This window comes from Ursus americanus, chromosome X (assembly GCF_024610735.1).
Source record: "Ursus americanus isolate L20-20 chromosome X, mUrsAme1.1.p, whole genome shotgun sequence".
Lineage (NCBI taxonomy): Eukaryota > Metazoa > Chordata > Mammalia > Carnivora > Ursidae > Ursus > Ursus americanus.
This window is the reverse complement of record NC_142164.1, coordinates 97169871-97293800: the sequence shown is the minus strand read 5'-3', so window position 1 is coordinate 97293800 and position 123930 is coordinate 97169871. Positions and strand designations below refer to the sequence as shown.

Genomic DNA, 123930 nt, shown 5'->3' with positions numbered 1-123930 from the left:
AGAACTTCTGGGTTGGTGAACATGTGGACGTGCCATGTGGGTTGATTCCAGAGAGGGCATAGAAGCTCTATGCTGGGGCGCCTGGGTGGCGCAGTCGTTAAGCTTCTGCCTTTGGCTCAGGGCGTGATCCTGGCGTTCTGGGATCGAGCCCCACATCAGGCTCCTCCGCTATGAGCCTGCTTCTTCCTCTCCCACTCCCCCTGCTTGTGTTCCCTCTTTCGCTGGCTGTCTCTCTCTAATAAATAAATAAATCTTAAAAAAAAAAAAAAAAAAAGAAGCTCTATGCTTCTTCCCCCATACCGTGCCCTACACATATCTTCCATCTGGCTGTTCCTGAGTTACAGCCTTTTATAATAACCTGGTAATCCAGCAAGTAAACTGTTTTCCTAAATTCTGTGAGCTGCTCTAGCAAATTAAGTGAACTTGAGAAGGGGGTGATAGGAACCTCTGACCTCTAGCTGGTTCGTCAGAAGCACGGATGACAGCCTGGACCTGTGACTGGTGTCTCAAGGGTGGAAGGTGTAGCCCTGTGGGATTGAGCCCATAACCTGTGGGATCTGCTGCTATTTCCAGGCAGATAGTGTCATTGATTAGAATTTAATCATATGATTACATCTAACTCCTATGCCCAGGAAACAAGTTAGAATGGATTATGCTAGCAGACTTCACCACAATAGTGTATGTAAAATCTTTTTGTAGATTTTGCTTACTTATTACATTAAACATTTTCCATATTTCTTCATAGCCTTTATTATTGTAGTAGATTTTATTATCGTTCACAAATATTTGCTGCCCTGGACGCCTGGGTGGCTCAGTCAGTTAAGCGTCTGCCTTCGGGTCAGGTCATGGTCCCAGGGTCCTGGGATTGAGCCCCATGTCAGGCTTCTTGCTTGGTGGGGAGCCTGCTTCTCCCTCTGCCTGCCACTCCCCGCTGCTTGTGCTCTCTCTCTCACTCTCGCTCTCTCTCTCTGACAAATAAATAAATAAACAAAATCTTTAAAAAAAAATTTGCAGCCCTTTTCCTGGGGGACTTTTTCTACAGAGCCAGTTCCTGGTGGGCCTCCCTGTAGAAGTATCTGCCTCATTGATATCAAGCTTGGTCATAGGACTTGCTTTGGCCGGTGGAATATAAGCAGAAATGACATAGCCCACATCTGAGTTTAAGCTTTAAGAGCCTGTTCTGTCCTTGCTTTTTTTCTACTGCCTTGACACCACCACAGGGCTGGTCCATCCAACTGGGACCTGGAATGAAACAGAGCTGCAGCTATCCTGCAAAAGATAGGTAACTAACTGAGTGAGAAACCTGTGATAAATCAGAGATTTGGGGATCGTCTGTTACTGTGGCATAATCGAGCAAAAGCCGACTGATGCAATGATTATAATGGCTGCATATTATTCTGTTGCATTATAATATATTCTGATTTTTTAGTCTGTTTTCCTAATCTTGAACATTCAGGTGGTTTCCAATTTTCTGTCATTATAAATAATGCTACAAGGGGCATCTTTGTGCACATTTTTGTTATTGTTTCTATGAAGTTATTTCTTTAGGCTACATCTTTAAGGGTAGAAAACTGGGTGAACATGTATGATCATCAAGATTGCTCTTATTCCGGGACACCTGGATAGCTCAGTTGGTTAAGCATCTGCCTTGGGCTCAAGTCATGATCCCAGGGTCCTGGGATCAAGTCCCACATTGGGCTCCTTGCTCAGCGGGGAGCCTGCTTCTCCCTCTGCCTGCTGCTCCCCCTGCTTGTGTTTTCTCTCTCTCTCTCTCTGACAAATAAATGACATCTTTATAAAAAAATTTTTAAAAGATTGCTTTTATTCCCAAAAGGGAGGTTTGGTCTAGCAAAGCTGGATCCGTGGAACAGATGCTATAAGAAGCAGAAAGAGGGAAGGAGAAAAATAGTTGGAACTCTTTGTCTTTCTTATCCTCCAATCTTCTGCAGATATTGTCCACTGGGCAAAACTACCCAGAAGTCAGAGAATAAAGGAACCTGAGAAATTTGGTTTCCTATGATACATTATAGAGCAAGAGAAGGGCACTGAGGTATCTGAGAGCAAACTGGACAGTAATGAATGAGTAAACAACTTTACTAGGCTTTCTAGCATTGTAACTTGTCATCATTATAAAATATGTTCTTTTGGCGTGGGAAGCAATAGTGTTTAGTAGTTGAAGTCCTGACTCTAAAATCAGACATGCCTGGGTTTGAAATCTTGCTCTAAGCATTTCCTAATTATGTGACCTTGGGTGAGTTGCTTAAACTCTTCCCGTCTGAGTTCTTCATATATAAAATGTTGTGAAGATTAAATGACCTAAAAACACTTAGCATAGTGCCTAGTGTGAAATAAGTCCTCAATAAGCACTAGCTAATATAATTACTTGGTGCAACATGAAATCTCTAGATTAGTTTAATTTTTCACTCATTTGATGTCTCTATAGGGTAAACATTTTCCACGTGATTGTCCTTTACCATATATGTTTCCTCAAGTATCAGTCAACTGTTCATTCTCTTAGCTATAGGGGTTAAACGTCTTTCTCACAAATTTGAATGACTTCCTTTTTTTTTTTCAAAGATTTTATTTATTAATTTGACAGAGATAGAGACAGCCAGCGAGAGAGGGAACACAAGCAGGGGGAGTGGGAGAGGAAGAAGCAGGCTTCCAGCAGAGGAGCCTGACGTGGGGCTCGATCCCATAACGCCAGGATCACACCCTGAGCCAAAGGCAGATGCTTAACGACTGAGCCACCCAGGCGCCCCCTGAACGACTTTCTTAATATGGTAAAGTTATTAATTCTTTGTCACATTTTACATTTCATATTGCTTGAAGCTACAAAAGTTATCATTCTGACACAAAGCTGAAAAATACTCCATTCTGGGTTTCTAGAACTAGATTATGATACATAATTGCCTATTAATAAGTTAATAAGTTTGGCTGTGTATAACAGATAAATAAAATCTCTTCTGTAAAAGTCTAGGCTAGTATAGTGCTTTATAGTATGAGGACACCAGACTCCTTCTATCTTGTTCTGCCATCTATAGAATGCTGCCACAGTTTCCTGACCCCAGAGGGCTCTGTACCACCTCCATACTTCAATTAATGGGAAGCGGGAGAGGGGAAGACACGTGCCTTCCCTTTGAGGGCATCACCTGAAAGTTGCATACCACATGCCATCTCACATCCCATTGGCCAGAGCTTAGTTTCATGACCACATCTAATTACAAGGAAGACTGGGAAATGAAGTTCTTATTTTAGGGGGCTACGTACTCAGCTCAAAATTCTGTTATGATACAAGGGGCAAGCAGATTTGGGGGGGGACTCTTGGCTCCTGTCGTTCTGATTTTCTGGACACACAAACCTCTATGAACCCTTCTTCCCACACACCAGAACATACCCATTGCTAAGGTAGAGAACTCCCCAGTACAATCCCATTGCTCTCGAAGGGGGACAGATTATGCCACCCTAAAATAGAACTCTTCGTCATATTGATCATCGTGAGAGCTGGTTATTTTTAAGAAACTGCAGATAACGGGAGAAGTTCTGAAACCTGGTAGAAGTTATCCTTTTGTAAGAGACATTTACCTTTAGCGGTGTCTGGGTGGCTCAGTGGGTTAAGCGTCTGCCTTTGGCTCAGGTCCTGATCTCACGGTCCTGGGATTGAGCCCCGTGTCTAGCTCCCAGATCGGTGGGAAGTCAGCTTCTCCCTCTCTCTGCACTGTGCACCCTCCCACCCCCAACTTGTGCTCTATCAAAAAAATAAAATGTTTCAGGGGCGCCTGGGTGGCACAGCGGTTAAGCGTCTGCCTTCGGCTCAGGGCGTGATCCCGGCGTTATGGGATCGAGCCCCACATCAGGCTCTTCCGCTATGAGCCTGCTTCTTCCTCTCCCACTCCCCCTGCTTGTGTTCCCTCTCTCACTAGCTGTCTCTATCTCTGTCAAATAAATAAATAAAATCTTAAAAAAAAATAATAAAATCTTTCAAAAAGAGAGAGAGAGAGACATTTACCTTTATAAGAGAAATCTCTGTAAGCATGGCTCCCTCTGTCCCAGGAAGAGGAGGATAACTAAAACCAGAAACTCTTGGGTGCCTGGGTGCCTGGGTGGCTCAGATGGTCAAGCATTTCCTTTGACTCAGGTCATGATCCCAGGGTCCTGGGATCCAGCCCCGCTTCTGGCTCCCTGCTGAATGGGAAGCCTGCTTCTTCCTCTCTTTCTCCCTCTGCCCCTCCCTTCACCTCTCCCTCTGCTCATTTTCTCTCTCTCTCTCAAATAAATAAAGAAAAATCTTTAGGAAAATAAAATAAAACGAGAAATTCTTATCAATGGAGAAGGCAAGACTTCAATCTGCATAACCACCTTACCCTCGTTTACTGTGCTTTTCCTGGTCACCCCCCATAAATGGCATCCCCTCTCCCCCAATGTCTTTCTTTTATCTTTCTCTGAAGGTATTGAAGGGGGTGGCCTGGGCCATTTCAGGGAGTTACCCAGTCTTCCTGAGTCTCTTCCATGTGTACAGGAGGTACACATGTTATTAAACTTCTGTTTGTTTTCCTCCCGTTAATCTCTCTTTTATTATAGCGTGGGTCTCAGCCAATAACCAAGAAGAGTAGAGAGAATGATTTTTCTTTCCCTACACTCGCATACATTTCAAAGTTCAGGATCTCGGAGGGATGTGTGATCCCTGATGTGAAGTTCTAATGTATCTTCTTGTAATCCTGCAATCTGTACAAAGTAAGACAAGTGATGTGCACCATCCACAACTTCACAGTAGAGTAGGGGCGGGGTGCCAGCGGACATGGTGCCACCAGAAAGTGGCAACGCTCGGCCATCGTCAGTTCCTGGCGATTACGCACTCCGACTGGCTTGGAAACGCGAAAGCTCCTTGTCCTAGCGCCGGATCCCATTCCTTAGTTCATCTGATAGCCCTTAGCTCTGCTCCCTTAAAGAAAACCCTTGTCCATTGTCCTCTATGGCCCTCCAGAAGGTTCATTTCCAGTGATTGTTAATGGCCACATTCGCAGTGGGCCTCTCTTGGGGATGGGTCAGCTTTCGCGTCCGCTCTTTGCCGAGCAGTCTGGGGACCTAACACCGCCTGAAGGGGGAGGGGAGCGGAATTTGCCCCCCCACCGAAGCATGCCTCTGCAGCATAAGGATTATTTGGGGCCAATTATTTTTAAGAAACTGCAGCCCTGGGAGATGCTCTGAATACTGAGTAGAAGTTACACTTTCGTGGGAGACATTTACATGTTTTAGGGGAATCTGCATCTGTAAGGGTGGCTCCCTGCTCCTCCCGGAAGAGGTGGTGGACTCAAGCTGTGCAAACTGTCGGAGAAGACCGGGATTGACATCTGCATAACAACTACACCCTTGTTTACCGTGCCTGGCCTCAGAGCCTCCCAGAACTGACTCCCCACCCCCAACATACTTTGTCTTTTGCTGAAGCTGGTATTTAAAGAGATGGCTGCAGCCGTTTCGGGGAGTTACTCACTTTTCCTGGGTCTCTGCCATGTATACAGGAGGTATGTATGTCATTAAACTTGTTTGTCTTTCTCCTATTAATCTGTGTTTTATTATGGGGGGAGGGGGGTCTCTGCCAAGAACCTCAAAGGAAAAAGGGAAAATTATTTTTCCTTTCCTGTGCAGGATCTAATCATCACAGGCATTTGCAAACCTGCCTTTTGGTTTCTTTGGCTTTCAGATTTCTCTCTAACATTTAATAGAGTCTGGTCTGTTTGCTGCTTGTCAATTACATAGAGAGGAAACCATCCCAGGGGGTCAGCCTCAGGGCAGTGAGAGTCTGTTTCGGCCACGAACTCCTCCGGAGGAAGGAGGCAGGAAGCAGCAGGGCCTAGGGGTTGAAGGGCTCACAGACTCTGGAACTTGACCGAGATGTGCTACTGCCCAAGACTCTGTCCTATGCCCTGCACCCCTGCATGCCCTCCTGCAGCTGCCCTAGTTCCACAGAAGATGGGCAGCTAGTGGTGGCGATTTGCAACCTCCCCACCCCCTCACCCCTGGGCGTCTGACTAGCTCTGTCTGTCTGGGTCCATCCCTCTATAGGATGTTGCTAAAAGCAGAAGATGCAGCAGGCACTGTTCAACATTATACATGTTTCCCTTTTTCTTTCTTTCTTTCTTTCTTTCTTTCTTTCTTTCTTTCTTTCTTCTTTCTTTCTTTCGACTTTATTTGTCAGAGAAAGAGAGCACAAGCAGGGAGAACGGCAAGCAGAGGGAGAAGCGGGCAGAGGGAGAAGCAGGCAGAGGGAGAAGCAGGCTGCCCACTGAGTGGGAAGCCCCGCACAGGACTCGATCCCAGGACCCTGGGATCATGACCTGAGCCAAAGGCAGATATCTAACTACTGAGCCACCCCGGTGTCCCTAAATGTTTCTTATTTACCCCAAAGCTATTCTTCTGAAGCCTGTGAGCTGCTTTCCAAGATCTTGCTGACCTCTGTTAATGCTGTGCCTAGCTGAAATTTCTATTTCCTCAGAAGAAGGAGAAAATGGATGTGGGGACAAGTAGCACTCTGCCATAGATGTCTATTGATTCAGACAGGTTGTTAATTCCACTCCATAAAGTGAGTCAGCAACTTGTAGGAGGCTTGGGGCCAGTGAAATAGAACACTGGCTCCCTGAGATAGCCATATCGTGCAGTGTCCTGGGACTCGCTATGAAAAAGGAAACGCAGACAGCCCTGGCAACCCCACCCCCACCCCAAAAGTTGCAGCTACACTTTTGCTAGTCTTGATATGACGGATATAAATGCTCCAAGATGATGTTATAACTAGCGATAAGGCTGATTTTCTGGGCCCGGTCGAAAACTTGACTTCGAAAGTCTGGTAAAACAGCTACACAGTGACTTCGGAAACTCAAGTTGAGAAAACTCATGTACTGTTAGAATTTTTCAGTAGGGTTGTCAGATTAAGTTACTTCTGCAATTCTTCTCTCTTAGGTACATGGAATGTGGATCTGTAGCTTGTAATGTAGTCTAAATACTTCACGATGTTTCCTCCCTTCTTACAATGTAAAATAAACCTTTATGAAGAATGAAAAATGAATGATTGTCACAAAGAGATTTTCCTTTCTCTTCTCAGTATGTTCATTTTCTCTATATGTCATCTTCTTGATGTTCATTTCATGTAACAAATCTACTGCGGGGGCGCCTGGGTGGCACAGCGGTTAAGCGTCTGCCTTCGGCTCAGGGCGTGATCCCGGCGTTATGGGATCGAGCCCCACATCAGGCTCCTCCGCTAGGAGCCTGCTTCTTCCTCTCGCACTCCCCCTGCTTGTGTTCCCTCTCTCGCTGGCTGTCTCTATCTCTGTTGAATAAATAAATAAAATCTTTAAAAAAAAAATCTACTGCGGATTCCTTCATCCGTAGCACTAAAGATAGCTTCGTTAGTTTGCATTGTCAAAATACAAATTAAATACCAATTTTATTTGAGAATGGAGACAATGACCATTCTGAACAGAAGTTCCGGAACAAAGTCAAGAGACTTTGAGAAGTTTATGTCATTATAGTTATTTACACTGGTGTGAAATGTAAGGGACTTTGATGTATTTTGTTCCCTGCTGTATGGCTGGTACCTAGAGCAGTACTTGGTGGACACTCAGTAAATATTTATTGGGCCAATAAACTAATGGATTTTTCTTTTTCATCATCCTAAAATACATTGGAAAATATTTAACCCAAGTCATTGGAATAGAGTTGGATCTTATCGATTCCTTACAAGGAGAAGACATGCTGGGATTATATAATTCAGACTATTAAAATTCATGAAAGCATTCAGACTGGGTGAGAAGATACTTAACCTCAATTTGGTGTCTCTAAATATTCATCCCAGAAGAGAGGAGGAGGGACACAAATCGTGTCCCGTGGGAACACGAGTAGGTGATACAGTGTCTCAGATGTGTGTCTCTGGTGGGAGATAATGGCCGAGAAGACACTGACCCAAATGATTGGCAACATAATATTGAAATAAATATTTTCGAGTGTTCTTCATACAGTCTTCTGATCTCACAACAAATTTGACAGTGGTTTCTATTACTCTTCTCATTTTACAAATGTAGAAATTGAGCTTCCAAGATAGAACCTGTCCAAAGTCCCACAGCTGATGATTGGAAGAGCCCAGGCTTCAAAGTCACATTTGATAAGAAGTCCTGCTTTCGTTCCATTGGCATTCAGCTACGCAGCAGTCCCCTCTCTGCCCCTCACCCCTGCCGCAGCATATCTCCCTTCTTGTTACGGATATTGTACTAATGTTGTAATGTCATGAGCCCTGAGTTAATAAAAGCTGCTTTTCTCTTCCAGTGTCCAAAACAATGCATAATATTTGCTGGGTCTTCAAGAAGGAGATAATGATGACTGGAACCAAAGTCCCAGAATTCCCCACAAGCAACTTGCCATATTATAGATTTCTGGGAGAGCTATTTTAGTAGGAACTCTACTATAGACTGAAGATTTGTGCCCTCCCCCCATTTATATGTTGAAACCCTAATGTGATGGTATTAGGAGAGGCTTTTGAGAGAGGTTGGGTTAGATGAGGTCCTGAGAGTAGGGCCCTCCTGATGGAATTAGTGGCTTTATCAGGGAAAGAAGAGTGATCTCGTTTGGTCTCTATGCATAGGCCTCGAGGGAGGGCCATGTGAGGACCTAGAATCTGGCCATCTGCAATCCGACAAGAGCGATCTCACCAGGAACTGAAATGGCTGGCACCTTGATCCTGGACTTCCCACCAAAATCGTAAGCAAATACATTTCTGCTGTTTAAATCACCCAGCCTATTGTATTTTTTAATGGCGGCCCAAGCAGGCTAATATACACTCCGGGGTGCTTTGGCCCCCAAACCTCTGTGTGGACATCTTGTTCCAGGTGAGGCAGATTATATCACTAGTGTGGAGTGAGCACTCTTTTTGCCTAGACTAGAAACTGGCCTCAAGGGCCTTTCCCACGTGTTCTTTTTCCTGAGCCTGAATCTAGTTACCACTCAGGCTTCTAAGGTGATGGAAATGGGGATGTGGGGCTGCTTTCTAGCTGAGGGGGCAGTGAGAATATGAAGGGATGTGGCCCGCTTGTCATTACCAGTTACCGAAAGAGGCCAAGAATAAGAATCTCCAAAAGGAGCATCCATGGCCAGAGAATCTCTATTCATGGGTTGGATAGTCCTTTAACTTCCCAGCTAATCCTGGAAACAGGTCATTGAATTCAGACTTTTTCCTTTTGGGATGTAGGTGTTTAGTGCTGTAACTTTCCCTCTAAGCACTGTTTTAGGTGCATCTTGCAAATTCTAATGTGTCGTATTTCATTTTCATACAGTCAAAAATATTTTCTAATTTTTCTAGATTTCTTCTTTGTCCATGAATTAAAGTTGTGTCAATTTGGAATTTTCCAGAGATCTTTGTTTGATCTCTAGTTTAATTCCATTGTGGTCCTATTACACACTCTGCATAATTTGAATTCTTTTTAATTTATTGAGACTTGCTTTATGGCCCACACTGTGATTTATATTCCACATATATTTGGAAAGATTGCCTGTTCTGCTCTTGGTGGATGGAATATTTTATAGACGTTAATTGGGTCATGTGAATTGATAAGTGCTTACCTCTCCATGTACTTGCTGATTTTCTGCTTACTTGTTCTATTAATTATTGAGAGGGGGATATTTAAATATCTGACTGTAATTAAGGTATTCCGTACTTTACTTTTTAGTTCTATCAGTTTTTGCTTCTGGTATTTTATTTTTTAAAAAAAGATTTATTCGTTTATTTATTTCAGAGAGAGAGCGAACAGGAGCTGGTGGACGGATAGAGGGAGAGAGAGAGAATCCTGAGCAGACTCGTGCTGAGTGTGGAGCTGGACGCCGGGCCCCATCCCATGACCCTGAGATCATGACCTGAGCCGAAATCAAGAGTTGGCTGCTCAACCGACTGAGCCACGCAGGTGCCCCTGTCTCAGGTATTTTAAAGTCGTGTGAATAAGTTCATAGATATTTATGATTTATCTACTATTGATGAGTTGACTACTTTATCATTAGAAAATGACCCTCCTTATCCCTGGTATTATTTTTTGCTCTGAAATCTAATTTGATATTAATATAACCAGTCCAGCTTTATTTTGATTAGTGTTGGTATGGTGTATAGTTTCCCATGCGTTCACTTTTAACCTGGGTGCGTTTTTTTTTTTAAAGATTTATTTATTTTAGAGAGGGGGTGGGGGCAGAGGGAGAGGGAGAGAAAGAAGTTCTGTACGTATTTAGTTTGTATTTTAAACTTAAAATTCGTGTGTGTATGTTGACACGTGTATATTTCATAAAAAAGGTATGTATATATATTGGAGATTGTGATCGAAAATCTTACTACTGATGGGGTAAACAATCAAAAAATAAAAGCATAGAAACTGTGGCTTTAAGGGCAGTGTGAACAAGTACCAGTCCTCCTTCCACGAGAACGGAAATAGAACCGGAGGGCACGACAGGGCTTAGGCATCACACAGCTCTAGTTGACTGGCTCCCCTTGGATCATGTATGCGAATGATGCTCCCCACAATTGTGGTAAGCTATGGCTTTTGCCAGACAATCCATTTGGAGGGAAGAATTGGAGTCACATGTGGAAAAGGCTGAGAGGCGTCTCTTTCCAAGTGGACACAAGGCCAAGCAGACTGTCGGAATGCACATCGTTGCCCACGTAGGTGAGGAAAATACTTCTACCTCCATTCCTTCTACGTTTTTGGCTGAACGCCCCTCCCCCCGTAAAAGACAGATTAACGGGAGAAACACAAGTTTAGTAGGATGTATATCTCCTGTATACATGGGAAGGACCCCGGAAAACTGAGTAACTCCTCCCGAATGACCTAACCTACCACCTTAAATACCGTCTCCAGCTGAAGACAAAAGAAGATGGGACTCCCGCTGGCTTAGTCAGTAAAGCACGTGACTTTTGATCTTGGGGTCATGAGTTTAAGCCCCACGTTGGGGGTAGAGTTAACGTAGAAAAGATGTTGGGGCACAGAGTCAGTTATGGGAGGTTACCAGGAAAGCACAATAAACAAGGTTATGGTGGTTCTACAGATTTTAAGTCCTTGCCTTCTCCACTGATACGTCATTCTTTTCCTCCCGGTCCAGAGAGGGAGACACTCTGACAGATAGAGATTTCCCCTATACATTTAAATGTCTCTTACAAAAGGGCAGCTTCTGGGGCTCCTGGCTGGTTCCGTTAGTGAAACATGTGACCCTCGATCTCTGGGTGGTGAGTTTGATAGCCCCGTGTAGAAATCACTTCAAAATAAAACCTTTAAAGACAAAACAAAAAGACAAAAGGGCAACCTCTCTGGTTTTAGAGATTTCTCTGGCGTCTGAAGCCTCTCAAAAATAATCAGCCCAATATAATCAATATGCCGAAGAGGCTTATTTGGGGATGGCAAGTTCTGCTCCCCTTCACTGATGAAGTCCAGAAAGATCGTCCAGTGAGAGGAGATGCGTATGCTCGGTGAAGTACTGGAGGGTGAGGGGTCTAGATAGAAAAGATCCAAAAACCTGCAGAGGGGTCCCTTTGAGGGCTATAGCTGGAGAGTAAGCTGTACATGTGCGAAGTTTAAATACATAGTGTGTCCAAAAGTCATGAAGGCAAAAGTTCAAAGTACTGCCTCTGAAACGGAGATACTTTATAAAAGCTAGCACTTATAAAACACGCTATTCAAATAGTTTACTCTGGTAAACAAGTACATTCTACTGAAGAATATTGGTAATCACCTCTGTTAAAAGGATACTTTGAGAGCCGCCTGGCTGGCTCAGTCGGTAGAGCTTGACTCTTGATCTTGGGGTCGTGGGTTTGAGCCCCACATTGGGTGTAGAGATTACCTTAAAAAAAAAGGGTAGTTTTAAAGACTAAATGTGTATATGGACTGTCTAAAGATCACCTCACTTAGTATCAGGCTTCTTGAATTTAATTTGTAAACTTCCAAAAGTAATTTAAAGCCTGATATTTTCCAAATTGTGGATTGAAGGTGCAAATTTCCCTCAGCCCTTGTAGGGAGGTCCTTTTGAATTCATTTCCCTGACATGAGATTGCTTTCCCCAAAGCAATTTTGGAGGGAACATTAAGTGTTTTTTTTTTTTTTTTAAAGATTTTATTTATTTATGTGACAGAGAGACAGCCAGCGAGAGAGGGAACACAGCAGGGGGAGTGGGAGAGGAAGAAGCAGGCCCATAGCGGAAGAGCCTGATGTGGGACTCGATCCCGGATCGCCAGGATCACGTCCTGAGCCGAAGGCAGACGCTTTAACGACTGCGCTACCCAGGCGCCCCCCACATTAAGTGTTTTTAATCAGATCTGCGTGGAAGCCCATTTAATCACTATGTAATAGAAGACATTAAAGGAGCAACATTTTGTTTAAGAGACTTATTGACTGAGAAGTTCATTTAAACTGGGTCTTCTCTTCTCTGGCTTCCCATTTTGGGCATGTCCAGCCAAGATTGAATTCAGTACTTCTGTTGGGTAGCTATCCCCACAGCCCACCCCTACCATCCACCCCCCAGCATCTTCAGCCTTCATCCTATAAATGGAAATTAACACGTTTTGGGCTTTGTCCTTGCAAGTTATAGTTGTCTCTGACAATTCCCTTTCTGTTTGAGAAAAGCCAGAGTGGTGCTGTGTGTTTTCGGTCATATTCTCTCTGGTATCAAATGTCACAGCTGGGTTGCATGAGGTTTATTTATATTATAATAGCATTTCCTTTAGATCTCAAGGGGCTTCTATCTCTAAAATCACTTGTCTACAGGAACTTCAGGGAGAATAACTTGACCTTTTAAAAAGTAAACTTTCCAACTGAATGGCTCCCTCTGGATCTAGGTTCAGATGGTTGTGTGTGTGCGCGCGCGTGTGACTCATGCTTTTAAGTTAATGTAGGTTCTGACTTTTCAAAGTGATATGATGTGTCTTTGATTTTCCAAAGAGAGATCTTTCATTGATTGTGATGAAGAGTAAACAATAAGCATTGTATAATTTATGGAAATTATAATGTATGGTCTTCTTCCCCCATTCCAGAAAGTTAGTCAATTCTTTTTAGCTAGTTTAGTTAGTTTAGTTAATAACTCCTTCCCAAATTCTATTATACTTATAGGCAGAAATAGGGTGACCAACTGAACTTTCAGTACAAAAACCAGGAAAGGGGATGCCTGGGAGGCTCAGTCAATTAAGTGTCCAACTCTTTATCTCGGCTCAGGTCTTGATCTCAGGGTCATGAGTTCAAGCCCCTCATGGGGCTCCATGCTGGATGTGGAGCCTACTTAAAAACAAACAAACAAACAAACAAGCAAGCAAGCAACCCAGAGAAGTCCCAGGCCAACTGGGATAAGTTGGTCACCCTGGGCAGAAGTGATTACAAGACACTTCCCAACCTGGAATTTTTTCTAAACCCTGAGTTCACTGAAAAGGAGTGTCCCTAGTGCAAAAGGAAAGTGGAATAACAATGTAAACTTTTTTTTTTCATTTTAATTTCAGCATAGTTGACATACAGTGCTCTATTAGTTTCATGTGCACAATATAGTGATTCAGTAATTCCATACATCGCCCAGGGCTCATCATGACAAGTGCCCTCCTTAATCCCCATCACCTGTACCACCAATTCCCCCACCCCATATCACTGTAAACTTTTTTTTTTTTTTAAGATTTTATTTATTTATTTGACAGAGAGAGAGACAGCCAGCGAGAGAGGGAACACAAGCAGGGGGAGGGGGAGAGGAAGAAGCAGGCTCATAGTAGAGGAGCCTGACGTGGGGCTCGATCCCATAACGCCGGGATCACGCCCTGAGCCGAAGGCAGACGCTTAACCGCTGTGCCACCCAGGCGCCCCCACTGTAAACTTTTAATTAAAATACAACATATATGTAATGTACAAATCTTAAGTGCGTAGCTCTACAAAATTTCACCAAGTGTACACACACGTGCGAGTTGTATCCAGATCAAAAAAGAGAATATTTCCAGAATCCTCGAACCCTCCTTATGCATCCTTTCAGTAACTATCCCCCTTGAATAACCATGTAAGGCAAGGGGAGTAATTTTCCCTCTACCCTTCTGAGCTCTTGGCTGAGATCACCTGCAATAAAAGACACATCAACAGGAGAAAAACAGAAGTTTAATAGCATGTGTACCTCCTGTATACATGGGAGAGACCAGGAAAACCGAGTAAAACTCTCTGAAATGGCCTATGATATCACCTGAAATAGAAATGTCAGCTTAAGACAAAAGAAAGATGTTGGCGGTTGGGGGAGGCCTGGTACGGAAGGCAATCGGAAAAACACAAATTGTTCTACAGATTTAAGCCCTTGCCTTCTCCGTTGATGAGTTTCTTATAATTTAGAGTCATCCTTCCCTTCCTGTACTGAGAGGGAGACACGCTTGCAAGTGGAGATTAACCTTCTAAACATATGTTTTTCTCACAAAAGGGTACATTCTACTTTGATTTTAGAGCTTCTTCAGTGTCTACTTTTTCTCAAAAATATGCCACTTCAAGATAGTTCTTACGCCAAAGAGGCATATTTTGGGGTGGCATATTCCACGATTCTTCAAGTATTATTCTTACTTAAAATAAGTCAGGGCCACCCAGGCGGCTCAGTTGGTTAAACATCTTTTTTTTTTTTTTTATAATGATTTTTTATTATATTATGTTAGTCACCATACAGTACATCCCCGGTTTTCGATAAACATCTGACTCTTGGTTTCAGCTCAGGTCGTGATCTCATGGGTCGTGAGACTGATCAGGCCTCAGGCCTGCATTTGGTTCTTCACTCAGTGGGGAATCTACTTGCAGATTCTCTCCCTCTGCCCCTCCCCTCACTCCTCAAAGTCCATTCTGGAATAAGGTCTTGGCTTTACTTTTAGGTATCCCAGAGGCTTCCAAATGCAAAAGAACCCTCAAAGGGGGAATTTAAGCCTCTGCTTCGATGGCATAGGCTGTATGTGAAGATTTCAAAAATTTCAGCAACAATTTAGATAGATCTCATAGTCACTGTACCCAAGCTGTCCCTTTTACCAGAAGTCTCTGTGAGAGGAAAGCTCTTCTCAAACAATTGGCCCAAGATGGGGGCCTATCTTTGACATGAGGGAGATAAGTAGCATAAGCTATCTCAATTCTAGAGAAAATTAACCTCAGGGGGTGACAACTTTATTCCTGTTCCAATTTATATCAGCATGCCCATCTTGAAAGGTCATCTAGTATCGGAAAAGACCAAGGACTTGGAAGTCAAACATCAGAGTATCAAAGAATGATTTTCAAAAGTTAGAAACATAGTGCTTGTACAAATATAGAATGGATACATGTCAAAGATTTTATTCAACTTATTAATGAGAGGATTAATAAGATGGTAAGGCTGCTTCAAGGAGCATTCTGAGGGCTGGCATATTTATAGTCCACTAGGAAAAGCAGTTTGAGATAAATTTGCTAAGTTAGAGACAAAACTGATTAACGTCCGAAGGGCAACGAAACTAACTTTGGGACTCTATTTTCTGTTGGACAGAAGAATTGCCACATAACCTCAGAATCTGAGCCCTTAATTAATAATAAATGGCAGTTACACACAGATATATATCCCCTAGATAATTAAATAATCCTTGAGTATCCTGTCAATATCCCAAGATGGCTTTGAAAGGACATGCAACTGTAGGGGCCAGGGACGGGCCATCCCAAGATGGGCCACTTTAGCATGAAGATTATTCTGACCTGAAGGCAATCAAGACCCTGTGGGCTCAAGAGAAACTTTTGCTCCTCTCTTAACCACACAGAAGAATCTAAATTGGGGATTTTTCCCAGAATAAGGGTTATTATCAGAGAAAAACTTTATCTGAGTGACCCATCTGTATGGTAGGACAAACATCTAATTACCAAACATCTGTTCTTCTTACTGCCCTGTGACGTGCATTTCTTTCCTCTGAAGTCCCAGACCCCTACCCCTTTTCCTTAGTTCGGGGTGACATAAATACCTCATTTTGCCTGACTGTCTTTGGAATTTCTATGTCTGTGTGGATTTCTTGTACATACACTATTTAATTTGATTTTCTTCTGTTAATCTGTCTTATGTCAGTTTGATTCTTCTTATTTTTTTTTAAAGATTGTATTTATTTATTGGGCGCCTGGGTGGCTCAGTCCATTGAGCGTCTGCCTTCGGCTTAGGTCATGGTCCCAGAGTCCTGGGATCAAGGCCCAAGTCGAGCTCCCTGCTCAGAGGGGAGTCTGCTTTTCCCTCTGCCCCTCCCCCTGCTTGTGCTCTCTCCTTCTCTCTCTCTTTTTCTCTCTCTCTTGCTCAGATAAATAAAAAAATAAATTAATTAAAAAATAAATTAAAAAATTTGAGTGAGAGAAAGAGCACGAGCAGAGGTGGGAGCAGAGGGAGAGGGAGAAGCTGACTTCCCACTGAGCCAGGGAGCCGGAGGCTGGGCTCGATCTCAGGACCCTGGGATCATGACCTGAACCGAAGTCAGATACTTAACTGACTGAGCCACCCAGGTTCCCCCAGTTTGATTCTTAGTCCAGCTAGAAGGACCCTTGAAAGGGACAGGAATTCTTGCTCCCTGACACAACTTAATCCCCCTTTTTTCTTAAGCTTTAAATAATGTGTCTTAACTATCTAAGACACCTAGCTGCATAATATACTAGCTTTTGAGCAATTACCCAAATTCAGTTTGGGACTCAGTTTCTTTCCTTTTTTTTTTTTTTTTTAAAGATTTTATTAGTTTATTTGACAGAGATAGAGCCAGCCAGCGAGAGAGGGAACACAAGCAGGGGAAGTGGGAGAGGAAGAAGCAGGCTCATAGCAGAAGAGCCTGATGTGGGGCTCGATCCCATAACTCCGGGATCACGCCCTGAGCCTAAGGCAGACGCTTAACCGCTGTGCCACCCAGGCGCCCCAGGGACTCAGTTTCTTCATCGGTAAAATTGGGATGATAATATCTATCTTGCCTGATTATTTAATTTTTTTTCTTACTCTCCAGCTAATGGAGACCAAGCAGGGATGACCCCTGGGTAGGCTGAAGATGGAGTTGGGTGCCTTTTTATTTTTTTTTTAAAGAGAGGGAGGGAGAGAGAGAAAGAGAAGGGGGGTGGCAGGCAGAGGGAGAGAGAGAGAGAGAGAGAAAGAGAATCTTTATTTCATTTTAATTTTATTTTTAAGATTTCATTTATTTTTACTTGAGAGAGAGTAAGCGAGAAAGAGAGAGAGAGCACAAGTGGCGGGGAGGGGGAGCAGAGGGAGAGGCAGAGGGAGAAGCAGACTCCCCGCTGAGCAGGGAGCCAGATGCAGGGCTTGATCCCACAACCCCAGGATCATGACCTGAGCCAAAGGCAGACGCTCATCTGACTGAGCCACCCAGGTGCCCTGAGAAAGAATCTTAAGCAGGCTCCATGCCCAGCACAGAGCCGACACGGGGCTTGATCTTGCGACCCTGAGATCATGACCTGAGCCAAAATTCAGAGTCAGACACTTAACCAACTGAGCCATCCAGGCGCCCCGTTGTTGGGTGCCTTTTACACCATGACCGGGATAGAGACTAGAGGGTAACGGGGTATGGGCTAGGAAATGCACTGAAGCCTGCATCACTGTATTTGAGGGATGGAAGCCTGGAAGGGAAACCAAGTAAAAATGAGCCGCAAATCTAAGGAGTAGTCAAAGTTGAAGAAGCCCACGGACAGAACCAGGAATGTGGGTCAGCCAAAGGCACACACAAGTTCGAAGTTCAAAAAATACAGTGGTGGGAGAAAGGGCACAAGAGTGAGCATGACAGGCACCCGGTTGGCTCAGTCGTTAAGCCTCTGCTTTCCATTCACGTCATGATCCCAGGGTCCTCGGATCGAGCCCCGGGTTGGCCTCCCTGCTCAGTGGGGAGCCTGCTTCTCCCTCTCCAGCTGCCCCTGCTTATGTTCCCTCTCTCGCTGTCTCTCTCTCTCTCAAATAAATAAATAGAATCTTAAAAAAAAAAAAAAAAAGAATGAGCATGAACCTGAGTGGGGGAAGGTGGTAGCTTTGGTTCTATTCAGTTCGGCCGATAGTGTGAGCTGGCCTCTCTTTGGAGATTAGGGTTACTCTCGGGCAATAGGGCAAAGGGTAATGATAATTTACGCCGGGCACCTTGTTTCATATCTACAGAAGCAGGTGCTTAGTAAATGGTAGCTATTATCCTTTTTGTCTACTTTTCTGTTAGTGGAGGTTGAAGGAGGGGCAGTTCTCTTTCAAAAGAAGCTACAAGAATAAAAGTCTCTGTGGCGTCCTCGGTTAGTAGAGAAGGTGTTCTACTGCCTGGGAAGACGAGGAGGGGCATGTGTTGTGTTTGCCTCCTCCGGCAACCGAGATGTGCCAGCTGCAGCGTGCTTCAAGAAGGAACTTGCCCGGCGCCGGCGGGGAGTGCGGGGAGCCTCCGGCCTCCGGCCTCCAGCGGCTGTGCCTTCGGGCCCTGCCTCTGCCCAGGGTTGTGGGGCCCTGCTCTCCTCGGGGAAGCTCTAGCTAAAGACTGAGCCCGGCTACAAAGGCCCGGCCGCTTCTGCCGGCCCTCGCTGTTCCGGAACGGGCCGTCCTGGCTCAGAGCTCTTCGGCTGATCTGCCCTGCGGTCTGAGGCTCTCTCTGCCCGATTCTTTCTCCTCCTTTTCTTTTCCATCGGCTCAGATCTGCAACACAGTCGGAAGGCTTTCTGTTGGCTCTGTGTCCTCTGCCTTCATTTTACCCACATGTTAAACTCATCCGAGGAACATTTTTCACTCTTCGCTCTGCCTCCTTGTTTGCGGCCCAGAGTTATCTGAACGGACGCAGCCGGGCCTCGAAGTGGCCTGAGAGAGCTAGGAGAAAGGGTGGAGGTCGGTGCCGGTTGCTCACCACCGGCCTGGACATCAAGCCCCCAGCCTGGGTAGTGTGTGGGGCCCGGAGAATGGGCTGGTCTCATTGCTAAAACGTACACTGGCTGTGATTTGCGGAAGGTTCTCACGGAGGGGAATGCTCGGGCTGGTGCAAGGGTTTGAGAAGTCTGGAGGTGGGGGGTGGAGGCTGCAGGAGAGGGTGGAGGAGGCCTCGCAGACGAGAACAATGGAATTGTCTGGTTGCTGTTCTGTTCCGTAATACCCTACAGAGAGATAATGAAAAACCAAGGGCAGTCAATACACAATTGAAAACCAGGTGTGAAGGCCTGAAGTCCTCTCTGGTAGTTTACAAAGAGGCTCTTATCTTCTGCAGTGGGAGAGCAGAAAAAGCTGACGGCAGAACTCAAGATTAAATAGTTACATTCATCGGCCTTCAGAGCTGGTCCAATGCTTGACTGGGGCGGTGCGTTCCGGCAAGGTCGGAGCCCTGTTGGGGGCACCCCAGCACTCTGCTGCGTGAGATGAGGATATGTGGGTGCAGGCCCCTGAAGATTTGGGCTTCCCAGGGGTTCAAGAAAGCAGATTAGGGACAGGTTGAAGTCATTCGTGTTCAGCCCCATGGCTGCACAGCAAAAACCGTACGAAATTTCTGTACTTGGCTTTCCCAGGAAAGGAAGGCCTAGGTCAACCAGTCAGCACGTGCCTGTCCAACACAAGTGAGCTGACCGGGCTCCAAGACTTCCCCTGGCTCCGGATAAGGAAAGTAACCCCACTTCAACCAATCAGCAAACACCCGGCACAGCTTCCTTGTTCCTACTCATGTTGGTCTATAAAGCCCTCTTGAGTTGTACAGCTCTTTGGAGCTCCTTTCTCTTGGCTAGATTGGATGCTGCCCAACTCATGGATCGCTAAATAAAGCCGCTAAGATCTTTAAAATGTACTCAGCTGACTTTTGTTCTTTAATACCAGGCTCCTTTGAACCCTGAGAGCCTTCAAAGGTGACCCACTTCTCCCTATTAAGAGCTAGAATGCTCCCCACCTCCAGCGTGGAAAGATATTGTAGAATTTTCTCCCCCATGAGGCGACAGCTGCACGGCGCACCCCTCCCCACCCCCCCCCCACCCCGCCCTGCTCAGGATCTGCCCAACTTATCTCTTGGTTGCCAGGCCCATAACTAGAATCATGCAACAGCATAACGCAGCTGGGGAAGGGCTGGGCCTGATAAAGGAGGAAGGGGACCATACCCCAGGGGAGCTCCAAGACCTGTCAGTATGTGCCAGCAGGAGCTGTGCGAGAAACAGTGGACTGGGTTTTGCGGATGATTGATTCATGGGCCTGAAAACTATGGAGAAGGCAGAGTTTGTTGTCTGACTGGCACTCTCTTGGGATACCCTGACAAGGACCCTGGAGATGGGGTCTGTTAGGGAAGTTTCTAGATGCCTGGAGAAAGTGGTAGCCCAAACTGAGCGTAGTTGAAATGCCGAAATTATCACAACAAACAATGGAGCAAGGAATTAAGAGTCTGAGAGAGGTGGGAAGACAGGAATGCATATATTACCCGAGACCAGATGACTCACCAGTGGATTATGCTGCATGGAAAAATCCAGAGGACAAATCATTCACCGAGACCATCAGAAATGTGCTGGGGAGCTGGATATCAGCCTTACTGAAGCATTTAGTGGAGGCTTCTACTGTAGGTTAAGACAGAGACCATCACGAAGTTTGGCTTGTTGATAGTGAAGGAGATGATAAAACGGGACTGAAAAGCAATAGAGGCCACAGGGTGGTGTTTAACCGCCGGAAGCTATGGGAATGCAATTACCTCGACCAGAAAGGATGGAGTAGCCACCAAGGAGCTTTAAATAGGAGAGAATCGTGAGGATGGTTATAAAACTACAGCTCGCTAGGGGCTTAACTGTAGCTACCTAGGGGAAAACCAACGGGCACACAAGGATGCTGCTTAATCCACACAATCGTCCTGGGGCGCCTGGGTGGCTCATTTGGTTGTGTCTGACTCCTGGTTTCAGCTCAGGTTATGATCTCAGGGTCCAGAGATTGATTGAGCCCTGCAGCGGTGGCCTCTGCTCAGTGGGGAGTCTGCTGGAGATTCTCTCCCTCTCCCTCTTCTCCCTCCTCCCCTTCCCCTGGCTCATGCACACATGCGCGGGCTCACACGTGCTCTCTCTCTCTCTCCAACGTAAATAAATTAAATAAATAAATAAATAAATAAATAAATAAATAAATACAGTAGTCCTCCCTTATCTGCAGAGGATATGTTCCAGGCCCCCCAGTGGATGCCTGAAACCATGGATCTACTGAACCCAGTATATACTACGCTTTTCCCTATACATACATATCTGTGATAAAGTTTAATTTATAAATTAGGTACAGTAAGAGATTAACAACAATAACTAACCATAAAATAGAACAATTATAACAATATATTGTAATGAAAGTGATGTGAATATGGTCTCTGTCTCTCTCTGAAAATACCTTACTCTATGATATTTACCCTTCTTACGATGATGTGAGATGATGAGATACTTCGCTGCTGAATTGAAGTGAAATGAATCGTACAGGCATTGTGACCTGGCGTTTGGCTACCATTGACCTTCTGATGGTTCCTAAGAAGGAGGGTCATCTGCTTCCGGACTGTAGTTGACTACAGGTAAATGAAACTGCAGGAAGGAAGACCGAGAATAAGGGCAGGGGTGGGGGGACTACTGTATAATTGAAAGGAGGCAAAGGTGGACATGCAGAAGGCTTAGAGTGTTGCTCCAATAAAAAGTCATGACCCGTTGCCCATTTCATTGTCCCTCCAGCCAGTTTTCAGTACTGGAATGTATTGAATTACGAGGCGGCCATGTCTTCAGCTCCCCAGGCGGAAGGAACCTGCAACACCATGACAACGTAGATCACCATGATTCCCCAGTGTTTTCCCAAGGCAACCAGCTGTTTACTCAGGTACCTGTATGGGAAGGGGAGGGGAGCAGAATTTCCCATCCCCAAATATGCCTCTTTGGTGTAAGGATTATTTGGGGATGTTTATTTTTAAGAAACTGCAGACATAGGAGAAGCTCTGAGAACTGAGTAGAAGTTGCCGGTTTTTGTAGGAGACAGTCCATTTGTAAGGGTTAATCTGCTTTTGTAAGTGTGTGTCCCTCCCTGTACCAGGAAGGAAAGAGTGACTGTAAATTTCTAGAAACTTTTTATCCCTGGAGAAGGCAAGGACTTAAATTTGCATAAAAACCACACCCTTGATTACTGGGCCTTTCCTGGTCACCTCCCATAACTGATCTTCCCCTTCCCCCCAAACATCTTTTGTCTTTGACTGAAGATGGTATTTCAGGGGGTGGTTTGGGCCATCTCAGGGAGTTACTCAGTTTTCCTGGGTATCTCCCATATTTACAAGAGGTATACACATTATTAAACTTCTTGTTCTTTTATTGTTATTATTTTTTTAGATCGTATTTATTTTGTCAGGGAGAGAGAGAGAGAGAGAAAGAAAGCACAAGAAGGGGGTGTGGCAGGCAGAGAGAGGAAGCGGGCTCCCCACCAAGCAAGGAGCCTGGTGGGGGGACTCTGGGATCATGACCTGAGCCAAAGGGAGACGCTTAACCGACTGAGCCGCCCAGACATCCCAAACTTCTTCTTCTTCTTCTTCTTTCTTTTTAAAGATTTTATTTTTGAGTAATATTGTTAAGTAATCTCTATACCCAACTACCCAGCATGGGCCTCAAACTTACAACCCCAAGATCAAGAGTTACACACTCTACTGACTGGGCCAGCTGGGTGCTCCCACATTATTAGACTTCTGTTTTTCTCCTGTGAAACTGTCATTTATTGCAGGGTGTGGTCTAAGCCAACAACCCAGAAGACTAGAGGGAAAACTATTTTTGCCCACCTACAGGTAGGAAAGGGAAATATGCAGACATTTGGAGGATGATTGGACGTAGACTCCAAGTTGGCCTTGATAAACAGACACAGCATCGTCAGGTCTCTTGTTAGAGTGGAGACACATAGGGGCCAAAGCCCAACTTACATTGTCTCTACTTTCTTTAGGGACCCACCCATTAGTAATTTTCCTAGTCCTTGAATGCATAATTGGGATGGACATAACTTGGCAATTGAGTTAATCCCCACATTGGTGCTTGGGCTGTGTGTGGGGTGAAAGCCATCACAATAGGGAAGGCCAAATGGATGAAACACGATCCTTCCTCTACCCTATACTTCCTCACCCTTACCCCAGCAGCCAAGGTAGTAACTCAAAACCAATATTGTATCCGAGGGGATGGTGATTACTGGTACACTTAAGGACCTAAAATAATCTCGTGGTCTGGCCCCCGCAGAAACTGGATGAATCCAGAGAAATGATCCTGGACCGTTCCATGATAGGCCCATTCATGGTTGCCATGCCAGACATGGTATCAGTGTTAGAACAGATTAACATGGTCTCGGGTACATGATATGCAGCCCTTAATTTGGCAGATGTGTTCTTGTCTTTCCCATAGGCACTTACTGCCTTGCCACAAGGCTCTGTTACCTTGCCTATCCTCTGTTACCACGTAGTCCAAAGAGATCTGGGCAGTTCCACCGAGTATCACATTGATTCATTGCATTGGTGACATTACGCTGATCGGGAAGGATGAGGAAGAAAGTGGCTAGTGAGCTGGAGGCCAAGGTAAGACGTGCTCTGTGGAGTATGGGAGATAAACCCCGTACCTCAGTATATGAGAGACAAATAAACTTCAATTGTATTGAAGCTAATGGTGTTTGAGTTGCTATCACTTGCAGCCGATCTTAATCGTGATACAGGATCATTTGCCCCCAAATAACAGTGTTTTAGAGTAATTTATCCTTAGAAGTATTTCTGATGATAATTAGATTACAACTAATTGTCTATTGATATTGCTACAAGTTCATGTCAGTAGCGAAAGATACAAATCTTTCTATTCTACAATGGGACTTAAAGTGAGAAGGGATGACTCTAGGCTATCTAAGAGAGGGTTTTGCAAACAGGCAAGATGCAAAGCGAGGGGAGGGCGGTGGAATACAGACCTATATTACACCACTTATATTGACTTAGCTCTCTGGAGGCCATTTGAACAGACCTTATTTCTCACAGTGGTGCTGAGGTAAGGGCCCTAATAAGTATGAATAATCAGGGGTCCCTATGGAGATCAGTGAGTTGCCATTCATATCTGACAGTCAATGGTTAAGGAGTAGTCACTTAAACTAAACTGACATATAATTTGTTATTCTTTTTTTTTTTTTTAAAGATTTTATTTATTTATCCGACAGAGATAGAGACAGCCAGCGAGAGAGGAAACACAAGCAGGGGGAGTGGGAGAGGAAGAAGCAGGCTCTCAGCAGAGGAGCCTGATGTGGGGCTCGATCCCATAACGCCGGGATCACGCCCTGAGCCGAAGGCAGACACTTAACCGCTGTGCCACCCAGGCGCCCCTATAATTTGTTATTCTTAACAGATGTTCCCAAAAGTTATGAAAGAGTATATTAGTAGCCATTCATGCCCAAGTGAAATATTGTCTGAACAATCTTGTACATAAAATGTATCAAGTAGGAATAGGTACTGAGTTTAAATTGAGTGATCAGCAGACCAATAGGTCTGTAGTTTAGTTGGAACTAGAAGATTGCCCATAAAAATAATTTGTTACTACATGAAGAAGCCCTACTGGGAATGCAATTTAAGAAACCTCAATAAGGGGCGCCTGGGTGGCACAGCGGTTAAGCGTCTGCCTTCGGCTCAGGGCGTGATCCCGGCGTTATGGGATCGAGCCCCACATCAGGCTCCTCTGCTGAGAGCCTGCTTCTTCCTCTCCCACTCCCCCTGCTTGTGTTCCCTCTCTCGCTGGCTGTCTCTCTCTCTAATAAATAAATGAAATCTTAAAAAAAAAAAAAGAAACCTCAATAAAATTATAGGCAGTTGTCCTTGGGTTATAAAAGCTGAGTCAAGAAAGTTTTCTGGGTGTCGACTGAAATCTGAGTATGCTTCTTTAATCTCATTCACCAGATCCAAAATATGGGCTCATTATGTCCTCTGTGTCCATTAGGGCTTATAGAGGCCTAACCTACAGCCATCATACAAGGACATATTTTACTTATGCGATTTTTTCACTTAAAACATCTTTATTTATTATTATTTTGCTTAAGTCATTTCTTAGGTAATAAGAAGTTTGTAGTAAAGGTTAAAACTTTTTTAAAAAAAGATTTTATTTATTTATTTGAGAGAGAGAGCGAGCACGGCAGGGTGGGGATGGGGTGGGGGGGAAGAGGCAGAGGGAGAAGGAGATTGCCTGAGGAGCGAGGAGCAAGGAGCCCGAAGCGGAACTCGATTCCAGGACCTGGGATCATGACCTGAGCTGAAGGCAGACACTTATCTGACTGAGCTACCCAGGTGCCCCAAGGGTTAAAACTTTAATAAGATCCTCCAAAGTGACCTCTTCTGTATCTCAGTTCACCTGGTACCACACTAACTTGGTTAAGGTTTTGTTTTGTTGTATCCCGAGTACTTGTCAAACCAGAAACTGGAAGGGTGAGGCCCACTATCACCAAAACCTGGAACATGATTTTAATTTTCATTGGTCTGTTGTTAGAAACGAAAGGGGAATTGTCACTCAGGCGCTCAGGGCAATTTCAAGAAACAGCAGGAAATTGCCAATGGAATAAAACCCTCTTGCTCTGGATTTGTTTCCTCGACCTTTTAATCTCCCCATCCAATTAGACTAATTAGACTTCAGGACGAGTTAAGTCACCAGTTGAAGTAAAAGAAAACTGCATACTTTCTGCAGAGTTCAAAATACCTATAATGAAATGTATAACACTGGCCTCAAGGGTATAGACAATATTTTCCCAAGATTTGTTAGATTTCCTATGACTCAGCAAAGTGCAATTTATAATTATATGTAGTTTGTTGAGAAATTTTACATTTAAGCAAATACAGCTCTCGTAGGACCACTAGCTTTTAGAGAAATAGCCCTAGCTGCCCTCGGTCAATTGGGACATTTAGGCATTCCAAAGATCCATAAATAAAGGTTATTAAAACTGGTAAAGACTAAAATAGAAAAAAATAGAATCTCAGTCACGTTTGAAGTATAAATTGGGATATATTTTCAGAAGGGCAACTTGGCAATATGCTTTGAAGCTTTCAAAAGAGCATTTCTTTTATCTAAGCCTCTCCACTTGAAGGAATTTTTTGTAAAAATATAATCACATAATTGAACAAAGACAATAAAATAACCTCTATTGCAGTTTAGATTATGACAATGAAATATTGGAAACAATATATGAGAATACAAGATTGGTTAAAAATCATGATACAAATATATAATGAAGTATTATAAACCATGAAGATATTCTAAATAAATATTCATTAACATAAACAATATTCATGATGCTATTGAGTGAAAATAGTATGTAATAAAGTACTATGAAGTCTGTGAACTCACTATTGTTTAAAATCTGAACTTACATATTTGCATATGTATATAAATAAAAGATGTCTGGCAGTTTGCGGTAGAAAACGTTAACTGACTGTTGCTCGGTGCTAGAAATACTTCATTATGAAGTACTGCAAGCATACAAAGTTCTGAGAAATAAATACTTGTGTATCTGACACTTGGTACATTAACATTTTGCCATATTTGCTTCAGATACATTCTATTTTTTTGAAGATTTTAAAATTTATTTTAGAGAGAGGGAGAGTGCACACGGGCGCCTGCGTGCAGCTGGGAGGGGCAGAGGCCCAGAGAGAGGCAGAGAGAGAATCTCCAGCAGACTCCCTGCTGAGTGAGAGCTAGATGAAGGGCTCGATCCCACAACCCTGAGATTGTGACCTGAGCCAAAATCAGATGCTTAACTGACTGAGCCACCCAGGCGCCCCTGCTTCAGATATATTCTAAGGGATGAAACATTTCAGGAATAGATGAAGCCCTCCATATTGACCCCTCAAACCCATTCCTCTCCTCTCTCTCTCTCCTCAAGTTCACCATTGTCCCAAATTTACCAAGATCTTATCTTAACCAGAATGATAGATTTAATGTATATACAAAATATGAATACTTAACTCCATATATGTATATGCATAAATAATATAGGTAGTGTGTGTATTATATGAATATAATATATGGTATTGCTTATATTTTAAAAGGTCTATATAGATGTTATTATAAAGTATGGGTCTTGCAACTTCCTTTTTTTCCATTTGTCGTCTGTTCTTAAGAGTTACACATACTGGGAGAGGCGCCTGGGTGGCTTAGTCGTTAAGCGTCTGCCTTCGGCTCAGGGCGTGATCCGCTGGGAGACTGCTTTGCTTCTTCCTCTCCCACTCCCCCTGCTTGTGTTCCCTCTCTAGCTGGCTGTCTCTCTCTCTGTCAAATAAATAAATAAAAATCTAAAAAAAAAAAAAAGAGTTACACATACTGGGGCACCTGGCTGGCTGAGTCGATAGAGCATGCAACTCTTGACCTCAGTATTATGAGTTCAAGCCCCATACTGGCCCTAGAGCCTATTTAAGGGAAAAAAAAAGAGTTACACATATTAATATTTATAGATCTGGGTCATTTAAAAAGTTAATACAGTATTCTGCTTTTTCATGGACTACGAAGTATTTATTCATTCAACTATCAATGCACATATAGGTTATTTCCAATTTTATGCTATTACAAACTGCAATTTTTAGGCTACAAATTCTTGAGCATCTCTTCGTAACCATCTGTGTAATAGTACCTTTACGCTGTATTCCTTGAAGTGGAGTTGCTGAGTCTATTTCTGTCCCAATGTCCCAATCTCACAGTTTATATACCTTTATAATGAGGAGGAATATCTCATAAAGGAAATTTCCCCTCCTCAATGGCCCCCTTTAAAATGGCTTTGGCAAGTTTTGGTACTGTGTACTGCCATAAGCATTTTGGAATCAGCTTTCCAGGTTCTGCAAAAGCAAAACACATGAGAGAAACACAAGCTAAATCCATCAGTCCCCGGCAATAAGAGCAATAAACACACTGGGAGTTTTTTGGATTGCATGAAACTAATCACTTTGGAGAGAACTGATGGCTTTCCAATATCAAGATTTCACATCTGTGGTAGATTATGTAATTATTCCAGAGTCTTTTCCCCTTTCTGGCAGAGTGTGATATGGCCACGTCTGTTTGATGTAAGGTTTGATCACCAAGCTGATGTGACAAGAAACTTATGCCACTTTTTTTTTTTTTAAGATTTCATTTTTAAATAATCTCTCCACCCGTTGTGGGACTCGAACTCATAACCCCAAGATCAAGGGTTGCATGCTCCACCAACTGAGCCAGCTGGGCACCCCAACCTGTGCGGCTTTCAAATGAAACTTGAGGAGCTATCACACGCCTCTCTTCCCCCTGCACTGAGAGCTGCAGTGCCCCCCAGACAGAGGCCACCCGCGCAGCCAGCAGACTTGAGCAGAACGTGGCTGTCCCGTGAGAGACATGTCACAAAAGCAAAAAACCCACTTTGCTGTTGGAAGGCACTGAGCTGTTACTGTGTCATTTGTTACTGCTTTAAAACGAAGCCTCAAACAGACTAAAGGAGATAATTAATAGCTAAAGTGAGATGCGGTCATAAAAAACAAAAAGCATATGACTATGTGGCATTGGCTCTGAAGTTGAGTGGTGTTCGGAAGAAGAAACAGGGGCACCGGGGGGGCTCCATCGGTGAAGCATCTGCCTTCGGCTCAGGTCATGATCCCAGGGTCCTGGGATCGAGCCCCAAGTCAGGCTTCCCTGCTTAGCGGGGAGCCTGCTTCTCCCTCTGCCTCTGCCTGCCACGCCCCCTGCTTGTGTCTCTTTCTCTCTGTCAAATAAAGAAATGAATAAAATCTTTCAAAAAAGAAACAGGCATTAAAGGCTTGGAAGCAGGTGATTCTATCATGAAGTGGCCAACATTTGGTGGAACATCACTGATGATACCTAGAAAAGGCAGGTATGGTGCTGAACGAGCCTGTGGGTTCAGGCAGACAGGACAGGGAACAGAGCAGTAATGGACCTTCCCTCCCATGGGCTGCATTTGGAGAGGTGCCACAAGAAAGAGATATGCCCAGCCAAGATTTAGCCACTTTGCAAGCAAGAATGGGAGGGAGTAGAGGGCGCCCTGAATTTGGGGACTTTGGAGGAATAGAAGAAGCTACAGATTCCTAACTCCGAAGTCAGCACAATCTTGCCGAAGCTGACTAACGCACCATCCATGAACTCCGTGGTTCTTCTTTTCTTCAGCTATTCTCTTACGTCCTTTAGTGACAGTTAAACTTACTGGCAGGTACCAAACCATGTGATGGCTGGAGATCTCTCTCTTAAAATACTTTGTAGGCAGACAGTCTCTCCTCTGCTGTCCTGCCTGCCGCTCCCTTCAGGAGACTTCAATAAACTTCTATCGCCTTCGTAAAAAAGTAAATAAAAAAATAGTTTTTAGTTCGTTTTACGAGTAAAAAATACATAACCTTTTTTTCTTACGTACAACCGGTCATCAACTTTACCCAAATTTAATGATTCCCATGATTAATGTTGTTTTTTCCCCCTTATTTCTTCCCTTTGGTTTCATTCTCTTGTTGCTGAAATTTTTCCTTTAATATTTATTTGAGGGGTAGTCCGAGAGTCTGTGTTAAACTTTCTTGAATTACAGTTTTGCAGGCTGCTGTCAGACTGTCATTCTGGTGCAGATAACCTGTTGTTTTGTTTTCTCTTTGGTAGCTGTGGCAGAGACTGGCTTCATGATTAACAGCTCAGTTTTCTCTTAGGCACAGAGCTAAGCTAGACTTCCCAGTCGCCTTGCCGCTGAGCGGAGCCACGTGACCTGTAGCCCTTGCCAATGTAATGTGAATTGGGAGTGATCTGTCACTTCTGATAGGAGGCAGTTAAGAGCTGGCATGTCTTATCCACACACACTGTCTTTCCTTATCTTCTGGCTGGCTACAGCCGTTCCAGTAGAAGATCACAGAGATCACAGGGACCTAGAAAACAGAGAGTAGATCTTTGGAAGGTCATGTGGAAGGCTTTTCTTCTCCTCCCTCCCCACCCCCAGCTTTACAGAGACATAATGGACACAGAACATTGTGTAAGTTTAAGGTGTACAATGTGTGGATTTGATACACTTACATTTTTTTAAAAGATTTTATTTATTTATTTAACAGAGAGAGAGAGAGAGAAAGCACAAGCAGGAGGAGCGGCAGAGGGAGAGGGAGAAGCAGATTCCCTGCGGAGCAGGGAGCCCAATGCGGGACTCGATCGCAGGACCCTGAGACCATGACCTGAGCCGAAGGCAGACTCTCGACCCACTGAGCCACCCAGGCGCCCCTCAGTGTTGCATTCTATGTGAATCCTCAGTGCTATCTTCCAAGGAACTGGTCCTTTTGGAAAATGGGTTCAGCCTATTTTGTCCTATTGAGTTTCTTTTCAGTACCTATAATGTTTCCTCTCAGAGAGTGTACTTTTCATCTCTAGAAATTCTGTCTGGTTATTTATCTTGGCCTTCATTTCTCCTCTCACTAGGCTCATGTTTTCCTTTTAATACTTGAACATAGTTATAATAGCTGTTTTATTTATTTTTAAAAAGTTTCTGTGCTTTTTTTTAAAAGATTTTATTTATTCATTTGACAGAGAGAGAGAGACAGCCAGCGAGAGAGGGAACACAAGCAAGGGAAGTGGGAGAGGAAGAAGCAGGCTCCCAGTGGAGCAGGGAGCCTGATGCGGGGCTCGATCCCAGGACTCTGGGATCACGACCTGAGCCGAAGGCAGACGCTTAACGACTGAGCCACCCAGGCGCCCCAGTTTCTGTGCTTTTATCTTTATTTTTAAGGATTATTTTATCTTTTTTAGTTTTTTAGTTTTTTTAAAGATTTAATTCATTTATTAGAGAGAGAGAGCGAGCATGAGTGGGGGGCAGAGGCAGAGGGAGAAGCAGACTCCCCACTGAGCAGGGAGCCCGATGAGGGGCTTGATCCCAGGACCCTGAGATCATGACCTGAGCTGAAAGCAGATGCCTAACTGACTGAGCCACCCAGATGTCCCAAGGATTATTTTATCTTTTAATTTTTTTAAGTAACCTCTGTGCCCAACATGGGGCTTGAACTCAAGACCCGAAGATCAAGAGTTGCATGCTCTACTGACTGAGCCAGCCGGGCACCACGTGATAGCTGTTTTAGAGTCCTTTCCACTAAATCCAGCATTGCTGTCATTTTCGATTCTGTTTCTGCTGACTGATTTTTTTCTCCTGGTTATAGATCACATTGTCCTGCTTCTTTGCATGTCCAATCATTTTTAATTGGATGCTGAACATGATGATTTTACATTGTGGGGTGCTAGGTCTTGTCTTTCTTTAAAAAACGTTGGGCATAACTAACTGGAATTAAAATAAAATCTTAAACTAAAAAAATTGTCCGGCATTGTCCTGATGGTCACTTAAACTACTTACAGATCATCTTGATCCCTTTGAAGCTTATTTTTAGCTTTAAGAGGGTGAATTTGGAACAGCCTTTACTCTAGGGCTAGTTAAGTCTCTCTACCAAAGCATGATCTGAGCTCTGCACTGAAGGCCTGGACGCTCAAGAGGAAATTTCTCTAGCTGGTCAGAATTTAAACATCTCACAGTCCTGTGTGACCTCTGGGAATTACTCAGATTACAACTCGAATTTCTCTTATGCCCAGCATCAAGTATTTTCACCCTATGCATGTGTAGCTTAATATTCAGCAACAGACTCGATGGGCCCCAAGTTTATCTTTGGAACTATTTCTCCGCACATCCCCCTCTTCCTGGTACTCTGCCCCACAAACTCTCACTACCTGACTCTTCCTGAACGCTCTCTGTCTCTTGGATTGTGCATCACGATCTGGAGATTGCCTTTAGGCAGAACACTTGGGGTGATTGTAAGACTCACTTATTGGGGTTCCTTGTGTTCTTATTAAGGTCTTGTACTGCTGGTGCGCAGTGTCCAAAAGCTACCGTCTCATGTATTCTACATCAGTTTTGTAGTGCTTTTTGGTGTGACAGTATGTTGAGCCCCAGTTATCCCACCATGGCTGGAGATAAAAACCTGTCTTTGAGTCTTGAAAGCCACATTTCCTCATGAAGAGCTTGGATAGAAAGACAAACACTTGGGGCACCTGGGTGGTTCAGTCGGTTGAGCACCTGACTCTTGGTTTCGCCTCAGGTCATGATCTCAGGGTCGTGGCATTGAGCCCCGCGCATCCAGCTCTGAGTTCAGCGGGGAGTCTGTTTGAGATTCTGTCTCACCCTCGCCCTCTCCCTTGGCCCCTCTCCCTCCTGTTCACACACGTGTGCACATGCACCCTTTCTCTCAAATAAATAAATCAATCTTTAAAAAAAAAGGCACTAATGCCATTCATGAGGACTCCTCCCTCATGACCTCCTAAGCGCCCCCCCCCCTTCTAATACCAACGCCTTTGGGGGTTAGGATTTAACATATGAATTTAGGGGGAACACATTCAGACCATAGCAGTAGTTTAATCAGAATGGAGCATTTATTGACTCCCAGAGTTCCAGGATGTACCTGGGCCCCAGGAAAACTTGGAACCAGGGTGTGACTGCTAATACTTCTTTTTTCCTCTCTGTGTCTTATTTTTGCTTCTTTCATGGCTTTTACTGAATTTTCTGTCATTGCAGATCAGTTCTCTTCTTTTTCTCTTTCTCATCCTAATGGCTAATGTTTATTAAGCTTCTGTAATATTCTAATTGCTTTACATGAAAATTTCATTTTATGCTCAAACAACCTTATGAGTTAGGTGCTCTTATTAGTCTAATATTTCATTTGTGGGATTGATCATGGGTAAGTTACTTAAATTCTCTTGTTCTTATTTTTCTCATTTATGAAACAAAGTTAATGAGAGTATCTACCTCATGAAGTTGCTTTGATGATTAAACCAGATAATCTAAGTGCAAGATCTAGCACAGTGCCTCGCCCATAGTAAGTTTCAATAATTATTACTACTTTTACTATTATAGAGGGTCGTCATCAAAGTAAATCAGGTAGATGCAACTAGCCCTTCTCCCTTCCATGCATTGTCTTTATGGTAACATTTTTTTTTCTTTAGGGCAGCATGTGATTTTATATCAAGGTAAAACTGTACAAAGTAGAAAAATGAAACATAAAATATCAAGCACGGTAAGTGTGACCACCCTAGGGATACCCTGATACAGGATCAAGAGTGAGAAAGTTGATAAAAATGTTCCCCCAACGTGTAGAATCCCTCTAATACTTCCTGGACACTTTATTTCTGATTTCAAGTTGAATGTCACACATTCTCCTCTTTATTTTATTCCAAAGCCATGGGCTGTTTGGGCTGACTGTGATGTGAATATGTTAAAGTGTGGCCAGTGTTTTTTGAGGAAGTCATCTTATAAATAATTGCGTGTGACATAAGAAGAAAAATGAAATCTAAATCTAGTTTTGATACCTAAAAGTAAAATCAGCTGTTATTATAGCTAATGCAAATTTCTGCAAAAAGGAGTCATGCCCTGGAGAAAGAAGATATTTTGTTAAAGAATATCATGTCCAGAAACTTTGTAAATTCAGATTTTAAGATGATCGGTTGGGAACTGCTTTGTCCCCCCCCCCTTTTTTTTAACCTTATAAGTTTGAAGAAATCCTAAGTTCTAGCTAAGAGGGTATTATTTATTATAAAGACATTAGCTGAAATGTCTGATTTTTTTTTTTAAAAGAGCTTTGGAATTTTCAAAGAGCATTTTTCCCATTTTACTCATTTTGTGACTTCCTAAGTGAAGTAGAACAGGAGGGCTGTACACAGCAAAGTAAGAATAATTCCTGCCCCAGACCAGGTAGGGATTCCATTAGGGTGAGGAAGGAGTGGAATTTGAAAGGAAAATGAGGGAGTTAGAGATAAGTGAGAGCCCCTAGGAGAGCAGTGGGGTCTGGCTGTCGCTCTCTGGGATGGGTCTGGGGTGAGAGGAAGTGATGCAAGCCTCTGATGGGATCTGAGGGGGGAAGAAAGTGTGCCCCGCATCTCAAGTGTAGCCAGGAGACTGCAAACCTTTAAGAGAAGCCTTTCATTTGTCAGAGCACCAGAACAGAAGATCCTGATGCTGAGACAGGTCTCCCAGCAGATGTACCTGATGTCAGCCTCCCAGGGGCCCGTGTACATCAGCCTGTTGTGGGGAAAGCAGCTGAGTGTTCCTAAACCTCTGAGAGCGCTAACGCTCTCTCTGAGGTGCCTGGGGTCAAGATGGAGAAGAATGAGGGTTGCGTCTTGGTCATTGCAGGCCATGATGAGATTACGGACCTGAGCAATGCCAGAACTCAATGACAAAGACCAGATGAGCGAGTTCCAATGAATTCTGGGTAAAAGACAGGACCTCTGTATTTAGAGACCCTGTTCCCATTGCAGCCTAATTTGTAGTAAGTCACCTGGAAAGAACTTAGCTTATTTCTGAGGACAAGGTGGATGAGAGGACTCAATTACTCACAAGTGTCCGAGTTTTAATCTGGAAATGACTGAATTACCTTGGATAGGCAAGATAAAGCTTTATACTGCTGACTGCCTTGGGGACTCAATAACTAAATTAAATATAGTTAAGCAGAAAGAAAAAAGGTTACATTTTTTAGGTTATTGGAAAGTTTAATTCTTTTAGATAAAATATCTTTAAAACAGATTAATTACTGAAAGATTTCTATAGTGATGACTCTTAAACCCTGAGAAATTATTTCATGTAATTAATGAGTTTTCTTTACTTTACTTCTAGTAAAATATTGGCACATTATATTTAGAAGTTACATTTTTATGCATTCAAATTTTGGGACTGTGAATTTCCTGTCTATTACCTTTGTGCAGTTAAGTCACATATTTCCCTATCTCATGGAAGAAGGTCTTCTGGGCTTGGAGGGATTGTAGGCAGGATATATCTGTTATCTATCGTCATCTTCATCTTTCTATTTCTGTCTCTGTCTCTGTCTCTACGTCTAGTTATCTCTCTCTCCCTCCCTCCTTTCTCTCAAGAGTTCTTAGAGTCTCTAAATTAGTTCCATCCCTGGTATTCTCAATAAATGGGCCAATATATTTTATTGTTTCTTTTAGCTCCTGTGCTCTGGTTCCTGTCATCTGCAACTGAAATTCTGGATTAATCAAAAAGAATCTAGCAAACGGGTGCCTGGCAGGCTCAGTCGGTAGAACATGTGGCTCTTGATCTCGGGGTTGTAAGTTCAAGCCCCTCGTTGGATGTAGAGATTACTTAAAAATAAAATCTTAAAAAAAAAATGACTACTTAAAAAAAATCTATCAAAAACATACAAGTTTTTTATGAATACAACTACAACACTATGTTATGTTCCGGAAGAAGACCTGAATAAATGGAGGGATATAGCAAGTGGGCATCCAAGAAGACACTTTTCTATTTGGGAGGGAAACTCTCTTTTGTGTACCATTGATGGAACCACTATGAAAAATAAAGGAGGGAAATGCTGCTTCCCATCATTATCTAGGGAGGGGATGAGTGAGAAGATGACCAGGTTCACCCAATGAATGCCACCCTCCTTCATCTCGATGGGAGTGACACCAAGATTCAGAAAAGTCGACAAACTCTTCACAGGCACGGTGGTCATAAGAACTCAGCATCCGTGGTGTGCCTGCAGGCAGAAGCATCTACATCCTGACTACGGTGAACTCACCCTAAGGTGACCCTCCAACGAGTCACAGCCTTGGACAATCCCTTCCCTTTGAGTGGCGGTGGAAACTGACTTTCTCTGCGCCGATAGAATAACGCGAATGTGAGGCGATAGTCACTCCCTTGATTATGTCACATGAAAGACATTCTCCTGGTGCCTTGAAGAAGCAGCTGCTGAACGGTGAGTGGGCCACAGAGCAAGAAGCTAGAAGGTGGGAGCAGCCCCTGGCCCAATAGCCAGCGAGAAAGCAGGGACCTCAGTCCCTACAACCACAAGGTGCTGAATTCTGCCAACAGCCAGGTGATCTTGGACAAGGACCTGGAGGCTCAGATGAGCTCACAGCCTGGGGCCAACACCTGGATCAGAGTCCTGAGTGGAGGAGTCCGTTATGCCATGCCTAGTCTCCTGACCCGGGGAAAGCATCAGTTAATACATGTAGGTGCTATATTTGTGATAATTTGTAACACAGCAATAGAAATGGGCTAACTCTACTATTTCTATGTTCGTTATCTCACAGCTCTACACTCACTTGTCATTTTTCTCTCCTATACTGCTGGGCTTAAAACCCTGCACACTACATTCCTCAAACTCCCTTATTAGCCGACTGGCTTGCTTGCTTGCTTTCTTTCTTTCTTTCTTTTTAAATTATTTATTTATTTATTTGAGATAATCAGGGAGAGCGCATGAGCAGGGGCAGAGAGAGAGGGAGAGGGAGAAGCAGACTCCCTGCTGGCCCTGGGATCGTGACCTAGCCGAAGGCAGATGCTTAACTGACTGAGCCACCCAGGCCACCCAACTGACTTTCTGTTAGATTTTGCTGATGGCAAATACTGATGGAAAATTTTAAGGCAGTGGAGAAGGCTTTTTTTCCCACCTTTGAAGGAAGTCTCTGACAGGCGCACCACCAGAGAAAAGAACTGAGGGTCACCGTAGAAATCTCTGGGCTCCAGAAGCATTAGCGAGAGTGTGGGATGCTGGTTTCCTGCTCAGCCATAGTGCATTTTTAACAGCAGTAGCAGCAACGGTGGTGTCTCCAGAAGCTCCATGGTGAGTGCAGGCTCATGGGCTCCAGCCCGGGGGCAGTGCTACCAGACTGATCTCTAACAGTCCTCTGCATAGTTGCTGCTTCTCCCTTTTTCTTCGGCCTCCTTTTTCATTTTGCTCTTTCAGCACTTCGACACCCATGTAACCAATTCCTTGTATTAAACTCTCTCTGCTTGAATACCCAGAATGGTTTCTGATTTTTTTGTTGGAACACTGACCCAAAAACTCCAGTTATGCATCTTGCTGTCTGGCCTCTCTTGCTTTACTTCCAGACCTTGGTTTTCCAAAGTTTTGTGAATTCTGTAAGATCTCTAATACCATTTCAATAAACTCCTTTTGTATTTAAGTTAGAGTGTATTTCTGTTGCTTGCAACCAAATATCCCAACAGTCACAGAAATTGCAGCATTGTACAGTGTATTAGTTTTCTGTTGCTGCTGTAAAAAATTACTGTGGGTTCATTTTCATTTATTTATTTTCAAGGTTTTTTTCATTTTTGTTTTTTCAGTAATCTCTGCACCCAACATGGGGCTTGAACTTATGATCCTGAGATCAAGATTTGCATGCTCTTCCGACTAAGCCAGGCAGGCACCCCTAAAATTACTACAACTTTAGGGCCTTAAAACAATATAAATTTATTATCTTATATCTCTACAGCTTAGAAGTTCAACATGGTTGTCAAGGGGCTAAAATTAAGGTGTCCGCAGGGCTATATTCCTTTTTGAAGGCTCCAGGAGAGAATCCATTTCTTTGCCTTTTCCCACTTCTAGAGGCCACTGCATTCCTTTGCTCATGGTCTCCTTCCTCTATCCTCAAAGCCAGCAACGCGGCACCTTTCTGACTCCTCTTACATAATCGTATCTCCCTCTGACTCTATTTTTCTGCCTTCCTCTTTGACGTTTAAGGACGCATATGATTGCATTTGGCCTACCCAAAGAATCCAGAAAAATCTATCTTAAGGTCAGCTGATTAGCAACCTTCATTCCACCAGCAACTTTAATTGCCCTTTGCCATGTAATATAACATATTAACAGGCTCCAGGCTTTAAGACATGGGCATCTTTGGGGGGACATTAATCTGCCTACTACAAAGAACTGTCATTTTCCCCCAGAATTAACCTATACATTTAATGCAATGTTAATTAGAATCTTGATAAGGTGATTTTAAATTTAATGTAAAAGAGATAACATACAAGAATAACAAAGAGGTTTTTGAAAACTAGAAATAATGAAGAGCAACTTGCTCTGCCAGACATAAAACATGTTATAAAGCTAAAATAATAAAAATGCTTTGGCATTGGCATCATAGGCGATGGTGTTATGAAAACCAGCAATTCTCGGGTCATGATCTCAGGGTCCTGGGGTAGAGTCCCACATTGGGCTCCCTTGTCAGCGGGAAGTCTGCGTGTCCCTTTCCCTCTGTCCCCCCAGCCCCCACCGTGGGCTCACGCAAGTGCGCTCTCTCCCTCTCAAGTAAATAAATCAAATCTTAAAAAAAAAATGTAGAGCCCTTCTACATCAAATACAAAATGAATTCCAGATGAATGAAATACCTGAATGTTATAAAACCTTAGGAAGTACTAAAAGTACACCAAGACTCGCACACACACAATCTGAGTGGGGAAAATTATTTTGAAGAACCTGGAGTCCAGAAAGGACAATACTGACATATTTGAGTATGTGCAAATTTAACATTTTTATACATTGAAATATACCATAAACCAAGATAAAAGATAAGCAACAGGATGGGAATATATTTTAAATATATATATCAAAGGTTCGATATCCACTTTGTGTTTGTGTGTGTGTATACAAAAGAAAAACAATCCAATTAAAATCGAATACAGGAAATAAATTAATAATTCATTGAAGAAGAGAATTCGATGTCCAATGAACATAAGAAATAATACTTGGTTGAAATCAGAGAAATGTAAATTAAGCAATAATAATCAGTCTCTAATCAGATTAGGAAAAAAATATGTGTATCTAGTATTCACTAGAGTGGTGGAAATGGACCCTCATACCCTCTTTGGAACAATATTTATTTTTGGATAGTAAATTTTTTTTTCTTTTTTTTAAGTAGGAGCGAGGAGCCTAATGCAGGGCTTGAACTCACTTCCCTGAGATCAAGACCTGAGCTGAGACCAAGAGCTGGACATTTAACCAACTGAGTAACCCAGGTGTCCCTTTTTATACACTTCTTTTTCAGGGGGAGGATAGTATTTTTGAAGATTAAAACTATGGCCATATCTATAAATAGAAATGCTCTCATGTTTATAACAGTGTATGTGTAATTATATTTGCCGAGGCACTTTTTAAAAAAAGTATGTGCATAATTATGTTGTTGCATATTAAATATTAAATACAGGCTAAGTGTCTACAGATAAGAGAGTGTTGAATAAAACATGGTACATGCACCCTTTGCATAGTTTTAAAAAACGTGGCGGATCTCTATGTCCTGATATGCAAAGATCTCCAGGACATGTTGGTAAATGAAAGAGAAAGTTGCAACAAATATATTTAGAATTATCCCATATATGTAAAACAAAAATATATAATATCTGCATATGAGTAAGAAATAATTTATTATAATGCAATAGAATCTTTTATGTAATATGTGTTTGTAAGAGTATACACCAAATTGATCCTTTCTAAAAAATCTTGTAAGCCTTTGATTCTTTGACTTTTTTTTTTAAGATTTTTATTTTTAAGTAATCTCTACACCCAACGAGGGGCTCAAACTCACAACTCCAAGATCAAGAGTCGCATGCTCCACTGACTGAGCAAGGCAGGCACCCCTGTTTGAATTTTCATAATAAGCATGTGTTGGTATATATATATATATATATAATTTTTTTTTAAGTAAACTCTACACCCATTGTGGGGCTTGAACTCACGACCCTGAGATCAAGAGTGGCATGATCTACTGAGTAAGGCAGCCAGGCACCCCTATTTAACTTTTTATAGTATACGTATGTTCATATATGACATGCACGATTTTTAAAAAATACAATAAAAATGCTTTTTTACCTGATTAAAGAAAAACCCAGTGTAGAGAAAACAGATGGGGGAAAAAATGTCCCGAAATTAACAGAAGATGTTTTGGGACAATAAGATCTTGAGTGCATGGATAATCCTCTTAGGTCATTTTTATTTATAAGCATGACAGTAAAGAGTGAGAAAAATGTTTAATGATGATTAAGTTTTTCTCTGCTGGGTGGCAAGAGCTACGTTAGTGAAAGCAAAGGAATGCTAGAGGGTTTGAAGTCCAGTGGCCTGTGTTCATACCCTCCTTTGTATATCTTATTCTTTTTGAATTTAGGCAAACTATTTACCACCTCCAAGCCTTAGTTTTCCCATCTGTAAGATGGGTTGATAATAACACCACTTAATGGGGTCACTTTGAGGGTTAAACGAGCTAATGTCCGTAAGTCACGAGGAACATTGTGGGTGCTCCATCACCACTAATTCCATCTTCACATTTTCCAGGCTGCTTTGGAGATGGAGTACCCCTCCCCGGTTTTGTGCTGGTCTTCATGTATTTTCCTTAGGCTAACTTGTACTCCTGATGTGTGTGTAATTACAATGACAGCTTAATTTTGTAGAATGTTTTAATGTTTACCAACATTTTCACATACTGTGCTATGCTTCACACCTTGAATCCTTGTGTACAATTGTGTCAGTCTTCTTGTTAGCTTCCTTCCGCTTGGGTGCTCTGGAGTAAACAGGGTAGTAAATATATCACCAAGAACGTTTTTACAATGAGAAAATTCTAGGGCTGCTTCAGTCTCCTCCTTTTACAGAGCCCAGAGAGCTTAAGTGTTCTGTTTAAGGGCCACTATTCAAGTTAGCTTTTGCTACATCACAAATACCCTAACAGTGGCTTAAAATAACCATTTATTTGGTTCATCGTTATTTTTTTTTTAAAGATTGATCTATTTATTTTAGAGAGAGAGAGCTCGAGAGTGCATGAGTGAAGGGACAGAGGGAGAGAGAATCTCAAGCAGACTCCGAGCTGAGCGCGGTTGGCTCGTCATTCTGATGGCAGTTTTGTAACCCGAACCAGGCTCAGCTTTTCTTGACGGGGCTCACTTCTGTGTCTGGAACTCCGGTTGGGATGGCTGGAGTGGCTACAGCACCTCTCTACATGGCCTCTTAACCTCCAGTAAACTCGTCCAAGTCTATTCACATAGTGATGTCAGATTCCAAAAGCAACAAGAGGGGAAGTTGCAATGCCCCTTCAGGCCAAGACTTACAACTCACATGATGTCGCTTTAGCCACCTTCTTGCAGCCAAAGCAAATCTTGAGAACAGCTACGATTTTAAGGGCAGGGAGGTACTGCACTTTTTGATGGTAGAAGCTGAAACAGGGAAAGGCAAGGGACTGGGGAGATTTTTTGCGATCTATCCTGATACATAGCTAATTAGTGGGTATGCTTTGATGAGAAGTCAAATCTGATGACTGTTGAGCCAGCAATTCCACTTCTGGGAATATATCCAAAGAAAATGGAAACACCATGTCGAAGAGCTATTTGCATTTCCGTGTTCACAGCAGCATTATTTATAATAGCCAAGTCACAGAAGCAACCTAAATGTCCCTCAATGAATGAATGGATAAAGAAAATGTGAGATAGGCATACGTATATGATTCGGTCATAATAAAGGAAATCCTGACATTTGCCACAGCATGGATGGAACTTGAGGGCATTATGCTAATTGAAATAAGTCAGACAGAGAAAGAAAAACACTGTATGATCTCATTTACACATGGATTTTTTTTTTTTAAAAGCGGGCTCCATACTCAGCGTGGAGCCGAACATGAGGCTTGAGCTCATGACCCCAAGATCAAGACCTGAGCTGAGGTCAAGAGTGGGATACTCAACCGACTGAGCCACCCAGGCTCATGGAATTGTTTTGAAAAGCTCATAGACAAAGAGATCAGATTTGTTACCAGAGGCAGGTTGTGGGGAATGTAGGAATTGGATGAAGAGGGTCAAAAGGTGCAAACTTCCAGTTAGAGGATCTGTAAGTACTAGGAAGGTAAACAAACAAACAAGCCCCTGATGGTTGTTGAATGCAGACCCACTGCAATCTATTTTCGTAACCACAACAACAACAAATTGAAATCTGCATGCATTCTTAATTTGCTTTTGTTCCCTTAATGTCCCTAGAAATGCATGACTTTCAGTCAAAAGACTACACAGGAGATTTTTTTTTCATAAGATCTACTAATCATGGAGTTAGCTCTCTCAGAGAAGTAGAATGACTTCTCAGTGACATTCTTAAAGAGTGACAGTAAAACTTGTGTTCTATAGGCTGAATCTAGGACAAAATTGTTGTAAAAGATGAGGGGGTGATGACAGTACACATAAGGACTTTAATGTCCCTGAATCAGTCACGAATGGAAAGTTAAAAAAAAAAACCCACAATACTTTAAAAAATCTGCCTCAGGCAATCTCAAAATGTTTGACATTTCGTTTATTGGAAAAATGTAGCTTTTTGTAATTAAAAAAGTTTTGACAACTGAAAGTGACTTTAAGACCTGTTAAAATCAGGTCAGCGAAGCTACTGCTGATCTCAGTTTTTATTTTAACGTCGAGGGTTTGGAGGCTGTGGACTTTGAGCTGTGCGTGTGTGTAACAGGTCCTGCGGAGGGAAAACGCATCGCAATGAAACATTTTTAGATCGAGATGATGCCTAGGGTTGCTGAAGCCTCGGGTATCCAAAATGAGTTCTATTCATGTCCTACTTTTGTATGGTAACTAGAAAAGAAATAAGCCCTGTTAAGGTAGCATTCTATTGGAAGTAATCCTTATTTGATTTGCCAACTCTGTCAACAATATCTTGACTGCGGTGGTGGCCTAGTGTCCCCTGGATCGAGACAGCTTACGACAGCCATGTGATGGCAAGAAAAGGATTCATTATGCTGGTGGGGTCCTCACCTCAACTTCTGTGTCGTCTAGGTTCAGTGTATCCCTTGTTCGTGTCCACACTGGCGGGTGCTGGGTTGGTCCAATGATCGCTCACAGTTCAGTCTAGATACATAGTCTATGCAACACTAATCGCTAAGGATACACGGTCTACCTCCCAAACCCCCTCTGAGTGATGAGCGGACGGTAGCTTTACGTTATTCGCGTGGCCCTGGAGTCCGCAGCCTCCCTCACTGGGAGCTCTGGCTGTCCTCGCGCAGCTTCCGTGCTCCGCCTGCTCTAGGGCCAGGAGACAGTGCGCCAGCTCTTCTCCGGTGCTGGGTGAGGCACCTCCCAGCTAGGGTTCTGAACACGTAAGGAGTCTCTGGAAGGCTCAGTTTCAGGTAGATTTTTTTTATTTGGAAGGAAAGTAACTGACTCCCGTACCCTTAAATGATAAAGGACTTTGTTGGAAAGATAAGGGGTGGCTCAGCAAAACAGAAAAAAGCTGAACTAGCAGGCCTTAGAAAAAACAGGAACCAGGGACACTCCAGGAATGAGGGAGCGGGGAATTCAGGAGAATCTCTCCACATTCCAGAGGCGGGGGGATTGCCTTGGTCTGGCTTGTGTCAAATTGGCTGGAAAAAGGGAAGGGCATCTTGAGTGACAGTCCAGAGAGACTGTAGGCAGTGTGGGAGGGGGTGATTGCCTAAGGACATTTGCGATACTATCCTCCCAATGAGGGGGCAGGGGGCTGCCTGGCTGGCTGCCTCAGTCGGGAGAGCAAGCAACTCTTGATCTCAGGATCATGAGTTCGAGCCCCACGTTGGGTGTCGAGATTGCAAAATAAATAAACGAATGAACAAAGAAACAAATAAATAAGGTGGCAGGAATGCTGGCTGGGCAAAACAGCAGACATCCCTACACTTGCAAAGGCAGGTGCCTTAGTGCGTCTGGACAAGCCCCCTCTTTGGGTGTAGAAGTATGAGATTGGAGGGGGTTGTTTTGTAAACATTCCACCCTCAAACTTCATGGAACTGCTCTGGATGGCGTTTATTTGGATTTTGAAGAAGGTATGCCTGGCTTTGAAGCCCAGTGCTGCCATTTCTTAGCTGTGCGAGCTTGAAATGGTTACATACTTAACCTTTCTGGATCCTGGTTTTCTTATTAGAAAAATGGAAATCCTCAAAGTATTTTCATCACAATGTTGTTATGACGATTCAATGAATTAATACATCGTAATACATTTGGACTAGCGTCTAACATCTAAGAGCTGGATATTCTCATCTATTCTCAGGGAGAGGTAATGCATTGTTGTATTGTCCAAGATCTTTAACTATGGTTTAAAATATTAATTATGTTAAAAAATATTAATTATGCTTACTGAAACCATGGAGTGGCCTTCTGGCTTTACAGATCATAATCTTCTTGTTGGATTTTCACTGCAAATCCTGTTGGATTTTATTTGCTGCTGTAACAAATTACCACAACGTTAGTGGCTTAAATAAACAGATGTATTTCTTGCCGTCCTGAAGGTCAGAGTCTCATTCCTTCTGGTGGAGAGGATCTATTCCTTGCCTTTTCAGTTTTTAGTTTTCAGTTTTTAGGCTTCCTGCATTCCTAGGCTCCAGGCCCCTTCCATCTTCAAAGCCAGCAATCACATCACTCAGATCTCTGTTTTGGGGTATCACATAGCCTTCCCTTTCCTTTGTAAGGACCTCCCCCTTCTTTCCTTTATAAGGACCCTTACCATTACCTTGAGCTTGCCTGGATAATACAGGATAATCTCTCCATCTTAAGATTTTTTTTTAAATTTTTATTTTTACATCAACGTGGGGCTTGAACTTACACCCCGAGATCAAGAGTCACATGCTGTACCCACTGAGCCAGCCAGGCGCCCCTCCCTCTCAAGATCTTTGACGTAATCACATCTGCAAAGTTCCTTTTGCTTTACAGGCTTGGGAATTAGGACCTGGACATCTTTGTGGGGGAGCATCATGCTGCCCACTGCAACCACTTAATGAAGAGTTGCCGCATTATAAATTGCTAATGAGCTCTGGTCAAGAATGGTTAAGCCTGTTCACTGAGGTCAACACAGCTCCTTCGTTGTCCTTGGGTAGTGTTCTGTTAGAGTCCAAAACTGAAGGGCCCGTTTTTCGAGTGAAAGAACATGTTAATTATTGCAAGATAGACTTCCTCTCTCAGATATATCTTGGCTAGATTTTGAAATGCTACTAAGAAAAGGATCTGCTCCCAAATATATGGCAAGTTTGACACCTTTGTATTAGGGAAGACCAATCCTTGGGGTTTGGACCAGGGAGAGGTTTGGGTATTCTGTGTCATGTTCTAATTTACAGACTCTAATCTGGATCTTACCTGTGAATGGCTTTGTGTCTGCCCCAACTGCAGAGGTTCTTGACGGGGGGTGATTTTGCTCCCCTCCTTCACCCAGGGGATATTTCGATTGTCAGTGACTGAGGGTGGGTGGACGTTTGGCGGGCAGAGGCCAGGGATGCTGCTAACCATCCTACAACACGTGGAACGGCCCCCACACCCGGCAAGAAAGAAGGATCCCACCCAAAATATCAATAGTGTTGAGGCTGAGAAATCCTGCTTAAGCGAGTATCCCAGTTTTTTTCTTGATTGTTTTTTTCCCCTTGATTATTTGATTCATTGTGAGATAGTACCTTACAAATTACAAGAAAGGTGGTTTTAGCTCATTGAATTTGGCTTTTACCAAACCATGTTTCCTATCATTAAGCAAGTATGATTTTGTCTGTTAAAACAAATAACCTATCCTTTATGATGATTCTTTTAGAAAGGTAATGATCTAAGACTGAAAAACAGCCTGGAAATAAGAGGCAATTCATTTTAGACTCAGTGTTTCCGGGTTTGTTTTTTTGTTTTGTAACTTTCATAACATTGATTTAAATAAAACATTTCTTTCCCTTTCTGTGGGAGGAGAAGGAGCATAACTATTAACTGCAAATGTTTTCTCGGTGGAGGGTTTGTGAATCTTCTAATGAACTTTACGATTTTCTGCATCAATCCATCATGTAAGTCCCTGATTTTGTAAAGGCAGTCTCTATTTCGGAGTTTTCTTGTGAGGCTCTAAATTCAGAAATTATTTGATGTAGATGAGGAAGCAGCGTAAAACGGTCTCTGGTCTCTACCTGACCGGAAGAGACAGGGCTGTGCAACATCTCTCAGAGACCTGAAAAAGAAGCGGGAAGAACCAGCTGTCTTTCCATTAATTGATGGAGGCGATTTTACCCAGAGCTGTGGCTTTCTCCCGGCAGCTGGCGTCCTGCAGCTGGCTGAAAATCAAGCAGTCCCCTGGAGATGGCAGTAGCAGGCAGGGATGGAGATCTTCCGGCAACCAGCCGCAGCCGGAACTCCGGCTCCTGCTCGGATCTCGGGCTGTGTGGACCGGCAGCCATGATGGATCCTCGCGGCGGCGGCGGCGGGCTGATGTGGCCGGTGGGTGTTACGGTGAAGCGCCACGTTCTCTTTCTCGGAAGTTTAGTTCTCGAGTGCTGCCTTCAGTCCTTTCTGAACAACGTCTTGTGTAAGTGAATGAGCACGTAAATAATATTCCTGGTGCTGGGTAAGCCCCACCACATTTGAAAACCTATCGAATCACAGGCACCGTGTTAGCAGGCGCTGAGGGACAAAAGGTGGTAAGAGCGAGTCCTTGGGCCGGAGAGGCTTAAAAACACACAAATCAATGATTTCAGCATTATACGCAACCACCGAGTAACCCAGTGCTGTGAATGCCAGGGGGATCAACTTAACCCAGTCAGAGGGGTCAAGACGCTCTCCCGATGAGACCGTACCTGGGCTGAGTTGAAAAGAATAAGTAAGAGTTAGCCAGGTGAAGAAAGATAAAAAGAATGTTTCAGGGGCTGGCTCAGTTGGTAGAGCATCTGACTCTTGATCTCTGGGTTGGAAGTTACAGCCCCATGCTGAGTGTAGAGATTACTTAAAAAAAAAAAAAAAAAAGCACAACAAAAAACCACAACAAAACAGTGCTCCAGGCAGAAGCCACAGCATGAATAAGATGTGGGGGGTGGGACACTTCATGACATTTGCTATGTTACTGGATTGCTACATGTAAGCCAGGGTGACTGGGGAGTTGAGTAGCGGCCAAATCAAGGAAGTGCTGAAAAATAAAAACGCTTTGGAATTAAGGATGTTGGCGGTATGCAGCGGACTCATCTGGGGGTCTTGTTCGCAATAGATTTCCTGACAACATCTGCAGAGATTTCTACACACCCTGCCAACTAGTGGACCTCGTGTTGGAGTTGAGTTAATCGTGTTCCTCAACTCAAAGCGTATTGTCATCTCTGTCTGGGCAAAGTTCTTCCCTTTTATGCTTACTTGTTTGTCTCATTGTTTACCAGTGTTTTCCCCTTTATCTCTGGTCCTCACCCCCATTCTACTTCAACTCTGCTCCCCTCTCTATTCATGGATCTTTATTTGAAAAGAAAACGTAGTATTTAAAAACATATTCATGTTAATTTTACATAAGTGGTATTGTGCTCTAAATCACATCTCTCACAGTAAAAGGCTCTTTGTTTTTCTGCTCTTGTCACATTGCTCTATGGTACATCTAGTTCCTTGCCTTTTTTTTTTTTCTTAAGTATTCTCCACACTGGCCCGATGCGGGGCTTGAACTCATGACCTTGAGATCAAGACCTGAGCTGAGATCAAGAGTCAGGCACTTAACTGGCTGAGCCACCCATGCACCCCTCTAGATCCTTGCTGCTTCTTCCTCTTCTTTTTTTTTTTTTTTTAAAGATTTTATTTACTTATTTAACAGAGAGAGAGATAGCAAGAGAGGGAATACAAGCAGGGGGAGTGGAAGAGGGAGAAGCAGGCTTCCCGCTGAGCAGGGAGCCCTATGGGGGGCTCGATCCCAGGACCCTGGGATCATGACCTGTGCTGAAGGCAGACGCTTAACGACTGAGCCACCCAGGCGCCCCTAGATCCTTGCTTCTAACTGCAGTATGACGGCACACATTTTGCTTATCCAGTGTATCATGGTTGATACATTTTTTTTCTAAATCCTTCCATGGCAAGCAGCTCTTCGATGCATTCTCATTCATACCCCTTCATGGATCAGATGAGCATTTTTCTGCCCCCAATTGTCCTGATTCATGGGTCTGAGTGGGTCCCTGATAATTTTTTAAAATTAATTTTAAAATTAATTTTGGAAAAAATAATCTGTATACCCAACGTGGTACTCGAATTCACGACCCCGAGATCAAGAGTCGCATGCTCTTTGGACTGAGCCAGCCAGGCGCCCCCGGGGCCCAGATCATTTAAATAGAGTTAGGCTGCTATGGTAGTGAGAAGAAAGGAGACGATGGCTCTGTAACTCTGGCATGCATCAGAATCTTCTGGATGACTTGGAAGACACGGATTGTTGGACTCAGGTCCGACCTTGCACTTGTACGAACCCAAGAAGTAGATGCCTCTTTAAATGTTGCCTAATCCTAGTTCTGGCCCTGGCTGGACTGGACCCCATGCCCAGAGTTCTTGATTCACTAAGCAAGTAGGTCTTGGAAGCCGGTCTGAGAATGTGCATCTCTAACAAGCTCCTAGGTGATACTGCTACTGCTGGTCCAGGGACCACACTTTGAGAACCCCTGCTTTAGGACCTTGCCATTCAAAATGTAGCCTGCAGACCAGCAACACCAAGGTCACCTAAGAGTTCATTCGAAATGCAGGATGTGGAGACCCACCCCAGATCTACTAAACCAGAATCTACACTTGAGCAAGATCCCCAATAAAGTTTAAGAAGTACTGCTTTGGGAGAGATAGGGAGGGTACGTCTTTCTACCAAGGGAATAAATTACAAGGATGCTCCCAAATTTCCCGAAAGCGACCAGGGGATACATTTCAGGGAAGCTGAGGTCTCAGGGTATGTCATCTGGAGGCACACCATGTCTGTTTGCCTTCTACTATAAGGGGTGTTAATTTTGATCACTTGGCTAGAGTGTGGTCTCATTTTTCTTCTATGAAAATATGTTTTGAGAAATTATATTCATTTCCTGTTTGTTGTAGTTACTAGAGAGAGACTGCCCCTGGATAAGGCATGAAGGTCGGGTGAGGCTGTCTCCCCAGCTCTTTATTTCTGCCCCAGGGGAAGGAACAAAATGGTCAGAAGAGCTCCCTCCTTTCAAAGAGTGTATCTGGCAGGCCTCCAGGGCTGGGCTGTAGGGTGAGGTCAATCCGCTCCTCAGATGAGGTAAGCTAAGGCAGCTCGTGAGGCAGAACAGTTCAGAAATAGGAAGACGAAGTCCATTCTCCAGCAGAAGGCTGGCAGCTGTGCAGATAATACTCTACTTGACATCGCTTAGAATTGTCTTGGACAGAGAATAAAAAGTTAAAATCCCCCAGACACAAATAAGCAAACCCGACTACCGGTGTTTAGAAACTTCTATCTTGTTGGTTTCAAGAGCGTTAAAATGATGCCTCGTCCAGAGCAAAGAGCCTTGCCTAACTTTTGTAAGGATCTAAAACACCACCCTGTCTGAAACGAATATGTTATATGTCACTAGTACCTCAATTAAAAAACAAAAACCAGAAAACCACACCACCCTGTTGCATCTCTCCCTTGAGGCCCCTTGCACACAGTCGCCCAGCTGCTTGAGCAGGGAGAAACAAAGGAGGAAGCCCCGGGGGAGAGAACATTGTAGATACCATTTCAGAAACATTATCCCTCCATGCCCCTGACAACATATAAACAGATTCTGTGGATGAAATTCCTCAGAACACAGTGACTCCCTCCCCTTGAAAAAGATAACACTTGTATCTTATACAGTTCTGTTAACTCCCCCAGTAGGAGTCAAGTGGAAACATTTCTGTGCAGACAGCTGAGGGTTATTCCTCTTCAGGTTAAGGCCACTAGGAATTTTCTGCGGTGCGTGCAGCCTAGTGAGTGCTGAGCAATTTAGCTCTCGCCCAACAAGGCTCCAAGGAGAGAGTATTAGCGCGCCCAGCAGGGGAAAGTAGGAGATACAATGAATAAACTGAACCACTCTCCATTTCTTAGATACGTTACATATTTTTATGACTCTGCCCTTGCTCACATTTCCCCACAGCCCGGATTATATCCTCCCTCTTTGCTCTTCTAATCTCCACCCAGAAGTTTTCCAAGGCCCAGCTGATGTAACTCTTTCTTCCATGAAACCTTACCGAATTCCCCCCATCCCCATTTACCAACTGGAATCCTTCTCTATCTGGCACTTAACATGTTATTTGTTTCTTTAATAGAAAGCCTGTGCCTTTCACTTTTGGGGGGGACATTTTTTTTATTGTGGTAAAATATACATAACATGAAATTTACCCTTTTAACCATTTTTAGGTGTACAGTTCAGTGGCATTAGGTGCAGTCATAACACTGTCCAATCATCACCATTAGCCATTTCCAGAACTTTCTCATCATCCCAAAAAGAAAGTCTATACCTGTTAAACAATGACTGCCACCCCCTACCCCTGGTCACTTCTATTCTGCTTTCTACCTCTATGAATTTGCTTATCCTTGAGACCTCGTATAAGTGAAATCATACAATATTAGTGTGGGTTTTTTTTAGTGTGTCTGGCTTATTTCACTTAGTATACCCTATTCAGGTTTCATCTATGTTGTAAAGTGTCAAAATTTCCTTTTTAAAGATGAATAATATTCTACTCTATGTGCATGTTGAATTTATATTTCTGTCTTTCTTTGTTTATTTGTTTATTTATTTAAGTAAGCTTTGTGCCCAATGTGGGGCTCGAACTCACGGCCCCAAGATCAGGAGTCCCATGCTCCACTGACTGAGCCAGCCAGGCACCCGCGTATATCTCATTTTGTTTATCCATTCATCTGTTGATGGACATTTGGGTTGTTTCCACTTTTTGGCTATTGTAACTAAAGCTGTCATGAACGTGGGTGTGCCAATATCTGTTTGAGTCCCTGCTTTTAATTCTTTGGGGTATGTACTCACAAGTAGGATTGCTGGATCATAGGGTACTTCCATGTTTAAATTTTTGAGCAAAAGTCCTTCATTTTTTAGTCTACATAGACAAAGGGAAAAACCAAGAGCCTGACTAATAATGTGTGCGGTGTCTGGTTCGAGCTCCCAACTAAACTGGAACGATATCTACGGACAATTCAGTCCAGTCGATCCCTTCCAAACTGCTGCTGCTCTGAGCAGCGCATCTGCTCCAGGCTTGGGGGTTCTGAAAGCACAGACGCCATTTTGTCATGTCTTTGGTAGAGTTAGTGTGACCCCCGACCTCTGCTATTTTTCTTCCCTGCCTCTTGGGTAACCTTGCATTTGTTTTGTGCTCTAAATGGTTCTTTTAGTTTCAGTTGTTGATGATTTGCTCCCCTATTCCCCAGGAGAAGTACAGCACTTTTTATCTAAAGAGCAGAATACATCCTACCTTCCCCTTCTCCAACGCCCCTGTACATCTTTCAGCCGCCTCTGAGTAACTGCACATGGGACACTCAAAGTTCTCATATTGCTCACTAGGTAGACTTGCTGTGGTCAAGACTGTCGGTGCTCACCAGACTGTCTCTTCTCTGTGCTGGGCACACAACTAAAGCAAATTTCTCAGCCACCCTTGCATCTGTCTAAGTGGGAGGATGTGACTGAGTTCTGGTCTGTGGCATTCGGGCACAAGGGACGTAGGCCACTTCTAGGCCTCACCTAGAAAACATCCCACGTAATCGTCCGTATGTTTGTCTTGTCATCTATTAGCTAGATGGCACTAGAGCTACTAGAGTCACAAAATGGAAGCCTCTGGGCTGTTGAGTCATCATCTGGGGGACAGTGGTCCCGGACAGCTGCGCAGACAAAAATGTCTGCAGAGCACTTGGAGGGAGGAAGAAAGAAACTTGATTGTGTGAAGCCACTGAGATGACCTACTCTGATGAATTCATTTGTATTTCCAGTTTCACAGCTCTGCTTAATTAAGACTTAGACGAAGACCGTGAGAAGCTGTTCTGTATAGCTCTGATCTTGACCATTTTATTAACTAGCTTTTATCATTCTGACCCCTGAGTCTCAAATCAGTTGCCATCCTTTGACCCACCACCCTCTTAGGCTTGTTTTTTACTTTCCTAGCCATTTTTTTTTCCAGGGGAGGGAAGGCAACCCTGTCCCAGTTTCTTTGTGAAAGAGTCTTAATCCCAGCGCCATCCATTCTTGGGCTGCAAAGTACCCCTCAAACTTCCTCCCAGAGGACTTAGGAGCTGTAAATCAATAAGACATCCAATAGGTTGTGACATTTCCATGAATTGAGTAAGTATTCATTGAGTATGATCCCATGGTACCCTTTTATTATTCTTTATTTTACAATAATTGGTTGAGTGCATGCCCATTGTTTTTTTGTTTGTTTGTTTGCTTTGTTTTGTTTGTTTGTTTTTTAATCACCACTAGGCCCAAAAGAATTAGCAGGAACTCGAGAGTGGGGATTTTGAATTCCTTTTTATATCTCTAATAATGTCAAGCATGTTATCCTGCAGATTTAAGCCATCACTGTCTGTTGAATTTGAGGGAGTTAATAGCAGTTTTATCAACATACCTGTGAACTCACTGATTTGAACACCTGCTCTAGCCTATGGATGTGTGAACTTACAGACAGGATCCACCTGTGTACTCTGGAGAAAAAAATTTTTTTTTCTAAACTCTTGCCTAGAACCCAGTGTGAATTTTTCAGTCAACTTTAGTGAGATATAATTTACACACAATAAAATGCATACGTATAAAGTATACAGCCTGATGAGTTTTGACAAACATACAGCCATAAAAGTTCTACACCAATAAAGATAAAAAACATTTCCCACTTCACCAGAAAGCTTCCTTATTCCCCTTGAGGTCAATCCCCCTTGACCACTGCCATTCTTGCTGCCCCAAGGAACCAGTGAACGTATTTCTTTTTTTTTTTTTAAAGATTTATTTATTTATTTATTTGACAGAGATAGAGACAGCCAGCGAGAGAGGGAACACAAGCAGGGGGAGTGGGAGAGGAAGAAGCAGGCTCCTAGCGGAGGAGCCTGATGTGGGGCTCGATCCCATAACGCCAGGATCATGCCCTGAGCTGAAGGCAGACGCTTAACCGCTATGCCACCCAGGCGCCCTCGTATTTCTAACACCATAGCTTTGTTTCATGCGTTTGAAAACTGTGTATAAACGGAAACTCTATCGTATGAGTTCCTTTGTGTCCACCTTCTTCACTCAACACAATGTTGCAATGTTGGTGAGACTCATCCAGGTCAGTGCATGTATCGGCAGTTCATCACTTGTTAGGCTGAGCAGTAACCCCTTGTATGAACATCCCACAATTTGTGTATGCATCCATTTGTTGATGGGCAGTCGTGTAATTTCTAGTGTGCAGATACAAAGAAAGCTGCTTTGGCATCTTCTATCAGTCTTTTTGTGGATAAACGTTTTCATTTCTCTGGGGCACATCCCTAGGAGCAGAACTGCTGGGTCATACATGAGATGCATGTTTTAACTTTATAAGAAACTGCCAAACCTTTCCACCAAATGGTTGTGCCATTTTCTACTACCCCAAGCAACGTATGAGAGGGCCACTTCCTCCACCTTCTTGGCATCACTTGGTATTATGGTTTCTAGTATAAATTTATCTGTAACAAATATTTCATGTTAGTTTATTTTTTAAACAATTGTTCATTTATTTTAGAGAGGGGGGAGGAGTAGAGGGAGCGAGAGAAACCCAAGCAGACTCCCCACTGAGCGCAGAGCCCACTGGTGGGCCTCCATCTCACCACCCCATCATGACCTGAGTTGAAATCAAGAGTCAGATGCTTAGCCTGACTACGCCACCCAAGAGCCCCCTAATATTTCATTTTAGAAGGAGAGGGAGAGAGAGACAGATTGAGAGGGAGAGAGGCAGAGGAGAGAGCGAAAGAGAGAAAGGGGTTGGGGTGGGAGAAAAGAGAAGAGAAAGAGCAGGGAGGAGGGAGAGAAAAGAGGCCAAGAGAGGAAAAGAAAAAAAGTGCCGTATCTAAGAAATAGAGTCATAAATACAATCAGGTTTTCCGGTGTCTGCTCTGATCTCTTATCAACTAGACTGCATTGCCTTTCAAGGGAGAAATATGAGGCAGTATTCTTCCTGTTATTGCGGGGGTGGTATGAGCTGGACATTACATAGAGTTTATTCTAGGAAGCCAGTAGTTTTTCAAGTATAATTTGGATGGGAAAAACTGCAATTCTAAAAGAATTATTTGCATGTCAGGAACTGGCAATAATTTTGAAGTTCCTGTTCACGTAAAACCTGGCTGTTTTGTACTCACTGGAGGAGACCTCTTTTTTTCTTTTGTTAATGCATGGAAATGAAGGCGTGAGTCATTGTAGGCACATTCAAACTAATGATCAGCAAAAGAGGCAAAAGCCAGTAGTTATGACAGATAACATGGGGAGAGAAGGGCAGGACACACGTTCTTAAACTTCACTTCTGCCTCAACAATCGCAAAGCTGATCCGGCTCAGCAGGAAAACACAATGAATTGTAATTACGAGGAATGATTCAAAGAACTAATCTTTCTAGCACAAAAGTGTGATCCTTCTGAGAATGACGAATTTGAATATGGAAAGCAAAAGAGGGATTCTAAGTAGTGAGACCACAAAGGTGGATTTAAAAAAATTCATTAGAAATGACCACCATTATGAGTATCTGCTCAGTACTGGAACTATTCTCTTTATTGAGACATAATTTAATGCCACTCCTCTGTTCCCTGATACGGGACAATGGATTATTGGTAAAGTGCCCATCAGCTTTTAATATAGAATACAGTGAATGAGAGAGGTGTCCCTAGCTCTCTCACTTTGGGGTCCTTACTGTGTATTCAGTGGACAGTGTCTCCCAGGGACAGTTGGTGGGGAGACAGAGGCAACTCCCCACACTTGCATTAAAAGAGACATTTGTCTCACTTATCACTAATCAAGCCTTACCCAACACCCTCACAACCACAAGCAAGGCGGAGAGGAGAAGCCACCGCTCCTCCCTTCCCCCAATACCCCACATATGGCTTGTGATCTCTTTTCCCCTAAAAGTTCTCCTTAATTAATTGAATTAAGGTGCCTGATGAATGGAAAGCATATAGTAAATACGAGCTTCTATTCATTCACTCACTCACTCACTCACTCATTCATGTACTTAATATTTATTGAGGGCTTGCTATGGACCAGGTTCTGTTCTAGGTGCTGGGCATATATATTGACTAAAACAGACAAAAATTTCTGCCTTCATACCAGTAGGGGGAGACAGATAATAAAAATAATAAGTATGTAAATTCTAGAAAGTATTAGAAGGTGATGTATATGGAGAAGAAAAGAAGCAAGATAAAGGGAATGAGAGTGTTGGGGGTAGGGAGAGGTATGCCACTAGGATAACAATAATTCATTACTCCTATTGGGTTCAGTGAAGCCAGATTTCCTCCAGCCCACAAAGTGGAATTTATGTCTCCCTTCCCTAAGCCACCACTACCATGACAACCTAGAACTGTGTCACAATGATTCTAGATGGTCCATTCCCCACTCCGGAGAAGGCTAAATTGGGATAGCATTATGTTCTGTGTAGGTAGCGACATCACCGTCACGCATCTCAGTATCTCGGGGTGTCAGGTGGTCAGCCAAGACCGGGAAATAAGCCTCTGTACGCGGTGCCAGTTATGGTGTGGATCCTGCCCCCACCCCAGGGTGTGCAGTGCATAGATTGTCTGGTAGCCTGCTTTTCTTTTCTTTTGTTTTCTTTTGTTTTCTTTTGTTTTCTTTTGTTTTCTTTTGTTTTCTTTTGTTTTCTTTTGTTTTCTTTTGTTTTGTTTTGTTTTGTTTTCTTTTCTTTTCTTTTCTTTTCTTTTCTTTTATGTAAGTAGTATATCTCTTCTTATGTCTGGAAATATTTTTAATGACACAGTTTGATCCCTGGCATGGTCTTTTCCTTTGTCTGCATTGCGATTTCTGAACAATTCCATTATTTTAGAACATTTAGTTAGCTTCCAAATTTTCACTTGATGAAATACTTACACATGTCACTTTAGACATATTTGTGGTTTTATCCTTAAGCCAACTTGCAAAAGTGGGTTCAGAAGAGATGCAGAATTTTAACATGTTTTGATGCAAATTACCAACTGCCCACTAGAAAGGGAATATTTAGCCCCACCTCACCAGCTATGTATGAGAATGTTTATTTTCCTGTATTCTTACCAATGCTTGGGACGTCATTCTTTTTACTTTATTAATCTGAAAGGTGATACTTGATATCTCATTAATGTTTTCAATTGCCCTATCTTTTATTGTGAGGTTTACTGGGATTTGTATGTCTCCTTTTGGAAATTGCTCATTTTTAATTGCAACGTTTATCTTTTTTTTTTTTTAAGATTTATTTATTTATTTGACAGAGATAGACAGCGAGCGAGAGAGGGAACACAAGCAGGGGGAGTGGGAGAGGAAGAAGCAGGCTCCCAGTGGAGGAGCCCGATGTGGAACTCGATCCCGGAACGCCGCGATCACGCCCTGAGCCGAAGGCAGACGCCTAACAACTGCACTACCCAGGCGCCCCTGCAACGTTTATCTTTCTTATTGATAGCTAAGAGTTCTTTAAATATTAAGGGTCTCAGCTTTTTTTTCCGCCATATATATTGCAACTACTTTCCCCACTTTTAAAACTGTGCTTTAGGGGCACCTGGGTGGCTCAGTCAGTTGAGCGTCTGCCTTCGGCTGGAGTCATGATCCCGGGATCCTGGGATCGAGCCCCATGTTGGGCCCTCTGCTTGGCGGGGAGCCTGCTTCTCCTCTCCCTCTGCCTGACCCTCCGCCTGCTTGTGCTCTCTTGCTCTCTCTCTGTCAAAGAAATGAATTTTAAAAATCTTAAAAAAAATAAAACTGTGCTTTAATTTTATTTGCAGAGTTTCTAGAAGAGATGTATTGATGCTTTGGCACTTAAAAAAAATCTTAGTTAAATTTATTATGCTTTCTTGATAAGTGCTTTTTGCACTTAATTATGTAAATATCCAAATTCTCTTCATTTTCTATATTTTTAACATTCAGCTAAATTGTAATATCTGGAGTTGATTTTTTTAAGTTTTTTTAAAAAGATTTTATTTATTTATTTGATAGAGAGAGAGAGCGTGCGCGCACAAGCAGGGGGGAGAGGCAGAAGGAGAGGGAGAAGCAGGCTCCTGCTGAGCAGAGAGCCTGACGTGGGGCTTGATCCCAGGACCCTGGGATCATAACCTGAGCTGAAGGCAGATGCTTAATCATCTGAGCCCCCCAGGCACCCCTGGAGTTGATTTTTGTGAATGGATTGATGTAGGGCTCCTACTTTACTTTTTCTCAAATGCTTGTCTGATAGTCTCAGGACCACCTCTAGAATAATTCATCCAATCCCTACAAATATGAAACACCAAAAGTATCACATCACTACTATATAATTACTTATGGATACACCTACTAAACCAAACAATATGAAGTTGCTGTTTTAGAGCCAAAAATAGTAGACTTTTGGCAATCCCATACGTCTCAACCTAATACTAACCTGTGGCAAAGTGAAATTTCCATTTTTTAAAAAGGTGATGTCAAGTATTTGAACAATTGAAAAAACAAGCTCCGTCAAAAAAAAAAAAAAAGATTTCAGATGTGTGTAACCAAGACATTTTAGCTGGCAAGAATAAATGAGATGAAGTGAAGTCAGTGGGTGGGGTTGACTCTCCAGCATTTTTTTTCTCCTGAAATAAATGTAAACGCTGCACATTGCATTTTTAAAATATAATATTCTTTCCCCCCCTCCCCCACCTCATGGACTTTTGGGTCCACTTCACACCAGCTGAGTTGGCTCGCTGAGCAGAACTCTCCTTGTAAGAACTTTCCTCCTCTCCGTCTTTTCCCTGCTGGCCTCATTATTAAAAATGTGCTACTGTCAGATATAAATGGTGTTTCTCACTAAGTACGCTCAATAGCATTTTCCTTTCACTCTGTTTTTCCTCCAAATCTAACAATAAGCCATCTTGCCTTAGTGAAAAAAAGATCCCAAGGCTCTCTGACTATTCCCAGGCTCTCGAGTTGGCATGACTGGCAGTCTGAGTGATTGATCCATAACCTTTGGGCACTCAGGCAATTATAAGTTGCCCATGAGCTTTGCTGTGCCAGCCGAGCAAATGAAAAACTTGGGGATCAAATTCTGGGTCAGCAAATCTCTCTTTACATGATGTCATATGAAAGAAGAACTGTAACTCTAAGAGGGAATTCTTGAGAGAACAATGACAATTATTTATATTTTCCCTTCTCATCATCATGAAACATGATAATGATTACTGCGTTTTTCTTCTCTGTCTGTGCCCAAGATTGTTTTGCTACTTCTGACCTTCAACATTTCCTTCTACAGCCTTTCCACTAATCTAGGAAGAGGGGCAGAGAAAGCCAAGTTTCTGGTGTTCAAAGAAAAATGAAAGTCAGAAATAGCCCCTGTAAATCAAAGTTTCAGTATTTCCATTCTCATAATCCTGGGAGTTGTCAATGATTTTTATTTTCACTAATGAGGCAATAACTCAAGAGCTGGTCGTCTTCTGTCAGGAGACAAATATTATGAAACAGAACTGTCATTTGTCTCCGAGCTCTACTTTATGCAGAGGTGTCTGTGTATCAGCTTGTAAGAAAAAAGGGCATTTTCTCAGCCAAGATAGAACGAGCTGTAATAGACTGATTACTAAACGGTTTATCATAAAAATCTCAGTACTGGAAAAGAACATTAAAGGTCAGATGGTTCAAACTGCTGTCTACAAATATGCTCATTCAAAGCTTAAGGGCCAAGTTCACAAGTTTTTGAAGCTGCTAAGCACTGCCATCATGTAATTGTATGACCTCTATCTTCCCAAAATGTTTGATGACACATGGATTTTCAAATTGATTGTCTTTAGAATTTTGTGACATTGAGAAAAATTGCAGATGTCCTAGGCTAGGTTATAATACTCTTAGGAAAATGATTGTTTCTCCAGAAGCATGACTGGTTCACTTTTCTGTTTAGTTTTTAGCTGTTATTTACTGGCCATAGGAAGAAAATACTGCTCCTAATCTCCTTGGGGTTGATGGTTCCATTACCGGCCCTCCAGGTACCGCAAGTTCCTGTTTGCCCTTGAAAAGACCCCCCCCCCTCCACAGACGCTAGGCTTGGTATGTGACTTCCTTTGGCCAATGGCACATTAGCAGATGGGACACAAGCAGACCCTAGTAAAGTGCTGGTGCGTTGGCGTTTGCTTACTCTTTTGCTGCTTTTAGAACCCAGTTTTCATGTGAACAAGCCCCGGCCAGTCACCTGGAGACTCATGGCCCAGTGAATAGCCACCACCAACTGCCAATGCGTGAGAGAGGCCATCTTAGACCGTTCAGTACAGTTAATCCACCAGATAACTGAAGCTCCATAAGGCAAGGCCAGCAGAAGGACTACATAGATGAACCTAGCCCCAGTTGCCGACCTACAGAACCGTGAGCAAATAAAATGGCTGTTGTAAGCCACTAAGTTCTAGGGTGGTTTGTTCTGGAGCCATCAGTAACTGCTGCACTCCTGGTATATCGTGAAGCCACAGAAATCTCTGGGGTTAGGCTTCCCAGTTAATGTGTAAGGAAAAAAAATCACGTAAAGTCAAAATTGCCATTGGATATCCCTTAGGCAGTTACCATTTACAATCAAAGCAAACATTTTTTCCCTCTGTTATTGGGAGAGATTGTTAATTTTCTTTTGAGCCCCAGATGAAATAATTGGCTTGTGTTTGGGGCCATGTTATGTGAAACACGCATTCTGTATCTTTAAATATTCACTTTCTAATCCATTGAATCATCACTAAAATCACTCCTGTCTTGCAAACATCCCAACCCCTGTCTCTCTTCCTCTCATCATATTCTCCTAGCAAAATTCTAACCCTGGTTACAGTCAATTATCTGTCTACTCCATATCAGTGATTGAGAAGCTGAAATTTACCGGAAAAAATGACACAACCTCTGTTGAGGACTCTAAATTTGTTACTGCAAATCTCTAGGAAGCCTTCAGTAGTCCTGGCTAGCCCTGTTATATTTCTCTCGTAAATTCACTTCCCAAATCTGAGATGACTATTTCACACTTTGTTCTCGCTTCTTTTATCTCCAAGATCCCCTCCTTCTCCCAACACTGGTTTTAAGTGTAAGATTCAGTGATTTTTGACAAATGTATACACATTATAACCACCACCGTGATCAACATAGAGAACATTTCCATCATCCCACAAAGTTCTTTCATGCCTTTTTGTAGACATATGTTTTCATTTTTCTTGAGTAGATACCTGGAAGGGAATTGCGGGGTCGAAGTGCTGGCACACTCACTAGAATTTACCACCAAGTCTCAGAACGAATGAGTTTAGCCAGCACCGTAGCAGGCAGCTTTGTAGTGAGTGCGTCTGGCACAGATGTACTGGCTTACTGCCTGTCATCCCAGGCCCGGGACACCTCAGTGCACTTCGCAGTCATCCAGGGGACTATACCCTCGGCAACAAGGTCTGAATCTCTGACACGGTGTCCTTCCCCTGTTCATTCCTCCTTGGGTTGCTCTCCCAAAGCCTTGGGAGATAGTGGCTGCTTCCTTCATGGCCATTCCGATAGAGCTAGTTTCACTCTTCCTAGTACTAGTTAAGCCCCTGTTACTAGTTAATAATTACTTATACTAAATTTTCCCATTGCAAATTATTGTTGTGGTTTTTGTCTCCTGCGTTAATCCTGATTAATGCACCCCGTGTCATCAGATCTTTTCTAGTATGCCTCAAGAACATGTCCTGAAATATCCACCCTTCCCATTTCTACTGCTAGTAGCCAAGCCCAAGCCACCGACATGTCTCATCAGAACAAATGCAACATCTTTCTGTCTGGTTTCTCTATCTTTTCATTGTCCTGTCCCCAGACTTCTATAGTCCATTTATGTAACAGCCACAGTGAGCTTTTTTTTTTTTAATTAAGTAAGCTCTGTGCCCAACATAGGGCTTGAACTCATGACCCTGAGATCAAGAGTTGCATGCTCTACTCACTGAGCCACCCAGGCGCCCCTAAAAGATTTTATTTTTAGGTAACCTCTACACCCAACATGGGGCTCAAACTTACGACCCCGAGATCAAGAGTCACACGCTTCACCGACTGAGCCATCCGGGAGCCCCAATATATCTTTTCTTTAAACAGTGATCTGTACCTTAGAGACTTCTTCCAAGTTGCAGCCATGCAGGTTACATGCTGCTGGTAGCTGTATCTTAACCTGAAATGACTGGTTTTGAAAGTTACTCAAATGAGGGTTTGATCAAGGAGATGACCTCATTCATAAACAACTGCCCAAACATTAATGATGAATCAAAGCAAATCTAGAAAAAGCAATCTCACTCTTTTGGGGATCATAATAGACACAATCCCCGAACCTTCATTCATGTATGAAATGTGTGGAGGTGGGGGACATTGGGAGGAGAGCTCAAGCATCAACAAAATAACCCAGCTTTGTTTCCATATTGTCTTAAAGGTTATACTTCAGCTCACTGGGCATCTTTCTCTTATCTGTAAATTGGTAGAATGGGACCAATGACCTCTGTGGTCCATTCTAGTATCTTAAAATTGCTAAAGAACATTTATTTATTTTTTTTTTAAAGATTTTATTTATTTATGTGACAGAGAGACAGCCAGAGAGAGAGAGAACACAGCAGGGGGAGTGGGAGAGGAAGAAGCAGGCTCACAGCGGAGGAGCCCGATGTGGGACTCGATCCCGGTACGCCAGGATCACGCCCTGAGCCGAAGGCAGACGCTTTAACGACTGCGCTACCCAGGTGCCCCTAAAGAACATTTAAAAAGGGGCACCTGTGTGGCTCAGTCGGTTAAGTGTCTGCCTTCAGCTCAGGTCATGATCCTGGAGTCCCGGGATCAATTCTGCATCAGGCTCCCTGCTTAGAGGGAGTCTGCTTCTCCCTCTCTCTCTGCTCCTCCCCCTACTTGTGCACTCTCTCTCTCAAATAAATAAATGAAATCTTTAAAAAAAATCCTTCATTATAAAAAAAAGAAAATAAAAAAATCTAGAATAGATAGCATTACCAAACTGAGAACCATACTACATTCCTCTAAACACACGCAGGTGCACACATCCACCCCTTATTTTCTTCTGGTGCATTTGTCATATGCCTTGTTTCCTGTCCTCCTTGCTTTGTGGTGCGCGTGCATGCCTGCATGCATTGGTGTTTGCTTATGTGTGGGTGTTTTAGACTTGGCTCCGTGCTGTTTATGTGGCAAAAAATCATTCTGATAGTCTGAAACTAGACTTCAATTCCCAGGGCACTAGACTTTATGTCTGCATTGCAAATATTCTGCTTTTGATATTTAGTAGAGTAAGAAATAAGAATAGAGAGAAATGAAGTAATTAAATAATTTTGTGACTACACGTTATGTTGGGAAAATTCTCTTTAATTGGCAATACTTTATGAACTCATTGGAGATAAGTTTTTAGGTAATTTCTTTAAATATATCTGCCTCTGAGGAAAATTATATATTAGCTCCTTATTTCAACTAGCTTGCATACAGATTTAATCATTTTTTAAAAGATTTTATTTATAAATAACCTCTACACCCAATGTGGGACTTGAACTTTTAACCCAGAGAGCAAGAGTCCCATGCTCTACCAACTGAACCAGGCAGGTGCCCCTACAGTTTTAATTTTAAAAACTCATATTGTTTCTTGATTGATTGATAAACATATTCATTCAGTAAAACAAACATCTATGGAATATCTAACTATGTGCCAAGCGTTAGTTTCAGTTGTGAATAATATATAATCTCTAATCTCAAGAAACTCAGAGTGGAGTGGGGAAGGGGTAGGGAGAATATTGTAACAAACTAGCATAATAATGTGTTTGAAAATTTGGTAAGGTGATAGAATGTTGCCTAGTAAGAAAAATAAGTTGTTTTAGAAAAAATGTATAAGGATCCAAATTATCTTTTCATTTGTTATTACCAAAGACTTAACTTACAGAGATCACTGATAATGTAGAATTTATTTATTTATTTATTTAAGATTTTATTTATTATTTGACAGAGAGAGAGACAGCCAGCAAGAGACGGAACACAAGCAGGGGGAGTGGGAGAGGAAGAAGCAGACTTCCAGCAGAGGAGCCTGATGTGGAGCTCGATCCCAGAACGCCGGGAGTACACCCTGAGCCGAAGGCAGATGCTTAACAACTGAGCCACCCAGGCACCCCTGTAGAATATATTTATTTAAGGGATGAGAGTATAATTTTTTTTACTTTATTAATTCACAAATATGATTTAGTTTTGTCCTGGTTTTATTTCCTTTCTTAATTTAGTTATTTTAAAATTGAATTTTACGTGTCCATAGTTAAGAGCGGTGGTTTCTCAAAGTGTGGTCTGCAGAGCCCTGGGAGTCCCCAGGATACTTTCAGGGGGCCCTTGAGGTCAAAATAATAATACCAAGACTTTATTTGCATTTTTCTCTGTGTTGCAAATGCATTCATAGTGCAAAAGCAAATGTGGGCAAAACTGCTGACTTCTTAACACAAATTAAGGCACTGACACCAAACTGTACTAATAGTCATTATATTCTTTATCTCCACATAGTTGCCAAAAGTGGCAGTTTCACTTACAATGTCCTTGAATATGCAGTAAAAATGGTGAATTTTATTAAGTTTCGATCCTCGAACACATATCTTTTTAATAGTCTGTGTAATGAAACAGATTTTATGCGGTATACCAAAGGATGGTGGTTGTCTCAAGCAAAGGACTTGTGAGATTGTTTGAGCTGTGAATTGAATTCTATGCTTTGTTCAGGGAGCACCATTTTTACTTGAAAGAATGACTGATTGGGGCACCTGGGTGGCTCAGTCAGTTAAGTGCTCAACTCTTTTTTTTTTTTTTTAATATTTTTAAAATGTATTTGACAGAGAGAGAGACAGCCAGCGAGAGAGGGAACACAAGCAGGGGGAGTGGGAGAGGAAGAAGCAGGCTTCCCAGCGGAGGAGCCTGATGTGGGGCTTGATCCCAGGACTCTGGGATCACGCCCTGAGCCAAAGGCAGAGGCTCAAGGACTGAGCCACCCAGGTGCCCCAAGTGCTCAACTCTTGATCTCCGCTCAGGTCTCCATTTCAGGGTTGTGAGTTTGAGCCCTGCATTGGGCTCCACACTGGGCATGGAGACTACTTAAATAAAAAAAGAAAAATGACTAATAGAGACAAACTACAGTGTTTCTGATGTGGGAATTTGGTAGACATTTTCTCAAAAATGAATGAAGTGAGTCTGTCACTATAGGAAACTCAACTGACGGTATTTGTTGCCAATAAGAACATTAACTCACCTTTTTTTTTTTTTCAAGCAGGTCTGTGTCTCATGAATGGTAAGGAATCTGTGAGGTGCATTAGACCCAAAGACCTTTGGAATTTGTTGAAAGACAACTCAGTTTCCATGAGAAACAAAGTACAAAGATTGGTATGCAGTTCTGAGTGTCTTGTAAATAAATCTAGATGTGATTACTTTCACAGTCCTGTGATTTGTAACTAAGTTTTACAGGTAGTTAAATGCATCATGAGTTTACCCACATATTCTGTGTCTTTTCTTGGAGGAATTTCAGTTGTTTAAGGCGATCAAGCTCCCATTAGAAGAAACAGCTTGCTTACCGTTTGTCCTTACCTATGTCCGCTGTTTCACTAGGATACCCATAACTGTAACAGCAGGGGACATTTATACGTATACAGTGGGGTAGTCAAAGTATGGCAATAGGTCTTACGGAAACAGGCTGAAGTATTGGCAGACAAACTTAAGAAAAACCCCACATATTACATTTGTAAAGTTAGTTTAGAACAGATTTCTAGTTTAGAACTTTTATGATATTTTAAAAATGATATATTTCCTCATCACATAAATAACACGTACTCATTACAGAAAATTTGGGCAAGAAGAAAAATCATAAAGAAGAAAATGAAAATGCTCCATAATCTCACTCTCCCAAATTAACCACAATTAATAATTTGGTGGGTTTTCTGCCAGGCTTTTTTCTCATCAGAGCCCGGCAGAGCTGGAAGGGACCTCAGAGATGAACTCGTCCAACCTACTCATTTTACAGATGAAGAGAATCCATTAGAAATTGACTTTATTTCTGGGTTTGTTTCAAGTCGTTTAAGCAAGAAGAGGCCGGTTATGATAAGGCGGCCCATTGTGCAGTGCAGATATATCTGGAAAAACCCTGGGTTGTATCATGAATGCGAACCATGGCAAAAAGCTAACCCAGACCAAGAGCCTGATAGAACTCATTTAGCTCCTAAGGCCTTCCTGCTTTGGTCATTGCCTGCGATGATGTGACATTTGGAGCTGCAGCAGTCATTTTGTGACCTAAGGTGACAAGCCTGAGGACAAAAAGCTCACACATTGAAGGTAACAGAGTGGAATGAGAGAAAGGATATGGCTTTTTAATGATATAATTGAGCAGCCAGACTAACCCTAGTATTGTCCACCCTCAGATCTCTTGGTGAGAAAAGTAAATACTTCTCTTGTTTCAGTTCTTTAAGTTGGATATTCTGTTACTCATAGTCCCCCAAATCCAAGTTCATAAGCCCTGTGACCTTGAACACATTCCCGTATTAACTATTCTCTGCCTAGGTGCCTTCATTGGTAAAATAGAGATTAATACACGCACACATTTTTACAAAATTATACACACTCATTTGTATTCTATTTCTGTCCTATACCATTCTATCATGACATTCTCCAGTGTTCTTCAAAATATTTCTAAAAGCTCCATCTTTAATGGCTATGGAGATGTTTGTCATATGTTTCTCTCAAACACCCCTATTGTTGGGCATTTACATTGTTAGCAAATGTTTTTTTGTATAAGGAAATGCTGCAATGAAGCCTCCTTTTACATTAAGTTTTGTACCTTCACTTCTTTTTTGAGAATTGATTTCTAGAACTGGAAATCCTGTGTTGCATGTGTAGGGCTTATGATATCAAAGCCACACTGTCTCCCCTCTGTCTTGCACAGACTTACCCTTGCTATTAAAAGTGTACATGAGGTGCACCTGGCTGGCTCAGTCGGTGGAACATGCGACTCTTGATCTTGGGGTTGTGAGTTCAAGCCCCATATTGGCTGTAGAGCTTACTTTAAATAAATAAATAAATAAATAAATAAATAAATAAATAAATAAATAAATAAATACAATTTTAAAAAGGGGTACATTAGTGTGGAATATTCTTTTAAATAAGTAATGCGTTTATGTGGTTCTAAATTCAAAAGTGTACACTGGAAAACTTTCCTCCCGTTTCTTTTTCCTAGCCGCTGGGTTCCTCCCTCCAAGGTTTCTATGAAAAATTTCCAAATGTATTCTAAGCGTATATGGGGTCCTGACAGGAAACAGATGGTACAGTCAAATTAATCAGTTTAAGGAAAGGGATTATTTACACAGTAGAGAGGGGTGTTGGGAAGCCCACAGTCACAGGGTCTTCCCTGGAGTTAGTAACAAGGGCTTCCTAGGACTAACATGGGAAGGGGGGAAGCGAACCTGGAGGCAGAAAGGCTGTGTGGAGAGGACTGGCTTACCTGGCCTTGACCTTCAGTAGACATGCAGCTAGCCTGTGGCAACCCCACAATGTGGCGCTGGGTGAATAACCCCCCTGGTTCGCTGATCTCCTGTGCTCCAGTCTGGTGGAAACCAGAGGGCCGGGGAGCCTACCCCTGGCGTCGCCTTTCATATTAGGAAGCCTGGGGTTTTGTGGCAGCATCTCTTACTTTCGAGGTTTCATACAGAGGATGACTACACCGAATTTCTCAAAGCAAGCGTTGCCCTTCTCACCAGTGCCTTCCTTATTCCTTTAATGAAGGAAATGTCCTGGGGCCCCCACCCAGAGAAAAGTCAGGGATGGGGGCTCTCCAGTTACTTATATTAATCCATTGCCACATTCTCCCTCCCTCACCTTGTGACCTCTTCTCTGTGCTCTGTTAGGCACTCCCAGCCTGTCTGCCATCAGGCCATCATAGCATCTGCCCAAAGCTTCAAGAACAATCCCAGCAATGTATTAAGACTGGTCCGAGGTGTCCCTGCCAGGAGTTAAACTCTGCCTCACAGGAGAGTGCTTCGGGGACATAAGGCTTTTTTCCATCTAGCCTTATGATCCACTCCGGGGGTCCGCTCCCACTGGTCCCAATCGGTTTACCCAGGATTCTTTAGAAAACAGTGCTTAAATCCTAATGCTTCATCGAGAGTGGGGCTTGCCTGTGACTGTCTAGGTTTGAACACTGATCGTCCCCCATTCTGGAAACCCTCTCAGTCCTAGGCAAACCTGGGCGGTATATTCCCCTAAAAGAGAGTTACAATCCCAGGGCAGCAACAATGAGGGAAAAGGGAAAGCAAGGCAAAGAAGCAGGGAAAGCAAACGCAAGGTGATTCATTAACAAGCCGGCCAGAACTTTAAGAGAAAAATAGAGCTGACTGTTCGGTCATGTGACTTGTCTCCAGAAGGGCTTCGCCAGCCACTGCTCCTGGGAACTGTCTTTTGGGAGGAAAAAGAAAGAGGAAGGTGTCTGCCGACTTCCTCCTGCCTCCTAGCTTTCATAGGTCAGAGTTCACCATATGGAGGGTTAAAGCCTCTGCAACTCCGGGCTCTGCCGCCTCGCCTTTCTTTTTTTTCTTTTTCTTTTCTTTTTTTTTTTTTTAAAGATTTTATTTATTTATTTGACAGAGAGATAGAGACAGCCAGTGAGAGAGGGAACACAAGCAGGGGGAGTGGGAGAGGAAGAAGCAGACTCCCAGCAGAGGAGCCTGACGTGGGGCTCGATCCCAGAACACCGGGAGCACACCCTGAGCCGAAGGCAGACGCTTAACGACTGAGCCACCCAGGTGCCCCTACCTCGCCTTTCTGAACCGCTGCTGGGAAGGGCACATTGCGTCCTTCCTGCTGCAGTGCCTCTGAGCCTGGGCGCTGGGGCTGTGGGGTAATCAGAAACAGCAGCTGATCCCACACTCTTTATCATCACTGTCATTGCATGGTGATCAGATTCCGCAACCATTTGCTCTCACAGAACCTTGCCTTTCACCTCCTACTGTGGGATCATTTGAATTATTGCGATGTCACTGAATCCACGGGGATTACCAACGTTCCCAGGAAGTTCTCTATGCACTCCTCAAATTTGCGACCCATCGTATCCCAGAATGCCATTTTAGTGCTCTGTGGCTTAGGGCCAATTAGAGGATCAATTACTGTACCATTCAGGGTCCTGGCATAAACCATATGGCACATTTAAACTGCATAATTGAGGTGAGTTAAGAAAGGGGCCATTTATAAACGTAGGGGCAGGGTTTAATGAAGGGATGGTAATACTCCAGGCCTAGCAACAGCATGAGGGAGCAGAGGGAGGAAAGAATGACCGGAATCAGGTGAGAGTAGCTCTATGGAAAGGACCACTAGACAGAATTTATGGCCTTTGATAGAAGGATATGGCAACGCGCAGTCCAGCAGAAGAGGAAGAGTAAATATCCTGCCCTTACTCTTCTCCCACCTTCCAATCTCCTGTTACTGCTTCCATTGACCACACCCAACCTTAAGCCACAAGATGGGATAGTTCAGTTTTGGGGGCACAGAATGGAATATGGGTCGGTAGAGAGTAGACGGGATGATCAAATGGAAATCTCCAGCCCAACTCTAATCCCTGTGCTTCTTATCGCTGTGGATGAAGATACTGGCCCACATCTGTAGTTTGTAATATATAAATACAGGAAATCTAGGAAAATGTCACTATTACTTTATTTTATAACTCCATGATTTCACAATCCCCATTGAGATTCCCCAATTCCATGGCGGCATCCCCTGACCAGCCTACAGATGACTGTCACCAGAGTTTCAAGGAGAGTGGTACTTACATTTACTGAATTTTTAAAGCATATGTATTTCCTGCACTTCTTGTATATTAAGTAAAAAATGACGATATCAAAAACACAAGTGCCAATACAGCCATTTATTCACTTTATGACTGTTCAATCATTTATTTTATTTTTTTAAAAGATTTTATTTATTTATTTGCCAGAGAGAGAGACAGCCAGCGAGAGAGGGAACACAAGCAGAGGGAGTGGGAGAGGAAGAAGCAGACTCCTGGCGGAGCTGTGAGCCCAATGTGGGGCTCGATCCCAGGACCCTGGGATCACGCCCTGAGTGGAAGGCAGATGCTTAACGACTGAACCACCCAGGTGCCCTAATCATTTATTTAATACATGCTTATCGAATTGACTACTGGCAACAAGCAAAAATACAATCAACGTAAAATTCATTAATCTGACATTCTTTTTCTTTTAAGATTTTACTTAGTTTAAAAAAAGATTTTATTTACTTGAGAGAGAGAGAGAGAGAGCACGAGCTGTGGGGAGGGGCAGAGAGGGAGAAGCAGACTCCCCACTAAGTGGGGAGCCTGACACAGGGCTCCATCCCAGGACCCTGGGATCATGACCTGAGCCGAAGGCAGATGCTTAACAGACTGAGCCACCCAGGTGCCCCTGAATTTGACATTCTTGTGGGGAGGTTACACATGGTCAGAAAGGAAGGTAGAGGCTAATTGTACAGTAAGGAGTTTGTACTTTATTTGTGATGAAAGTTAAAGTCATTGGAGGATTTAAGCAAGGTAGTAATATGATCTATGTTTGATGTTTTTAAAGATTTTTACTTATTTATTTATTTATTTATTTATTTATTTATTTATTTATTTATTTATTTTAGAGAGAGAGAGAAGGGAAGGGGAGGGACAGAGGTGGAGGGAGAGGGAAAGAATCTCAAGCAGACTCCCTGCTGAACACGGAGCCAGCCTCAGAGCTCAATCTCACAACCCTGACATCATTACCTGAGGCGAAACCAAGAGTTGTGTCGGATGTTTGTAAGTGATCATTTTGGCAACTGTCTGCAGAACAGACTAGGGTGGAGAAAGTGAAAACAGGATCTATTTAGGAGCCTACCGTAGTAGCTTAGAGGAACGGAGGTGTTTTGAACTAATGTGTTAAAATAGGAGGTGGAGAAAAGAGGATACACATGTGATATATTTGAGCATAGAACTAACACAGTTTGCTAATGGAGTGCCTAAAAGGAGAGAGAAAGGAAAAAATTGAGGACGGCTTCTATCCTTTCGTCTGGTCAGCTGAATGATGGTGATGCTAGTAAGTGATACTAGGAAAGCTGTGGGAAGGGAATGTTGGGCGTCCAGGGTGGGGCATCGAGGGCCCTGTTTCGGGCATGTTAGTTTGATACCCAGGTGGAGGTCTAGTAGGTAGTTGGCTCTTGAAGCCAGGCATTCGGGGGATGGGGCAGGGTTGGAGATACAAGCGTGGGAATCACGAGTGAACAGACGGCATTTAAAGCTGTGGCACGGGATGAGTTGCGCAGGGAAGCAGTGTAAAATAGAAAAGAAGACACCGAGGCTCAACCTTTAGAGACTGGGGAGAAGAGGCGGAGTCAGCAAGGAGACTGAAAAGGGCGGGAGTGGTAGGCCAGGGGAGTTTGGCATTCTCCAAGCAGGTTTGGGAGAGTGGAGCAGACAGAAATCCAATGAAAGATTAAGGATATTTAGGAAAAAGGAAGTGGACATAATGAGCGGACGCAATTCTTCCAATAATTTTACTGCGAATGGAACAAAGAAACCCAGCTATACATTGTTTAATCTCTTCTTTTTTCTCTCTGTATAAATTCAATGTTTGAAGAGGATACCTTTTATAACATTTAAAAGAATCTTAAAAGCTTAAGAGACATTTTTGAAAAAAAGCTAAGTATTTATCATTTCTTCGTAGGTGGCTGGCTGCTCTGGTCTAGACAACCTGGCCTGAGGTCGGCTCCTCCCTGACGGCTTCGCTCATGTGTCTGGTCATTGATTCTGTGTCATGTGAGGCAGGGGATGACTTGGCCATGTGTCCCCCGTTATTCAGCGGGCTAGCGTGGGCTCATTCATACGGTTGTGATTATAAAGCTCCCAAGAGTGACGCCCAAGTACTTTTTAAGTCTTCGTTTACGTCACATCTGCTATTGTTCCATTAACCAAAGCGAGTCACACGGGCAAGCCAAGAGTCAGTGTCAAGGGCATGGAGAGAGAGGGGAAATTATTACAGTTCTTTTTGCAAACAATCCCCCACAGCTATTAGTGTATTTCTAATTATGTGAATTCATCCTGACTTGCTCACGTTAGAAACCTCAAAGTTATTTTCTACTTCTCTTTTCTTCTCCTAGCGTAAAATGGGAAATTACTTAATTAGCTAAGTAAAAATGTGTTTTGTGGGAAATCATTTTCTCTCAGTACTTTAATAATCTAAATATTAATATAAACATTGATTACAGACCCATTACTGTTTTAATTAATTATATTCAGAAACCAGAAAGAAATAACATAATTGGCAGGCTGAAATATAAAATTTATTTAAATTCCTTATGACAAAATGTGGCTTACTATCCCAGTAATACATTTCATTTTATTTGTTTTCCTACAAATATGCAGAGGTAATCACCAATAAGTGGTAGTATTTAAAACCTTAGAAAAAATATTAAGTGGTACTCCTGGCTTAGGTGATTGTATGTATGCTTCTTATCTGAAGTTGGCAGCAACTGAAATTAAATGGTTTTCCAAATGACTGCATTGTCAACCCACCTTCTTTCAGCTGACTGGCTCGTTTCGGTCACTGCTGTCTCCCAAGGGGTTCCCTTGCACTGGCGTGGATTACTGACAATCCCATATGGCACTAAAGCTTCCTACCACCATTGGTTGGTGCGACCCTATAAGGGGACTTCAATTAATTTATTTAGTTACTTATCTTTTAAATTTCTTTAAAGGATTTTATTTATTTAACTGGAAGAGAGAGAGTGAGAACAAGTTCAGGGGAGCAACAACGGGAGAGGGAGAAGCAGACTCCCCGCTGAGCAGGGAGCCCGATGCGGGGCTCGACTCCAGGACCCTGAGATCATGACCGAGCCGAAGGCAGAAGCTTAATTGACTGAGCCACCCAGGTGCCCCTATTTATTAAATTTTATTTTAATTCCAGAGAAGTTAACCTACAGTGTTGTATTAGTTTCAGGTGTACAATATAATGATTCCACACTTCCATATATTTATTACTCGGTGTTCACTGTGGTAAGTGTGCTCTTAATCCCCATCCCCTATTTCCCCCATCCCCCCAGTCACCTCCTCTCTGGTAACCATCTGTTTGTTCTTTAGAGTTAGGAGTCTGTGTTTTGGTTTGTCTGTTTGCTCCCTTTATTTGTTTTGTTTCTTAAATTCCACATATGAGTGAAATCATATAGTATTTGTCTTTTTCTGGCTGGTTTATTTCGCTTAGCGTTATACTCTCTAACTCCATCCATGTGGTTGCAAATGGCAAGATTTCATTCTTTTTGATGACTGAGTAATATTCCATTACACACACACACACACACACACACACCCCTCACATCTTCTTCATGCATTCCTCTACTGATGGACACTTGGGCTGCTGGCATAATTTGGTTGTTGTAAGTAATGGTGCGATATAAACACCACGGTGCCTGTATCCCTTCGAGTTAGTGCTTTTCTATCTTTGGATAAATACCCATTAGTGCGATTGCTGGATCATAGGTCAGTTCTATTTAACTTTTTGAGGGACCTCTATACTGTTTTCCAGAGTGGCTATACCAGTTTGCATTCCCACCAACAGTGCAAGAAGGTTCCCCTTTCTCCACATCCTCTCCAACATTTGTCGTTTCTTGTGTTGTTGATATTAGCCATCCTGACAGGTGTGAGGTGATAACAGCATTGTGGTTTTGATTTGCATTTCCCTGATGATGAGTGATGGTGAGCATCTTTTCATGTGTCTGTTGGCCATCTGTATGTCTTCTTTGGAGAAATGTCTGTTCACGTCTTCTGTATAAGGGGCCTTTTAGAAAACACTGAATAGGGACCCTTTCCTACCAGGAGCAGCGCACTAGGATACAAGCATGGCACCGTAGAAGCATATTGTTGGTTTCCTCTCCAGTTAGCTTTGTAACAATTCTGGGCTTTGTTTATTCACCTGGAAAAACAGCAGATTGCCTTTATGGTCTTCCTTCAACCTGTGGCTCTCTGCGGCCATGTGGGCTCTTCTGGTGCAATGGAATCAGCACTCTGTTAACCGTACAGAGAAGGGGCCCTGAGCACCCCCACTTCTGGTTAATACGGGAGGCAGGAGCAATCACAGCCAGTGTCTGTAACACGTTTATCATTCTGCAGACGCAAATCCAAAGTTCAAGTGACACAAGTGTAGTAGCAGGTAGGAATCCAAAATCATGTGCAGCAAAGAGTTACAATCATCTGTGACTGCTGTTGGGTCCACGTGTTAGAACATATCTGTGCACATCACCGTGTGGCTGACATGACTGTCCACCTGCCTTCTGACGTTCTTCACGTTGATCGGAGCAGGAGGGAGTGTCCACCACTTTTTGGGTCCCAGATCTCTCTGAGAATCTGTCACAGTCCCCGGGGCCATCAGTCCTCCAGGCCATGTGCATATGCATGGAGCTATGCCTCTCATGGGCAAATGATTAGGAAGGCTCCGTGGGTGTCAGGTGCCCTGGGAAACCTGCTCGCCTGCCTAACAGCTCGCTCCCCTTTCTACTGCTGACCTGCGTCACGACATCAGTCCTCATGGTCTCAACCCCAGCTGGCACCCACGCCGGTCAAGCCAGTCAACTTGAAAGTAAATTCCTCATCTCCAGGTATATTCTGCGTCCCCTTATGTTTACTTCCCTCAGTCTGCTTTTTCTCCATACTCCTTAGGGCTTCTGCGTTGAGTAAATGTTTTGTCAATCTAGTGTCGAATTAAGAGCTTTTAGAATAGATCTGGGAGTCCTGAGCCTCGTAGTCTTTAGAGCTGAAATATCCCTGTCCCTGCCTTCCTCCCTCTCTGCCTCCCGATCTTAGAAGCACGAAGAGCCAAGAGCTCTCTGGTTCCTCAACTGCCCTGTGAAACAGACTATCCTCCTGACCACATAGGACCTCTATGGTGTCATTGTTCAAAGCTCTCCATGCTAGCAGCTGAACACCTGTGGCTCTCGTGGGGACAGGGGAGGCCATCATGAGTACTTTAAGCTGCAAGTAGCATAAAACCTGCCTTACACCAGCTTCCATAAACACAGGGCTCGTTTTTTTCCCCTCAAAACAGAAAGTCTGAATGTAGGTGGTTGCTTGCATTTATCCAGCAATTCAAGGACTTTGGAGCCAGCAACTCTATAATCATTTGAGCTTTTCCGTCTGTTTGACCTCTTACAGTTTTCACTCCGGCTTTATTGAGATATAATTGACATACAGCATTGTGTAAGTTTAAGGCGTATGGCGTGATGATTTGATAGACTTAGATATTATGAAATGATTACCACAGCAGGGTTAGCTCGCCCCACATAATTATCATTTCCTTTTTGTAGTGAGAACATTGAAGATTTATTCTCAGCAACTTTTAAATATATAATACAATACTGTTAACTGTAGTCATCGTGCTGTACATTAGATCCTCAGAACTTATTCATCTTATAATTGAAAGCTTGTACCCTTGACTGACATCTCCACCACCCCCGCCCCAACTCAGCCCCTGGTGAACCACCATTTCACTCTCAGCCTTTATGAGGATGACTTTTTCAGCCTTCACGTGTAAGTGATCGCATACATTATATTCTTTGTCTGTCTGACTTATTCCACTTAGCAGAATGCCCCGAAGATCCATCCACGTTGTTGCGAATGGTGGAATTTGCTTCTGTCTCATGGCTGAATAATAATCCGTTGTATATGTAAGCTACATCTTCTTTATCCAGTCACCTGTGGCAGGACAATTAGGTTGTTTATATACCTTAGCTATTGTAAATAATGCTGCAGTGAACATGGGAGTGCAGATCTCTCTTTGAGACCCTGATTTTATTTCCTTTGGATATATACTCAAAAGAGCGATTGCTAGATCATATGGTAATTCTACTTTTAGCTTTTTGAGGAACCTCCACACCGTTTCCCACAGTGGCTGCATCAATTTACATTTCTATCAATGGCACCCAAGAGTTCCATTTTTTCCATGTCCTTGCCACCACTTATCTCTTGTCTTTTTGATAATTGCCATTCTAACAGGAGCGAGGTGATAATCTCATGGTGGTTTTGATTTGCATCTCCCGATGCTGAGTGATGTTGAGTATCTTCTCATGTACTTGTTGGCCATTTGTGTCTCTTCTTTGGAGAAATGTCTATTCAGTTCCTCTGCTCAGTTTTAAATTGGATTGTTTGGTGTTTTTGCTTTTGAGTTGTATGAATTCCTTATGTATTTTGGATATTAACCCTTTATCAGCTCTGTGGTTTGCATATACTTTCTTCCATTCTGTAGGTTGCCTTCTCATGTTGTTGATTATAGTCCTACTTATTTATTTTTGCTTTGGTTGATTGTGCTTTCAGTGTTGTATCCAGAATACTGTTGCCAGGACCACTGTCAATGAGATTTTCCCCTATTTTTTCTTCTAGGAGTTTTATGGTTTCGAGTCTTGAGTTTACTTAAGTGTTTAATCTGTTTTGAGTTAACTTTTGTGGGTGGTGTAAAATAAGGGCCCAATTTCATTCTTTTTGTGTGATTATCCACTTTCCCCAACACCACTTACTGAAGAAACTATCCTTTCTCCATTGGGTGTTCTTGGTTCCCTTTTCAAATATTAATTGACCACATATACTTGGGTTGATTCTGGGCTCTTGATTCTGTTTCATTGGTTTATGTGTCTATTTTTATGCTAGTGCCATATTGTTTTGATAATTATAGTTTTGTAATGTAGTTTTAAATCAGGAAGTGTGATGCCTCTAACTTCATTTTTCTTTCCTGGGATTGCTTTGGCTATTCAGGATCTTTTGGAGTTCCGGATGAATTTTAGAATTGCTTTTACTATTTCTGTGAAAAATGCTAGTGCAGTTTTGATAGATACACCATTGAAGCTATAGATGTTTTTGGGTAATATGGACATTTTAAAGATATTAATTTTTCCAGTCCATGAACACAGAATATCTTTCCTTTTATTTGTTTCTTCTTCAATTTCTTTCATGAAGCCTTAGTTTTCAGAGTACAAGTCTTTCACCTCCTTGGTTAAATTTATTCCTGAGTATTTTTATTGTTGTTGATGTTATTATAATTGAGATTGTGTTCTCTTTTACAGACATTATGCTGTTCATGTATTGAAGTGTAGCTGATTTTTGAATGTTGATTTTGTATCCTGCAACTTTACTGCATTAGTTCATTAGTTCTAACAGGGTTTGTGTGTATGTGTGTGTGTGTGTGTTTTGGGGGGGTAGAGTCTTAAGGATTTTCTACATATAAGATCATATCATTTGCAAACACAGACGTTTTTACTGCTTTCTTTCTGATTTGGATGCCTTTATTTATTTATTTGTTTTTGGTTGCCTTTTATTTCTTCTTCCTTAATCTCTCTGGCTAGGGTTTCCAGTAACGTGTTGAAGAGAGATAAGAGTGAGCACCCATATCTTGTTCCTGATCTTAGAAAATGAGTTTTCAATCTTTCACCATTAAGTATGCTGTTAGCTGTGGGCTGCCTTTACTATGTGGAACTACTTCCTTCTGTACTTAATTTGTTAAGTATTTTTATCATAAAAGGACTAGGGTTTAGTTAAATGACTTTTCTGCATATATTGAGATGATGGTGTGATTTTTTTCTTTTTCTTGTTTATTAAGTTTTTATTTTAATTCTGGTATAGTTGATTTTTAACTTTCACTTTATTAATGTGGTGTATCACATGGATTGGTTTGCATATGTTGAACCATCCTTGCATCCCAGGGATGAATTCCACTTGGTCATGGTGAGTGATCCTTTTAATGTGGTGTTGAATGTGGTTTCCTAATATTTTGCATTTTTTCGCATCTATATTTATCAGATATTGGTCTATAGTTTTGTAGTGTCCTTATCTGGCTTTGGCATCAGGGTAATGCTGGTCTTGCAAAACGAGTTTGGGGATGTAAATTCCTCTTCAGTTTTTTGGAAGAGTTTGAGAAGGATTGGCATTTGCTCTTCTTTAAATGTTTGGTATAATTCCCCAGCAAAACCAGTTGATCCTGGGCTTTTCTTTGTTGGGAGATTTTTGGTTATTGATTCAATTTCCTTATCATTATTGCTCTGTTTAGGTTTTCTATTTCTTCCTGATTCAGTCTTCTTAAGTTGTATGTTTCTAGGAATTTATTCGTTTTTTCTTGGTTATTTACTAGGTTGGCATGTAATTATTCATGAGTCTCTTATGAGCCTTATGTATTTCTGTGGTACCAGTTGTAATATCTTTTTTTCACTCTTGATGTTATGTATTTGTATCTTCTCTCTTTTTTTCTTAGTCTACTTGATCTTGTCTATTGTCTTTCTGATCTCCATTTCATTTATTTCTGCTCTGATCTTTGTTATGTCCTTCCTTCTGCAAACTTTGGGCTTAGTCTGCTCTTTTTTCGATTTCTTGAGGTGTACGTAGGTTGTTTATTTGAGATCTTTGTTGTCTCTGAAAGTAGGCACGTATCACTATAAATTCCCTCTTACTTTTTAAAAAATATTTTATTTTTAAGTAATCTCTACACCCAAAATGGGGCTCAAAATTCCAGCCCCGAGATCAAGAGTCACAGGCTCCACTGACTGAGCCAGCCAGGTGTCCCTATAAAATTCCCTCCTAGAACTGCTTTTGCTGCATCCCGTAAGTTTTGGTGTGTTGTATTTCCTTTTCATTTGTTTCAAGATTTTTTTAAAAGTTCCCTTTTGATTTCTTCCTTGACTCATTGTTCATTCAGGACTGTGTTGTTTAATAGCCACATATCTGTGAATTTTTCAGTTTTCCTCTTCTTATTGATTTCTAGTTTCATACCATTGTGTTCAGAAAAGATACTTGGTATGATTTTAATCTTCTTAAATTTGCTAAGACTTGTTCTATGGTCTAACCTATGATGTATCTTGGAGGATGTTCCACGTGCACTTGAGAAGAATGTGTATTCTGATGCTGTTGGATAGAATATTCTATATATGAGTTTTAGGTCAATTTGGTCTAAAGTATAGCTCAATTGCAATGTTTATTGATTTTTCTATCTGGATTATCTATTCATTGTTGAAAGAGGGATATTGAAGTCTCCTACTATTGTATTGTTGTCTATTTCTCAATGTAGATCTGTTCGTATTTGCTTAATATATTTAGGTACTCTGATGTTGGGTTCATATATACTTAAGATTATTATATCCTCTTGATGAATTGACTCCTTTATCATTATAATATGACTTTCTCTCTATCTTGTTACCATTTTTGGCTTAAAGTCTATTTTGTTTGATGTAAGTACTGCTATCCCTGCTCTCTTTTGGTTTCCACTTGCATAGAATATCTTTTCCCATCACTTCATTTTGAACCCACGTGTATCCATAAAGCTGAAGTGACTCTCTTGTAAGCAGTATCTAGTTGTGTCTTGTTTTTTTTTTTTTAAATCCATCCAGCCACTCTATATCTTTTGATTGGATAATTTGATTTATTTACTTTCAGAGCAATTATTGATAAGTACCGATTTACCAATGCCATCTTATTAATTGTTTTTGATTCTTTATCAGTTAAAGTGCAGATCTCCATGTCTTTGGGGTTGTTACTGGAAGATTATTGTGATCCTTTGGTGGTGTCATGTTTCCCTGATTTTTCATGTTCTTTGAAGTCTTACATCACTGTCTTCCCATTTGAAGTAATTGTCATCTCCCCTAGTTTTTACTAACTGCCTTTAGGAGATAAATACCTCTGTCAGCCCTGATAGGGATTCAGAGGCTTTCCCAGACTTTCTATTGATATACCTGCTCGATGTTTCCTTCTCCCTCTTTTGGCAGAATTCTTAAGCTCAGATGCCTTCTGTTGATCTTGCAAAGTACTAGGCTTGTGTGCTGACAGCCTTCCTTTTGCTTTCCCAAGGGCAGAGCTAAAGCTCAGGTTTCTGCTCTCTCTCTGCCCACAGATTTAGGCAGGTTTTCTGCACATGCTCGCTAGCCATCTGCCAAAGCTTGCTTTAGCTGATCCAGAGCATGCAGAGGGAGCTGGTCACAGGGTGGGTGTGCATGGGGGTGAGGCATGGAGCACAGGGCCCATTGCAGGGATCTGTGGGTGAGGTGTTCTAGCTGCACATGGAATCCTTGATGCAGTTATTAGGATCCGCATCCTTTAATGCCTTCTGAGTGTCCTATCTGCTGCTCCCAGCCTCTTCCCACCCCCCAGTCAGGCAGCTCACAATTCAGTACTCTAGTTGGGGAGAAATAGGTCTCTTTGGCAGTATCCTGCAGAGTTGGGGAAGATGGGTACTCATTCACACACTCCCCATGGGAGGAATCATGGACCGGGAAGGTCTCCTTGGCACTGAGCTGTGCCACCTGGGAAAGGGATGACGCGAGCGAAGTCCAACTATTCCTCTTACCCTCTCCAATGTATCCAAACATATATATATTTTTTGTCCAGCGGTGTGCTGTAATTTGTCTGCTGGAAACCTGGACTTGCACGAAGGCTCTCTTGTCCATGGGTGATTATCTAAGACTGTGTTCTCCAAGGGCTTCTGGACCATGGCCGAGAGGGGCTAGAACCCGTTCATGGGCCACTGCAGGGTCCACCGCTGAGACCAAGGTCTGTCTACTCATTACCTGATGCATGGATGGGTGGTGATACTTTTCCCAAGTCCCTTGGCTTACAGTGCTCAATCACACAGCTCCCACAAGGGCGCTTTTGCCCATGGATCGATTCCAAATTATTGTTAAAATGGGGATAAGAATGAGGGACCTTTTATTCAGCCATGTTGCTGATATCACTTTTGACTTTTTAAAGTTATAAGACGGATGTCTTAGCTCCATATTTTCATATATTCATAACCAATATATTATATGCAGTATATCCAAAAGTTAACAGTTCCTAAAGCAGCGTTTCCCAAAGCTGAGTGACCACAGGCAAGTTTCTTAACTCTCTGAGATTCATTCCTTTAGCTAACAGATATTTATTGCTATGTGCTGAGCACTTTGCTAAGGAAAGCTTAGCAAAACAATGACAGTTGCTGTACTCAAGATGCATATATTGTAATTGCATGTTTGACTCAAATACCCAATGAAACAAATGTGTAATTATAAACTGAGGCAAATTATATGAAAGAGAAGAAAAAAATTCTACAAGAACTGTCGTATCATCTGTAAAATGGGATAATACATTATCTGTCTCAAGAATTAAATGAGATAATGCATGAAAATCACTTTGCATAGCATCTGATGTTCAATAAATGCTCAGCAAACATGAGCTGTTTTGATATTATTATATTTTTGCTATGTAATTCCAAACTATAAATATCTTACATGTCAAGTTATGGCTGATTTAGAATGGTGAATTTTTTTAACAGTTTCTGGCTCATTATTATTATTTACTACAGTTAATTCACCAACTTGTTATTTTGCCCTTCCATATTGAAGAACTGAGTATATGTAGGCTCTATGTCCCAATACAAACCTATATGCTTTCTTCCTGGGCACACTAATCACAGAGTTCTACTAACTCTCCTGTGTCAGATAGAACTGACAGATTATGTGATATTATTTGCATTATTTTCTGCCAAAATCCTAAGAATTGATATTATTTATAACATGCAGAAATCAGACTGACATCTAAATCATCCTTGCCAGTGTTTACGATCAATTATTTACTTAGGTCTGTTTTGTTTTTCCAGTCATCCTGCAAAGTCTTACTATCTTGATTTGCTTCAGCTTGATGCCAATCTTTTGTCCACTTGGAAAGGATTCTTGGCACATGGAACTAGGAGGGAGATTGCCGTCACTGGTAGCCTCTGGGCCATTCCAGGGGCATCCCTGTGTGGCTGGGAGGGAGCAGAGTGCCTGTCTCTGAGGACGAAAGGATGGAGCTCCCCTCCAGAGTGTGGCACAGGGCAGACGCAGGGCCTGGGCTGTGACGTGTCTCTGTCTGTTCTGCTGTTTTCCTGCGCTCATACAGTTGCAGGCAATAATGGAGGTCATAGGGTCATGTGAGGTGGAATTGTAGGCCTGAGAGGACTTTAAAGCTCATCCTGTCGATTCCCCAAAGTCCACTTAGGTCCGTTCTATGGTATTTTTGTATCAAGGGGCCATTCAAATATATCTATCCCCTTGGAAGAGCTATGGTTCTATCTATATGAGGAGAACTCTATGAGGAATTTTCACCACTGCCTTACTTAAATGGAATCTACACGTACTTGAAAGACCTTTATCAACTGTGAAGTAGAATTTCAGTTTAGGGAAAGATTCTCCTGGTCTGTCATAAAACTGAAGAGGGGACTATATCTCCTAGATGATGATAATAATAATAATACAATAAAATAATAATAATAGCTAAATTTATTACACCTCTAGTGTCAGTTCTGCACAGTAAAAGGTCAAGTGAGCCCTTTACCTATTGACTCATGTAATTTCGGTGATATATGTCTCCGGGATGTGCTGTTACTCCCAGAGGAGCAAACTGGAGCTTGGAGAAGTTGCAAATGTCCCAGAGACTATCATGGAGGCCACATGATTACTGATTTTTTTCAAAAAATAATGTTGGATATGTATATATATATATATATATATATATATATATATATATATACATGTATGTGGATTTTATTTATTTATTTGACACAGAGAGAGAGCACAAGCAGGGGGAGTGGCAGACAGAGGGAGAAGCAGGCTTCCTGCTGAGCAGAGAGTCGGACGTGGGACTCGATCCCAGGATCCTGGGGTCATGACCAGAGCTGAAGGCAGATGTTTAACTGACTGAGCCACCCAGGCGCCCCGTGTACATACTTCTTTAGAGTTTACACAAATGTTATTTCCACTTGATCTTCCCCCTCTCAGGCTGGTGAGAGTCTGCCCCAAACATGTCTTACCTGCCACCTGTTTTTACACCTGTTTTTCATCAGAGTAACTGGAAAGCCTTATCCATAGAACATTACCCACATCCCAGAAACAAGGGACTTGAGTTGGGGCCTGAATGTCCCCATGAATGATTTGTTCTGGTCCAATGGAAGTTTCTTATCCAGATAAATGGTGGTTTGGGTAAAGAAGCAGATTGTCCAGTTTTCCCAAGAAGCCTTTCCCATGGTGAGTAACGAAGACAGCGTCAATCACTGCCTCCAGGCGCCCCTCTCCTCACGATGGCGCCAGGCAGAACCCGGAGCTGGGAGGTTCCTTCCCGGCCACTAGAGGCCAGCAAGCCGCAGTCAACAACCCCCGAGCTGGAGCCTGTGGCTCCTCGCGCTGGGAGAATGATGAGGAAGCGATCATTCCAAATGAGGAAAATGATGCTAGAATGTTTTTAGGAGAAAAGACATATCATTTCAATGGGTACCAGTGAGGTGCCTGTGGTGTGGAAGGCCTCCCAAGACTTCCCTGAAAGGCAGTCCTGAGCAAATTAAAAAAGGAGAGAACGTGTTCTTTGGGATGTCTGTCCATGTCTTCTAAAAGCCCGTGTGTCCCTTTTCAACGTAGCGCTTTCCTTCCTCCCCATGCCTGCTTGAAATAAAAAAACAACTTTAAGTGTTCTTCCTTCCTCCTCGGCTCCAGTTGTTTGATTTCCCAGAAGCAATCATGAATGTCTTGCTCTTTCTTCACTTCTCCTGAGGCTAGATGCCCTGGCCCTCCCTGTCTCTTTCTGTGGCTTGCTCCTCTCTTCCTGCCATGTTGTACTTACAGAGGGGCAGAGAGGAGGGCTGCTATGGCTGGAGGGGAGGAGAGCACATGGGAGAGGGCTTTTCCCAGCCAAACACGGTGCTGCACGCCAACCTGCTAGATGCAGGGACCCCTCTTCAATGTTTGTTCTCGGGATATTAAAGGATAGTCTCTTTGAGAATATATACTTAGAAAATATATACTGAAGTATTTCAGATATAGAGCCACAATGTATGTAATTTATTCTTGAATGGTTTCAAATATGTATATATTTGTATACACACACACACAAACTATATATATCTATATATATATCTATATATAGTTTGCTCCCAAATCATGACGGTTCCACTAGAGTTTTTCGACTTTAAGATGGTGAAAAAGCAATACACATTCAGCAGAAACTTTAGTTTGAATTTTGAATTTGGATCTTTACCCAGGCTGGCAACATGCAGGATGATACTTCCTCATGGAGCTGGGCAGCAACAGCCACACAATCACAAGGATCCATGACCGGTACACCTACCACCATTCTGTTTTTTACTTTCAGCTCAGAACTGAATATACTACATGGTGTATTCAACATTTTATTATGAAATAGCTGTGCGTGAGATGATTTTGCCCAACCGTGGACTGATGTGAGTGTTCTGAGCAGGTTTAAGGTGGGCTAGCCTGAGCTGTGATGTTCGATAGGTTAGGTGTGGTAAATGCAGTTTTGACTTATGATATTTTTTAAAAAATTATTTGAGAGAGAGCGAGGGAAAGAGAGCATGAGTGGGGGTGAAGGACAGAGGAAGAAACAGGCTCTCCGATGAGCAGGGAGCCCGATGTGGGACTTGATCCCTGGATTCCGGGATTATGACGTCAGCTGAAGGCAGACGCTTAACCGACTGAGCCACCCAGGCGCCCCTTGACTTATGATATTCTAAGCTTACAACACATTTACCGAGACGTAAGCCCATTGTAAGTCAAGGAAGATCTCTATATACACATATATATTAAATTATTTCAGAGTAATGGAGAAAGAGACACAGACAGAGAGAGGCAGAGAGAAAATGAGAGCACAAGTGATAAAGCAAACAAGGCAAGATGTTAACAGTAAGTGACTCTGGATAAAGGGTCACCTATTCTCTGTATGATTCAGATTCTTGCAATTCTACTATTAAACTACCTCGAAGGAAAAGGTTAAATGTAAAATTTTAAAACTCTTCTTTCTAAATGAAGTTTTTGTGTGTAATCATCTAGTTTTTAAACCACGCAGCCCACTTTTCCAGGAAGCGTGGCCTCGGAGTGACTGTGACCCCATTGAGCTGATGGAAGGAGGGAGGAGGGAGCAGAAGCGCAGCGGGACCCTCTCCTAGCTCCGCCCCCTCCCGCCTCCACCCGCCCTGTCTCCTTTCTCACCCACCCAGCAGTTCACTCCTCAGGAAGCGGGCCGCCCGCCCTCCCCCATTCCACCTCCAGACAAGTAGACCTGGATGGAGGCTTTGTCCTCCCAGCATGTTCTTTCTCTCTTCTTTCCAGGTGTTTGCTTTGACTGCCTTGCAAGGTGGCACGCAGCAAACCCAGAATGAGCCAAGGGGAAAGGGCTCCAGGAAGGGCAGTTGGTACCACCTCCTTTTTTCAGTCACAGGCTCTTCTGCCGTTCCCTTCTGGGAGAGCGACAAAGGAGAGAGAATTCAGGCCGGCGAGTGTCGTGGAGGTTTGGGCCTGCGGTATATCCCAAGAACAGTCACAGAGCCTTCACATCTGTGTGCGCATGCCCCTGTTCAACGTGGCCTCGTCGGTCCTCCCATTCACAGGTGCCCTTTATTTTTCCATCTGCTCCAGCTGGGCTGGCCTTGTGTCCCAGGGCCCTGACCCAAGCAGAGGCCGGGAAGCCCGCGTGCTGGGACTCACCATGTGGCTGCACGCCGAGCCCTGAGACCACCATGTGAAGGAGACTGAACTAACCTGCGGGATGACAAAACACCCATGCGGGGCCACGTCATCCCCACTGGCTTTACCTTCTCGGCCAGCTAGGCCCTGGCCACTTGTCACTCCCCGAAAGAAAGAACGGGAGAGAGCCGTGGCGTGGGACATTATGACTAACTGATTTCTGAAATTTCTCCTGGTGACCCAGTATGCTTCCTCTCTAATGCTGGAAAAAGGAGCCGTTTTTCATGGTGAAGCTGCTATTGTCTTTAAGAAACCAAACAGTTAAATGTTTATGTGGCCTGCTTGTCTTGATGAGAGCTTCTGTCTAGAAGGTGATATCTTTATGAAGAAGTAGTCAAGATGTAGATGAGTAGCAGAGGGATTCCTGGAAAACTACCCCTCTGCTGTATATTTCATCATACCAGTGGCCCCATCTATCTCCAGAGAGGGAAGGAGGTGGCAGCCGGAGAGGGTTTTGTAGTTCTGTGAATAAAGGTTTATTACTTTTCTCTACCTTCCATCAATCAGCTCGATGTTAGGAGAACTAAAAAGAAAAAAGCAAACCTAATCTTTGTGTCTTCTCATAAAAGAAAATGGGCAGAATATTCCCTCATTCCTGACCTTGAAAGTTACTTTTTCAAAGTTGGGTGAAACCAGGGAACATGATCTGATTAGAACTGGAGACCGGAAGAGAGAATCCATAGCTTTTAACCGCAGCTTTGACATTTCCAGCTGTCACAGTTCAAGGCGGCAGACGTTTGTGGGCACCTACTCTGTGCAGGGAGCCAGGCCGATGATGCAGATGACACAGAGATGGACAAGACACGAGATCTGCCCTCTCCAGACTCACGAAATAGCAGGGAGTGAGCAGCACACAACTCTAATATGCGACAGAAGATGTTAGAATCCAAGAACAAACGCATGGCTTTTTTCTGGGCTGCTGCGGCCGCTCCAGTTCCCGCCCGCCAGCCGTGCGTGTCGTGGGGCGGGACGTGCGCCTGCGCGCTGGCCGGCGCTCGCGGGACCGGAGAAGCGGCCCTGCGCAGGCCCCGCAGCCTCCCCGGGCAAACCTGAGCACCTCGGGAACCTGTTGTGCGACCACGTCCGGCCTTGGGGGCGGCTGGCTCCACGCAGCCCTGCGCGCAACTGCCCGAGGTCTCCCGCATCCGTGGGGTGGGCACCACCGAGGAGAAGCGCGGCCACAGCGCCCGGATCTCACAGATCCTCACCCAGGGGCGGGACCGTATCCGCTTCCCCCCCCCTGGAGCCCAGGTAGGTGGGCAAGGAAGGGACAGTCGTGACTTTCCTATGATCGGTAGGGAGGGCATCCAGGGCATCTATGAGCTGTCTGCCCCTTCCAGAGAGACCTCCTGGCAGAGTAAGGGCCCGGTGGATACCAGCTCCTGGCACCCCCTCAGGCAGATGTGCCTGTGACCTCATAGTTCTCTTCTTTCCCATCCTTGTGTCAAATACACGAAGAAACCTTCATCTTTCAAAAAAAAAAAAAAAAAAAGATTCAGCGAATAAAGAAACAGGGATGGGACAGATGAATTCTGACTTGGCGGCCAGGACTACTTACTAGAGTAGGTGGACTTTGCAAAAGAACTTGGTTTTCGTGGGCAGAGATGGAGGGGAAGATGGCTGCCTGACAGGTGGGAGAGCTGGGGCCATATCTTTTCGAAGCCTTGGCCTTTGTACCTTTGAACTGTTGGATGAGAGAGACATAAATTTATATCTTGTTTAAGACACTGTTTGAAAAAAGGGGTGGGTGAAACTAGTCAGAAAAGTACAAACTTCTGGGTACAAAATGAGGCACGAGAATGTAATGTACAGCATGGCGACTATAGTTAAGAATACTCCATATTTGGAAGTTGCTAAGAGAGTACCTCTTAAAAGTTCTCATCACAAGAAAAAAATTCTGTGTGTGGTGAAGGATGTTAGCTAGGCTTATTGTGGTGATCATTTCTCAATATATACAAATATCAAATCGTTATGTTATACACCAGAAACTTACATAATGTTAAATGGCAATCACATCTCAATTTAAACAAAAATTGGGAGAGAGAAATTCTAGACAAAAGAACAGAGGTGCCTGGGTGGCTCAGTCCATGAAGCATCCAACTCCCTGATTTTGGCTTAGGTCATGATCTCATGGTCATGGGATCAAGCCCTGTGCCGGAGTCCGTGCTCAGCGGGCAGTCTGCTTGAGATTCTCTCTCTCCCCCACTCACTCTCTCTCTCTAAAATAAGTAAATAAATCTTAAAAAAAGATAAAAAGTTGAAAGACAAGAGAGAGACCAACTATGTTAAAGGTTACTTGAGAATTGACCTTTGGATTTAGCAAGAAGGAGGTCATAAGCAAGCATGACAGGAGAGGTTTCAGCAGAGGGATGGGGAAGAAACCATAACTGGGATCTGTTGGCGAGGGAATGGGAGATTAAAAAAACAGAATCAAGTAAGAAACGGCTCCTTCAGGGAGTTTTGCTTAGCCGAGGGGGGGTATGTGGTTAAGAAAAGGCTATTGTTGGAAGGGAAGGAAAAATAAAATAAGATAAAAACAGAGATGTATGCAAACCATACCAGACTTTATGATAGAGAACAAACCGAGGGTTGCTGGAGGGAGGTGAGCAGGGGATGGGGTAACGGTGATGGGCGTTAAGGAGGGAACTTGTTGGGATGAGCACGGGGTGTTGTATGCAAGTGATGAATCACTAAATTCTACCCCTGAAACCAATACTACACTATACATTAACTAACTTGAATTTAAACAAAAATTTAAAAGAGGAAAAAGCTGTTGTTTTGTTTTGCTTTTTAATATGAAACATCGTAAATATGTGATGAATACATTTTCATGATGATCCGGTTGGGAAAGAGAAAGGGGTGCTACAGGACAAGGGGATAAATGACAGGAGAAAATCACAGGGGATGGGATCCAGTGATAAGTAGACCACTGGGCTCCAGTAGGAGTTGAGACACTTCATCCATGGTAGATGAGGAACACCTGGGTAGAGCTGCCGTTATGATGACAAGCGGTAGAAAGATGCAGCCATTCCCTTCGCTTCTAATACGTTAGTGTAATTTGCGTCGAGAGCCCCAGCTGAGAGTGAGGAGGCAGGAAGGGGTGCTGAGCACTGGAGAAGAAAGAAGAAGGCATCTATCAGTTACCGCAGAAAACGAGGGAGTGACTTCACTACACAATGTATTAAGATTGCCAGCAGTGCTGAGCGTCCACTTCAGAATTTTTTTTTTTAATTTATTTATTCAACAGAGATAGAGACAGCCAGCGAGAGAGGGAACACAAGCAGGGGGAGTGGGAGAGGAAGAAGCAGGCTCATAGCAGAGAAGCCTGATGTGGGGCTTGATCCCATAACACCGGGATCACGCCCTGAGCTGAAGGCAGACGCCCAACCGCTGTGCCACCCAGGCGCCCCCCACTTCAGAATTTTTATCATAAATTGAAAGTAGCTACTTGGCAGAACTTCCACACCCAGCAAGGAGAATGAAGTAACTCAGAACAATAATCCGGCTGGACAAAATATTTTTCAATCTTCTTAAAAACACCAAGTAGGTAAACGAAATGGTAATGAGAGACTGATCTGGGAGGAAATTCGGGAAGGGGACAGCAGCATCCTGACCAGGCAGCTGAGAGAACGAGTTGTGCTTTGACAGATTCTCAGGGAGAGGAAGATAAAAGTCAGAGTCCAGGGGCTGTCAAGGGTAGGGACTCTAGTAAGCCACCTACCATGAACTTGCGGCCCAGACTCAAGTCGTCCAAGAAGATCAGAAAATTTCCTGCCCTGGGGCGCCTGGGTGGCACAGTGGTTAGGTGTCTGCCTTCGGCTCAGGGCGTGATCCCGGCGTTATGGGATCGAGCCCCACATCAGGCTCCTCCACTATGAGCCTGCTTCTTCCTCTCCCACTCCCCCTGCTTGTGTTCCCTCTCTTGCTGGCTGTCTCTATCTCTGTCAAATAAATAAATAAATTCTTAAAAAAAAAAAAGAAAAAAAAAAGAAAATTTCCTGCCTTAAACCTGGATCGAGGGGCCCTGAATTGCTGGTACCCTCATGCCCCCGGCAGTAGCAAAGAAAATTCACTGAGGGGGGAATTATGTTTTCAAATACAATCTGGAGGCACCTGGCTGGCTCAGTCAGTGGAGTGTGTGACTCTTGATCTCAGGGCCATAGGTTCAAGCCCCAGGTTGGGCATAGAGCTGACTTAAAAATAAAAGACAGCATGGTACTGGCACAAAAACAGACACATAGACCAATGGAACAGAAGAGAGAATCCAGAAATGGACCCTTGGCTCTTTGAGCAACTAATTTTTGACAAAGCAGGAAAAAACATCCGGTGGGAAAAAGACAGTCTCTTCAATAAATGGTGCTGGGAAAATTGGACAGCTACATGCAAAAGAATGAAACTTGACCACTCTCTCACACCATACACAAAGATAAACTCTAAATGGATGAAAGACCTTGATGTGAGACAGGAATCCATCAAAATCCTAGAGGAGAACATAGGCAGCAACCTCTATGACATCAGCCACAGCAACCTTTTTCATGACACATCTCCAAAGGCAAGAGAAACAAAAGATAAAATGAACTTGTGGGACTTCGTCAAGATAAAAAGCTTCTGCACAGCCAAGGAAACAGTCAAAAAAACTAAGAGGCAGCCCACGGAATGGGAGAATATATGTGCAAATGATACTACAGATAAAAGACTGGTATCCAAGATCTACAAAGAACTTCTCAAACTCAATACGCGAGAAACAAATAAACAAATCATAAAATGGGCAGAAGATATGAACAGACACTTTTCCAATGAAGACATACAAATGGCTAACAGACATGAAAAAAATGTTCAAAATCATTAGCCATCAGGGAAATTCAAATCAAAACCACACTGAGATCACCTTACGCCAGTTAGAATGGCAAAAATAGACAAGGCAAGAAACAACAATTGTTGGAGAAGATGTGGAGAAAGGGGATCCCTTCTACATTGTTGGTGGCAATGCAAGTTGGTACAGCCACTCTGGAAAACAGTGTGGAGGTCCCTTAAAAAGTTAAAAATTGAGCTACCCTATGATCCAGCCATTGCACTACTGGGTGTTTACCCCAAAGATACAGATGTAGTGAAGAGAAGGGCCATATGCACCCCAAAGTTCATAGCAGATCTCTCCACAATAGCTAAATGGTGGAATGAGCTGAGATGCCCTTCAACAGATGACTGGACTAAGAAGTTGTGGTCCATATATACAATGGAATATTATTCAGCCATCAAAGAGAACGATTTCTCAACATTTGCTGCAACATGGACGGCACTGGAGGAGATAATGCTAAGTGAAATAAGTCAAGCAGAGAAAGACAATTATCATATGGTTTCTCTCATCTATGGAACATAAGAACTAGGAAGATTGGTAGGAGAAGAAAGGGATAAAGAAAGGGGGGGGTAATCAGAAGGGGGAATGAAGCCTGAGAGACTATGGACTCTGAGAAACAAACTGCGGGCTTCAGAGGGGAGGGGGGTGGGGGAATGGGATAGGCTGGTGATGGGTAGTAAGGAGGGCACGCATTGCATGGTGCACTGGGTGTTATACGCAACTAATGAATCATCGAACTTTACATCAAAAACCAGGGATGTACTGTATGGTGACTAACATAATAAAAAAATATTAAAAAAAAATAAAATCTTAAACAAAATACAATCGGAAGCACACAGCAGGTCCTCCATGACCTCGCCCCCACTTACCTTTCCAACAGTCTCTTCTCAATCTGCCCCTTCCATGCCCCATCCTCACTGACCACCCAGTCTTCATTGGATTCTTGTAGCTTTTATTCTGCTTGACACATTTTCCAGTTTTCTGCCTTGGCTCGCGTGCTTCACTTTTTTTAAAAAAATTTTTAAAGATTTATTTATTTATTGGAAAGAGAGAGAACATGCACATGAATGGGGGAGGGGCAGAGAGAGAAATTCCAGCAGACTCCTTGCTGAGTGCAGAGCCCGACGTGGGGCTCCATCCCAGGATCCTGGGACCATGACCTGAGCCGAAATTCAAGAGTTGGACGTGTAACCAACCTAGCCACCCAGGCCCCCCGGAAATGAATGTGTATCGTTGGAGCCAGCCACCTATGGTATTTCGTAGTAACAGCCTTCGTCGACAACTTCTTGCAGCTCAGACCCTCTTCCAGCTGCGGTATCTCTCACCTAAACCAGTGTAATGCCTTCTGACCTAGTCTGCTTCCGTGCCGCCCACCTACAGCTTATACTCTGTCCAGCCATCAACATGATCAAATCAGGTCACTCTCCTGCTTGACATTCCCTAATAGACTTCCTCATGCTTAAAATAAAATGTAGTCTTCTTACCATGGCTTACGAGACCCTATGTTATCTAGGCTCACCCACCTTATGGCCTTGCCTCCTACCATTTCCCCCTTCCCTCCCCTCGCCACCTGCTTCCATCATATTGGCCATTTTGGTGTTCTTCCCACAGTCCAAGGTTATTTCTCCCTCAGGGACTTTGCACTTGCTGCTACCTATGCTGGAAACACCTTCCTGGGGACACTTTATACAGCCCTCTCCCTCACTACATTCAGGGCTCCATTCAAATGTTGCTTCTTTTGAGAAACATTCCCTTAAAATCCCATCTAAACTTGCAACCTTTATTGCCATCCCTATCAGTCCCTTCAGCCTGCTGCATTCCCCTCCCCAAACGTTTATCATCATCCTATCATCTTCTCCGTAATGCTTACTTTCATTATTTTTGTGTTCACCACCACATTCCCAGTAGCTACAGCAGTACCTGGCACATGGCATTTAAGAAATATTTGCTAAATAATTTACTGAGCAAATGAATTATAAATTTTTATGTTCCGATCTTATTTGGAACCTCACATTGCTGAGAAATCATTTTACTTAATGACTATTTATCTTCCTAATGGCGACTTCAGACACTTATGGCTCTCTTGTAATCTTCTTCCCTTTTAGCTCAGTAGTCACAGAGAGTATTTGTTTTGCTTTCTTAGGTTCCCAGAATTTTTAGAACACCCTTCCCGCGCTCCCATCTCCCCAGAATATAAGGCAAATATGCTCTTCAGTTTCCTTTGTTTTTTTGAAGACTTTATTTTCTTGAGAGAGAGAGAGCACAGAGGGAGAGGGGGAAGCCGACTCCCCGCTGAGCAGGGAGCCTGATGCGGGGCTTGATCCCAGGACTCTGGGATCATGACGTGAGCAGAAGGCAGCTGCTTAACCGACTGAGCCACGCAGGCGCCCCTCTCCAGCTTCCTTTGAAGCTAGTGGGTTGGAGCACCAGTACTCGCCTGTGGAGCATCTGTAGAAAAAGCTCTCTCCTCTGAGTGGATGCAGTCTCAGGGGCTCACAGCGAAGTGTGAGCATAGTGCTTTTATGCAGATTAGCACAAAAGCCCTGACAGATATAACGATATGGTTTCCTAGTGTACTAAGAAGATGATGCCCATCAGGTAATTCCCACACGCTGTCACCCGTACCCTTCCCTCCTTCCTGCCTGCCTTGGAGGAAGCACTGTCTCCAGTGCACTCCTTGCATCTGATTTCCTCCTTATCCCTTTGATTGTTGCTTGCATTTTCCTGATTCTTCTCTCTCTTCCAGATCTTTGAATATTGGAATTTCCATCATGTTGTCTTCAGGTATTCTCTCTTTTTACTTTAAACTAAAATCTCTAATGAGTTGTGTCTGTTCCTGTATCATTAACTCCCACTTCAGAGCCAATGCTATCAAATCTACATTTCTGCTCACTTTCTTTTTTTAAAAAAGATTTTATTTATTTATGAGAGAAAGAGAGTGCATAAGCAGGTGGAGGAGCAGAGGGAGAGGGAGAAGCAGATTCCACGTTGAGCGTGGGGCCGATGTGGGGCTCAGTCCCAGGACCCCGAGATCATGACCTGAGCGGAAACCAAGAGTCAGTCGCCCAAGTGACTGAGCCACCCAGGGACTACATTTCTTCTCTCTTTCTTAACTATAGACCATATTTCTTATTTTGACACAGATTTACTACATGCATCTCAGACTCAAACTATCTGTAGCAGTCAGGGTTTTAGCAGAGATAGAACCGCTAGGAAATCACACATACATGATTTCTTACAGGGACTTGAACTTTTGTACTTGCAGAAGTTGGTCAATTATTTCTGTAAGGCTGCGATCTCCACACTGGATTCTGTAGCTTAAAGTCAGCAGGGTGAGCAAGTGGGAAGGGAAGATAGCTGTAAATGGGGGTGGAGCAAGGACAGACAGGAATCCATGAGAAAGGACTGGAACGCACGTTGGTCTCTCGCGGCCTATGCCTTTAACGTGGACGGTGTAGGTGTTCTGCAGGAGAAGCTGGCATCCGTTGCCTTGGAGCTAACCATGCACCTGGCCCAGCAGTCAGAGAATCCGAGGGTAGACAAGGTGGCAGGCGGAGCAGCTGCCGGCCCAGCTGCTGACCCACCCCAACCAGGTGAGCCGACAGATGAGCGATGATGTGCATGAACTGCAATGTCATCTGGTGTTCCTGCACCAACCTTCTGAGTCTCACCCAAAATGTCTCCTATGACCAATTGTAACCAAACACATTCACCGAAAAGAATTCTGGGAAACGAAGATTAGCCTAGGCAAGCTGATGCGTTACAAAGCCACCCTACTTTTCACAGTTAGATTCACTGTCTTCCTGTGTCCTTTTTCTCAGAAAAATGCTCTTCTGACACTCTCCCTATATCATTACATCCTCCTACTTGTCTAACCTAGAACCTCTGACTCATCTCCACCTTTTTTCTCTCACAACCCTGCCCCCTCCCCTCATGGCACATCCAGTTAGTCACCAGGTCTTGCTAATCCTAACTTACTAATTTTCTTCGCATTTATCCTCTTCATAAAATCTGATATCCTAACCATGTCTGTCTGGCCCATGGATCAGAAGCACCAGTCCAAACACCTCAAGTTCCTCCCCACCCCATTCACCTTCTGCATAGTCCCCAGGATGAACATTCCAAAATTTAGATCTAATCATGCATTTTCTTAATATAATGTCATGCATGGATCTTTTAATCTAGAGAATGAATGAAAACCCCTAAACAGGTAGATCGGATTATTGTTCCTAATTCTTCCCTCTCCTCACAATAGAGTTATATATCCATGCCCTTTGCCACGTGACTGCAATTCTTTACGTAATGTGGACACAGTATACTTCCCCATCCCACGTGATTTGCATTTGTCCATGGAGTCTTGGCTGACATGACATGAGAAGATTTCCACTGTGCTTAGATGGGTTGAATCCCCCTCTCTGGTTTCATGGTTACCGTCATGAGGAACGCATACCCAGAAATACATACTCTGTACAGGTGGCTACAGGTTCCAGAGTGAGACATGTGGAGCAGAACTGGCCTGTAGCCTGGAGCCAACCCTGGCTGAACTTGTGGACGCCCAGCAAAAATCAACCAAAATAAGCCAAACCTCAGCTGACCTGCCTGTGAGTTAGAAAATAAATGCTTGCTGTTGAAAGCTACTAAGATTGGGGGAGGATTATTTGTTACATAGCATCATTGGGGCAATAGTTGAGTAATACATGTAATATACAAGCCTTCCACAACTTCAATTCAGCCAGAGTTTTAGTGCCAACGTCACACCATTTCCTTCCACACACTTAGAGTAATACTTGTTCTCATGCATGGAGCACCTGCTCTCTTCCTGCCAGACTGACTTGCTCAGGCACTCAGCTAGTGAGTGAATAGCAGAACTAAGGTTCACGTACGTCACAGTCCAGACCAGCATGTGTTATTCTCACATTTCATTCTGTTAATCTGTTCTCCAGCCGCAGAGTTGCTTGGGATTCTCCAAGCATGCCTATAACACGAAGCCTATAGTTCTCCAATCTACTTTTGTAGGTCAAGTTTTAGGCTCCCTTTTAGGTATAATCTGATCATATTACTAGTGAATTTCTTGAGTGCTATGTTCCAGACACTGTTTTAAGTTACTCCTTTAATCTTCACAATGACCCTATAAGATAGGTACTGTCATTGTCACTGTAACAGAGGAGAAAACTGAGACCCAGAGAGGCCAAATAACTTGCAAATAACTTGGTCACCCAGTGAATCACAGATCCAGGATTCAAACCCCATTTAACTCCAGAGCCTCTGCTCTTGACTACTCTACTGAATCCCCATCGACTGTTGGGTGTCCGTGTCCCTGTACTACTCTGCACATACCTGTATTACAAGCTTGCACATTTCATGATGATTATTTATACTACAATTTCCCCTACTTCACTGTGAACTTTTAGAAGTCAAGGACTCAATCTTATATGTCTGGTACCTAGTAAGTGGCTGGCGCATAGCTACTTCTCACTAAATGTGAATGCTATTTGCTGTTGAACTGTTTTGTCATCAAATTTTCATCACAAATTGCCCGAGAACTGGTCCAAATTGCCTTTCTCTGATACTTGAAACTGACACAACGTATTTTGAGAATGATTTATAGAAAATCACGTATTTCACACAGTTGGAAAGGATGCAATGATAAGGAATGTTCCAATTTCCCCTCAGTTCCTTGCCCTTTAAACATCAATCAACAAATCATGCCTGAGCGCCTCCTACGCATCAGAAACAGGCCAACCACTCGTACTAGGGATGGCTAACTAATTACTTTGTGCTCTGGTGGCTGTATTTCATTTTTTTTTCAGATCTAGTCTTGTTTTTGTGTCTTTGAGCCAGTGGGATCAATGAATATGGAAAGAACTTAAGATAAAATAGAAATTTTACCTGACAGCCTTTTTTGGAAGCTTCAATGGCTCTGGGAGAGTTTATTGATTCCTAAAGAAAAATTACCATTCTCTTTAAAGAAGGGTGAAATATAGGAAGGTTTAGTGAATAAAAGGATTTAGAGCAATTAGCATAGCCTTTTAAAATCTGGCTGATTTCTATTGATTAGATTGCCTTAGAATTGTTGAAGGTAATGGAAAATACGCATGTGAGCAAGACAGGAATTAGGTCTGTCAACCAAGACCTGCCTTTTTGAAGAAAAAAGCCCAGTGTTGAGAGAATTCAGCCACAAAAGTGAAGGGAGAATTTCTGAAGGTTTCAGACTACAGTAGGAAAAGTATTTTTTCTTTATATAGGTTAGGTAGTCATAGTCATGCAATGAGATTTTTGAGACCAAGTACAAAGTACCTGCTTAAAACACAAAATTCAAAACAAAAAGAGAAACTAGAGGTAATATTTATTGAACTGATTAGGCCTATGTTAGTGGGTTATTTTCTTTTCCTGGGTTATTTGCTTTCAGTGAGTGTATGAGTTTTTCTTTTCTGGTGGTGGGACATTTTACACAGATTCATTGTCCTAATCAAACTGAAAAAAGGCATCCAATCCGATCCAAATATTTCAATCTTGTTCATCAAGAAAAAAGAATCGGTGAGCAACATTTTCTTCCGTAGTGTTGACTTCTTACCAGTTCAGTATGAATATACTCAATGAAAAAAGTGCATTTTTGAATGGCCTAGTGATTTGTTTGGTCAAATCTTGCCTGGGTTTTAGAGAATTAAAACAGATGCACACTTCCCTTATCATATGCATTTGCTGTATCAACAGAATGGTTTGTATCCCAGATGTGGGGAATGCAATTTAAGAAAAGTAAATCTCAAGGTTGAAGAAGGAATATAATGATGAAAAACATAATTGAGGCAAGAAAGCACAGAGCTCAGTATTTTGTTTAGGTAATTAAAAAAATCATTTATATATAAAGAGGAAGACGGAAGATGATGCTTTGGTGGTTCTTTGTGTGGTGTGATAGTGTGAGATGAATGGTACACAATTAGGGCATATGTAAAATCACATTTTAATGAACCAGAGGAAGAGTTGGCTTTGAATGTAGGCCTGCATTCCCAATGGAAGTCAGGTATCATTTCATCAAAACACATGCTCTCATCTGTTTGCTCGCATGACCACTCGTTTGCTGTATGTGCATTGCATTCATTTATTCATAAATATGTATTGAGTCTGTTCAGTACACTTGGTTGAGGATACAGTAACTCTTTTAGTCTTCCCAAACCTGTCGCTCCCACCATCTTTCCTTGGGGAGTAGAAGTCACCATCTGTCTTGCTTTTAGAACTGGGTGCAAGGGACAGGGCTCCTTCCCTGGAACCTGCCTATGGAGGGTCCCACTTGGGTCCTCTTTTGATTACAGCCCTCATCAGAGCTTGAGGAGTCCATGGGACTGAGAAAATACGCCCCCTGAGATAAGCCCACTGAGAGCTTGTGGTCACTGAGAGCCTCTTCTCCCACCCTTCTAGCCCAAACTCAGAGTCCGGGCCAGGTTTGTGAGTGTGCCCTCTGTGTGGTCCTACAGGGCCCTGGGCTCAGAACGGCCCACCCTTGATTTAACGTTCTGCTGTTGCTGTCTTGAAATGCTTCATAATTTTATCTTTAGACTTGTGTTTTGTAAATGAAGTCTGGTGGGACAGTGGGCATGCGCGTGAGCAGAGGCCGTGCACTGCACTTCCTTTCTGCTGCATCTCCGCGGCGCATTGCCCCTCCTCTCGCACGGAGCGCTTACAGTGCCCCCCCGCCCCCAGCCTGGGCTTCTGCTGCGCCCATCTGTGTGGGAGCTTTGTGTGACTCAAAGCAAGCACAGAGTAAATGTGTTACATCTGTGATCGAGGCACTGAGGGCAAACGACCCAGAAAGGCCACACTTCCCATGTGCCTTAGAGCTTGTTTGCGTGTGGAAGGAATTCTAAGAAAGCACAAATGAGCAAGAAACCCTATCATACTCTTTCTTACTCATTTACTTTCCTGTATTAGCTAACCGCTTTTGCTGCAAATGAAGACTCAGAAGGAAAGAGGGAAAGAGGTGAATACACACTTCCTGTTCCTTTCACTCCTTCCCTGCTCCTCAGGACACTGAAGGTACAGAGTATTGGTAGAATGTGCACACATCAAGAAGTGAAATAAAAACGGTTGAGGTAATTTTGTGCAGGCTTTCCATTGTTCCAGTAAGAATGAAATACGAATACCTATTCTGGTTTTAAAATAGGAATTGTGTAATTTTAGTGATCCTTCATATGAGTTAAAAGCTCCTATATTTGCATTTAAAACTGGCACCACATGGTATAAAGATGAATGGTAAAAATGCATGCTAATAATTTAAAATTTTACTTTTTCTTTCTTAGAATGACATTAAATAGCAAATAACACTGCGACAAGCCAGATCGTGGAAAAAGAGAGTAAGCTTTATATGTTAGTACCCTTGACAGCATTTTTCTCCTGCCTTTGAACAAGGGGCTTTGCATTTTCATTTTGTACTGGGCCTTGCATACATGTCGCTAGTCCCACTCGAGAGAGCTGGGGCCCAAGAATCTCCTGCCCAAAGGGCTCTTACCCCTCTTGAGACCTTTCCCCCAGATGCATCCTCTGCTGCATATTTAAGAACACATGTATTGTCTTTGTATCTTCTGTTCCTTCACTAAACTCTAGGTGCATGTGGCACCTCGCTCACTTTTATATGGCTAACTGCTAGAGCAGAGCCGGACTCACAGTAGGTACTTGATGCATACTTGCTAGGTTAGTGCATAAGTGAATGAGCAAATGTGAACAAGAAAGTTCCTGTCTTCAGTGGTTTAAAATCTACAGGGGGCAACAGGCAATGCGAATACTGTGAAGTTAAATTTGGTAACAGGAATACATAGTCAATAAATAAATGAATGACTAAATAAAAATAAGGTGCCATGGGCCCACAGAAAAGGGGCATGTAACTCAGCTTTGGAGACTGGGCCAGTGGTGTTCTATTTTGGGGGAACATTAGACTTATTTAGAAATTTTGAAAGCTAGATAACTATGTTAATTGGCCACATCCCAGATCGATGAAGCCAGACTCCCTGGGAATGGGACCCAGAGAGCAGTAACTCCTCAGGTGATTCCGAGATAAAGCCCAAGCTGAGAACCACAGGATTTTTGCTGGGTCATGAAAGAGCAGCAGAATTCAGGCAAATGGGGGTAGGGGCAGCCCAGGTGGGACGATGATGTAGTCGGAGAAAAGTAGGTGGATTGGAGGGTAAACAACTTCTTTAAATTCTTGGTGCTTCATTCATCTCATCTGCAAGACGTGGCTAAGAATATTTAGCTCATGGGGTTGTTGTAAGGATGAAAAACCCGATTTCTATCAAGTGCCTGGTTGGTAAGAGGTGCCTCATGATACAGAATTGAGAGTGCTCGTGGGTGCACTGGTGGATGATGTGTTTCTGTGTGTATGTCGTCTGGAGTGTAGAGAATCTACTACCAAATCTCTGAGCGTTTCTCCAAGGAGACGAGGGCATGCTGAAGGCCTCCCGCAAACTGGTACGTGGGAACAGAAGCGAAACCTGTCTCCAGGGCCCAGCAGGTTGCTGGCCTCCTCTTGTTTCCTGCTGGCAAGCTTCCTTGTCATTAATAATTAGGCTCTGCTCTATTCTTATCATGTTTCTCCTTGTCAACTTGATTTTCAGTCCACCTCTCCTGCCCTGGCTCAACACATTCCATCTATGTGTTTAAGGGACAAGGAAAGACATTTCCATCAGCATTTCTCAATAGCCCAAAGGACTCTGTCATGCTTTCTTTTGGTTTGGGGTCTTAGGATAAGACTCCGGGGTTCCAGAGGGCTCAGGAGGTTGAGTTTATGTGAATAGACCTGAGTGCGTGGACACAGGGAACAATTTTGTGCTAAATCGTTTGATCCAAAATCTCAGGGAGATTCAGTGAGTGAGTTGGACCAGCTGAAATCTAAAGGAGCGCCATGGAGGCAGATTCCCTGGTAGCCAACATGGCCCTGAAGCGGAGGCCGTCAGGGCAGTGCTTCTCAAGCTATCTGTGGTAAAGGATTAGATATTTAAACAATTTTCCAGCCCACAGTAAACCGACACTTTTGTAAAAATGCAATAAAACCAAAATACTAGAAAAATAAAAGAAAAAAGAAACAAAGACATAAAATTCAAGTCTAACTGTCTTATTAGATTCAACAGACATCAAATTACGTTTGAATAAATACAATCAAAGCAAATAAAACAAAGAAGAGAAGCACAGAAAGCATAGTTGTTTATGAAAATGTGCATATAGGCTATTAATATAATCACCATTACACATAACTTCTTGTTATGCTCCAATCACAACTAAACAAAAGTTGAGCCAAGTGGCAATTCCTTATATTAAATGCCTATATACATTTTTTTTAAAGATTTTATTTATTTTTCGATAGAGACAGAGACAGCCAGTGAGAGAGGGAACACAAGCAGGGGGAGTGGGAGAGGAAGAAGCAGGCTCATAGCGGAGGAGCCTGATGTGGGGCTCGATCCCATAACGCCGGGATCACGCCCTGAGCCGAAGGCAGACGCTTAACCGCTGTGCCACCCAGGCGCCCCGCCTATATACATTTTTGAACAAACAGTGTATATACCAATATTTGCAGTTTTGATGTAACAAACAAGCCTCCTTCTTTTTTTTTTTAAATTTTTTTTGTATTTTATTTTATTTTATTTTTTTTATTTTTTATTTTATTTTATTTTAATGATTTTTTATTATATTATGTTAGTCACCATACAGTACCTCCCCGGTTTCCGATGTAAGGCTCGATGATTCATTAGTTGTGTATAACACCCAGTGCACCATGCAATACGTGCCCTCCTTACTACCCATCACCAGTCTATCCCATTCCCCCACCCCCCTCCCCTCTGAGGCCCTCAGTTTGTTTCTCATAGTCCATAGTCTCTCATGTTTCATTCCCCCTTCTGATTACCCCCCTTTCTTTATCCCTTTCTTCCCCTACCGATCATCCTAGTTCTTATGTTCCATAGATGAGAGAAATCATATGATAGTTGTCTTTCTCTGCTTGACTTATTTCACTTAGCATTATCTCCTCCAGTGCCATCCATGCTGTAGCAAATGTTGAGAACTCGTTCTTTCTGATTGCTGAGTAATATTCCATTGTATATATGGACCACAACTTCTTAATCCAGTCATCTGTTGAAGGGCATCTCGGCTCCTTCCACGATTTAGACAAACCTCCTTCTTGCTCGTTAACTAATCTAGACATGACTACTCACAGAGCATAATGCATATCTAAAATGTTTCTATGTTTTGTTTTAATAACACTCAGAGTAGGGAGATCAGTCTTGCGTAAGTGTGCTGAGGGAAATGGAAGATGGTATTTTAAGGCAATTTCAGCAAGCTGGGGATATTTGTTTTGAACTTTTATCCAAAATGAAGTAAGCAATGCTGTATTTTCAAAATTCATCTTCAATCTTTCATCAACAGCCAGTGCTAACAATTGATCTTATAAAGTATAACTGGATTTAAGTTCTCTTTTTATAAAGGGAGGGGTTAAGATCCATGAATTTCCTGTGTGTGATTTTTTTGAAGGAAAATAAAACTCAAATGTTCTATCAGACTTGTAAGGTATTCAGAGAAAAGTTTTTGCAGATATGTAATATTGAGATCATTACCCAAGTCTGTGATAATTGTTAAATTGTGAAATAGGTCATAACAATCTGTACAAATTTTGTTCTTCCAAGGTTCTAACTTCTGTTTTGGTTTTTAGATCTTATCTGCCATCAAAAAACATGTCACACTATGTCCTTGCATGGGATAAGCACGGAGCTCAGATCATAAATATAGTGAAAATATAACACAAAAATGTCAAACTCTCTAATTCGTACCTTTAAAAAGTTGGATTAAACTGGTTTCTTATTTTGCAGAAACACTGAGAGTTTATTCTGTAGTGTATACATTCTCGATAAACTTTCCTCTTGCTTTATCATCATATCCAGCATGCAAAAATCATTGTTTATGTTCAGCTTCTATGTTATCACAAAATATGGACAATAATCTGAAGTGCAACGCGTTAGTGTCTTTTTTAAAGATTTTATTTGAGAGAGCAACTGAGTGCACATGAGAGGTGGGGGGTGGTAAGGGGCAAAGGCAGAGGGACAAGCAGACTCCCTGCTGAGCAGGGAGCCCAACAGCCCTCAATCCCAGGACCCCGAGATCATGACCTGAGCTGAAGTGAGACGCTTAACCCACCGGGCCCCCCAGGTGCCCCATAATGCAGTAGCTTTAATGTAATTCTCAGATTTACCATGACACTAAGCCCACTGTTTAGTTCAGCTGACATTATTTTCATAGCAAGATTTTCTTGAAGGAAAGTGTGTTGATTTACATTGTAGAACCACCTTAATCTGAGTAACTAGGTGTGTGTGTGTGATTGCAGCTGACTTATCAGCATGTCACTTTCAGGGGCGCCTGGCTGGCTCAGTCAGTAGAACGTGTGACTCTCAGTCTCAGGGTTGTGAGTTCAAGCTCCATGTTGGGCATGGAGCCTACTTAAAAACAATACGGAGCATTGCTTTCGCATGAAATCTAAACGTTTGACCACGTTTATTGGCAGTGTTTTATCAGATGAAACATTTGCCTTCCCAGTTTTATACAGTGTGGTGCAAGTTGTATTTTCAGCAATGAGGCTGACAAAACAATTCTTAATATTTCCATCATGTTGAAATTGTATATCTGCTAAAAGGTGCTATATTAGTTATTTGCTAATGATACCAAGTTGCAATGGAAAACACTTTGCGAGCTTTATGTTTTCTTTGAGTTGCTCTTTCATAAACTAGCCTGTTCCTCTTGTTGGAAAGTGATATCTGAGCTACCTTCTTTGCCATCAATTTACCCAACATTTCCAAGCAAATATCTTTGCTGTGTCTTTCTCTGATGCCTTGGCAATTGTATATGGATTTGGAGTCTTAGCAAACCGAAGGGCTTCATTATAAGAAGCCTGCACAGATGGGGCGCCTGGGTGGCTTAGCCGGCTAAGTGTCTGCCTTCGGCTTAGGTCATGATCATGGGGATCTGGGATCGAGCCCCACATCAGGCTCCCTACTCAGCGGGGAGTTTGCTTCTCCCTCTGCCCCTAGCCCCGCTCATGCTCTCTCTCTCTCTCAAATAAGTAAATAAAATCTTAAAAAAAAGAAGCCTGCACAGCACTAGTGTTTATATGTGAAAAATTGAGTATCTGCTTCTGTTGACTTTTTATTTCAGTACTCTTTCTTTCTTATGTTTGGCCTGTAAATGCTGCTCACATTTTGATATTTTTATTGCCCTTTTTAGCTAGAAAATCTCTACAACTAATACACTCTGTTTGAAGTACTTTACCATCAGTTATGGCTACAACCCTGAACTTACCACTTGAAGGAAAATACTTGTGCATAAAACTAGTACAAACTCCTCTTGTCCTTCCTTTTTCAGGACTCAGCTGTGATTAACATCATCTGGTTTACTACTCCTGCTGCCATCAGAAATGGTTTATCTTCTTGACAAAAATGTCCCAGCGAAGCTTCTTTTGTCAAATGTAATTCAGCATCAAATCTACTTCCTTAATTTAGTTAATCATGTGAATCCCTAAAAGTTAAAGTGTTGTAAAAATGAAAAGTTATTAAAAGAAATAAATTCCTAAATTCTATGATTCTTACAGACTTTAGAGTTACAGGTGACAGAGTAATTCTAAATTATGACGTATTGTAATGTGGTCTTACTGTGCATAACTCGTGTGCGGCTGGCGTCGCATGTAACTCACCAGGCAAGTGTGACAACAGCCAAGCTGGTCTGCTCCCTGTTTCACGAGACCAGTCCGCGGATAGACTCTTTCTTAGATGTTGCAGCAATGTCAAACTGTTAAAGAAGTTTCCAAAGATTCCCTCTCAATTTCACTTACCTCAACCATAACACTTCATGGAACAGCACTGGTCTGGAAACCACTCTTCAAAGTACCAGATTTGGAGTCTAGAGAGATTTGATTTCAGAACCAAAATGTTATTACTTACTAGCTATGTGACCCTAGGCCAATTTTTGCAACCTCCTTTGCAACCTCCTTTTCTCTAAAATGGAGATGATTGGGGCGCCTGGGTGGATCAGTCGGTTAAGTGTCTGCCTTTGGGCTCAGGTCATGATCCCAGAGTCCCGGGATCGAGCCCTGGAACCCTGAGTCGGGCTCCCTGCTTAGCGGGGAGCCTGCTTCTCTATCTCCCTATGCACCCCCAGCTCGTGTGCGTGTGCACGCTCTCTCTCTCTTGCTCTCTCTCTCAAGTAAATAAATAAAATCTTTAAAAAATGGAGGCGATCGCATCAGTCTCAAGGATCTAAAAAGGGTTGGGGTGAAGATGAAGAAGTAAAGCATTGATGCATTCATTCAGTGAACACATATCTAATGAACTCCTACTATGTGCCAGAAACTGAGGATCTTGGGTTACATCGATGAACAAAACAGACAATGGTGGGACAGCGATAATAGTAATAACAATGACAAAACAAGTAAATGATAAAGTTCATAAAAGGTGACAAGTGTTATGGGAAAAAGTGCCCCCGTAGAGCGTTGTAACGGGACTCACGGGAGCCGGGGCAGGGGGTGGGAGAGAGGCTGCAGTTTAAGCGGTGTGAGCGGGAAAGAAGTGTGATTCAATAATGCAAGCAGAATCACTAGCACAGAGCCCAGGTAGGACTTCGCAAATGGTATCTTTTGTAATTAGTTCACGGTTGCTTCTTGTTGCCCTTCAGAAAGCTCAAGTGCCTTTGTTTTGGGGTGATCGTTCCCGATGGGTGTGTGCACACAGCAGCGCCTGCGCACGTGCACACCTACTCACACCATAAAAATCTGGTGTGGGTTTAGCCATCTCCTTCTAGAGCACATTTCTGTTTGCATTCATGATCATTTGGGGGGCCCAGATAAAGTGGGAGTTAGCTTGGTTTGGGGGTAGAATAGGATGAAACGAGAAGCTCACAAAATTCTTGGCTAATTAACATAGAGGAAGCGTCAAAAGGCCAAGACTAGCTGTTGAATCCGTCCTCACTCTCTGTGCACCTTACTTTGTTTTTCCTTAATTTGTCGAAGTGCTGCTGTCTCCTTTGGCCAAAGCCACGGGAGAAAGTATATCGGGGAGGTGACAACTGTTGTCAGCTGACCTTCCCAGGTGATGTTTCTTGAAGATTGAACTGTCCGTCTCTACCTTCTCAGGAATAACGGGCTCCTACAAAACTGTACACACGCCATGACAAAATTTTGACTAGAAAAAATACAGTACGGGGATCTATAGAAAGAATGCTTATCTCAGAGCGCTGGGATTATGGGTACTTTCCCATTTGCTGCAATCAGCATGTATTCTTTTTATTAATCAGAAACAGCCAACAAGGGTTATTATATTTTTTTAAGGGAGCGAAAATAACCAACTCTTGCTACTAGAGAGAGGCTTGTTCTTTGCGTTGTCATTTTCATCTTGGGGGAGGTGGAGGAGTGGGATAGATTGGTTCGGGGGCTGTTTTGAGAATTTTTCTTTCGGATTTTCCTCTCCACATTCTCTGAAAAACTCTAGGTGAATTTACTACTCAAACGGCTTTGCTGTGTTATTATTAGACCATCCTCCTCAAAACCTGGCCGGAAATCAAAGGCCCCTCCAGATAAGAATCTCCACAATGTGCATTTTCAGGGCAAGTCAGAGGCTGTTTTGTTCTAACACTCAAAGAAACCTTTTGTATTTTCAATTTCAAGTGCTCTGCGAACCAACAGTCTCTATAGATTATACAAAAGGGTCACATGCTGGTTTGAGCCAGTTTCTGGGGGGAAAAGTCACCGCTGAGGAACAGCAAGTGTTTCAACAATGAACTGACAGCTGCCTGTCCGGGAGACCCGCCCACGGGGCCAACTCCCTGTCTTTTCGATTCCGCTGTGATCCGTACCTACAAGTCTCGGTGACTGAGCCGGTGGTGATGGGCTGTGTTCCAACAGCACCTGGGCTCTGTCAGAGCAACACCTTTTGTCAGAGACCTCTCACGTAGTCCTTTATAAAGAAGAGAAGCCGCGCCAGCTTGGAAAGGGAGCAGAAAATATCCACCAATTTCAAGTTCCGGGTTGGCCATTGAAGTACTTGTGGAGTGAGCCCGAAAAGCTTGGAGCTCTCGATTTCTACACTATTCCAAGGGCCATTTTCAGGAGCATTAGGATCTGTCCTCAGCCAGTTTCGTCCCAAAAGTTAAACCTCATAGTTTGCTAAACTAAGTGCTCATTCATGATAAGGTCTGTCTTTAAAAAGCACCTTTCTGGTGATAGGGCTTAAAGAAGCCGAGTGAAAGAATATGTTCTTCACGTTTGCCTCAGGAAACAATCCTCCGAATTTTCTCCTCACTGGCGTCAGATGTGAATAATCACCAGCCCTTTCAAATGGCCCAGGGGTTTGGTCCAGGGGTTCGCAGGAGAGTAAAAAGTTCTAGATGAGGACAAGCCTTTGATTGTTTTTATCAAGCTCTTTTCCTCACCTTTAATTCGATTCTCTGGTGGACTGCTTTTTTCCCCTTCAGTCACGTCGAATGCCTTCCCGTGGGACCTCTGGTTTCGCTTTTCAGTTGCTGTTTACACCTGTTTACCCTGACCTCATCTCCGATGGGCCAGATCGTGACTGCTTACTCACTGCTCACTGACTTCTGAACCCCATCACTTCCTCTCACCTCTGATCCTTAATAACTGTCCCTCTGCTTTTCTCCACGTAGCGTAACCCCAGCTATGCGCGCGCAGGCCCAGTCCAACGAGGTTTGAGCTCTACCAGTTTCAGCTGCGCAGCCAGTTGAGTCAAACAGTCAATTCAATTTACATTCCCAAACTCAGCCGCACTAGTTCTTCCATTCAGTGGATTTACTTTCTGTGCCATAGTGAGCAAATTTTTTACTGCACTAAACGATAAAGTCAAAACAGAAAATAGGTCATGCCTCAAACAATGTCATATTTTAGCCCTTTTTTCCCCCTGCAAGAATACTGAGTACATTTGATCGGTGTCGGGAATACCATTTTTAATATGGTTTGAAGTTTAATCGTGGGATCTCAAAGCAGAAAGAAGCTGCTAACTCATTTTATCCGACCAAAGTAGACAGCGAGGATCCTTAAAGCTTAAAATTGATGCTATGAGACCCGCAGTAAGTAATCTTTCCATTATCTAGAGCCCCCCACCTAAAACCCAATTCTCACATTCTATTCCATTTGGGCTCTTCTTTCTCAGGACGAATGTGAATGCCTTGAGGTTGGGCATTGTACCACTCATATTTGTATCTCCTGCAATACTTAGCACCAAGCTTGGTGTCCCGTTAAGCCGCCAACAATCGCTGAATTGAATTGAATTCATGGTTAACCCAAAGAAGGAAAAGGCTTATGCTGAAAAACAGAGATTTGCGTAATTTTTTTAGGTGGTAACACAGGAACGAAGGAGGATGTAAATAAGACCTTGCGCAAGTGCTTCAAAAGAACCTCAGGGGAGCCTTTAACCACTCAGAACAGGTTGATGTCATATCATGTTGACTGTGGGGAAAGAAGATAAAAATGGGTTTAGTATTCAAACAGCCACTTAAAAAGTTAAAACTGCTACTAAATAAATCCGGTCTGATATTTTTACCAAAAAAATCCGAAGGCATCGGATGGCAAAATAACATTAAAAGAGTCCTCAGAACAGTTTAATTCATCTGGAATGAAATGAGTGGGGGAGCAGTTTTATCTGGACATGGAGGCATTCAGCTCCTCTCTATCAGACAGAAATATTCAACTCAATGAGATGAAGGCAAACACTGCGAAACATTCTCTATGTATCATCAGAATACAGAGCAACGTAAGTTACAAAAAAAAAGTGCTGAACAAAGTCTGAAGTACTACCACTGTCAAAATGCCGGCATTGATTTTATTCACTTCTTGAGATCTAAATTGGAAAATCAAAAAGGATCAGATTGAACACAGGTCTTTATGATATACTATAATCAAAGACAATACAGGGCTAAGACCACAATGCATAATGGAGGGTCTTGAAGGATGGAATTTGCTGATTCTGGGATGGAGGAATGAGCTGCCATTATCGGAATGAGTTTTGTTCCACAACTTCGTGATTTATTACTCATGTTGCTAATTCACAGATTATTGTCATGTCACTCACACAAAGAAATCCGGAGCTCTGTAAGGAATAAATAAGGAAAGGGAAAGACCTAAACCCACGAAATGATGTGCAAATAAAGGGAAAACTAATTTGCTCTCAGATGGCTTTTATCTTTACTTAAAAAAATACAGAAGCACAAAGAAGCAATTCTTCCCTGCGGTTATATATAAAAGCAGAGTCACTTAAAATTTTTTTTAAAGAAATCAGCTTTCCCAGAGAAATGTATTTATAGAGAAAAGAGACATGCTAAAATGGAGTTGGGGAGAGCTCAGGTCTGGAATCCCTGCTTCCTCCGTCAGCGGACTGCTCCCTTCATGAATGGACCAGGTCAGGGGTCGGTAAACTATGGCTCATGGGCCAAATCTGACTCACAGCCTGTTTCTCTACCCCCCAAGGGCCAACCACGGTTTTGGCATTTGTAGATGGTTGCAACATTTTTTTTTTTAAAGAATACTGTTTTATGACATGTGAAAAAGACATGTTTCATGACGTGTGAAAAGGACATGAAATTCCGAATGCAGGGTCCATAAATAAAGTGCTATTGGAACACTGCCTCCACGTGCTTACAGATTTTCTGTGGCGGCTTTCCTGCTATGACGGCGCAGCTGAGTAGTTGGGAGAGAACGTATGGCCCGAGAAGCCTGAAACGTTCATTATCTGGCCCTTTATAGGAAAAGTTTGGCAACCCTTGTGTTGTATCATTCATGACGTATTTACACTCAAATGTGGACGTGTTTCCAAAGAGGCTGGGACTTCATGTGACCTGGCATTGGAAGGAAACAATATTCTCTTATGCAGATGCCCAGATACACTTACCTCTGGGCACACACAAATGGGACAACTCCCGATGACCTGTAAGGGCAGCTAATACATCTCATGGATGCTTTTGGTGGTTTTTGCTTTTGTTTTTTTAGCGAGGGGGGGTGTAGGCACTGCAGAAGGAAAAGGAGACAAAGAATCTTGAGCAGGCTCCATGCCCAGCGCAGGGCCCAACTCGGGGCTCGATCCCACGACCCTGAGATCATGACCTGAGCCAAAATCAAGAGTCAGACACTTAACTGACAGAGCCCCCCAGGTGCCCCTTATGGATGCTTTTGATAGAAGGATGAATTTACATACTACCTAGAAAGCTATTTCTAAGAGGAGATGAGCATTTGGACTAGATTCCTGGTGGTTTTTCTTTTTTCTCTTTTTAACTGGAATAGATGGGCTATTTCATAAAATTCTAGACATATACAGAGAGGAGGAATACCAAGGTCAGGTCTTTCCAAATTTAAACATATCGAATGTCACCAGTACCAATGAAAACCGAATTCTTCTTAGAAACCTGCCACATTAAAAAACAATTTCTGCCTCTTTGATACCATCTCACTCCTATACCCAGAATGCATGCTCGGTTGTGTGTTATCCGAACACTGGAGGACTTGGCCAGAGAGAAAATGGAGCACACACAGAAAAATATATTGTTGAGTTTCCTGGTTATGGCTTTCTTATTTTAAAGATTTTTTTTTTTTATTTATGTGACAGAGAGACAGCCAGTGAGAGAGGGAACACAAGCAGGGAGAGTGGGAGAGGAAGAAGCAGGCTCCTAGCCGAGGAGCCTGATGTGGGACTCGATCCCGGAACGCCGGGAACACGCCCTGAGCCGAAGGCAGACGCTTAACGACTGCGCTACCCAGGCGCCCCGGCTTCCTTATTTTAGACAACTCAGGTGTAAATGCAATCCTGACCTTTAAACATCCATGCGTTGATATGTGAAAAATAGTCAATACATGCAATAAACAACCAGCCAAGCATTACATTTCTAATGTCGTCTGCTACTGTCTTACAGCATGTTGATTTGCTGAATGTAATTTGTGACGTTGGTATTGGGCAGAAAGCCGCTGTCCACAGGCAGGCTCTCTGAGTAAGAGTGTTCTAAAATATCTTTAATAGGAAAACAATACATTTTTAAAAGTTTTACTTGGTGCATGCACGAATGACCCCAAGGATAAAAATAACTAGTGTATGGATGTAATATATAAATCAGGAGATAATACGGAACACCCGCGATTTTTATTAGAATTTTCTCATGTTGGAATATTGTGATGTCTCTGTAGGATCTGGTCACCGAAGAGGCAAAGCAAATGATTTTAGGAAAGAAGGAAGAGAAGCCCTGTATCATTCATGGGGTGAGGAGGAAGATGTACGCGCAGAGGACTTTGGACAAAGCACTCCCAGAGAGCATTTCTCCTGCCACAGGTAGTGTGGTTGATTTGGTTGCTTGCAAAAAAGGCTGCAAATTCCTCCCATCTCTGTATGTCCTCCTTCTGCAAGTTAATTTTGCTGCTTCTCCCAGCAAGAGGTGGAGACTATCTTCCTACCCCTTGAATCTGGACTTAGCCGCAGGATAGTAGCAGATACGACACGAACAGAATCTTCAAGCGCCCCTGTCCGCCCTTTGGAGTCTGCCCTCTCTGGGTGCTCTTTGCAACCCTGAGCCCACCATGTGGAGAAGCCCAGGCTAGCCTGCTGCTCTTCATGGAGCAGACCAGCCAGCCCAGCCGAGGCCCCTGGGACCCACCCCCTGCCGACTACCCGCCAACTCCCCGCCAACTCCCTGCCAACTCGTGAGTGAGACCATCCTAGGTAGCCCAGAACAGAACCTCCCAGCTGATGCACAGACTCAGGGGAATGAATAAGTGCTTATTATTTGAAGCCACCACATTGTGGAGGGACTCGTTTTGTAGCGTGAGCTAGAGTGGATGCCCAGGTAGTGGACCCGTAGTGGTTCCTGAATCGGGGGTCCCATCGCACTGCTTTTGCCCAGAATTTGGCCGACTGTGGGGACCATTATATCCAAGTCTGCGGAAGCCTGCCGGGCTATGTGCTGATTGCTGGGGTTTGTTTCTGGGGCACAGGGATCATGTCAAGCCCCAGGGGACCTTCTTGGGCTGGCAGCCAGCTCCATGAAGGGGCTTATAATTCTGGTTCCTTTGGGTTTCCTTCTGGTCTGCCGAGATGGCTCAGGTCCACGAAGTTCGGGAAGGCCTGGAACTTCCTCCACCAGTTAAGAGTTTTTCACACTCCACAGCCTCAGAGCGTCCTCTGACATCGCCATCTGTTTCTTGGATTTGTCCTGACTCAAGTGAGAATCTTTGGAATAGTCACAGAAGCCCCAAGCACGGGGACAAGGGCAGACATCCGCACTCTAGGCTCAGGAGTAGAAGGGTGCCAGGCTCTCTGGAGGCGAACCGCCCTCATGGAGAAGGGGTTTAGCCCTCCTCAGAGGACAGGCAATTTCATGGAGGGCCTGGGCTCTAGACTAGATCTGGCCACAAACTAGCTCTACATTTCTGACCACAAATGAACAAACAAACAGATTGCTTCACTTTTCTGGGTTTCAGTTTCCAAATCTATGAAGCGGGGAGAAGCGTGTTGGAGGCTATTTACTGTCTGGTGGATTTAACAGTCCTCGAGAGTCATATCCCAGACTTTGCACCATGTGCTTCTCCACCCTCACTTTGCGCTGTCAACGCCCCCCCCCCCCCGGAACTGTGATTCTGAGGGAGAAGGGAGGTAGGCCCATTTCAGGATGAAGACTAGAGCCAAGCACAGACTCTACCAGAGCTCATCTAGCTGATGTTCCGTGACTTTGCTCAGGGGATCGTTACTGGGGGTCTGGCAAAAAAGGATGTCGTAGAGGAAGTGTCGGAGGTGGAGAAGGGAGCAGCCCAAGGAGTAGCCTGGGAAAGGTGTGCCATCTACTGTGCTCCCTTGTAAATAATCTCCCGTCCACAGGGGGGCGCTCTTCTTGATCTCTCTCTCTCTCCCTCTCTGCCTCTTCCTCCGTCCCCCTCCCTCCCACTCTGCTAGTTGATCAACTGATCTTGCAGCAGCAGGTAAGGACTTCAACCTGTGGGTTTACTTAATTCATTTTTCTCTGTGAATTCTGTTATCCTAACAAAGTTTTGCTTTCTACACTGCATTAATAGAGTAACTACTCTCAGTATGTAGGGGTTTTGTTTTGCTTTTTTTTTTGAAAGATTTTATTCATTTATTAGAAAGGGTGGGGAGCAGAGGGAGAGGGACAAGCAGACTGCCTGCTGAGTGTGGAGCCCAGTGCGGGGCTTGAGCCCATGACCCTGAGATCATGACCTGAGCTGCAATTGAGGGTCGGATGCTCGACTGAGCCACCCAGGTGCCTCTTGTTTTCCTTTTTAATGCTTGAGTTTTTTCCTATTCTGAATGCTTACAAGCTAGTCCCGGTTCAAAACCCACCAATGGCTTCCCATCAAAAAAAACCCCTTACCAGTTCCAATGGCCTGAACATTACCTTGGAACAGCCTATCCTGCTGACCTTACACCTACCACTCTTCCCGTCACTCAGCTCTGCTTGCCGCTCCTGGAGTACGCCAACAGTGTTTCCATCTCATGTTCCGAACCCAGGTCCTCTCGTGACATGCTGCTCTACTGGGAAGCAGGACTTTTCAAATTCTCCAGAAAGTTCTGATGTGTAGCCAGGGTTGAGAATAACTCATCTAGAGTGTCATTTAGGCTCAAAGCTTTTCCAATTTAAATGCGGGTGTAAACCACCTTGGAAATCTTCCTCCAGGGCAGGTTCTGATTCAAGAGTGGGGAGGGGCTCGGGATTCTGCACTTCAACCCAGCCCCCAGGTGATGCTCATCTTCCACCCGATGGTGAGTTTCCCGAGACCACGGAATACACGTCGCTTCATGCCAAGTGTGAACGTTTGCTGACTGAAAGCTCTGCGAGTTGCCACAGCTTCCCTTCATAAAAGTCACATGCCACCACCAGTGGGTTCCAATGACCGCAAGTAAGATGGGATGTGTTACCTAATCAAGATATCAGGCTCTGTAACATACATCTGGCTGTTAAAATAGGACTTTACATGGGCGAACATTTTGTATTAAAACCTTACATTCCAGAGCCATAACAATTTTATTCTGGACTGTGAAGGAAGTTTTCATGTCTCCTGCAATGATAAAAAGTGTTCTTGTTCTTCACATCCTTCCCCATGGTTATTATAATCTCCTCAGTCTTGTTGGGTTTGACATGGAGGGATGTAGACTTCAGCCAGAGACATTTTCTGAGGGAAAAAAATGGGAAAGTAAAGATGCTGCTCTACTCTCAGCATCCAGTATCCTCTGTGTGGTCATCAATAGCACTGATTCCTGACACCCATACTACGTAACTAGATTTCCAAGTCTGTGTTCTGTCAACGACTTCATCAATTGCCTTTATAGCGTTTTCTTCCGAAGTCATCTTTGTGTCACTTTATATATCTTCCCTGCCCGGAGTGTCCACACCCAAAAGACATCCCTCAGGCGCCCCACTTAGTCACCCACTAAATCCAAAATGAAGTCACCCCTGGTCTTGCCCCATCTTGCACCAGCAGAGAAGATAATCTAATTTCAGGGGCTGCAGCCTCTCTCCTCCCCAGAGCATGAGAGAATGGGATTTCTTCCTAACGAGGTTAACAGGGATATTGTTGTTTCAGGGTTTGCTGACAGGCTGAAGATTGATCCTCTCCATTCTCTTTCCTGATTCTGAAGAGATTGCGGACCTGGGATCTGCAGTGCCTCTGGGTCACGTGGTAATTTAAAATTGATGACTTGGAAAGAGAATGGAGATAAAGATGCTGTCCTGGGATGTGCCCTTTTGTAGAGAGGTATTGTAAATTGGGGGCGCGATGTTCTCTCAAGCAGTTTTTTTGAAACACACACACACACACACACACACACACACACACACACACACACTGGTTTAGGGATGTACTTTGATCACTGACTTCATCAGCCAGACACTCATGGCTACCGCTTTCTGAGCATAGAGACAAAGATGTAGCATTTGCTGACGAGAACAGGGGACCACGAGGGTGCTAACTGAAATCCTACAAGTATGATAGTATGATTCCATTCTGTAACATTCAAAAGCAGACATAACTACTATGCTCTTAGAAGTCAAAACAGAGGTTACCTTGGGGTGGGGGTTAGTGACTGGAAGGAAGCTTAAGGAGTGCTTTCTGATGTTCTGAAAACGTTGTATTTCTTGATTCTGTTTTACTTCGGTGCGTTCACCTGGTGGAATTCCATTGATCTATATATACTTCTGATTTATGCACTTTGCTTTGCATGGCATCCTTCATTACAAAGTTTACCAATAAATATCCAACACTTTTTTTTTAAAGATTTTATTTATTTATTCGACAGAGAGAGACAGCCAGCGAGAGAGGGAACACAAGCAGGGGGAGTGGGAGAGGAAGAAGCAGGCTCATAGCGGAGGAGCCTGATGTGGGGCTCGATCCCATAACGCCAGGATCACGCCCTGAGCCGAAGGCAGACGCTTAACCGCTGTGCCACCCAGGCGCCCCAATATCCAACACTTTTAACACGCCTTTTAATCAAGTGTTCCACTTAGGAGGAAATCATAAGTAGAAGAAATCACGGTCTGAAAATGTATCTGAAAATCAGTTGTCCTGTTAAAGGACACATTGCCCCCTCCAACGAAGTGTTCATTTCCCCCCTCAGACTTTACTGCCTCGCATATGCTCTTCCTCTTCCTGATCCTCACAGCTTTGCTCCAGATTGTGGTGAACGCCAGAAAATCCGTGACTTGGAGGGAGCTGTAACCTTAATGGGCTTCTTTATCTTATTGATGAATTATATCTTAGATATGTGCCTGCATTGAAATATGCGGCCTGCCATCAGTTATTAGTCACTGAACCCCGCCCGCCCCCCCCCCCCCCCGTCTCGGTGAGGGTGCTCACTCTCAATGCCTGCAGGACAGGATGAGGGACCTTGGTGCTCAAGCCTAGTGCTTCCTGGATGCTAATCATGTCTCCACACAATGGAGCTGGCTTTGCTTACCAAGTTACGGAATGAATCAAAATGTTGAGACAGATTATACTGGTGCCTGCTTTACTCCCTAGGAACAAACCAGATATAATAAATGAATTCTTGGTTTTTTCCTCCCTGTTGTAAATTTATTTATTTAATTTCTCAGATGGGGATATCTTCACATGGCTCATGAATCACTAAGTACAATCTGTATGCAGGAAATGGTGTGTCTCCCACCTCTGCCCTCTGTCAGCCGGTGTCTGCCCCCCCACCATGTCTGCTCATAGTATCTTTGTATCTTCCAGAGACGATTAGGGTATACTCACATAAAATTTGAAGTGACCAATAAGAGGATTCTGTCAGGTTTCTATGACCACTTAAAAAAAAAATCCCTGTTTTAGGATCTCGCCACTCAAACTGTGGTCCTCAGACTGGCAGCATTAGCACCACGTGGGAGTTGGTTAGAAATGCAGAATCTCGGGTCCCCAGTCCAGAGCCACAAATGAAAATCTGCATTTTAACAAGATCTCCAGGGTATTTATAGAGCCCGAAAGTGTAAAAAACAATGCTTTGGGGGAAAGGGACTTGAAGGAGTAGTAAGATTGGTGGGTTAGGAAGGTTCCCAGCTTATCCCAAAGGAGTTCTTTGTTCTTTGGAGGAAAAATTAACTCAGTATCGTCTCACTTCCCTTGTCACAATTGCATCAGAGCTTTCTCTCTCATGCGTGTATAAAATGATGTGCAGTTGTCTTAGACATTTATGGCTCTCAGAGTGCTTGCCCTGTCTCTTCTACCTCCAGCGCTTGACTACTTTCACCTGTGCATGTCTGGACCAGAATGTTGAGGGTCCGGGTGTTGAGCAATGGGCATGACCCCAAGGAGTCAGCATCAGGGTCTGCCTCATGGGACAATTGGGGAAATTGCTGGCTTCCTAGTCATCTTTCCCCAAAGTCCCTGTCTCACTCCCCGACTCTGCTGCTGGCCTCTACTTGCCTTTCTTTAGGCCCTGGTCCAGTGCTCTCAGATGGAGGCAGCACCAGACTCCTTTCCAGCAATCATGCTCATCAACCTTTGTCATTGCTCTGAGCAATTCCTTTTGGGTTCAGGGATCCTACCGACAGCCCTCAGACACGTTGTCCTGTTCCAGTCTGAGGGTTTGGAGCCAGTTATCAATAGGGAAAAAAAAAAGAGAAAGCAATTGCTTTTAAATTCCCCTTGCTTCTCAGAATAAGAACGTAATGATATTGTTTATGACTTGCAGTGGAGGGAAGAAATTCCATGGGTTGGTTTCCTCTTGCATTGACACAGGGCCTTCTTTTTGCTAGTGCAGTCTGCTGATGTGAGACATTTAGGGCATTAAGATATTTCTTTTTTTTCAAGAAGGGACTTGACACATTTCTCACTTTCTTTCCTCTACTTTTCCAAGTTCTATCCTCAATAGCTATCAGCCACAGAACACACCCTTCTACCACTTAACTGTTTGTGGCTACTCCAGATTTCCTTTACTGTAGTTTGCAGTCGTTAGGCCTCTGCCGCGGTCTGATGCTGAGGACTTTTTAAAAATTTCTCTTGTGGTAAGCACACTTAACATGAGATCTCCCCTCTCAACAAATGTTTAAGTGTGGGACACACTGTCATTGACGACTGGAACGACGTTGCACAGTGGAACTGAAGCCTTGTGCTTGTGAAGTTAGTTTTTATTAAATTATCATACGCCTCAATGTACAGCTCAGCGAGATTTCCAACCCGATTATACCCGTGAAACCAGCACCCAGGTCGAAAAACCAGAGCGTGTCCACACCTCAGAAGCTCCCTCCTGCCTCGTGCATGGTCACCACGTGCCTCCGTGGGTAACCACGCGCTTGAGTCCTAACGGTGTACGAAAGTAGCATTTGTACGCTTCACGCAAGTGGCAGCCTGCAGTACGCACTCTCGTGTCTGGCTTCCAACACTCGGAGTCATGCCTGTGAGCTGCAACTGTATTACGTGCAAAGCCGAAGATCATTAATTCTCCATTGCTGTATTATTTATCCATTCTACTATTGATGATTGTTCTGTGGTTTCCAGTTTGAGGCCATTACGACGAGCACTGCTATGAAAATTCTCGCATATGTCTCATCATGAAAATACATAAGTTTTTCTGTAGGGTGTATACCAAAGGTGATGCTGACTTCTTAATGTATCAGGGCTGATTATCTTGTGCGCCTCCGTGCCAGGGAAGCAAGGTATGTGATTAGACCGGTATGCGTGCGTTCAGACACCCAAGCATAAGAATAGGAGCTGGAATCTTTTCTCCCCCATGTGAAAAAGGATCTTTTTGCCTACCAGCAATTTCTGAGCTCCTGCCTTATTCCAGCCTTCCAAGGATGCAGTGTTGATTGCTTTAGTTTATTTTATGATTTTAATGAGATCACCCCACTGCTGCAATGGCTTTTCCAAGCATGACATATCCTGGCTCCATAGTGAGAACAGAGTTGTGCACCAGTGGCAGCTAAAAAAGTTGCTATTCATGATTTTCTGCTTTCGAGTCTCCATCCTTGAGGGTAAAGAGTAGAGGCAGGACATGCCATAAGCAGAGGAGGTGGTCGTCTGCGTGCTGTCATTGGCAGCTTGGCGTGGCCCCTAAATAGCACTGCTATAAACACCCTCTTCCCAGAGGGCCTGGAACCCCCACCACTTAAGCTAGCATTTTAGGTTAGACCACTGAGGCAGGGGAGATGCTGCTGGAAGGCGGCTGCTGAAATGTATGTGTTTCCTGCAGAGAGAAGAAGGGTCTTTATCTGAATCCCAGGGGGTTAATAAGTCATAAACTTGGCAGGCAAGAGAAGTCAGCGCATGGGGCCCAGGAAAGAGGGTTTTAATGGAGGCAGCCAGGCTAGGAGGTGGCACAGTGGGGACTTGACAGGGAGGAATAGAGTCTTAGGGCAGTGTAAGAAGAGCTTAGTCCTGGAGGGGCTTCACAGAGAGACCCTCTGGACCACCAAGACAGCAGGGCTGGGGTTAGGAGAACACCCAGGAACAAAATGTCTGCTGAGAAGCCCCTTGGATCTTGACTGGTCTCTACTTCTGAGTCTCTGATTTCATCTGTTGAATAAAACAGTATTTTGATTCATACATTTAAAAAATCTTTGCTGTTTGTAATTTCTTTATGATGCTAATCTTATTTGGATATATTTTAGCCATTTCTTGTGGGAGAAGGTAATGGGGACATAATTTGATATCTTCTTCTCAGCTCCAGGCTGTTCAAGACTTTTTTCTGTTAAATGCGTAATATTTTTCTCTATATTCATACATATATATTATATATACATATACATGTTATATATGTATGTACATGTGTGTGTATATATATAGTGTTGATATCATTAAATTTCATCGTAATGGTGATTTTGAGGGAGAGGAGGTATGTTCTTAGAGGCTCACCCACATTGAGCATACTTAAAGAATCTTTATTGTTTTTCTGATGATAAAATAAAGCATACTCATAGGAAATTCAAATTTTACAGAAATGAAGAAAGTAGAAACTGAAAGCTCGGCATACCTGGACCATATGTTAAAGGTATAGCAGGAGTTACGGATGTCTGTTGCTCATATTTTTTGATAATCAAGGGCATATTTAAAAAAAAAAGGCATTCACTACTTCTCATACAACAGCTTTAAATACACGTATTAATTACATTCCTTATAACAAATGTCCTGATTGGCCAAGGGGTGTGATGGCTCTTCTGGGAAATAGAGCAGAGCCGGACCTTCTCCTTTGCTTCTTTCTGGCTCCTTCTCCACCTTCCACTAAAATTTATGAAGCAAAGAGAGTAACCAACATAACAAGACAGTTCTACACATTCAAAAAAGAATTTTAAAAAGATAAGATATTTATAAAAATCACCACAAAAGATTGTGTAAGAATGTTTATAAAGCTTCCTCATAATAGCCAAAACCTGGCAGTGATCCAAATTTCCATCAATGGGCGAATGAATAAATAAATTGTGGCGTTTTCACATAATGGAAAATTCAGCAAGGGAAAGGAACAAGCTACTGATCATGCAACATTATGACTGAGTCTCAAGAATGTTTTGTTGAGCAAAAGAAACCAGCATCAAGAAACATACTGTATGATTCAATTTATGTGCAGTTCTTAAACAGTTTAACCTAATCTGTGGTGATAGGAATCAGAACAGTGGTTGACTGGAGTGGGGACTGGGGGAGGGGTCTTGAGCAGAGATTGGTTTCAAGGGGCACAAGGGACTTTCTGGGATAATGGAAATGTTCCTTATTTCAAATGATGGGCTTTTTTCATGGGCATAGACATTTGTCAAAATTCACCATTGTGTCTTATTATGATCTGTGCCTTTTATTGCATAGAAATTATATTTCAGCAGAAATAATTTTGGGGGTGCCTGGGTGGCTTAGTCGGTTGAGCAGCAGACTCTTGGTTTTGGCTCAGGTCATGATCTCAGGGTCATGGGATGGGAGCCCCGAGTTGGGCTCCATGGTCAGTGCAGGGTCTGCTGGAGATCCTCTCCCTCTCCCTCTGCTCCTCCCCCTGCTCTGTCTCTCTCTCAAGTAAATAAATAAAATCTTAAAAAATAATTTTTAAAGAATTCCATAGTATATTAGACAGGGCATGTAGTATATGGCTCCATGGTCCCAGTTATGCTCCCTATTTCAGGGGCAGCTGTGGGGAACAGCACTGGCTCACCTCCTGTTGCTCTTTCCCTTCTGCCCCATGCCTTCCTCAATGTCAGGGACATGCCGAGCCCCCACTAAAGCACTGTCTGTGAGTTATCATCCCTGCGGCCACCATCGAGCAAGGGGCAACAAGAGCTTGCGTGCGAATACTCCAGCCTGTCAGGTGGACAGTTCTGGAAGGTCTTCTATAGGCTGTTCAGGGGTCTTGGTGGAATCGAGGCCCTGTAAGCTGAAATAAAGCACCCTTACTGTGGCTCATTCTCCTTCCCTACATCACTCTCCCTTCACTATCACTCCCACACTTTGGGATCCACTCCCAAATAAATGATCTGCACCCATGTCTCAAGTGCTGCCGTCAGAGAGACCCAGACTGAGAAAGATAACACAGTGTGCCGGAGAGGAATTGCTGTGTTTCCCGCTCCAGTATTTCCCTGCTTCCTTATTCCTTTCTCCTTCCCCTCTGCTTTCATTAAACATTTCTATGAGTGTATTTTAGGAAAAATAGAGGGGAAGAATGGTGCATTAGAAGAAGTTTAACAAGAGAAATCTAGGACAGGAGAAGAAGTAAGGGACAGGTATATATACATATACACATATATATGTATATACACATATATACACACATATATTATATAAAATATATATATATTCTCCATGAAAGCACCATAATCTACTTGCAGAACATTTTCATCACCTCTAAAGAAAACCTTGTGCTCACTGGAAGTGAACCCCCACCTCACTTGCCCCTGGTTCCTTCACTCCCCAGCCTCTGGCAATTTCTAATCTGCTTTGTGTCTCCATGGATTTGCCGGTTCTAGACATTTCATAGAAATTTGTTTAGTCAAAATGTATAAACAACCCAAATGACCATCAAAAGATGAATAGATAAACAAAATAAAGTATATACATACCATGGAATATTATCCAGCCATGAAAAGCAGTGAAGCTCGGATACATGCTGCGACATGAATCCACCTTGAAAATATTCTAATAAATGAAAAAAGCCCAGTCATAAAAGACCATATATTGCACTATTCCATTTGCATGAAATGCCCATTTATGTGGGTTGGTCCCACCCTTTGGCTAGCGTAAATAGTGTTGTGTGAACTTTAATATACAAGTTTTTGTTTGAACACCTGTTTTGAGCTGTTTGGAGGTGTATACTTAGGTGGATTTGTTGGGTCATTTGGCAATTCTGTGTTCAGTTTTTTTGAGGAACCACCAGATTGTTTTCCATAGTGGCTCTACCATTTTAAATCTTCACCCACAATGTATAAGCATTTCAGTTCAAACATTGCCTTTTTTATTTTTTTAAATTTTTATTTATTTTTATTTTTATTTTTTTAAAATATTTTTATTTATTTATTTGACAGAGATAGAGACAGCCAGCAAGAGAGGGAACACAAGCAGGGGGAGTGGGAGAGGAAGAAGCAGGCTCATAGCGGAGGAGCCTGACGTGGGGCTCGATCCCATAACGCCGGGATCACGCCCTGAGCCAAAGGCAGACGCTTAACCGCTGTGCCACCCAGGTGCCCCCAAACATTGCCTTTTTTAAAAAAGATTTTATTTTAAATTTTTAAAAAGATTTTTATTTATTTATTTGAGAGAGAGAGAGAACACGGAGAGTGAGGGAGAAACAGAAACAAAAAATGGGATTTTTAAAAAAGGATTGTGTTTTTTAAAGATTTTATTTACTTATGAGAGAGAGAGAGAGAGAGAGAGAATCCCAAGCAGACTCCACATTGAGCACAGAGCCTGACACAGGGTTCCCTCCCACTACCCAGAGATCATGACCTGAGTCAAAATCAAGAGTTGGATACTCACCTGACTGAACTGCCCAGGTGCCCCAAAATGTGAGGTCTTCTAAAAAAAATTTTCCCCAGTTGTATCTCCGTATTTAAACACACAACACTATTTAATTATGCAAACTTAGGGGTGCTTATCAAATGCCCTGTAATTCACGACATGCTAAGTTGATGTTGGAGTCCCTACCTCTGAAATGAAAGAAAGTTGAAATTCTTTTACCGAACACTTCTGAGGACCTCCAGGGATGCTTATGGTGACTGGTACACAAGTGTGACTATACTAACAACCATTGATTTCTTGCACTTTAAATCAGTGAACTTTATAGTATGTAAGGCATCTATCAGCAAAGCTGTTTAAAAAAAATTGGGCTTGGCCCAGAGAAGGGAATTGGCCCTAATTTTAGCAAACAGTTTTTCTCCTCTTTTAAATTTGGTTGGTAAAATTCCAAGGATCATAAACAATGGAGAGAGAATGAGACACCTGTATTCATGTACTATTTTCGACAGATGTCCTATTTCCCTGAATTCATTCGTTAGTTAGATTATTTAACAAATGTTTAAGTATTAGTTAGTACGGTTGCGACTGCATGCGAGGGTGAATCGGAAGTCACTGCTCTCGCCTCATGGGAATCTGGTCTGGTGGACGAGACAGGAGAAGGGACAAGAACTCACAGCAAGCTGCTGAGAAATGCCCTAATAATGTAAGTACAGTTTTTAATTCTGAAGAAGAAACAGATTTCTTTAAAACAAAACAAAACAAGGACTGTATGGAATGGGGCTCTCTGACTTAAAAGCCTTGAGGGCCTGTACTTTTAGGGGACAGAATTGGGCAGTGCCCCTGCACCCCCCTTTCCCTCATTGAAGTTCAGGGACAAAGAAACTTGTCTGATGACGCATCAGGATGGTCCCCAATCAAGGCTCATGTATTAGTGATATCTTCTCTATTCTTGATGCTTGGATATTTGGGGCCAGAGGACAGCTGATGAGAAAGGGGTTGTCCCTGGAAGGGTTAGCTAATTCCTAGAGAAAAACAGTTCAACCTGGAGTGTGCCTTTTGTATGCAAATTAACAAATCCAGACTCCACACGTCCTCTGCCTCCTCTATCTGGCTCTTACATTCCAGGTCAATGTTCCCAGGTCCTTATCACACCGGGGCCAAGTATCAGACAGCTCAGGACAGCCAGCCTGCAGAAATTATTCAAATGAGCCAACCCTAAACCTGCTTACCCTGCCTTGCCTTTTCCTTGCACTGAAAACTACAGTAAAGGCTTCTACCCACATTTTCCCTTTCTTCCCTCTGCCTCCTGGTCAACCCTGTTCTCTGTGTGGCCCTGTGTGCCTCTTCTTCTTGGGATCTGTGAGGAACACACTATCTTTTCAATGGTAACATCTGTTGGTTTCACCATATATTACTTGGATAATAAAATCCCTATGTTTTAAAACAGCTCACTGTAGTTAAGGATAAGTCTTCACAGAGGAAGGGAACCAGGAGTTTCTTATATGGCGTGGCTCTTTTCTGCCCAGGGCCTAAGCATTAGAAAGGAAGATTTATTCTGCGCATAAAATACAGGGACTATCAGGCTAGATTCAAAGAAGCTGATAAGCATCCCTTTAGATTCTAAGAAGTATTTGGTAAAAAATACTGGACTCTCTTCTGTTTCAGTAGGTCAAGACTCCAACATCAATTCAACATGTCATGAATTACAGGGAATTTGATAAACAACCTTGAGTTTGCATGATTAAATAGAGTTGCATGTTTAAATATTGAGATACCACTGGGGGGATTTTTTTCAAAAGCCCTCACACTCTTTTCTCCTTTGATTTATTATTTTCTAGTTATAAATAATACATTCCTATAGTAAAAAAAAAGCTACACAAAACTTCCTGAGATAGGAAGAAAGAGAAAGAAAAAGGTAGAAAAAAGAAAAAAAAACAGGTGAAATTTCTCTTTCCAATAGTAACTACTGTTATCCCTTTAGGTCCTGGCCAAAACTCTGTCTCCCAGTGCTCAGTACAGCACAGAACTGGTTCTGGACAGGAAGTGGGTGAATGTCCTCAGGAACCAAAGAATCTCCTGGGAGAGAAGAGGCTGTGACGTCTGCCTCACTTCTTTCATGGCCTGAAGTAGTTCCTGTGGAGGTTTGTCAGTGGGAGGGACATGGAAGTCCCCAAACGGACTCATCACAGAGAAGAAGTCTCGGTGGGTGACTGGGGTCCAGTACCAGGCCCTACATCTGGGCAGATGCGAGGTTGTCTCTGACACAGTGTGTGTCGTCCGGGCTGGAGAGCTTTTCTTACAAAAGGGGCTTTAGGGACGGTAAGTGAGCATGTGAAGGTAAACATGGTTAGAGTTACGTAACTAACTAGAGTGGCCTTGTCCTTCCATGAGGAGTAGCTGTGGCCTGCAGAGATCTGGACTGGGGTAAGGGTCGCAGCTTCCCAGTGGCACTTTACGGGGCCACAAAGGCAAGAAACAGAGGTCTCTCAGGGATCGAACAAAACATAGCTAACTCTTTGTGCCAAATCGGAATGTGTCACATGCCTTTATTTATTTAACCCTTTTACCTTAACACTCACAACAACCTAATGAGAGGGTTGCAATTAAAAATCACTCCCATTTATGGGGTGCTTGGGTGGCTCAGTCGGTTAAGCGTCCAACTCTTGATCTCAGCTCAGGTCTCCATCTCAGGGTTGTGAGTTCGAGCCTTGTGTTGGGCTCCACGCTGGGCATGGAGCCTACTTAAAAAAAAATCACTCCCATTTATAGAGGAGCAGCGGAGACAGAGCGAGCCGCAGTAGTTCATAAAACTGCTGAAGGACTGTGCTAAACTGTATTCACAAATACTCACTTTCCTCTCCACACACCTCCTCCCTGCTCCGTTGGTTTGGGACTTGACCAATGCACTTCACGTATCTGTTCTTGCACAGCTAACTACCTCAAAAGTGAGTGGCGAGAAACACTACTTTATTGCGTCTCGTGATTCTGTGGTTTTGCTGGGGCTCACCTGGAGTTCCTTCTGCTGGTCTTCCTTTAGGGTGTCTTCGTGCACGCACACCAACTGGGATCTAGCCGAGGCTGCAATGTCCAGGATGGCCTCTCATCCTTCAGGGCTTCCCTTCACGTGGATCCTGCTCATTCTGTCCTCCAGTCTGGATTTCCTTTCAGCATGCCAGGTGAGTCCTAAGACACAGGAGGTGGAAGCTGCCCGCCTTCTTAAGAGCTGGGCTTAAAAATCATAAAGTGACACTTCCTGCCACATCCTGTTGGTCAAGGCAAGTTCACAGGGCCAGTCCAGATTCAAGAGGATTGGAAATAGACCCCACTTTTTGGTGGACAGAGCAGCACATACAGACAGAAAAGGAAGGAACTGATGATAGAAACCATACCACGTGACTTACTTTATTTAGTAAAAAAAAATGTCAATGGACGTGACATCTAAGCAGAAGCTTTACACATGTTTGCAGAGCCTAGTTTAGGCTCTGTTGTCTTCCATGAGAACATACATTTCTCAAATCAGGATTC

General features: G+C 43.1%; 1 long non-coding RNA gene across 6 annotated transcripts; it reads left to right on the top strand.

The window, feature by feature from the left end:
- Nucleotides 1-5337: 5337 nt before the first annotated feature.
- LOC123796904 (uncharacterized) lies at nucleotides 5338-65583 on the top strand. Of its 6 annotated transcripts, XR_015723477.1 has the most exons (10): nucleotides 5338-5522; nucleotides 8630-8745; nucleotides 9777-9956; nucleotides 21370-21505; nucleotides 21660-21801; nucleotides 23349-23518; nucleotides 30013-35692; nucleotides 38637-38733; nucleotides 62559-63961; nucleotides 64520-65583. It is a non-coding gene; the product is annotated as an uncharacterized LOC123796904 (long non-coding RNA). The 6 variants fall into 6 exon arrangements; XR_015723481.1 differs by lacking the exons at nucleotides 38637-38733; nucleotides 62559-63961; nucleotides 64520-65583 and having other exon boundaries at nucleotides 5340-5522; nucleotides 30013-32800; nucleotides 32928-32998; nucleotides 34926-36900; XR_015723479.1 differs by lacking the exons at nucleotides 38637-38733; nucleotides 62559-63961; nucleotides 64520-65583 and having other exon boundaries at nucleotides 5340-5522; nucleotides 30013-32800; nucleotides 32928-36900.
- The last annotated feature ends 58347 nt before the right edge of the window (nucleotides 65584-123930 follow it).